Source organism: Abramis brama, assembly GCF_963993115.1.
Source record: "Abramis brama genome assembly, chromosome: 21".
Taxonomy (NCBI): Eukaryota; Metazoa; Chordata; class Actinopteri; order Cypriniformes; family Leuciscidae; genus Abramis; species Abramis brama.
The window spans coordinates 7,942,869-8,087,047 of NC_139983.1; the positions used below are offsets into that span (position 1 = coordinate 7,942,869).

The window sequence follows — 144,179 nt, forward strand, 5'->3', positions numbered from 1 at the left end:
TAATAACATTTTAAAGGTATGCCGTGCTCTTCAACCGACATGATTTTAATTAATCCGAAACCTGGTAATTTTGTCAGTATTAATGTACGTTCACTAGCTTCTACACATGCTTACATTCATGAATATACATTTTGTGTCTATTAATTTTTCAAAATTATTTATAGCCTACATATGTCACACACGTCTACCTGCCTTTTGATGTAAATAAAAGACGAGAGTGGTAAATGTTACGGACATATGGTCCGTACTGTACATATGGTACAGTTCAGCCTATTATTGCCTTATTTTTATTTCCACTTCCCTTTTACCCAAAGAAACGGAACTATTTGCACTGTATTTATCAATGGGAAATACATCATGCTAAAATAATCTGTCATATACTGCGGTTCACATTATCGGGTCGCTTGCAAGTCTCAGCAGCACTTTTATTTTATTAAAGTGCATTTGTCAGTACCGCACTCGTACCGACTCTTACTCTGCCTGACAGAAAGAAGAGCTCGTCGCTTACTGAAGGCGAAGCGTTTCGACCAATCAGATGAAAGGGGCGTTTCTGCGCCGCCCACGTGTGCAAATGAAATATCTAACCCATAAACCGATTGTAAACCACAAACGAAAAATGAAAAATCAAGCCAAAACCTCATTTTTCATTTTTTAAACTAAACTAAAAAACGAATAAACGAGCTGGTTTTCATTTCTCGTTATTCCATTCCAAACAGGAAATCAAATGATCAAAAAGTTTTTATTTTTATTTTTTATGTTTTATTGAACACCAAAAACGTAACAAAAACAGAATATACATCTATAATGGCATTGACAAATACAGATAAATGAGTAGGCACATGTCAGTCAAATAAATGGATAATGACAAAAGAACATTACATATATTTGAAAAAAAAAAAAAAAAAAGAACAAGAAGGGGTCTCTTCATTCCTCTTCTAAGAGATCAAGGTCTCTTATTATTCTAGCCAATTTCCGGGCCTTTTTACTTTTCATACATTGCAACGAAAGAAATTACAAATAAAGTCTCTTTTAAATACAGAAAAATAAGGTTTCGTCTTCATACATTTGCATTTATGAATAAAGAATTTGCCCAGAATCAACATTACATTAATAAAAAAATCTTTTTTTTTTCTCATCCAACAACATTCCAAACATAATATGCTTCCTAGCAAAAGTTGGCAGTGAATGAATCTTTGTCTCCAACCAGTAGCCTAAGACATATTTTCCCAAAAGGTATCTGAAAAAACACAAGAAAAAAAAGGTGATCGTTGTCTCTATGTCAACTTGACAAAAAGTACAGGCATTTTCTTCAAAATTAAACCGTTGTCTTAAAAATTCACTTGACCATTGAATATTTTAAAATGGGTTTCCTTAGCTGTAGGAGCCACTGGAAAGCTAATATACTGTGTTCGCAATTTTTTAACAAATGTCATAAGCTTGCAAAACACAGTTATTATACAGAAATGTCGGATATAATATAGAATTGAAACAAGAGCGAATAAGTTTTTGGCGAAGTTTGAAAGAAAACCGCCACCGGGTTTTTGACTCATATCACTCAATCACACATCCACACAATATTCAAATCATATGTTAAATCTTCTTATTCTGAATGACTTACCTCTTGAACTACGGCTGTCAATCAAATAATTCGTTAAATATTTGAGATTACTTGAAAAAATTACTTTTCGAACTCCTCATAGGCAGTTTGTCCGAATTGCTCAAAACTTGATATGCATCATCTAGAGACCCTCATGGCAAAAAGTTATCAAAAGATGTTGTGTGCACAAAGTAGAAACTCATCAAACCTGTGGAAATATGGAGAACATGTCATTTTGAAGAAACATGCTTAGTTGAATGAATTACTGATGCTCAGAGGGCGCACAGTAAATTCTAAACTACCAGCCATTTCAACTGAAAGATGAAGGCTGTAATACTACAGTTGTCCACTAGAGGGACCCGCAGGACAATACATCTTTTTAATCTTTCTATCAGTTTCCAGCACTGACTAATAAATACATGCTTAACATTTATTTATTTATTTTATTATGGGGCACTGGTAATATAGTTTTATATAATTAGTTTACAGAGGTATACTGCATGTGAAATTCTTATAGACCATAAAATACATTTTCACAACATATCCCAATAAAATTGAAAACATATTTGTCTTGTGTGTGTGTGTGTGTGTATTTGTGTGTAAGCATGCTTAATTGAGTTAACAATTACCTTGCTTTAGTGGAGATTACTGTTGGAAACAATCACTTTAGTTTACAAAGTAAGCCAATGGTGCCATCTGCTGGTTTGTTTTGCATTCATTTTTAGACTTTACAAAATCATTACACAATCACATTTTGTACTGAGCTCTCAGTTTGACAATTGTGCCACATTATGAGTAATGTGAAACGTGAAAATAGTGTCATACAGAGGAGACTTGCAGTAAAAATTTTGTTACCCATAATTTATTTCAAATATCTGTATCTACAACAAAATGAGTGTGTATGTGTAAGCATAAAGGTCTTAAAACGCTTGAACCTCAGTAATTGCTGCTCACATGCTCTTATTTATTTCACTGCATTCAATAACTAACTTATTCTCTCCGAATGAAAGCATTTAAACACAAGTTTGCTTTCTTTTATTTGATTGTGTACAAGCACTAATTTGCATGCTGTGCATAGAATTTCTAACATATAGAACAGTATGTTTTATTAACTACATTACAAATAAGCCTAATCTTCAATTGCAAGAAACAATCTTACTACAAACTAAAACTACAAACAAACTAAACAAACTGAGTATGTGCTCCGATTCATTGTACTGGAGGAAAGCAAGGCCTATAATGCCTATAAATGTTCTGAGATATACTGTCATTCATAATATTGCTAAAAATGCAACTTATCTAGCCAAATACAAAGGACTCTTTGGCCAGAAACATTTTCAGTAGATAAAATATGGACTACTCTCTGGCTGACAGAATATCTGTCTGATTGAAAATCAAGTGTAGAAATATGTTTAATAGATAAAATATGGACTACTCTCTGGCTGATCAAACATCTGTGTGTATGTTTAGTGTGGTAGAAATTCCCATACGCACTAGTGTGAGAATCAAATTAATCTGACATAATCTAATTTAAATTAAACTTCCGTATCTTCTAGACACCTAGTCGTCTCCCATGACGACACCTACGATATTGTCTGTGGATAATCCAAAATTATCCACAGACTCTGAGTCAGACGACGTCTCGCCCCCTATGATTTGGGAATAAAGGTCTCTAGTGTTTCACTAAACACCTATCACTTAGGAATGGAATGAAGATCTCTAGTGTTTAGCCTGCTGAGAAGTAGTAACCAGATAGACAGACAATGCCTTTGAATATATTTTAATCACGGCCGGGTGGATATCGGACCAATCCCAGAGAGAATCCCACTGGCAAAAAGATTACAGCAGTTTATATATGTTTATAAACCTTTGAGGAGGACTCATTGGGCCTCGCTAGCTAAAACATCAGGTGTAATATGTGATTATGTATAGTCATTTAAGTTTTAAGGACTCGTTGGCCAGAAGTATGTTCATGAGGTGAAAACTATTCTACTGTATGGCTGATCTATAACATCAACAATCATCTGTCAATATGTATTTGATGTTATGTTAATGTTAAAGGACTCTTTGTAAAGAAATATGTTCAATTTTTTAAATTGTCACGATCACCAGCTGGAGTGTCCTTGATAGCCACCAGAGGGCACTCCACCCCATATTATTGTCATTCCCTCACTAACTACATCTCCCAGAACTCAATGCCTGGTCTCATCATTCCTAATTGTATTCAGTTGGGTCTCATTATCAAATTGCCTCTCTTTATAAGCCTGGTTAACTCAGGCATTCATAACATAAATTATGGAATACTCTCCTATCGAACATCAGGGATAGTCTGAGTATTTGTTAGATTATTACTCTATTGTTCTGTGCCTCATCCAGTTTTACTTTCATACCCTAGCTTTTATAGCCTACATTGTCCAGCGGTGGTATAGCAACTATCCAATGAGAATATACATTACATCATATAGAATGCAAGACAAAAAAGTCCATTTGAGGAGAAATGTGTACGTGAGAGTATATATATGTTCTGGACAAATACAAATCTCCTATCTGGGCTGGTTTCCAAGAAACACAAATACATGGAAAGTACATTAAAACAGATCTGTGCTGGAACAAGAACAGCTTCTCCCTCTTGCAGCCTAGAGGGTCCAGAAAATTCCCAATACAATATCCCCCATTTGATCATATGATCAGGTGATCTCAGTGTGACTTTTCTTCAAAACACTTAAACGCTTTCCTTTACCTTCATAAACTATCAGCTTCATAAAGCATCTTCAACCTTCAATAGTGCTTAAGAATTCACAATAGACAACTATTTTGTAATCCTCCACAAAATCCTCTGTCAAAAGGCTATGGTACGTTTTTTGAGGTATTGGAATGAAACACGGTGGCGGCAGAGCTGATACGAGCGTTAAATTCACTAGCATGAAGTGGAGCGCAAACAGAGAAATGGTAGTGTTTCCGAAGATTATTACACGTCTAGAGGTGATAGAACCAGCACGATTGAAATTGTATGGGAGAATTTTCTGCCTTATCAGGTGTCAACATTATGTTGCGCTATGTTTCTTTTGTATAAAAAATATTCTTATTGTCTGATACACTAACATATGCTTATCTTTATTCTTATTACTATTAACTATAATTACCCAATAATATTGGAGATCATACAGTTTTTCCTTACAAATACATAGGCCTATTATACTCTGAGATTACAGAATATGACGGGTCAAATTCATAGCTACCGAAAATTGTGACCGCTCTTTATTTCTTCATAACTGACTGTAATGTTCAATAAAATGACTCATGTGATGTATGACCATCTCCCATTTCTATTTTATTAAGCATATAGATATTGATAAATGATCTATAGGTACAGTAAGGGTCACGGAATCTGATGGGTCAAATTCATAGAAGACTAGCCTTTTTTGGGTGAATGTGGAGCAGGTCGGGGGCTGGTGACATCATCATCTATAATTCAGTGTCTAATATTTTAAAAAACGAAGCAGCACAAACATTTTTTTTACCGGCACAAAACAGCACAAATGGCACAAACAATTTTGCGTGAATTTGGAGCATGTACGGGGCTGAGTGACCTCAGAATGACCAATAAATATTATTCTATTCTTACAGGAAACCCAGTCTTGCACGGAGGCGTTCCCCAAAGCGTCATCGATGCAGTGTGAGTTCCCTTTCGAAAGGGAACAGTTGACAACCAACGTCAAAGATTCTTTTTCTTTTTTTCTCTTTATGGTGTGCTCAACTTTCATTTAAATCAGTCACCCAATCTTGTTCTCATTTAACACAGTTCAGAAGTTATTTTAATTAGCATATACCAAAATCTTGAAATCTCTGCAATGGATCGGTTACATTTGTTATGGCATGTTGTTTTGCCATTACAATTTTTCTTTTTAAATTTCCTGTGGATATAAATAAATTCCCATTCAGGGAGGCTATAAAACATTGTTATAAAGTTGTATATCTCTCTTATGTTCCCAGGTAAAATAATTAAGTTTCACTTTCATCACACTTCCATCCTCTGCTGAAAATGAACAAATTCCTATGGTTATCATATAACATCTGCTACTTTATCTTGCACGGGCCAACAAAATCTTAAATCAATGCAACTTTTATCGGCTGGTTGCAAGTACTTCTCAGGGTCTATAATTAAATATATAAGACATTGCTTAAATCTCACTGTACTAATGCAATGTTTTTCCAAACATTTCTTCTTTCTCATGATTATTTTGTTTGGTTTCAAGGTTGCTCTGACAATATAAATGCAAAATACATGGGCCCTCTGGGATTACATTTTATGCATTTGGCAGACACTTTCATATTTTTTTGTTATCGCATGGCTAATGCCATGCTATACATGCTATAGGCTACAGGTGTGCTCTATGAGCTACAGGAATGCTTCTTCCTAATATTACTAAAATCGTTTGGCTGGTTGCTAGAGTACACTTGCTGTATGTTAGCCATGTTAAGATCTTCTGGTTGGTTACTGGGCATTCTAGGGTCTTCGAGCTAGAATTTTATGAAAAGATTTAGCAAGTTCCTAGGCCTTATCAATCTTATATATAGCTGGTTGCTAGGCATTTTAAGGGCTCTCTGACTGGTTACTAGGCATTTCTGCCTGATTGTTATTGGGTTTTATGGTTGGTTGCTTGATGTTTTTACATAGCACTGACATTTACATAGATTAATAATAAATATATATTTGTAAATAAAATTAAAAAAACATCTGTAAACGTGTGTTGTAAACACACTTTGATAGCCAATATAATGATCCACTTGATATGTACCAATAGCTGATTATAAAAAATAACATTTTGGTTACTGACATTTTAATGCATAGCTAATAACAACTATGAATTATGATCATCATCTTTGACATGAAAACAATCTCACATACAGTTTGTGCAATAAGCCTATATTTATAGTAATAATCTTGTAAATGATTACGGTGGAGAAAATAATTATTTGATCCCCTGATGATTTTGTAAGTTTGCCAACTTACAAAGAAATGAAGGGTCAATAATTTTTATGGTAGGTTTATTTTAACGGATAGACACAGAATATCAACCAAAACATCCAGACAAATATAAAGGTTATAAATTGATTTGCATTTCAGTGAGTGAAATAAGTATTTGCTCCCCAAGCAAAACATAATTTAGTACTTGGTGGAGAAACCCTTGTTGGCAAGCACAGAGGTAAGACGTTTCTTGTAGTTGGTCACCAGGTTTGCACACATCTCAGGAGGGATTTTGGTCCATTCCTCTTTACAGATCCTCTCTAAATCCTTAAGGTTTCTTGGCTGTCGCTTTGCAACTCGAAGTTTCAGCTCCCTCCAAAAATGTTCTATAGGATTAAGGTCTGGAGACTGGCTAGGCCACTCCAAGAACTTAATTTGCTTCTTCTTGAGCCACTCCTTTGTTGCCTTGGCGGTATGTTTTGGGTCATTGTCATGCTGGAAGAAATCCAGCCATCCACGACCCATCTTCAGTGTTCTGGCTGAGGGAAGGAGGTTCTTGTCCAAGATTTTACGGTCCATGGCCCTGTCCATCGACCCCTCAATACAGTGAAGTCGTCCTGTACCCTTAGCAGAGAAACAGCCCCAGAGCATAATGTGTCCACCTCTGTGCTTGACTGTAGGGATGGTGTTCTTGGGGTCATAGTCAGCATTTCTCTTCCTCCAAACACAACGAGTTGAGTTGATGCCAAAGAGCTCAATTTTGGTCTCACCTGACCACAGCACTTTCTCCCAAGCCTTCTCGGAATCATTAGATGTTCATTGGCAAACTTCAGACGGGCCTGTACATGTGCCTTCTTGAGCAGGGGGACCTTGCGGGTGCTGCAGGATTTCAATCCATTGTAGCATAGTGTTTTTCCAATGGTTTGGTTAGTGACTGTGGTCCCAACTGCCTTGAGATCATTAACAAGCTCCTCCTGTGTATCCTCTCCTCATGATCATCCTTACCCCATGAGGCGAGATCTTGCATGGAGCTCCAGACAGAGGGCGATTGATGGTTATTTTGTATTTCTTCCATTTCTAAATAATGGCACCAACAGTTGTCTCCTTCTAACCAAGCTTCTTACTGATGGTCTTGTAGCCTTGTGCAGGTCTACAATCTTGTCCCTGATGTCCTTTGACAGCTCTTTGGTCTTGCCCATGGTGGTGGAGAGGTTGTAATGGAAGATACAGATTCTGTGGACTGGTGTCTTTTATACACATAACAAGCTGAGTACTTTCTTAAAGTGACAGGACTAATCTGTGTTTCACATGGGCACATAACCAATCTGTGGAAGGCAGAATTATTGCTGGTTGGTAGGGGATCAAATACTTATTTCACTCGGTCAAATGCTTATCAATTTATAACCTTTATATGATATGTTTTTTTTCTTCTGGATTTGTTGGTTGATATTCTGTCTCTATCCGTTAAAATAAACCTACCATAAATATTATAGACCCTTCAAACTTACAAAATCATCAGGGGATCAAATAATTATTTTCCCCACTGTATATAATATAACAACTTTGTTACTCTATAAAGCAATACCAGTCTTTCCCAAAAAAATCTGGTCATAATCAAACAATAAATATTTTGACATTTGAGCCACATTTAATGCATGAATAACATTTCATTACACTTTTCAAAACAAACATTTCACAAAAGACATTTGTTAGGTTATAAATGATAAAACAATAGATAAACTAAACAAAATTTAGGAAGTATTTGGATACTTTAGTTGTCATACATTTACTAAAGGTATGTTTCACTAATGATACTAACTACACCTTAATGAATGTGACTTCACTTAGAATAAACCTAGAATGCATCTCACAGTATTCTCACAGTACTGCTAGAGCAATCAATTGTATTCGAGTCTTTCTTGTTTTCATTGCGTGAAGAGGCCAAACTTAAGTGGGTTGTGATTGAAAAAAGCCCTTCATGTTAAGTGATGGCTGACTGTAAAAATATAGTGAACCACTTTTACATACATAGTACATTGTAATGTACATCAGTTTTAGACTTAACACCTCAGAACCATATGTACTTTAAAACTAGGGATGCACCAATACCACTTTTTCCAGAACTGGGCCGATACCAATACTTACATTTTTGGTACTCGCCGATACCAAGACCTGTATTTTCATTTTTGTAATTTTGAAATATCTTAGGTAGAGAAACCAAAAGAATATGAATTATATTAATTGGTTTAATTTTGTTTAGCAAATATATATTTACTTGTTATTTTCATGCTTAATTATGCCTGTTAAAATGTATTGTACCAAGCTTCTGTTACTTTCACTGTTCATTCTATTCCTCTATCATATTTTACCTTTCATTTAATAGCACAGACAGAGTATATTTAGAGCTGCTTCAGCAGGGCTCAGTGCTAAGGATTTTTTTCTACTTGCCTGGTTGGGTCAGTGGTTCAAATGTTTAGATACCAGTGAAATAACAGGAAAAACTACGAGCCTAATTAATGTTAATTTAAAACATTATTAAAGTAAACCGTTAGTAATAAAATAAGAACAAATATAATTACAAATATAATAGAACAAGGACACAACTGAAATAAACAGTGATTTCAGGTGTTCAGGTAGGCCTAACAGTAATTTTCAGGTACAGAATTTGAATAAAGTAATCAAATGTAAAATAACACTGCACAGTCTTCACTGCATAAATTAAATATAGATTATTTTTTATTAAAGTTACAAAAGTCATTCAGTCAAGAGCAATTAGTGATTTATTTTTTGTCCTTTGTTTGATTAACATCAGTAGCAGGTTTATTAAGCTGTGCTGTCCCTTTAAGACCGAATGCATGGTTCAAATACTGTTACACAGTTTTATTTCTCAACTGTTTACGTTCAGTTAGGATATTACCAACTATGTTTACTAGAATACTCGCCAGTACGGGCAATTTTGGGTGAATTCAGTTCAAGTGCAAGAAGACTTCAAGAACTGAATTCAGTATTCAAGCACTGTCTAAATGCGGCTTACTAGGTGCGAGCTTCGGATGTTTGCACACAGTAATCTTCTTGTCCTGTAATCAGGGCCGTACCCACCATTGAGGTCCCGGAAGTGTGTAATTTTTCGAAGTGTACATAATAAAGGTTGTGAAATAATTGCCTAATATTTACTCTACTTTGGTGCTGCAATGATATTGTACATCGCCACGATAAACAACCTCATCTGAGGTGCTTCAGCAGACTAACAACACTGCTCGTTAATATCAAAATGTTTGAGATGACCAATCAAATCCAAAGTATGAGAAGAAGAGCAGGTATTGCATACTGTGCCCAGGATGAGATTTACATTATTACAATGTATTCCTATTTAACACAGATATATGTTCTTTGCTATTACAGTGGAAACTATAAGCTCAATTTAACAGCACAAGCACCTATTAAATATATTTCCATAATAGTATTATTGTTTAAATAAATATTTATATACCTCGAATGTGTTATATGTGAATGTGAATATTTCGCCAGTATCAGCACTGGGACTTTTCTTACCGTTTATATCACTCCGCTTGTCTGTGTTTGCACAATTTGCATCATTAAGCCAGTAAGGGGTGACAGGTGACTGTCTTTATGAGGGAGCAATTGAACCATTAATTGAACTGATTAGTCCAAAAACATTGATTCATTATTATGTTTAAATGTTAGCAAATGTTAAATATGTACCTTGTTTTACTTTATTTGCTATTGACATATCCAACCGAACTACAAACTTTCCAGCAATGTCTGGGAAAAGGGAAGCGCTCAATAAGCTTGCGGGTCTGTGCCGCTGAGCACTCAATCCACTCCGCGTTTCGCTTATCAGCTCATGCACACCAGTTATATAGGCGTAAATATTTTTTCCGTTTTTAAACATTTACTTCATAGACATCCTTCTCTGATATATCCATTCTGTTCTCTGTTTTCTCTGTTGTCTGTGTTTCTTTGTCACAAGTTGTATGGTATCGGAGCATTTTAATGAGTACGATAACACAAGCATAGTATCGGACCCGATACTGATACCGGTATTGTGCATCCCTGTTTAAAACCGTGTGTTGGCTGAGGAACACTGGACTGAAAAGTGAGGAATAATCTAAATATCCTTCTGTTGTTTTACATCTCACCACAATTGAACATTCTGCAGTTCCACGTCACCCAGAATCTCCAGCTGATCAATGGAGGTCAAGTCCTGCACTCTGTGCTTGTAATCCAGCAGGTGGGATCCGTTAACTGCTATCTTAAACTGATGAAGCTGACATAGGATGATCATCTGACAAGATGAAGCAAAAAAAAAAAAGAAGAAAAGTTTATTGATATACCATTTCACAAATACACAATTCTTGCTTCTGAAGACAAATAAAGTAACTCAAATGTCTGATTGAACATGCTAGAATCATGCTACATTAGAAACATGCTAGCAATGTGCTAAACCAGGGGTTCTCAACCTTTTGCAAGCTGGGCCCCCCCAAAGCTGGTTCATTGCAGTTGGGGGCCCCCCTCCTCCCCGGCGCCATCCCCACTACACCACGATAGATAGATAGATAGCCCTAGGCTAGGCTATTATTTTTAGGCCCACACTATTATTATTATTATTATTATCATCAGTAGCGGTAGCCTATTATCATTACTAGGCTATTGTTATAATTGGCAGTAGCACCAGACTTCTAATGTGAGCTTGGAGGCATTATTATTATTATTATTATTTTTTTTATTATTATAATTTTATTTATTATTATGAGTAGTAGTAGGCCTATTATCATTACTAGGCTATTGTTATATAATTATATGAGGTTACATGCTTTATTGATATTATTATTATTATTATCATCAGTAGGCCTATTATCATTATTACTAGGCTATTGCTATAATTGGGAATTGGCACCAGACCTCTGATATTAATTTATGCTTTATTATTGTTATTATTACTAGGCCTAATAGTAGGCATCATCTGCATTTTTTACAGAAGCTTGCAGGTAGGTGATGTTAATGTGAGACCTGAGCCTGCTTTTCCTTGCAAAGATCCTCAATTCTTGGCTCAATGTTTGATAAACATAGCCTCAAATCATTCTCGATTTGTGCACGATTGCGGTATTTCGTTTTGAGTGCAGTCATTTTTGAGAATCCTGCCTCACACAAATATGTCGACGCGAAAGGAAGGAGAATCTTCAAGGCAACGAAGTGGGGGAAAAGGTGGCGGTACTCTCTTTGCATGGGCAAATCTTGACATTTTTAAAGTGAAAAACAAAACTTGGAGACATTGCTGTTACAACAATTTATTGTTATCTATTTATTAACAACATAAATAAATAAATAAATGTATTTAAACATGTTTGTGTGTGCGTGGCTGCGTGCGCGTGAGCATTTCACAAAAACTAAAGGAAAGCTTTAACTGTAGCCTAAGTTATATTCTGACTAGTTTATTCGTTTATATATATATGTTGTTTATATATACATGTTATATATATATGTCGTTTTACCCCAGGGGGGCGTTTTCCCCCACTCTACCCATATATATATATATATATATATATATATATATATATATATGGGTAGAGTGGGGGAAAACGCCCCCCACCTGTTTTTCCCAAAATAACCACTAAAAGTAGTCAAGATACATTTTTACTGTTGCTATGAACTACGTTGATAACGGGGATATACAAATCTGTATGGAGAAGCTGACACCAGCGACATATTTGAAGAGAAGAGGATTACATGGTAAATGCTATAATTTTCAGATATTAGTAAACAAGTGTTTAAGAGAATATTGTTCTGCAGGATATCACAGTGATGTATGATAGATGAATAGTGAAGTCTGTAGTTTGAGATCATATGTTATTTATAAGGAATATAATTATATTTTAAAAATTAAACATTTTTTTAAAAAGTCATAGCTTGTGGGGTAAAACGCCCCCCTGGGGGCATAGTTTCTCTCTATCATAATTACTATAATAAAATATTTCTGTCTATCAAATCCTTTGTTTTACACTTAATGCAGTAACTTAATGCAGTATAACTAGGTGGTAAAATCTAAATATTTGAACAAAACATGAAAAAATTACCTCAAGTGAGCATTAACTAGCTAGCTTGCTAGCAAAGTTAGCTCACTGATGGAAGTAGTTAAATTTGGCTATTTTGGACATTGCAGAAACAAATATTAATATATATACATGTTGATACATTTACTTTTAGAGATTAAAAACTATTGTCTGTTAATTTTGCTGTTGATCTATGAAGCAAACTGGTTGGTAAGAAAGGGGGCATTTTACCCCACCGCTGGGGCAAAACGCCCCCTTTGTACAAAAATATTTTCTGTGAAAATACTAATTAATTATGAAGGCTGAGCAATTTTAATATTTGGTGAATAACTCCTGCCATAGTCACTCAAAACCGGGATGACAATTCTAGTCACATTTATGTTTTGTTTCACTGTAATATCACATTTTCCTTAAGGGGGGGCGTTTTCCCCCACTCTACCCATATACAGTGAGGAAAATAAGTATTTGAACACCCTGCTATTTTGCAAGTTCTCCCACTTAGAAATCATGGAGGGGTCTGAAATTGTCATCGTATGTGCATGTCCACTGTGAGAGACATAATCTAAAAAAAAAAATCCAGAAATCACAATGTAAATCCAGAAATCACAATCTCCAAACACGTTTAGTGGAATTATGACCAAAAATTTCTATTTTGGTCTCATCTGACCACATGACTTTCTACCATGACTCCTCTGGATCATCCAAATGGTCATTGGCAAACTTAAGACGGGCCTTGACATGTGCTGGTTTAAGCAGGGGAACCTTCCGTGCCATGCATGATTTCAAACCATGACGTCTTAGTGTATTACCAACAGTAACCTTGGAAACGGTGGTCCCAGCTCTTTTCAGGTCATTGACCAGCTCCTCCCGTGTAGTTCTGGGCTGATTTCTCACCTTTCTTAGGATCATTGAGACCCCACGAGGTGAGATCTTGCATGGAGCCCCAGTCCGAGGGAGATTGACAGTCATGTTTAGCTTCTTCCATTTTCTAATGATTGCTCCAACAGTGGACCTTTTTTCACCAAGCTGCTTGGCAATTTCCCCGTAGCCCTTTCCAACCTTGTGGAGGTGTACAATTTTGTCTCTAGTGTCTTTGGACAGCTCTTTGGTCTTGGCCATGTTAGTAGTTGGATTCTTACTGATTGTATGGGGTGGACAGGTGTCTTTATGCAGCTAACGACCTCAAACAGGTGCATCTAATTTAGGATAATAAATGGAGTGGAGGTGGACATTTTAAAGGCAGACTAACAGGTCTTTGAGGGTCAGAATTCTAGCTGATAGACAGGTGTTCAAATACTTATTTGCAGCTGTATCATACAAATAAATAGTTAAAAAATCATACATTGTGATTTCTGGATTTTTTTTTTAGATTATGTCTCTCACAGTGGACATGCACCTACGATGACAATTTCAGACCCCTAAATGATTTCCAAGTGGGAGAACTTGCAAAATAGCAGGGTGTTCAAATACTTATTTTCCTCACTGTATATATATATATATATATATATATATATATATATAAATACGACCTCACGTTTTATACGTTTGCAGCCTCTGAAACTTCCGTCCGTCATAAAAAGTAATTCGGATGGTTCGATTTTCTGCATTTTTCGCATCCGTAGCAAATATTTTGAGGGGTGTTTTTGACAATTGAGAGTCACCAAATGACGAATATGAAAAAAACGACTACGACAGTTTCGGACTCAGTCAGGGTGCAAGGACCTTAAAGGGATAGTTCACCCAAAAATGAAAATTCTGTCATCATTTACTCACCCTCATAGTAAAAATATCAGTGCTCGAATTGAGTCAAGTCTTATGGGGGGTCCCCAAGTTTTTTTGGGCGGGGGGTTAGTTTAGTCTCGCAATATACACTTTATACAAAATATACAATATATTTGATCATAATATGCATAAATATATACTATTTATTAAAAACGCTTGATAAAGAATTTTATATATATTCTTCTTTCAAATTACTTACTAAAGTAATACTGGATTTAGAGGGTGACAAAGCAGCAGACCCAAAAGGGCAACTATGGCAAATATACCAGGGCACTACATATAAGGCACTTGAAGACCCGTAAAAGCAAGTGACTTCAAAATACATTGAAATGTCTCAAAAACAGTAGAAAATAATCAGATGGCTTCCAGACTCACTGGATGGTATCACTGTCAGATTCACAGGAATAATTATTTCATAATGTCTCCGAAAGCAGTGATAAAAGAACAGCCAGTAACTTCAAAAGGATATTTATCTTCACAACTTTTATATTACTTAAACAGTAGCAAAAGAATGGAAAAATATTATCAGGCTGTAATGATGTAGATAGGTATGAACCCAGGTGTGGGAGCTTTACTCAAAGAGTGCAGGACAACTGGGCAAACAGTCTTTGGAATAGTTTATAAGTTTAAAGTAGGCATGTCCAGGAAATTCTTAAAAGTCAACTCAGCATTCATCCATAACAGACATCAAAGTAATTTCAGGAACCAGTGGGTGAAGACATAAACCAAAACTCAGGACAGGTAAGTAAGTATGAAATATACACTACCGTTCAGAAGTTGAGATCGATAAGATTTTTAAAATGTTTTTAAAAGAAGTCTCTTCTGCTCAAAGCTGCATTGATTTGATAAAAAAAAAGTAGTAATATTGTGAAATATTGTGACTGTTTTCTATGTGATTATATAGTAAAGTGTAATTTATTCCTGTGATCAAAGCTGAATTTTCAGCATCATTACTCCAGTCTTCAGTGTCACATGATCCTTCACAAATCACTCCAATATGGTGATTTGATGATCAACAAACATTTATGATCAATGTAAACAGTTCATATTTGTGTGGAAACCATCATACATTTTATTTTTCAGGATTTTTTGATGAATAGAAACAGCATTTATTTGAAACAGAATCTTTTGTTACATTATAAATGTCTTTACTGTCACTTTTGATCAATTTAATGCAACCGTACTGAATAAAAGTATTAATTTCTTTCCCAACATTTTTTTATTATAAATTCTTACTAACCGCAAGCTTTTGAATGGTATAATGCTACAAACGTTTCTATTTCATTTAAACTTTCTATTCATCAAAATAAATTATAAAAAATAAAAAACACTGTACACAACTGTTTTCAACATTGATATTAATCATAAATGTTTGTTGAGCATCAAATAATCATATTAGAATGATTTCTGAAGGATCATGTGATGAAGACTGGAGTAACAATGGTGAAAATTCAGCTTTGATCACAGAAATAAATTATATTTTATTGTATTATTTTAAATTGTAATAATATTTCATAATATTACTGTCTTTACTATATTTCGGATCAAATCAATGCAGGCTTGGTGAACCGAAGAGACTCTTGAACTTCTGAACAGTAGTGTACATCCACAGAATGATTCTAGCTTTAGATATTAAACATAAATTGTGACAAAACAGGCTGTCAGTCTGTGTGTTGGTGGGGATTTTTCAAAGATTTCATTACATACGATTTTTACATAGTTACATCCAGTAGGTGGCGGGCAGCAAAGGACAGTTATGAGTAAGTCAGTCAGTATACTATTCAACCATTTCAGTGAAAAAGGCTGCTTTATTCAGGAACAAACAATGCTATGGCAATCAATGTCAATCATTGCTATTTCAAGAGTGAATCCCGCATAAATGCGTATGTATAGGGCTTGGGCGTCGTGACGTCATACTTGGCGTGGCGGCCATGTTGATGGCCTCGCGAATGTAAACATACAGCAAGTCGAACGAGGAGAAGCAGAGTTGGGAGAAAGAAAAGAAAGAAAAAAGATGTTAAAATCCCGAAAAGGATGTGGAATTTACCGGGATACGTTAAATAGGGAAACCAGGGACCAGTATGTGGACAAATTTTCCTGTAAAATATCCCGTATTTTAATAACTTACTCTCATAACATTAATGTTAGCCCTTCCATCGGACCTGTCAGTCTCTGTACGGTTGTCCTGTTGCTACCCCCTTGCCCTTCCAGCGAAACAGATGTTTTCAAAGCATCGTTTTGCTTACTTGAAGGCAACCTTAGCGTGATATTGGCCTTTTTAAGATAACAGCGTGGTTGTTATGAAAGCACGATTTCACGCCAATCTGTAAACAAAGTCACGTTAGACCTAGCTTCACAACTCGCTTAGTTAATGCTGCAGTTTTGTAGTACAAATTTTTGCTGTCAGCAGAGGGATAGCAACAGAAAGATGAATGTTGAAATTTTCATTTTTCAGGATATTTTATAGGAAAATACTAAAACGGGAAGACAGCAGGAAAAGAGCTCAAATACGTGAGAAACCCGGAAAAAACGGGAGGGTTGACAGCTACTAACTACACTTTTTTGCCGATTTTGTCCACATAATGTTACTGGTCCCTGGCTTCCTTATTTAACATATCCCCGTAAATTCCACATCCTTTTCGGGACTTTAATATCTTTTTTCTTTCTCCCAACTCTGCTTCTCCTCGTTCGACTTGCTGTATGTTTACATTCGCGAGGCCATCAACATGGCCGCCACGCCAAGTACGACGTCACGACGCCCAAGCCCTATTCCCCAAAACTGCAGTGTTTACGTGGCCATTGGTCCTAGCAGCATGAAAAACAAGTTTTATACAAATTCTGAATGGATATTAGAAAGCATAGAAAGCGCACAACGAGCTCCCTTTATAATTACTAATAAGCTTTTATCCATCTTCATCGAGATTTCTAACACTCCTGTAGAACCAGGACTATTAATAATGAAAAAATTAGTAACTTAAGCCTAAATGTTTCCAATTTATGCAAGGAATACAAAAGCCCCGACATGGAGTGGATAGATATAAAGTAGAAAGATATATAGAAAGAGACAGTTACCCCTCAAAAAAGTAAGTAAGAAGCTTTCTCTTCCCGACTGCGAGTGGAGGTTTATTTTTCTCCATTTTTAAAAAGCTAAAATTAGCTTCACCGGAGCGGCGCCAATCAAACAGTCCTGTCAGTCAACGCACAGCGCTCTTTAGATGTGGGGCGGGGCGTTTACATTTTAAAGAGACATGGCAACTAGCCTATAAACAAACTTAAAATAAATGATTGTAAATAATCAATTCACGCAATTGACCATATCCATTGCATGCATTTAATCAGATTTGTCATTATTTTTTACTAAAATAAAAATATCTGAGGGACCCCCCTAATTCTATTTTTTTACTTCTTATGGGGGGTCCCTAATACCTTATGGGGGGTCCCGGATCCCCCCAGCCCCCCCTCAATTCGAGCACTGAAAAATATACTATGGCAGGGGCGTAGAATTTAGTAGGGACGCTAGGGACGTGTCCCTACCAATATCCAGTGACACTGATATATCCTTAGCAATAATTTTGATCAAAACTTAAAATATATTTATATTGATGTCCCCGTCCCCACCAATTTCAAAATCAAACCTACGCCACTGTACTATGGTAGTCATTAGTCAATGGGGACCGAGATCTGTTTGGTTACAAACATTCTTCCAAATATCTTCCTTTGTGTTCAGCAGAACAAAGAAACTCATACAGGTTTGGAACAACTTGAGGGTGAGTAAATGATGACAGAATTTTCATTTTTGGGTGAACTATCCCTTTAAACTTTTGAGGCTTGCGCAGCTTCTCGAGGAGAAATTAAACAAATGAGCGCCGTTTTCTAAAGTCTATGAGCGCAGCACACACAAATAAACTAAATTGACATAGGCTACTGCAGTTACATTTAAAAATGTGGTGTTTTTATATTTATAACATTTGAATACAGTTCAGCAACGACCTGACGACCAAGAGAGCTGACAATTGACCATCACTTAATTTACCATCACCTCACGATTGAAAATGTGACACTGATTTCATATGACAGTTCAACAAACAAGTTAATAATATTAAGTCACTTAGATTTTAGACGAAATAATGACTGTTTTGGTCTATTTTAGCAGCGGAAATAGATCCGATGAATCCAAACAAATATCACAGCATAGCGCATCTCACAGCAACACTCAATCGTGTTTTGAATGATTCAGTGTTTTGAACGAATCGGTTGAGTCAACGAATCAATGACCCATTCACAAACATCTGTCTCATTCTTGATGAATCGGCCGTTTGAACGAATCGTTTGATTGAACGACTCAATGACTCGCTTAATAAAACCGCTTATCACCTGCGCTCACTATCGACAAACCAATCAAATTTGTTCAAAACTTTTTTTTTAAATCAGTCCAAACACATTTTAACTTTTATTCAGGAGTTATGTATATACAAAACTATAACTTTTTATGACTAGTTTAGTGATATTTTTTTTGTGCAAAAATGCAAATTTTTTTTAGTTTTTTTTTTTCTCCCATCCTGTAGCCTACTCGCGCCCCCCCCCCCGGGAGAGTGTCCGCGCCCCCCCCGGGGTTGAGAACCACTGTGCTAAACCATTGCTGAAAAATCCAGTATAAACCAGCATATTGGTCCAGACAGGTTAATGCTGGTTCGAGCTGTTAAAGTGCTGAAGCTGGTCAAGCAAAACTGAGCTGATGCACCAGCACTTCCGCTTCCCATGCAGGGGACCAGCAACCAGCATCCCACGCAGGTCCCAACATGCAAAACATTCCTCATTCTGGTGACTAGCATTTCTAAAATGAATCTGGGGTAACACTTTATTTATAAGACAGGTACTGTTACATATCTTACATGTACTTACTATAGTAATAACAGCAAATTATGCATATTTACATGCAGCTAACCCTAAACCATTTTGTCTCGCGGTCTGGTTGAAACTAAGCTGGGGTCTGGTGTTGTGCCAAATGTCGAATCAATGTCAAATCATCTCCGTTTTTGTTTATTATCTCATTTGTCGTGCACTAACATACCTAACCCTAATTATATAGTAAGTACATGTTGTCAATTACTATTACATCCTGATTCTCTGAAGTTTTCCTTTTCTTGGTGTAGTAATCCCTCAACTAAAAATACAGCTCTTGAGTTATTTGTCCAAAATATATACTATACATAGCTGTTATTCCCTTTCCTGCCATTGTTGAAATACTATATACTTTCTCTGATTAAATTCTTTATCGTAAATGAACCATTATACCAGAGTATAATTTATTTCCCCAATTTGAACTGTTAAACAATAAAATGACATATTTACAAAACTGGGTCCAGCTTATTCCCCAGTTCCAGTGTTTGAACATGGATGTCTTCAGGGTTCGAAATGACTTAGGACTCTTGGGGGGTCCCCTAAAATTTAATTATTAAATTATTAAAAATTCTGAAGATTACCTTGCTACACTATATACTGTAGGCAAAATTATATGGACCAACATTGAAGGTGGGATAATGGTCTTGGGATGTTTTTCATGGTTTGAGCTAGGCCCAGACAGTATTGTAGTGGTGTCTGGAGAAGTGGCTATAATCTAACAGGTAAACCTCTAACTCTGGAGCAACAAAGTTACAAGTTCTTTTTCCTCTTTTTCTCTCCATGATGCAGGATTCTAAATTAAGAAAAATAATATTAGCTTCCTAGATAGCTTACCAAGCTCTCATGTATATACTCATTCATGCTCAAATCACATTCACTTTAATCAACTCACAGACTTGAATTAAGTCCTGGTTATCTTTCGTAATCACTGACTGGACAAGTAGGTTGTTAAGCTAGCTTTGAATAACTAGTCTAGCTGCTAGGTCTGCTATAGAAGCTTGTTTCCGCCACAGAATAAAACATTTTAAAAGATAATTGCGACTTTTTATCTCAGAATTGCGAGATATAAAGTCAGAATTGCGTGAAATAAAGTCGCAGTTGCGTGTTATAAAGTCAGAATTGCGTGAAATAGTCGCAATTGTGTCTTATAAAGTCAGAATTCTGACTTTTTTTCTTGCAATTGCGACTTTAGGCTATATCACGCAATTCTGACTTTATAACACATAATTGCGAGTTTATATCTCGCAATTCTGACATCTTTTCTCAGAATTGTGAGATATAAACTAACAATTGTGATATATAAAGTCCAATTCTAAGGAAAAAAAAGAAAAAATTAGCGTTGTCTAATTTTATACGCATACGAGCTTTCTGAACACGCTTTAGTATCAGTGCTCGTCTATTTTGTTTTGTTAATTACCTCGTTAGTAAACCAATACATAACTGCAGCACAGTTTGAATCTCCTCCATACTTATAAATGTGGCGCTCAAAACTGATTACTGTCTGTCGCAGACTGGGAGGAGCAGTTGCGCGCAGTTTACCTTCCCGGTACTTTAGACCGCGGTGTAAACGCAGAAAGCAACCGGTCTGGGGCAAAAAAAGTTCCTGGGAAAAAAGTTCCTGGGACAAATTGTTCCGGGTAATTTCGGTGGAAACGCGGCTTAACTAGAAGAGCACCAAACAAAGGAGAGGGCAGCTGTGCTGCTTTGGTAAAGCCATACATATTTTTTTCTTTTAGTTGGAATGACCATAGGGTTACATAAACCACTTCTCAGTGTCTCTCTTTATGTTATGGGTAAATATGTCATAATTGGACCCATACAATTTTGTTAGGTCTTTAGTAGAATTTTGCTTCCTAATTCAAGTCATTATTTCATTGGAGTTCCTTATTTGGTTTACAGTTAAACATAAGACGCCATTAAAAATAAACCATCCACTTGTTCCTGACGTGGGATCCTTCTGAAGTCTGTACAAAGATGCAAGCGAGCAGAGTAGAAAAACATAATTCAAAATGGCCCTGAGCACTTGTGGTGTGAACATCTCTGTTGTTATGACACGCTGCTTACTTTAAACGGCAGAAATGGTTGTCATTTTGTCTCGAGTTTCGGTTGAAACTAAGCTCGGGTCCAGTGTTCTGCCGAATGGTGACTCAATGTCAGACTCAGATCATCACCGTTTTTGTTTATTATCTCCTTTGTTGTGAACTGACTACAGCAGCCACAAAATGTGACATTTTGCAGTGCGTTTTCAGAGTTCCTTTGAAACTCAAAGCTAGATAAGTGAAAATCTTTTACTCCTTATCTTGGTGCATTCGTCAACTTTTAATTTATAAACTAGCAAATATACAGTTCTAAAACCAAGCGTCATGGTTTTTACTTGTCTTGCATTTGAGATAGGAGTGAATTATTAAGAATATACACTGCAGTGTTTACGTTATGTTAAATGGACTGCATTTATATAGCGCTTTCAACAGACCCATGGCCTCCAAATCACTTTACATATTGCCTCACATTCACCCATTCATTCACTCATTCATACACCGACGGCGGTGTCAGCCATGCAAGGCGCCATCTAGCTCGTCAGGAGCAGCTGGGGTTAGGTGTCTTGCTCACGGACACCTCGACAGGTGGAACCAGGGATTGAACCACCAACCTTACGGTTTGTAGACAGCCTACATGAACCACTGAGCCACCCAATATTATCATGTCTATATAGTAGCAGCAGCAAGCAGTTTATGTAGTCGATTTGAGAATAAAGCACCATATTCGCTCAAAATCTCCAACAACGCTTTCAATATTATTTAAGGGCTTTGTTTAATTTTTATTTCTAGTGCGTCTGATTTCAGATGCATGGTAATTCCAGAACCACGCTATGTAATTTTCTGGTCAGATCGCCTTTGTTTGTATGGTGTTTTGTACAATGAAATTGTAGCATTATGCATAATAATTCAGATTGAAATTTTAGTGATTAATACTAATGGCAGGAGCAAGCATTACAAATTCAGATGGCAAAGTTAGAGAATATTATAAACAGCAGCAGCATGCATAGCAAATTCAGATTGCCATGTTAATGAATATTAACAGCAGCAGCATGGATAATAAATTCAAATTATAATGTTCGCAAATAATATTAACAGGGGCAGCTGTATTTTAGTGGCAAAGCATGGCTGGTATATGAACTCGTTAAAATGAATTAAGGATTAAATTATGTTTTCACCTATTCAATGGAGAATAGCGCAATTCTAAGTATTTGTATTTGTATAGCAGCAGCAGTGTGCAATTATTATTAAATATGATTAAATAATATACTTATTAATATTATTAATAGCAGCAGTGGCAGAAGAGAGTAGTGAATGTGTGTGAGGGTATAGCGAAAAAGCATTATGGTAAGGATAAGTCATTTACGTCACACGCATGGTTTGAATTATGTGGGAGCCAGTGGGAGCTGAGCTCCCATAGAGAGAGGATGAGCTCCCATGAAAGCAGTAAAATCATACACCTGTGGGGGTCTCTAAAAATCATCAGCACCATTATTTTAAATTACAAATAAAGCACTTTTTCCTTCAGACTACTGTAGCATGACTTAAAAGATAGGACAAGATGCCAAACACATGGATCTCGCGGGATCTCGGATCGTCATCACACTACGGTACATCCTTATGCTTAAATCAAGTGATAAAAGTGCCGCTGTGATCATTGGCGCGGATACTGTGTTTGTTTGTGGCTCGCGCACAGTCTTCACTCGGGCGCGCTTCAATCCGTTGTGGAGACTCTCTATTCGTTCCAGTAAAATTACAAAACAAAATGCACACAAACGTGTCTCTGCCTGATATAGAACCACTTATAAACATAATCGGATTTGATGAAAAAAACCCAAAAAACTTATATGAGTGCGGATTCGAACCTAGAACCTTTGACGCGTTTGGCAAATGTTCTACCACTGGACCACTTAAGTACACGGTCGAATCTGTCGGATCTATCTATTTACTCACGTGAAAATTCTTACAACTAACAGCATATATTAGACCTCATTAAACGACAAATTAAACCAAATGTACTATTTAAATTGAATTGTGTTACCAACGCTTTTTTATTAAATTTGTATTATATTTACAAATTTTTATATTTTTATATTACATTATTAAGCTACCGCGCCTGCTCATAGGCTACTTTTTTTCTTCTTTTTTTAAAGAGACCCCCACAAAGATGAAATCATAATTCGAACCCTGGTCACACAGATAGTTGGTCTTGGGAGTCGGTAGTTTATCACTACAATGGCGCGATCAGATCATTTTAAGCTGCCAAACTCCGGGAAAGTTTTCAGTCCAATTACCCAGTAAGCGAATGCATTCAAACAATCAGTCCAAAACGGTGCTTATGTAAAGAAACCAGTCTTATTACATCAGAGATGATAGTGACTCGCGGCCGGTTTTCAGTTAATTATTCATTCTGGTGTACGTTTAGCTTTAAACATGAGCTCAGTCATGGCCAGATGATGTAAAAAACAATGTTTCTCGGCTGGATAAAGCAAACCAGCATTTCGCTAATAAAGTTTTGATGGATTCATTTTAGAATTAGTAACAGAGGCTTGGGCACAACTATCAAACTGTCAACTTGAGATTTGAATCCATGGCACAAGGAAGTAGTTCTGCACAAAAGAGGGTTTTTAAAGACACACTGTTGTTGTTTCTTATTTATTTACACACTTGTGCTGTCGAACTGTTGTACAGTATAAATGTAATATCACAATCATAGCCATGCGATACAGCCATATCATTGGTGGTGGTTGAGGAGATTCCCTCCTTCTATGTAAAGTGCTTTGAGTGCAGAGAAAATCACTATATAAATGTCATGAATTATTATTATTATATCGTATGGCTACTCGTGTGATATTGCTCATAATGTATATTATAAATGTATATATATATATATATATATATATATATGTATAGAGTCTACATAGGTGGCATAGGTCAAGTCACCTTCATTTATATAGCGCTTTTATCAATATAGATAGTTTCAAAGCAGCTTTACAGTGATAATAGGAAATTAAAAGTAACAGAGATTGTTGTGGCTTTACAGCAGCTCTAGAATAAAGTTGTTGTCCAGCTAAAGATAGTTTTTGATTTACTTTTTTGATTTTGATCATTAGTTATTAACTTAGGGGGCGCTTACACAACACCGTTTTAACTGAGAACAGAAAACTTTTAATGGGTTCTGGCAGTTCATTTGCACGACAACAGTGTTTGGTGGCTCGAGAACGCAAACCTTGAAACAGGTTCCAAGGCGTAAGTTTTGAAATTTTTTGAAAAATGTTATCATCTCCATGTAAACTTAAAAAACCTGAATCCTGTGAAAACGGCGACAGCGTGCACATGCATATCATGTGATTAGTCTATGTATGCACATTTGAATATATATGTGCGCAGGCACGTAGTCTTTCTTTACAAATTGACCTCGCCAAATTACTTGTCTGGCCTGCATAATACAGAATTTTAAGTCGTTTCCGCGGATCGATGTGAACTGGAATAATTTTTATAACGTTTTATCTGTACAGAAGTAAAGGGAAGGGAAGGAGGCATTCACAGGGGAGAGACTAGTTGACACTTCAGGACTGCGTTGTCGTCGTGTCCAGGCGCAAGTCCTTCATCAGATCTGGATACGGCCTGGATCCGGCGGACTACGGTAAACCTCGGGATAAACAAAGAGACTAATATTAGCGTAGACGCCATTCTTCTTATGATATAACGAGTACATCGGGTGTTATGGGAAGTGTTCCCGGTTCCGGCTGACCTAAGAGATGTGTTTTTAGTCTAGATTTAAACTGAGAGTGTCTGCTTCCTGGACAATGTTAGGAAGACTGTTCCAAAAATAGGAGAAGGATCTACCGCCAGCAGTCGATTTTGATATTCTAGGTATTATCAACTAGCCAGAATTTTGAGATCGCAATAGGACCTCGCGAAGGACTATAAGACTATAATAATTTTGTTCATTTTGCTGGTCATGTGTGTGATGCGTGTGAAGTACAACACAGAAGCGCTGACGTACAACACAGAAGCGTTACGCTGTTACACTACACAAACTAATTTAGAGGCCCACATAGAAGAAAATGAATAGTTGAATAAAGTTTTTTTTTTTTTTGCGAACAAAAAGTATTCTCGTCGCTTGATAAACTTAAGTTTGAGCCGCTGTAATCACTTGGACTATTTTAAACATTGTCTTTACTAACTTTTCTGGGCTGGCAAGTTTCAATAACATAGAAGCTCTCAGATTTAATCAAAAATATCTTAATTTGTGTTCCAAAGATGAACAAAAGTCTTACGGGGTTGGAACAACATGAGGGTGAGGGTGACAGAATTTTCATTTTTGGGTACACTAACCCTTTAAAGGGACACACAAAAACTGTTTTTGCTCACCCTCAAAAAGTGACAATTTTAACAAGCTATAAAAAATATCTGTGGGGTATTTTGAGCTAAACCTTTACATACATACTAGGGACATCAGAGACTTATTTTACATCTTGTGAAAAGGGCATTATAGATGCCTTTAAAAAATTAAAAAATGCTAGAAACGTGGCTTTCAAATGAAAGATTGGTATCAAAGAGCACACCAAGGTTCCTAACCGACGATGAAGACTTGACAGAACATCCATCAAGTATTAGACAGTATTCTAGGTTATTACGTGCGGAGGTTTTTGGTCCAATAATTAGAATCTCTGTTTTTTTTTCAGAATTAAGTAGTAGGAAATTACGAGTCATCCAGTTTTTTTATATCAGCTATGCATTCTGTTAATTTTGTAAATTGGTAGGTTTCGTCAGGGCGCGAAGAAATATACAGCTGAGTATCATTAGCATAACAGTGAAAACTAATGCCATGCTTCCAAGCAAAGGTCAGAGGTACCTCAAAGTAGTTTCCAGCTGAAAAGGGAAAGTATGGCAGTTCACGCTCCTCTGGCCCCCATGACTGGCTGAGAAGAGAGTTCCTGATAAGCATGCCAGATTTGATGTGTGAGTTAAGGTGCAGGGCGATGTTGTTTGATTGGCTGCACCTTAGGTTAACAGTGAAACTTGAGAAAAGACAAAACAAGATAATTAGATGTCAAAGGCAAAAACTGTACAAAATATAAGTTTAGTATCTACTACCTGTGAGGGAATAAGCTGATATGCCCTTTGATTGTTATATGCTGCCCTGGAATGACTCCTCTAAGTAAACTGCCCTTGTAGGGTATGCTCTGCAAAATCACAGTTCATGTTGTGAGTCATGTATTTTTCATGTTAATATGAAGTGCACTTTTTCATTAATAAGAAAAAAATGAATTATGCAAAATCAATTGTTGATGTCAGGTGCAGGGATGCTAAACTTACTTGGTCATCTGATTTTGAAAATATTGCCTGTGCAAAAACAGAAAATATGTCATTGCAAAGTTGAAATGCATATTATTTACCCTTTTCAACAACATCCTTTTCAGCTTTTATCCTTATGATTTGTATACAAATATAAATTGTGATATAAATTATGCCCAAATGATATTAATTATGCATACATGGAGCTGAACTAACTGTATAATACTGTTTAAAAACCTCAAAGTTGGCCAGTCTGTGCACTGTAATCTAAGCACAGGGTGGCTACTATGTTTTTAAAAAGATATATATTTTTGGTCACTATATCATTCCCATACTTGAGTGTTAACTATTATACTAACATTTGGAATGTAATAATGATAAAATGAATAATAAAGAATGAGTAGGTGTGTCCACATTTTTTGAATAGTAGTGTTTGTCACTTACTGAGTCAGGGATAAAGCCAATGGCATGCAGGTCTACTTTTCCAGAGACTGAAAACGTGTCGACCATCTCAAGAGGAATTCTGTGTTCATACTCCAAAATGTGTATGCCATTTACTGCTACCTACAAGTAAATGAGTTAAATTCCTGTCATTTAACAAATCTAAAATTTCTCTCTGGAAATATCTCTATTACAACAACTACTAAGAATAATAATTAATATCTGGGTTTAAATGCTTGAAACCAGATAGGCTGAAGACTGTTAACTAGCTAATATAATAAAAACCTGTTTCACACTCACTTTGAAAACATCACAAAGTACCAAGATAATGGTCTCAAAGGTAGCTCCTTGTTTAAAAGGCATGAGGTCCATATTTTCTTCTTTTCCCCAGTTTTCGTGTTGTAAAGTGTTGCACACGATCTGTGGAGAGCTGCTGAAGCGGGGATTGAAGTGAAAGGCAACATCCGCCCGTGGCTTTGTGCTGCAGCCACATGTCATATCAAACTGAAACCTATGGAAGCACATATTGTATTACACTGAAATATTTGTACCTCCCTTTTTAGTAGGCCTCATTTGTAGTAAGCCTACGTCAATGTGATCACTTGGAACCTACTAAGGCAACTGAAATGAGAAAATAACATTTAGGTGAAATATAGGGTTTTTAATTGAGTATACTGTATTCATATAAATTGAGTTATTGCTAAAATACCACCTGTAGTGAATCTCACCTGGCTGTACCACAACTTGTAAATGTGAAAATTTAGGTGAATTGTATAGTAAATTCTTATTTATAAATTATTTGTAATATAAATAATTTGTATAATAAAGGGAGTTTTTTTTGTGTGTGTGTGTGTGTGTGGGGGGGGGGGGGGGGGGGGATTCCACCCATAGCATATCATTGTGAGACAATTAACAGTGTATGTGAACATGCCATAATCCTAAATATATAAAACTTAATCACTTGAATGAATTAATTATTTGACATTGCTTATACGTTTGCATTGTAATTTGTGGGTGGAATATTCAGACGGTTCCATATGCAGCAGACGATAGTGTTCACTACAATAAACATTAAATTAAACTGGGACACAGCGGGCATAGAACCTTAATCATAAATAATTATAAATAAAATGAATGAAGAATATGGCATGCATGCTTTAAGATTATCATGTAATTTATCATTAGAATAAACCAACGGATGTATTGAGTTGACTTTACCTGTCAGCATCATGATGAACACATCCCTGTATAACAATCATCTCTCCTGGGTGAAGACCACCCGGTATAATCTCAGTGAAGGGGACAGTCTGGTGAAAATAAAAATAAAAACCACGTTCATAATGTTATAAACACAATCATTTTGCATTTTATTGCAGTCTAGGTTACTATTATGATGCTAGAAACAGAATGCTTAAAAAACAAACAAACAAACAACGCTTTAGAAAGGTTAATTTCGTAGGCTATAAACAGCAGGCTAAATACAGTATGTATTGTTGTCGTAGCCTTTGCTTAGCTGTAAGGGCGTCTCAAATAAATAAATCGATGACTTACCGGATTGAGAATCGTCTTTTTTGCATTTGCGACTGACATTAATATTCCTCTATTTAAGAATAATATACTTAAAGTTCTCAAAACAACGCGGCCTTGCTAAAATCCAGTTTTCTCCATTGACAACGGAGTGACAGGCTACATCTCTACGGAGCTGCCTGCTGAAACACCATGTTTGAGCATCATTTGTAGGAGGTTCCAGACTGTAAAAACGAACGCGAGAGAGATCAAATCTGCGCGAGAGGAATATGAAGTAGACAACGACTGAATTATAAATAAAATGAATGCAGACTACAGCATGCTTTAAGATGTATAGTCTACAGTAAAATGTCTAATAATGCCCCCCCCATATTATTGATTATATAGGCTACTGCAGATTGTTGCTGTTTTAGGCTATTTGATTTAATTTAATAAAAAAATAAAAAAATAAAAATAAAATCAAATTGTATGAATGTGATTTTCTTTATTTTTTAGGCATTAACTTAATGACACTCAAGTGCATGATTGTCAACATAAGACTCTACACGGAGGAAATTAGAAATTGGCTGATGATTCAAAAATATTGAATCACCAATAAATCCAAAATATCGAATCACCTAGGTATAACACGTTAATTCCGATGACCCGAAGCCCTAAAATTAACCTTTTTTTTTGTCCAGAAAACTTATTTAATTTCATTTTGATGATATTTTATCTATTTTCCTACCTTAAAATTACTAGATATTTATCAATAAATAATAAATAAATAATAATTTAAGCACATTCTTTCAATTTACATTCCAAAATAACCTTTTAATTGGGTGCTCACATTGGACGTCTCTGGTGTTTCCGTCGACCTCTTGTGGAAAGAAATAATATAACATGATGTTTCATGACTTTTGCACTAGATGGCCATATAGCTCTATGGAGAAAATTAACTGTTCCGCTGGGTCATAAAGACAATTATTCATCATTATGCATTCAGATATAGTTTTTTTTCCCGTATAAACTGAAGTGTCAGATATTGCAATAATTCAAGTAGTAAGAAAAAAGTAAAACCTTGAAGAATATTTATTTGAAAATGCTGATTTTAATTCAGAATAAATAAAAAAATGCTGTTACAGCTTCAAAAAAAACAAAACAAAAAAAGGGGGGGGGGGTGTTCTACATTGTAAATGTGTTTAAATCTATAACCACTTCATATCTGTGTGCAGTCTGCATTGTCTAATACCACTCTACAGATAAAGTGTTGTCGGGAAAATTCGGTTCGCGTATCTACCCCGAAGTGATAAAATTCTGTTAAAAAATGTTAAGGCCAGACAAGTAGTTTTTTAAGGCTTGGTTTGTAGGGAATTACAAACCTGAACTCGTAATACGCACGTGCACGCCATCAGCGTTCTCACAGGTTTCGCGTTTAAAGTCTGTGTAGAGTTTCCTGTTAAAACGGTGTCGTGTTAGCGGCCCCTAAGTTAATAACTAGCCTAATGATCGTTGCGACGGAAGTGAATCAATCAAATTAACTTTAGCTCTTCTTCTTCTTCTTCTTTTTGGGTTTTTAAGGCAGCTGGCATCCTTTGAGTTGCATTACTATTAACTTTAGCTGGAAAATAACTTTATTCAAGAACTGCTATAGCCTAAAGCAGTGGTTCCCAAACCTGTCCTGAAGGACCCCCAACACTGCACGTTTTCTTTGTCTCCCTAATCAAACACACCTGATTCAACTCATCAGCTCATTATCACATGGGTTAATGAGCTGATGAGTTGAATCAGGTGTGTTTGATTAGGGAGACAAAGAAAATGTGCAGTGTTGGGGGTCCTTCAGGACAGGTTTGGGAACCACTGGCCTAAAGCCAAAACAATCTCTGTTACTTTAAACTATCCTTGTATCTCTGTAAAGCCGCTTTGGAACAATCTACATTGTTAAAAGCGCTATATAAATGATGACTTATGACCCCCATTCATTTTAATGGGAGTTCCTATCCTAGATGTGCGTGTGCGTGTGTGTATGGATGTGGATGTTTTCAGCATTGGGGATGTTCTATAGTCTCATGCCTTCGTGTGTGTTTGTTCTGAATTGTGCCAGAATTTGTTATATTTTTTTGACAAATTAAAATCCTAACATTCCATGTATTCCTATGGAGGTCAAATTGACCAGTGAGGGAAAGATTTGTTACTTTCTTTTTTTTATTTCAACCACATAGACACATAAACCCAGTCAATTGTTTTTGTGTATTCCAAGGAACAAAATTCCTTAAGGTCTTTGACCACTCCAATGAACACCCGATTTTTTGTCAAAAATAAAATAAAAATAATAATTTCGGGTTCAAAATGACCCGTGGGAAGGATGAAGAAATAGACGCAGCCGGATCATTTCCATAATGACCAACACAATCTACCAGATTAGCATCTGGTTTAAGATGTGCTACCAGTAAATTGACTAGCGCAGACCTAAGTAAATCACCTTGCATGATTAATTTAAATACTCTCCTCCCATAAATTAAAATGCAATCACCTTACAAAGCAAAGATGTCTGGAATGTAGTTTTACAAGTTACACTGACCTAAACATTTGACTCACAAACCTCAAGATTGGTGACATCTTGTAGAATTTTTTTAAAAGGTGAGCTCTTAACATCACAACACAACAAATAACCAATAATAAAGATAAAACTGGTTTTAAATTTTTTTTTGGTCAGCAAACAGAAACAATAATTCTCTTACAAACCTCATAATTTATTCATGCTGCAATTCATGATGGGAAATCACAAACCCTTACATTTCATCAATATTGTTTAAAGTTCTTTGTTCAGACAAGTTGGGGGACAACATTTGGGTGAATTCTGTTGGTCTACCATGGTGTTTTATACAGTTTAAAGTAATTCACACTTTTTAGCACTACTTGAATCAAATGGTCTCATAAACCGTTGTTTTTTTTAACAATGTAACTAATTGGTTTAATTAATCCAACTTTTAAACATGTTTAACTATGAACTTGACACAAGGAGGAAAAGAAAATAGTTAGAGCCCCCAACAAGCAAGCCAAAAGCAACAATGGCAAAAACTCCACAAGAAAATAGTTTAAACATTAAAAACAAAAACAAAAAAACAACAAAAAAAAAAACAGTAGAGTAAACTTTAATCTTTGCGTATCAATAGTTCAATTCACTATCAGTCAGTTTGCAATATTGTGTCTAATATGCAAGTTACTAAATAACTTTTTTACTGAAATCTTTATAAAAGTAATATCAACACAAATAGTGTTGTTGGTCTGAATAGCATGAATGTGATTACCTGTGACATTGTGTCACAACTATTATTATAATTATATTTATATTCATTTTAAATATATTACATATTGTAGCATAATCCACAATGATTTAATATTTGGGAGAGGGAAAAGGTGGTGTTTATGTATTTATCATTTTATATTCTGATATGAGTCAGTGTCCAAAGATGTCCATCTAGCATGTTTAGAAAAACAATTACAAAGCAGCACAGTGGAAAAAAAACAAAAAACATTCTGTGTGAACAGGCTCTTAAATATGTTCTGTTGTAAAGTACAATGTAAATGAAAAATCTTCAACGCAAAAGAATTCTGTTATTCTGGAATTGCAATTCAAGAAGATACAAAGTAATTGTGGCTCTACATTTAGACACTCATTCTAACTCATGTAGAAATGTGGAACCTGGATATCAAAACAATTATACAAGAAGTGGTATAATTCTTTCTAATAATTAAAGAACAAGAATGTATAATGTGAAAGGTAAAAAAAAAACCAAAAAAAGTATTGTGAAGCATGAAGGAAATAATAAGTAATAAAATTAAGAGTATGTGGGCCTCTTACTAGTTCAAATGAGGTCCAAATCTGTGTATGAAATCCCTAAATCAATTTTACATTTTCCACAAAAAAAAAAACCCTAAAAGAATTCCCTGATACCCCAGTCATGACATTTGCACAGACAAACACAGTTTTCCATGTGAAGATGAAATGTGAATTGCAGAATTCATGTGGCTTTAAGTAGTCTTTTTAACCACATGGATGAAATAACAGGGCACTTCTCCTTGCCCTGGGGTGTATTGCTTGAAATCACCATATACATTGTGCTCGCATTTTCCAAAAAATGATGCTCTTAAAATCTCCTTAAAACTCTCCACACGATGGGGGTAGTATGACAGGCGGAATTTACTACAAGACACAAAGAAAAAACATATGAATAAAAACATAATGTATAACCAATTCCTGATACACACATACATTTTCAATGTATATAAAATATACACATTCAGAATTCACACATTTATAATTTCATATAAAATAGTAATAGATCAACAAAAACGACAAGTAATGAGGTATTGAAAGAACTGTTAAGCAAACTAGTGTTTGTGTCGAACCTCTAAAAAGTATCTAAACATATTCATTCCAATTCTACAAATAATTTTGGATTTATCTTAAATGCTAACTACAAATTATTTTACATATACTAGGGATGCATTGATTGTTTGGCTACCGGCTGGCATAAATCTGTTCATAAATTTAAGGCTGATCTTTTTTATAACTGCGAAATGCACAGATTTACGTATGAATAAACACTTGCTCAGCCCTTAAAGCATGACATCACTGGAGGCTGTATTATTGCATACTGTAAAGCATTTGCGATGTTATGGATTCAGACCTTGTTTATTTCAGATGATTATGGCTGATTGTTTTAAAAATATAAATAAGTATTAACTGTAAGGTCCCTGTTTTCAAGAATCGCTGAGGTAATTGTTCTGGCTCAGTAAACTTAGAGATAGAGGACAAATATCCTGCAAAAAATAATGTAAAAAATAGATATGGTGGAATGGACTGGAGCAACATGAGGGTGTGTAAATGATAACAAAATGTAAATTTTTGTATGACATCAAACTGAGGACAACTAAGGGTCTCATACGCAAGTATTACAAAAGTTTCAAACATTCAATGATGCTCCAGAAGGAAACACGATGCATTTAGAACCGGGGGTGTAAACATTTGAACAGGATGATATGTACATTTTTCTTATTTTGTTTAAATATCATATTTTTTCATATAGTACTGCCCTTCGGAAGCTACAAAAAATACTTACATGTCTCCCAGAAGACAAATTAAGTACAATTTACCTTGATCTTCAAATTCAAAAAGTTTACAACCCCTGGTTTTTAATGCATAGTGTTTCTTTCTGGAGCATCATTGAATGTTTGAAACTTTTGTAATACCTGCGTATGAGTCCCTCAATTGTCCTCAGTGTGAAAGGATGGATCTCAAAATCATAGTCACTGCTGTAAAGGATTCAAATATGCTGGAAAACCAAAGAATTTGCAGGGTGTAATGGTACACAGAAGTCACGGTTCGCTACTTAACTCGGTTTTGGGGTCACGGTTCGAAACAACTTCAGTTCAACAGGAAAAAGGGTCACACTTTAGTTTAGGGTCCAATCCTCACTATTAACTATGATTTTTGCCTTTTTTTAATTACTGCTTATTAGTTAGTAAGGTTTTTAAATTTAGGTATGGAACTTAAGGAATGGATTAAGAAATGTAAAATAAGGTCATGCAGAATAAGGCAATATAATATGTACTAAAAAACAGCCAAAATCCTAGTAATAAGCATGCTAATAATAAACAACTAGTTAATAGTGAGAATTGGACCCTAAAATAAAGTGTTACCGGAAAAGTGTTACCGGTTGGTACAGTACAGCCTCCTATAGTGTATTAAGCACTGATAATGCATCACAACCACCCAAAAACTGACCCCACCAGAAGGTCACAGTACCTCGTCTCAGGCGGAGTCTGAATGTCCTCTGGTTGAGGCAGTATTAGAGTGTAGTCCAGTGTGATCATGTGAGGCTTGTTATTAACCCACAGCACTGAGGTGGATATGTCCTGCCTCAGGTCACTCTGAAACATAAGTCCTTAAGTATATGAGCCTCACAGAATGCAACAGAGTATTTTTTTTTTTAAGTTTAAATTTAAATTGATAAAAATATGACTTGCTTAATGAGTCATTATAGTGTATATAATTTATTATATACTATGGTACTGTCAGGATTCCATCACCATCTCCTTCCACTCATTCCCTCACTCCGCCCACTCAGTCATTCACACGCTGATTGTCACCTGATTACTAATCACCGTCACCTGGACCTCATCATCAGTTCACCCATATATACCTGCTACAAACATTCAGTCATTGTCTGATCTCGTCTACACATGACACAGACTCTCTGCCATACTTACCTGTATACCTACCTTCGATCCTGATCTTCTCAGCCAGTCACCATTCCGTCTTCTAAGGAAAGAGACTTGGTTACACTTCAGTTAAGCTATCATCTGAAATTCAACTTACTGTTTACTCACCTGTTTCGCTGTACCGATCCATTCTGCAAATTAAAGCATTTAACTTACCATTCTGTCTGCTTCGTCTATGCCAAACCTGACAGAAGATCAGACCACCATGCAGAATCCTTCGGAATCCACAGCGAATTCACCTGTCAATCCGATCGCCATTCATCAACACACCTCTTCAGCTTCACTTCCTCAAGCACCCGTTGCTTCGTTCACTGCCTCAGCGTGTCCCATGGCCCGACCATTCTCCGGTGAGGCGGAGGACTGCAGTGGGTTTCTACTTCAGGTATCTTTGTATTTCTCCATGCAAGAACATCAATTCATCAACGATTCAGCTCGTGTTGCTTTCATTTCACTTCTGTCTGGGCAAGCACTTCAGTGGGCACAGTCTCTGTGGAATTCGGATTCGGAAGTCGTCAAATCCCTCTCCGGTTTCATACAACACTTCAAAGAAGTTTTCGGTCAAACAGCTGCCGATCTCTCAGTACATGATCAACTCTACAATCTTCGTCAAGGCCAATCTTCTGTGAGTACTTTCTCTTTACGATTCCGCACTTTAGCGGCATCCAGTGGTTGGAATGAGGCAGCATTGATCACAGCTTTTCGTCATGGTTTGAACCCTAACATTCGTCAGTTGATGGTGGTTTACGACGACAGTCTGGGAATTGAGAAATTAATTCAAAAATCCATTCGAGTTTCGCAAAGACTATCAGCCTGTGATTCTCCGACTCCCATTGTATGTCCTCCGCCCATGGTTCCATCAGTCACTCCTCCAGCACCAGAGCCTATGGATCTCAGCTCCGCCCATCTTCCAGCTTCAGAGCGTCAATGACGAATTCTTCATAAACTCTGTCTCTATTGTGCATCTGATAATCATCTTCTCAGCTCTTGCCCTGTTCGACCTCCATGCCCAGCGGTAAGCACAATTCAAGTCTCACCTAAAATTGAAGCTTTAAATCGCACCACTGTGCATGTATTAACTTCTCGTATTTGTGTCTCAGCGCAAGCCCTTATTGACTCTGGTTCGGCAGGGAATTTCATCTCCACACAGCTTCTCCAAAAATTTTACATCCGCAAACATCGCAATTCTCAAGACCTCCATGTACAAACCATCCAGGGAAAACCGCTGGGTCGAGGTCGAATTTGTCACTGTTCACCTACTCTGACGCTGCGTGTTGGTTGTCTTCATTCAGAGGAGATTTCTTTTATGGTGCTGGAGGAGTCCACCGCTGAGCTCATCCTGGGACGCCCCTGGTTAGTTCAACATCAGCCGACACTCCACTGGAAATCTGGTGAAGTATTACGTTGGGGTGAGTCCTGCCATTTGTCCTGTCTGTCATCCATCAAGAAAATCCCTTCTTCATCATCGACGCCTCAGAAGAGGTCCAAAGTTCCTGTTTGTTCCACCTCGGTTGAGAGCCCTGAAGTAGAGCATCAAGTAGAGATTCCAGTGGAGTACCAGGCGTACCAGGATGTGTTCAGCAAGAAACTGGCTACTAAACTACCACCTCATCGGCCATGGGACTGCGCAATCGACTTGCTACCTGGATCCACTCTACCTAAAGGTCGTATCTATCCACTGTCCATCCCGGAGCAGAAGGCCATGGAGGAGTATGTGGAGGAGGCTTTACAACAACAGTTCATCCATACATCGACCTCCCCTGCCGCTTCAAGTTTCTTCTTTGTGGGTAAGAAGGACGGAGGCTTGAGGCCCTGCATCGATTATCGTCATCTCAACTCGTCAAATACAGTTATCCCCTTCCTCTGGTCCCAGCTGCCTTGGAGCAGGTGCGTGGGGCTCGCATATTTTCGAAACTGGACCTTCGGAGTGCATACAACTTGATCCGTATACGGCATGGAGATGAGTGGAAGACAGCGTTCGTCACCCCATCTGGCCATTATGAATATCAGGTTATGCCCTTCGGGCTGTCCAACGCTCCAGCGGTCTTCCAAGGGTACATGAACGAAGTGTTCCATGAGTACCTCAACCGCTTTGTGATTGTCTACATTGACGATATCCTCATCTATTCATCTTCAATTGCTGAACACCATCGTCATGTCATTCAAGTACTAGAGAAACTGAGAGAACACAAGCTTTACCTGAAATTGGAGAAGTGTGAGTTCCATATCACCTCTGTTCAGTTCCTGGGTTACATCATAGATCAGCATGGTATCCAGATGGACCAGAGGAAGGTGGAAACAATCCAAGACTGGCCATTACCCACATCTGTCAAAGAACTTCAAAGATTCCTGGGTTTTGCAAACTTCTACAGAAGATTCATCAAGAACTACAGTCTCATCAGTGCTCCTCTCACATCTTCATTAAAGAATCGACCCAAGTCTCTGTCCTTGAATCCCACAGCTATCCAAGCCTTCCATCGCCTCAAAGAAGTCTTCACGACAGCACCAATCCTCATCCATTCCAATCCAGAACTTCCTTTCATCGTTGAGGTCAATGCATCTTCCACTGGGGTTGGAGCGGTGCTGTCACAGCGGCAGGGTGAGCCTCCCAGACTCCATCCATGTGCCTTTTCCAAAAAGCTGTCCCCGGCGGAGCAAAACTACGACATCGGCAACCGGGAACTGCTAGCCATAAAACTGGCTTTAGAAGAATGGAGACATTGGCTGGAGGGAGCAAATCACCAGTTAGAAGTAATTACAGATCATCGCAACTTGGAATATCTTCGTGAGGCAAGAAGATTGAATCCTCGCCAGGCCCACTGGGCACTCTTCTTCACTCGATTCAACTTCGTTGTTACTTACCGTCCAGGAAGTAAGAATTGCAAGGCAGACGCTCTTTCCAGACTCCATCATTCATCTTCAGAGGACCTCAGAAACCATCCTCCCTCCAGCCTTAATCCTCAGTCCCATTCTCTGGGACATTGACCAGCAAATCTCTCAGGAAAATTCTCGCCATCCTGCTCCGCCGGGAGGTCCAGAAGGGCGTACTTTCGTACCTCAACATCTTCGTACTCCCCTTCTGGACTCTGCTCACACAGTTCCGGGCTCTGGACATCCAGGTAGCAAGCGTACCCTCTCGCTCCTCAGTCAGCGGTACTGGTGGCCGTCCATCTCCGAAGATGTCTCCAGGTTCATCCATGGCTGCTCAGTCTGCAACATCACCAACACTCCCAGGAAACTACCTGAGGGTAAACTTGTGCCACTACCTATACCCAGACGCCCTTGGTCACACATCGGAGTGGACTTCATGACTGACCTTCCTAGATCCGGTGGATTTACCTGTGTGCTCGTCGTTGTGGATAGATTTTCCAAAGGCTGCAAGCTGATACCTTTACCTGGTTTACCCACGGCTTTAGAAACAGCTGAAGCATTGTTTCATCATGTATTCAGAAATTTCGGCATTCCAGAAGACATCGTTTCGGACAGGGGACCCCAATTCATCTCTCGGGTGTGGCACGCCTTCAAGCTCCTCGGGGTCACTGTCAGCCTCTCTTCAGGATATCATCCGCAGACCAACGGCCAGACTGAGCGGAAGATTCAGGAGATAGGACGTTATCTGCGAACTTATTGCCACCAGTACCAAGACAGCTGGAACCGATACCTCCCCTGGGCGGAATACGCTCAGAATTCCCTCACTCAGCATACCACTGGGCTCACCCCCTTTCAGTGCTTCCTCGGATATCAGCCACCTCTCTTCCCTTGGTCGGGTGAGCCCTCGGAGGTTCCAGCTGTCGACTTTTGGTTCCATCAGAGTGAGGGGGTATGGGACTCAGCTCATGTGCATCTACAACAGGCAGTGCGGAGGCACAAGGATCAAGCGGATCGTCTACGAGCCGATACACCCCAATACCAACCTGGTCAGAAGGTGTGGTTATCGACGAGGGACATTCGCCTCCGCCTGCCTTGCCGTAAGCTGAGTCCTCGATTCATTGGACCTTTCACCATCCAGAGGCAGTTGAACGAAGTAACCTACAGACTCAACCTTCCACCTCAGTACAAGATCTCTCCTTCCTTCCATGTCTCTCTCCTCAAACCCTTCACTGACCCAGTCTCTTCTGTTCCCTCAGATTCCACCTCGGATGACGTGCCTCCTCCTCCCGTTCCTGTGGAAGAAGAGGCCATCTACAGAGTTCGATCCATCATGGACTCCTGGCGGCGAGGTCCCCGTCTGGAGTATCTGGTGGACTGGGAGGACTACGGTCCAGAGGAGCATTCCTGGGTGCTCCGTGATGATATCCTAGATCCAGCCTTACTCTCCCAGTTCCATTCTGACCATCCTGACCGCCCAGCTCCCAGGGGTCGTGGTCGACCTTGCCGCCGGCAACATCTCTCTTCTTCCCAGCCGTCAAGAGCCGCCTCGGGAGGGGGGGGGTACTGTCAGGATTCCATCACCATCTCCTTCCACTCATTTCCTCACTCCGCCCACTCAGTCATTCACACGCTCATTGTCACCTGATTACTAATCACCGTCACCTGGACCTCATCATCAGTTCACCCATATATACCTGCTACAAACATTCAGTCATTGTCTGATCTCGTCTACACATGACACAGACTCTCTGCCATACTTACCTGTATACCTACCTTCGATCCCGATCTTCTCAGCCAGTCACCATTCCGTCTTCTAAGGAACTCCTTCATCATCATCTGCAAGATGAAGAGAGAGACTTGGTTACACTTCAGTTAAGCTATCATCTGAAATTCAACTTACTGTTTACTCACCTGTTTCGCTGTACCGATCCATTCTGCAAATTAAAGCATTTAACTTACCATTCTGTCTGCTTCGTCTATGCCAAACCTGACAGGTATAGCTTCTCCAGATTTAAGCATAATTTTATAGAATGATTCACCAACTACAGATCCTGTCAAACTGTATGTTTTTTTTAAATTCCTTCTTATATGCCTACAGTGTTGTCTTCTAATCCATGATTTGGCTCAGTTACATTCATGTTTAGGCAGGTAAGGCTGACAAAATAGTTACCTGAAGGCTTACATGGAATATGACTATATTTTTTCAATTTTTTTTGCAGCTAACAAACAATCAAGTGAATTCATAACTTTAGTTAAAAGCCAAGCACCATAGTCTATATATGCTATTCTTAAAACACAATGAAGAGAACTGTGATGTGGTTACATGTATACAACTGGGTTCCCTTTCAGTCAGTCATGTTCAACGTTACTTTCTCAGGTGAGATCCCAATTCGTCAGTCATTCTGATGTAACTTCTCCGTTCCCTCCTTCAGGGAATGAGGGTTACATAAGTAACCGAGACGTTTTACCTTATAGTAAATATTCTTTCCTTGTGGCGCTTGACCAGTCTCGAGGATGTAATCATAGTTACGGTGGTCAATAATTAGGATCCCTCCAGGTTTCACCATGCTGGCTATGTTTTGCAAGGCAAGCTTCTGATCACTCTGGTCCCCTGTGAAATATGATAAAGAAGTTATTTATATAAATCTGTCAAAATCTGAAACCTATTTTGCTTTGGTATTCTTACCTTTGAAGTCTGGTAAATGAGCGAATGAGTTCCCTAGACAGATTACTGCATCAAAACCATCTCCAGGTTTCTTCACATCTTCGTGTAATGTTAGCCAGTTGGCCTCTTCAATTACTAAAAAGACCATGGAGAAACCTTTAAAACATTTTTTTAATTTTTTTTATTCTCACTCAAAACAGAGATCTTCATTACCCCAGTTATCGAAGGCTGGCTCTTTTCTCCTCTCCCATCTCTCTTTAAGAGCATATTTGAGCATTTTGTCACTGGCATCCACACTAACCACCTTGAATCCCTCCTCTACCAACATGATGGAATCCACCCTTAAAAAAAGGTAAAAATGTGCAAACATAAAACCATGTGCAAATACATGTCAACACCATTGCTGAGTATTTTCTCCTTAAAACTGCAGTGAACTAAAGAATGTCTCAAAAACGCGGTTTGGAATCGCCGGTGTTTCTGACGTCATAAACTAACCAATCACGTCAACATGCTGGTGGGCTTTAGCATATCGTTTGCTATGCTGCAAAGCAGGCGAGTCTCAAGAGAAGCCAGGCTATCCTGGTATATTTTTCTGATGATATGAAAAATCATGTACATTTAGCAATATAGCAGGTGAATTTTGTATATGATGTATATTATGATGTTATAATGAACTATATACCTTTCTCCACTGACATTCTGAGTTGTTCAAAGCATTTCTAAGGATACTGATTTTTAGAAGGCAGCCGTGAGACTCTGAGATGGTGAACGGGAACATGGTTTTTGTAACATTAGCAACACATTATTAGCTGTTTGATAAAGTAGTCAAGCAAAAGGCTAATCATATCAATTACCATTATGTGTCTGAAGCTGTAAAGAGCGATACATAAAATACATCATCATTCTGATACATCGACTTGTAGAAGACCCTGTATAATTCACTCTTCCACTTCTTCTGAATCAGTTTCTGGTTCAAAAATATATGGCTGAATTAAACCAGTACTTCCACTTGCTATTATGCAGCGTTTACTATGGTAAAGTTGACCGAGTGGATCTCTCAGCTGGTGTAAGTGATTGGAGGCGGGTCTAATTTGTATATTAATGTAACCGCGTATACCAGGGATGGGGAACGTCGGTCCTGGAGGTCTGCTGTCCTGCAGAGTTTAGTTCCAACCCTAAACAAACACACCTGAACAAGCTAATTAATGTCTTCAGGATCACTAAGGCTACAGGCAGGTTTTGTTTAAATTTAGTTTTTAAAAGTTTTTATCAGGGTTGGAGCTAAACTCTGTAGGACAGTGGCCCTCCAGGACCGACGTTCCCCATCCCTGGCCTATACTAAATGAAGCAAGGGTGTAGAGTTACATTCAAGCTATTTTAAGGCATGAAGAATTTTTTTTTCACAGAATTTTTATTTATTTAAATATGTAATTTTGGTGATCAAAGATGAGTTTATACAATTATTGACTACAGGGGGACTAGTCCCAGACTAAAATGCATGTTTGAGCTGTTTTAACTGAAACCAACTTGCACTGATATATCCAAAAATATGTCAGTGCCATTGTTTTGGCTCAAGATGCACACCAGTAATGTTTGTTTCTAAGGCATGTTTATAAAAGCTACTTAATTGTCCTAATTAAACTAAGGCCTAATCCTGGCTTAATCTAAGCCCTGTCTTTGAAACCAGGCCATAGATTATTAGTATAGGCTTCTGCTGACTTAATTTTTGTACATACAGGTGCTGTATTAAGCAGCACATAAGGTACTGAATGAAAAGTGTTTCTGTTGCTACATGAAAACGTCTGAAACGTCTGTGTATTTGCTAATCCAATCTGTGAAAAATTGCGCAAACGTCTCTACAGGATGCAGAAACTTTGTGGAGTTTCAGGAACAAGACAAGAATGGTACATTGTAAACATATACAGCGAAACTAGAGAGCCATTTTATTTCAAATTTGAAGTACTTCATAAAGCTCAGTGCAAGTAGACCATTAGTGAACAAAAACCCCTGGGAAATGTAATGCATTTGTAATCCAATAGAAAAACAGAACAACATGTTTGGGCTGGAGTTCAAAGGTACGTCTAAACAGAAAACAGGTTTTGTAGGTCATGCTGAGTTGACAATTGTCCATTAAGACTCCACAAAATACAGACTATCATCAATGTGTCAATTGGCAGGGAGCAGAAGTTCCAGTGGATCATATATATATATTTTCACCCCGATTTTCACTTACTTTCATCTCTTTATGCTGTACCTACAAAATATATTTCAATAAACATATAATGTATTACTTTGTTGGTGTCATACAGATTTTTTTTTGCAGTCAAATTCAAATGCCACTTTTTATTTTTATTTTATCATTGACACTTTACAATAACTACTGCTACTTTAGTTAACATGAACTAAGAATGAACAATACCTCTATAGAATTTATTTAATCTTAGTAACTAAGATGAACAAACAATGACTGTATTTTTTTAACTAACATTAACAAAGATTAATAAATACTGTAACATATGTATTGCTCATTCATTTGTTAGTTCATGTTAGTTAATACATTAACGGAGTTAAAAGCTTATTGTATTATTGTAAGCATTACAATTTTCTTGTAAGTGTTACAGTCTACTTTTGAAAGATGATTCTATTACACAAAAAGATAAAACATTTTTTTTTCAAAATATAACACACAACGGCTCTGATATAACATCACTTAAAATACAGCTATACAGCTGCCAGTGGCAAAAAAAAAGCACAAGTACTCTTTCATCGTTGGACTGGCTGCAAAACTGACTTTGTGTAATTTAGCCAAATGGCATTCCACTTATCAAAAAGCTTCAAGGCCAACCCACATGACCCAGATTAGTAGCTAAGAGGTGGAGTTGAGTAAACCAAGACAGTAACCAATCTATCAGTGGACTAAATGTCCATAAGGCTAAATGCTTTGTTATTAAATCTGAAATGACCCCCACTCCTATCAATCGGACAGATAAGCAGAGTAAATAAATAAAGTACTACAGACAATCGCCCTGGCCTTGCCCATCAGATATCATGTGAGGGAGAGTTTTATTCGTTTTATTCATTTCTTAATTTGATAAGTTTTATTAGTTCATACCCTGTACCGCAGGCTACATCCAGCACCCTCTCAACCCCATGTTTTCTGAGCAGGGAAAACACCCAGCTCTTGTACTCCTCTGTCCGGCTCCGAGTGTCTCCGATGTACAGCTGCCACACTTTCGCTGCTTTACCGTCGGCATACTGATCAGGAAGACCAACTGCACCTATACCGAGAGAGCGTGTGCGGTAAACACTGTCCACCATACTGAATTATCACACCACGTGAACTGTTCGTCTTCCGGATCTGAAATAAACCTCCTGCCTGTTTTCTGTCCTCGGTTGTTTGCGTCTCTTTTTCATGCTTACATGTCTGTTGACATTTATATTGCGTCTGTGTTGAAACGGAAACTTTTGACCAATCGGACGCCAGTATACACTTACGCCTACATTGCAATTGGCCGAGACGTGTGATGACGTGCCAGGCTGCTGACACACCCGATCTGTATTTCATCATATTTTTAAAAGGTTAAAATTAGATGTCAGGAAGAGAGTGATTGATATGATAATGTTGGCAAAATGTCGAAATGTGGGTCTTAGGAACTAAAAGATAATTTACGTCTGTAGTTGTAGGCTACTTATCAAAAAAAAAACAAAAACAAAAAAAAAAACACTGCCTCTTAGAGTTTTTAAAATGGATATTTATGGAAAGAAAAAAGTCTCATAGCTGTTTTCTATGTCCATTGTTTTCATTCGTGAGTTTGTCTTATTTAAGATAATACACTGAAAAGTAACATGTTATGTGTAACTTGACATTTTGATGTAGGCTAATAGTCCAATTACAGTCATGATAAAGCTATGAAAATGTATAATTTACTGTCTGTAAATTAGTTTTCTTCAGTTGCAGCAGACAAAGTCTGGACTCAGCACTATTTTTTGCACTTGCATTCTTGAACAGATAATCTCTTTCCACCCCCTCACCTCTCTTGTACTCAGTGACACCAGTGTGACTGATTGAGAAGGAAATAGTAAATTAGCTGGCTACATAGTGTAGTATCCATTCAAGCACAATAGCACTGGATGAAAGATAACAGTTACAAAAACAGTCTGATTCATGTTGACTGTTCATGGAATCAGTCAATTCAAATTAAGTAAATATGTAAGCGAATAGAGTGTTATGTCAATTGGCATTAAATCAGAGGCAATTTACATCAATTAGACAAAGCAAAACATAGCCTACATATAACAAATGTCCAAGTGCTATGCTTAACTATTGCTTAACGCTTAACCCCCAAATTGTATTTTTGAAGTTACTTGAATCAAATATTTGATCAAATTCTTCCCTTAATTGAGTGGCCCTGTAAAGTATTAATTTACAATGTGAAACATGTTGTTTTTTCTAACAAATAAACCATTAAAAAAGCTGTATGATACAAGACTTTATGATATGATATATAGGATGTTCGGTATGCCCAAACAAACAGAACAATTTTTTATTTTTTTTCCAAAAGAATCAACCTAGAAATGACATCCTTATAGTGATGGGATGAGATAAATGTTTTAACACCAAAATTGCACACTTTATCTGTGAGATCTGTGAGGAAGAAATAAATAAAAAATGTACAAATGAAAATGCTACATTGTTATCCAAACTGCTTTTAAATAGACCAGGTGTCTTTTTTTCATACACATTTGAGATGTATGCTAAAGAAGAAAAGAGAAAGAGAAACAATTTAGAAGACATTTGACAATGTAACAAGGAAATTCAGTCTACGTTTTCTCTTTCCTTAAGAGTGGGACATTCATACATTCATAATGGACAAGACATTGGTTTTGTGTAATTAAATTATTAACTTAGGCATGGACAAACAGTATAAACATCATTTCAACCTTTGACCTTCTGCACTAAAAGAATGAGGTTAAAGAGCAGCTGAAATGAAATATTTGTGTTGATCAAGTGATGATTGATGAATGTTATCTCAATACAAATGCACTACATGTATCAACAGAAAAATAATATATTCACATTTATTTGAGACAGATAATCTTTGCAACAGCCACAAGGTAAAGGCCTCAGTCTCAAAACTGCACTAAATTTGTTGTTGTATTCAGCCATATGTCTTAAAATTTAAACACTGATTTTCAAAGCTTATAGTTGCAATAATAAGTTTGTGAACCCTTTTATTATCCAAATGTCTGCATTAATAACTCATAAAATGTGGTATGATCTTAATTTACTAACAATTATAGACAAAAGCAATCTAACATAACTAACACACAAATAATTGTACTTTTTTGTTGTTGAATACATCAAGTAATTATTCACAGTGCAAGGTGATGTAACAAGTAAACCACTCAACCACCAGTATTTATGCCATGCTATGTGTTTCCATGTCTGGTTTGGACTTTTGTCTTATTTCCTGTTTCTGTGCCATGTTTGTAGTCCTTTGTAGTTTTTCATGTTGATTTGTTCCTGATTGTTCCCAGGTGTGTTGTTAGATACTAATAATCATATCATGTAGTAAAATATCATTTATTGTTACTACTGTAAATCTATATTAAATTATTATGGGATCTCCTTCAATGCTTTCAGAATCTGTATATTGTATACTTAATATTTTTATAATAACATATTTTAATGACAGTATTGAATGATATGAAAAAAGAATTCTTTTATTTATCAAAATAAACAGAAAATACAAACTTTGCTAGTGATTGTTTTAAGCAAGTATTAATGTAGACATTATTAAAAACATATTATTTTAGCTTAGGTATTTGTATCAATAATAAAGTAATAAGTAATCAGTAATAAATGCATATTTTAACTGGAAAGCTAAAATGATACTAACTTGCTATCCTCGTCCATCAGAGATACCTACATGAATGAACTGAAATGCTCTGGGGCAGAAACAATTTACTCAAGGAGATCAGTGTGATCCTTGCAGACCATCAGTTATGAAGGACACACAGATAAACAACATATGTCAATTTCAGATATTGCAGTAGAACACATTAAATAAGCTGCTATAAATTTTGAATGTTGGTTTGTCAGCTTAGACCGTTATTATTTATTTGAGGTAACCTTGTACAATGCCAATGTTAAAATACATTTTAAGCATAGTTACTTCAGATCACCAGTAGAGGTCCTCATCGCCTTACCAATTGCCTAGGAAATCATCATCTTCGCCTGCGCATTCAAGTCTGAGTTTATTCGTGCTGAGTGTAAATCATCATTATGTAATTCACTAAAACAAATGTTTTGGCTCCTGTTCACAGTCAAGTAGGCTATCAAATATGTATGTTGTTATAAATTAAATTGTTATAAATGTAGGGGGAGACCGGGTGGTTGTATAATTACAGATAAAAGAGTAATAAGAAGTATAAATAAATATCTGTGTAAAGAATTACAAATGTTGTTGTTTGGGAGAAACACTTTGAGCACTTGATCTTCGCAGCTGCAAAGTGTGTTACTCAATGCATTGATACGTCATAACACAACTGAGCGCAAATAGACCATCTTCACAAATGAAAGACAAAGCAGGCCTACATACCCACAGTTGTATTGGGAAATTATAATATAGGCTATAACATTTAAAACATTACATATGGACTATAAATTATGCAAACTAGAATAAATAACTTACAATAAGCCCCAATAAAGTGACATTACATTTGGTCACATTCATCAAACAAATCTTACAGTCTTCCTGCTCTTTCGATTTTCTTGCTACTTTTTTTTAAAGACTTTTATATTCAACATTTTTATTATTTTGCTATTTTGATTATAAAATTGGTGAAAGTGTTGTTGAAACTATATTTATATTAATTCATCAGTATATAACAAAATATATCTAATTTCTTAAATTAGATGGATGTTTTATGTGGGATTAGAAGTTTAGTGGAGTCTGGAATAACCCAGGATCTCTAAAAAAATATCTGAGAAATTAAAATAGTTAAGGCCCGTTTGCACAGAGGACGATAACTATAACAGATATAGTTCTAAAAATAGTTCTAAATATAAAAAGAATAGCAGAGTCCTCACCACAACAATAAAATGGAATCACTTTCAGAATGATTTTTTTTTTTCAGCTGATGAACGACAAAAAAAACCATTGACAGCCAATCAGAATCCATCATTTACTTATACTGTTACATTTTCTTCCAGGTATACTTTTTATCATTCCATGTGAAGTAACCTTTTTTATCACCCTGTTTGTGAACCTTTATGACTTCTGAGGAGTGTCTTTATGAAGCAAGACTGTTTTGCAATTCAGTAGAAACTTTTTATGGCAGCATGGTTAGTAGCAAACTTTACTCTTTTCTTCCATTCTGCTAAACATGTTTCTGATGGATACAATGTGTGATACAATGCAAAACTTTCAGAGTTACAATTTGTGTTAGGCCTAGTTACCAAAATGAATAACTCTCAGTTTTAAAGTGAGAAAATATAGTAGGTTTGAAATGGTAGATTGAAGAGGGTGGAGTCTTACACTGGAGTATTTTAAGCAACACTGGCCTCTGTGCTCACAGAGGTGTATTAATATTGTGGTCAAAATGGGTTCATGTTAATGAGTTGGCCAAATTTGAATAAAGCACTCAGATAGCCCAGTTGCCTCACACTGTATTGCTGGTATGCTGGCTCTAATCTGAGTCTTTTCAGCATTTGATGAATGCAATAAATATTCAGGAGACTGTCGCTCCAGCACTTTTCCTGTATTGAAATATAGTGACTAAATCCCCAGATGTTGTATCACACAAACAAACGTGATGGGTTCCCATTGTCACATCCCTTCCTCATGACCATTAAGTTTAAATAAGTGGCCTTTGTGTTTTAGAAATAGAATTCACACAGAAAACAATTGCGAGAATGTAATGACGTGGAAAAGACAAAGGTTGATAACTTTACAAGGCCATAAAATAGAAGAGACTAGGGCTCATCTTGCAAGATGGACATGTTTTAGCACCATTAATGCTTTTAAATTTGACCTTAAATGGGACTTTAAGTTCAGTTTTACACATTACAGTGGATATAAAAAGTCTACACACCCCTGTTAAAACAGCTGGTTTTGAATTGTAAAAAATAAAACAAAGATAAATCATATCAGAACTTTTGCACCTTTAAAGTAAAAATTACAACCAGAACTACGAATTACGACACAGAAAAAGGATAAAAATAAAACCTTAACCCAAAAACTAAAATAAAAATAACCTAACTGCATTAGTGCACACTTATATAATGAATATGGCTGTGTTCAGAATTAGCAAATCACCAAGCTCATGTGAAGTACTACATACCTGTCTTCACCTGAACTATTCTTGTGAGATTTTTACTTGTAAGACATCTTTTTTTTTTGTGATCAACTTTTTATTGTCTTTAGATATAACAAAATAACATCCATTCAAGCTAACAAACAGGGAAAAGGGGGAGCAACAGACATATTATGAATAATTTAACAATCTGAAAGAAAAGGGGAAGGACAAAAAAGGTTTATATTGTCATTCCTTTATATAATCTTATATGTTGAAAGAAAAACATTGCCATGCAACTTGGTTTAGTCTTGTTAATTTGTGCTGTTGATCTCCTCAAAGTAACCTTGAGGGGGGAAAGCAACAGCATAGAAAAAAGAAAATTGAGCTGAGGTAACAAATTCATTTTGACTGTTGAGATTCAAGTCACTATTTCAAGGAGGCTATGAATCCAAAATGTTTTTGTACACGTGCGGAGTAAATCAGTTCTGTATTATTGTTTTCTTTGCAGCTGTTAAACCGGCAAACATCATTCTCTTTTGTAATGAACTTATAGTCAGAATCATCATTGAGAAGACATAAACCTGAATTAGACATGGTATCAATTTGTAGTAAGGAGGACAAAACAAAATTTACACGTGTCCATTGACAACAATTGGACACTCCCAAAACATGTGAAGAAAAGTACCTGATGATACAGTGTTACAGATATGGCAGTTATAGATCAATTGCAGTTTCATTTTGAACCTCTTGTTATGTTATGCTCTATCTATGGATGACTTTGAAATGGATAAGACGATGAGCCAAGTTTTTAGAAGTTAAAATGAGATTAGACCAGTCGACAGATCAGTTCAAATCGGATAATTCACGATTCCAGATAGATTTAATAGAAAGAGGCTTTGCAATGTGATCATTAAGTTTACTATATACAATTAATATAAAGAGACATATGGCCGACCAGAGGATAGTGCGATCCAATCCCACATAGGATGAGAGGAAATGGAGGATGCCCAGGGAACTCCATATGCCTTGAGAGCAGAGTAACTTAAAAAAGACAAAATGCTGGTAAACAAAACTCAGTAGAGTCCCTGGTTATCATATAAGTCATCGCATGTGTATATGCCCATGTGAAGACCAAGAGGGCTGGACAAATGGCCGATTTCCACATAAAAAATTTAAGTTGTGCCATAAGGGTGTGTTGTTACGAAATTTGAAAGGTCCTCCCATCAGACGTTCAACTCTTTTCCAGATCCTAATAGAATTGGCCACAACCAGGCTGAATTTATATTTAGCATTTTTATTTCCTGTTCCAGCAAATAGAATTTCTTGGAGCCTATGTGGTTTAACTTTGTCCGCTTCAACTACTCTCCATGAAACTTTAGATTGAGGATCAACCCAAGTATGAAGAGCCTTAAGTTGGAACGACCAATAATATAATTCCAAATCTGGCACAGCCAATCCTCCTGAAAGTAAAGAATGCTGCAATGTGGCAAGTTTAATTCTGCATCGTTTACCATTCCAGACAAACTGAGAAAGAATGGAAATGATCTCCTTATAACCTGGAGGGGGGAAAGCGACAGCATAGGAAAAAGAAAATTGAGCCGAGGAAACAAATTCATTTTGACTGTGGAGATTCTGCCTTGAAGAGAGACTGTAAGATTAGGCCTATATTCCATCTTTGAGTATCACTCTTGATCTTGACTAGAATGTTATTAAAATTGTCTCTGGCAATCTTATTTATGGTAATATCCAAATAGATTAAATAATCTTTAATAGGCACAAATGAAGGGATACCAGAGTTAACCTTAACATTGTTAATTGGCATATTGGCATGGTAAAATTACTGATTTTGATATTCTAGGTATTATCAACTGGCCAGAATTTTGAGACCAAGGGTACAAACTCTAGCTGCTCCTTTTTGGGCCAGCTGGAGTTTATTTATTAAGCCTGCAGGGCAACCATCCAGTAAAGCATCACAATAATCTAGCCTTGATGTCATGAACGCATTAAGTGACTTTTCTGCATAAAAATATCCAAAAAATGAGCTACACGCATCAAAAGAATGAGAAGAAATAAGGGCGATGATGTCATTAAAAAAATGACAAGTTATAGTGCTGCAGAGATATCAACCTGAATTAGCATTAGCATTACTATAGCCACGGCCCGACAGGTGTCGTAATACCAGTTTCGACCGTGGGAGGCGGTATGCGGGCAACATAACCACCAGCCAAACATGCAATACACGAATAACTCGCACGGCTTGTGGGCGTACTTGAACCTGATGTCAATCGTGTGGAAAGTACAGCCCACTACTACATTCAAATAAAATCAGATAAAAAAAGGAACAGAACCAGACAACTAATGGACATGAAAGAAATGAGGTTCGACTCCGAACTTGCAACATTTCTTTTGGATTGCTAAGTAAGATGCTGTTAGTATTTCGTTAGAAGTTTGTTTTATATGTTTGTGTAGTTTTTTCGGGAAGTTATAACATAGAAATGTATCGAAGGCTGTTCGATAAACGTATATATAACGTACATAAATATAGTATTGTAATATAGTACACATATATAGCACAATCTCTATAGCTCTTTTTTTCTTGCCAACTACGTGACCTATTATGTTTATTAAATGGCTTTCCTGAGGTAAATCTGACATAATTGTTCTCCAGCTATGTTATTGACCTCTTCACGCTGATAAAAAACACTGATTGGTCGATATTATGTATGAGGAATACATTTTGGTAAGTCGTAGCCTAGCCTACTGTATCTTTCAACAGTGTTCGTGTTTTTTTACTATTAGTAGAGATGATCGGTTCACGTGCGCTAGGGATCTGTCGTGTAACATTTACAAGCGCCAAAACGTAATAAAATTGACAGAATCTGAGAGCTGAGATTTTTTTATATCATAACTAACCTGCTCTGTCTAGTCTGTCGGTCTCCGTGTCCTCTTTGCTTCGCGATTTTTCTGTGCGTGAGAAAATTGATGTGTGGCGTGAGAGCGTGTGAAAAGTGTCAATTGCGTGTGTCTCACGGTGAATGCGTGAGAGTTGGCAGCTCTGGTTATGTTGGCGCTAGCTTGGTCAACATCAGCGAATGCTGTCTGTCAAATTAATGTAATTCAAACTAACAATAAAAATGTAATATGAACAAAACGAATATGAACATATTCACTGGTAAAGGTGAAGGGGAGTAGCTTGAAGATGTCATATTTTACCTTTTATAGCCTACTACAGTTGAATCAGATTGAATGCATTAATATTATGAACAACAGCTACGCTAATTATTTCCCATCTGCTTTTCTGTTGTTATCTCGGGACGCTAGTCCCAAGGTAAATACAGATCGTCAGCTCCAGTTTGTATCCAGCCTCCCATTGAAACTACAGATGCCCCAACACCCGTGCAGAGACGATTCGAAGCCTGTGAAGAGACGACTCAACGCTGGCGATATGTTTATGCCCTAAATTAATACATGATTAACTAACTGTATTTTTCTATGTACATTTCTGAAATGCACTTTCTGTAAAACTGCTTTGAAACAATATGTATTGTGAAAAGCGCTATACAAATAAATTTGAATTGCATTGAATTGAATATTTCAAAATCACTTTGAAGGTAGGGGCGGAGCATAGAGACTATGCCGTTTCTCGGTTGTTACTCTAGAGTAGACCAACTCACTTTCTGGAGGTATACTGCCCCCATCTGGTATGGAATGTGGAGTATGAATAGATTTTTTGGCGGACATTACACAAGGCACCTTTAAGTGCATATGTCATAATTTAAAGATATTTTTAGGATGGAAAATGCAGTTCTACAAATGCGAAATGTGACTTTCAAAAGAAAGCTTGTTATCAAAAAGCACATCCAGGTTCCTAACTGTCACAGTTGTGTTCAGTTTGAGTTTGTTACTATGGTTACTGATTTGATTCGTCATTCTGTTCAGCTGTGTATTATTAATTAACTTCTGTCTTTTGTATTCAGGTTCCTGTTCCTAGTTGTCCGGTCTGGTTATTGTTTAACAGTTGTTGCTTTGCCTTCCTTCATCTTTCTCTATGTGGATTATTAATTAAAGACTTATGTCCGGGATCATTGCTGCAGCTCCGTTGCAGCCTCTGAAGCCTTCGGAGTCGCCCGATTCCATCGGCTCTCTGTCTGCGCCTGTCAGTCAGAGCACAGTTTGGTGCTTGTAGCATTAAAGCTCTAGGTGTAGCAGTCAAAAACATAGTCTTAGGAGAAGAGGGAATACAATTAATCATTTTAAATAGTAGCCTATAATAATAATAATATGTTGACTTCTTGAACAAACATAACTCTTAATTCGCTCCGTCCATGGGGGTACACTAAATAATTATTTATATCTTGAGTTTACCTCGCAATTCTGACTTTTTTTTCCTTAGAATTGTGAGATATAAAGTCACAATTTAGAGTTAAAGTCAATCTTTTTTCCTCAATTTGACTTTATAATTCGCAAGTTTGAGTTTATATCACGCAATTCTGGGATAAAAAAAAAGAAATTTAGAGAGAAAAAGTCGCAATTACCTTTTTTATTTTGTGGCGGAAATTAGCTTTCATAGTTTTAACAGGGATGTGTAGATGTTTTATATCCACTGAACATAAATGTCAGCAAAACAAACAAATGTATTTTTCAATTTAGGCTGGCGTATAATTCATGAAAATACACACAAAAAATTATGCGTTTTTCCACATTTCCTTTCAAAGAAATTTAGCTTCAAATAAGTCCAAGTGTCTTCCTAAAACCACTACTCAAAGATGAGAGAGGGAAAAAGAACAAGGCAGAAATCTATTTATTTATTTCAAATGAAAAATTCTCATTCAGTCCAACATTCAAATCCATACAGAGATAATCTGTAAATAGTAAAGTAGCACCGCCAGGGAAAAATTAAAGTATGGAAATATAGCATTACAAAGTACAGGCAATTCAAAACCTAACATAAAAAAAATAAAAATAAATTCAAAAGCACTTCAACCTTTACATCACTTGGAGCGTAGAATGTTTGTACCTTTTCTGTGAAAGAATGGGGCGAACATTTGCATGAACAAAAAACAATATCATGACTTGACAGGTTAACCTAAGGTTAGTTAACCTTGGCCAGTGATGTAAATTCTGGTTGTCTATTTATGCCATTTAGCTCATAGCAATATTAAACCGAGACTACAGGAGACCAACAGTGATGGTTACTGACAGACCATTTTCCAATGTTTACATAGCAAACACACTGTTCTCTCAAATGAGAGATTGCACATTGAGAATGAAAGAGATCTCTGGTTAAAGTGTAGCTGGGAAAACAGGGGTGGGCCTTTAACAAAAGTTTGATAGTAACACCATAAAAGACAACATTAAAGGGCCTCATTAGAAGAAATGCAAATTGGTGCAAGATGTACTTGCATGACATACACAGCACTGAATATTAGAAGACATACATTAGAATGCACATTTCAATGCATACGGGACATAAAAAAAGGAGATTAAGAGAGATCGCTCCTATAACACACTTAAAATACAAACACCAATTCCATCTACAAACAGGAAACGGACTCAGGATGCAGCTCGACACACCAGGGGCACTCAGTAGCATGACGCAAGAGGACAGTGTGAGAACACACACATGGCTAGAGCTCAGCAGAGGGAACCACAACCAGGATCTATCTATCTTTCTTGCTTTCTTGCTTTCTTGCTTAGTGTATTGTAATGGTTATTTTGTCAGTATGCTGGTTTTATATCAACACAGAACTAGCATGTCAATAAATAAGACACCAAAACGGTGGTTATGTCAGTAAAACTAAAACTGTAATAACAATTGGTTTCTCATTTCTAATGTTGACTGATTCAACTATCATCTACTTGACAGTGACCCATTGAGGGAGGCCGATAGGGTATTTTAGTGCGGATCATCTCATTGTATTGACAGTATTAACAGTTCAGAACACCATAAATATTGAGATTATCTTTGGATAGGAGTTAACACATTTGAGGAACATTAAAGCAATGTCTGCATAATCAAAAGACTTGGAATAAAATCACAATGTTAAAATTTTTTACATTTATGACATACCATTTTAAATAAATCCCAAGTTAAAACAACAGGCCAATATGGTTACCCAAAAACAATATTTCAGACTAAAATGGAAGACAATAAAAGATTCGGTTTAACATCCAATAAGGATTAAGCTTTTTTTTTTCTTTCCATCTTAAAAATAAAAATCACCAATATGGTGAAAATCATATGATGAAAGATTCACAATGAATCTGAGACCCCTGCAGTTCAGACAATTTAGGTAGAAACAAATGGTCTAATTTTATGTATTTGCTATACAACCTAATCAAGTCTAGAGCCAATGCAAAAAGTCAGCTATTGATATACATCTCTATATGTCTCTATATATTTATATAATTGGTTTTTAATTTTAATGTTGTTCCACTTGCAAAACCCTTAAAAAAACAACAGAAATTATAATTGGTAAAATCACATTAAGCTTGTATAAGTCTGCTCACATTGGAAGACAGATGAAAATGGGTTGTGAGACATAACTTCCATTTTCATAGTTTACACCAATTCAAGTTCATGAAAAAAACAAAAAAAAAACCCCCACCTACTAAGGTTTAAGACAGAAGACCAAATCATATTATGAGACAGTATCAAACGTCAGTATTGTCCTCTTTGGAATACTCTTCCACTAGCTGCTCATAGGAGTGATCATGGTCCGACCCATCTGTGGTGAATACAGAGGTCTCAGATTCTGAGCCCTGTTCCTCTCTGCAATCTGTCTCATCTGAAGCTGAGAATTTAGGCATAAAGTCATTATCATCATCCTCCAGGTTGTTGTTTAGCAAATTCTCCTCATCAATGAAGGTGATGTTAGCACTGGGAAACATGAGGATCTGGTTAACTTTGGAGTCCCACGTGATCCGGCCATTACTGCAGCCTGCAGGTTCAAGACCTTCTTGGTTCTCTCCTGCCTCCTTGTCCAATTGATTCTCATACATTCTCATACAGACTAGGTCAGTGTCTATCCCTCCTCCCCCATGCATTTCATTCATGAGAAGACATTCCTCTTTGTTAAGAAGGTAACCCTTGGATTTTGAGAGGGCTACAGCAACTCTGTCACTGAAGCTATAGCGGCGCTTCTGTCGAGGGGAGCGGTCTAGACTGAGGATGGAATTTCCTTTTACTGAAAGAGAATCACTGCAGCTCTTTGAGCGGTTTGGTGCTTTATTTTTGCTACCAGTGATGAAGCTGACACGTTGATCTTCTCCCTTCTCGACACCTATCTGCTTGATTGAGTCATTGTAATCATCTTTTTTCTTGGACAGGAAGCTGAAGATGTTGACTTCATTAGGGGTTGGTGGCAGGTGTAGGGTCTTGTGACTTTTTTTGATGCACTGTAACTCATCCAGAGAAAGTTTGCGCCTTTTACGACGCTTCTTTAGAGCTTTGTGTGCCTCCACAACCATGCGCACCTTCCAGTTGAAGAAAAGGGAGAGCCATGCCAGACCAAGATATATCCACACCTCCACAAAGTAGCGATAGAGAGTAGGGTAGTCAGCATTGGGATCAACACCTAAAAATACAGATAAAGAGAAAAAAGTTTGCAAAATGATATCACAAATCACAAGTGATTTCCTCAATGTTGGAATTTTGATACGTGACCCATGCTGGCAAAACGAAACGGAATGCGCACGGGCAAATTACGAGCTACAGGACCAATTTTGGTAGATGGTTTTCACAAAAATTTGTTCATTAAGCCGTCCTCTAGCGATCCCAATGCTCTAAAAAGCTATTAAACATCTTAAAGTATCTTTTTTGTACGTTTTCTGAGAGGAATACCTTTCCTTTGTCCATGAAAAATTCTGTTTATCTCTGCTCGCTTATTGACGACTGGCACTCTCAGCACAAGTTTGGCATCGTTTTAAAGCGCAGCATGCCAACTTTGTGAATATTCATAACAAATTCTCAATAGCATGAGTCTGAACCAATGAAATGTGATTTTCAAACTCATGCTGATGTAAACAAAGCGATCTTACTTGCATGCTGACTGACACATTAGTAGTGCGCGCACACAGGGATACTCGGACAGCACACGATCCTGATATACACGTATACACAGAATTACAGTTTTTCAAAATATCTGCCTTGGCGAGTATTCACGCAAACTATATCTTATGTCTTAAGTGAAAGTTTGGTTAACTGTTGGGGAAAAACAACATGTGTATCATGTGATTTTAAGGTATGATTGCTATGTGATTTTGTTTTGGAACCTTCAGTAAACTTTAACTCGATTTTTCTCAAAACTTTTCTCAAGACTTTGCTGACTCTATCGACTTCAAACAGGTGTAACTCAGTCATTTTTATGATCCCAACAAATCATACATCATTTTGAAGGTTTTTTAAATGAATACAACCATACATACAATCATACATACAACCAACCAACCATACAACCAACCAACCATACAACCAACCAACCAACCATACAACCAACCAACCAACCATACAACCAACCAACCAACCATACAACCAACCAACCAACCATACAACCAACCAACCAACCATACAACCAACCAACCAACCATACAACCAACCAACCAACCATACAACCAACCAACCAACCATACAACCAACCAACCAACCAACCAACCAACCAACCAACCATACAACCAACCAACCATACAACCAACCAACCAACCAACCAACCAACCAACCAACCAACCAACCATACAACCAACCAACCATACAACCAACCAACCATACAACCAACCAACCAACCAACCATACAACCAACCAACCATACAACCAACCAACCATACAACCAACCAACCATACAACCAACCATACAACCAACCAACCATACAACCAACCATACAACCAACCAACCATACAACCAACCAAACAACCAACCATACAACCAACCAACCAACCAACCAACCAACCATACAACCAACCAACCATACAACCAACCAACCATACAACCAACCAACCATACAACCAACCAACCATACAACCAACCAACCAACCATACAACCAACCAACCATACAACCAACCAACCATACAACCAACCAACCATACAACCAACCAACCATACAACCAACCAACCATACAACCAACCAACCAACCATACAACCAACCAACCATACAACCAACCAACCATACAACCAACCAACCATACAACCAACCAACCATACAACCAACCAACCAACCATACAACCAACCAACCATACAACCAACCATACAACCAAACAACCATACAACCAACCAACCATACATACATACATACAACCAACCAACCATACAACCAACCATACAACCAACCAACCAACCATACAACCAACCAACCATACAACCAACCAACCATACAACCAACCAACCATACAACCAACCAACCATACAACCAACCAACCAACCAACCAACCAACCAACCAACCATACAACCAACCAACCATACAACCAACCATACAACCAACCAACCATACAACCAACCATACAACCAACCATACAACCAACCAACCATACAACCAACCATACAACCAACCATACAACCAACCAACCAACCAACCATACAACCAACCAACCATACAACCAACCAACCATACAACCAACCATACAACCAACCAACCATACAACCAACCAACCATACAACCAACCAACCATACAACCAACCAACCAACCATACAACCAACCATACAACCAACCAACCAACCATACAACCAACCAACCAACCATACAACCAACCATACAACCAACCAACCAACCATACAACCAACCAACCAACCATACAACCAACCAACCATACAACCAACCAACCAACCATACAACCAACCATACAACCAACCATCCATACAACCAACCAACCATACAACCAACCAACCATACAACCAACCATACAACCAATAGGGCTGGGTATTGACACAGATTTCACAATTCGATTCGATTTCGATTCACAAGCTTGCGATTCGATTCGATTCGATTTCGATTACGATTCGATTCGATTCAATATCGATTATTTTGGATATCAGGTACAATACATTGTAAATTTTCTCAAGGAAAACTGGAAAATAAAAGGGAAAAAAATTATTGTAAACTATGGGAGTCAGTTGTAGCCTATAGGCTTCATTAGCCTACTATAATATTGAAGGTAAAAATTAACTGATTTGTATACAAACACTTAAAATACACTTTTATTTATTTTTATAATAATAAAGTTATATGGAAATATAAAAATTTAAATGGTGGCTGTCAAAAACTTTCCAGATTTATTCAAACATGCATTAAATATTGAAGAACAATAAAAATTATAATGATTATGTAATATGGTACATATATTTAGCAAAATGCTCCTCTCTAGAGTTAATTTTTCTAGCTGACTAACGAGTTTATGGTCACTGGATATGGTTTTTCTGAGGTAAATGTGACGTTACATGACATTGTTTACTTACGTCTTTCCACGGTTGAAACACTGAATGAGCGATTCCATGTGACATGATACGGACTTCGATAAGTTGTACTCTATCTTTTAACACACTTTCAGATGCTCATTCGTGTTTATTTCGCGCAGTAATTGGTGTTATTAATGCGGAAGAGAAGATCATGTGCGCTCCGCGTTGCTGCTTCTCTTGAGCTGAGCCAGAGCGATCTCACGCCACAGCGCCAAAACGGTAATTATGTTTTTGAATTTCGTAAGAAAATGGACGTAATTTGAAATCTGAGACTTTGTTTCATATCAATAATAACAAAGCACAAAGATTATTGCGATTTATTGGATGGGATGCGCGCATCAATGTTCCATTAATTCATCAACTGAAAACAGGATGACTAATCGATTCTTGGGATTTAAGAATCGATATCGTTTCGTAAAAATGAGAATCGATTAAAATCGAGAAATCGATATTTTTTACCCAGCCCTAACAACCAACCAACCATACAACCAACCAACCATACAACCAACCAACCATACAACCAACCAACCAACCATACAACCAACCATACAACCAACCATACAACCAACCAACCATACAACCAACCAACCAACCAACCATACAACCAACCAACCAACCATACAACCAACCAACCAACCAACCAACCATACATACATTTTTTTTTTTTGTGTGTGAAAATGTGCTCATTCCAACTCATTTTGCCAACAGGGGTCATATTTTTTTACCAATTCCAAACCACACCAATCTTAATAACTACTACTCATTTAGTATTTAACCATTTATAAGTGCCAAATAATTGTAAAGGAAGGCTAGAAGTGAAAAATGCCTTATATTCAGGTGTACATAATCAAGCAGGTTTTCTTTTACAGGTAAAATGGGCCAAAAAAAGAAGTAAACAATTATTAAATGTTCATGAGAAGGATGCAATACCAAAAATTGCAAAATGAAGGCGTGACCAATGGACATACATACATACATACATACATACAGTACGTATGTACGTATGTACACATACACATACACGTATACATATACACATATACATATATATACATATATACACATACATAGTACATTTTTTTTCTAACATTTCTAATTTATGTTGAAACTTGATTGAAGATACTGGACTCTTCTGCGCAGGCACATCATCTGAATCGTAACGTCAGCTGTTACTGTACGCTGAGGTAAACATTTTTTTATTTTATTTGATTACTTAATTATATCTTTAAATTGTCATTTTTACACATTTAATGTAAAATGTCATTTTAGAGTTGAAACGTTTTATATTTTAAAGCATTTAATAATTTTCTGATTCATAAGTTTGTAACATTGTCATCTTTGCGCACCACTCCATGACGCAGCAGGTAAACGATGAGCAGTTATACATGCCTTTCTCATATGCTCTTGCTCACGTGCAAGGCTGTGAGATTGCTTAATTATTTGCTTATATGCAATGTTATTATTGAGATCTTCTTTTTAGATTTAGGGAGGAACTCCTCAACAGAGACACATCACTGAATGGTAGGGGATTTTCCTGTATGTAACAGTGATTCAAGTTTTCTAACTTTGTATCTAACCAGATGGGGTTTGTAAATACATGGATGTTTTAGGTTTTCCATCATAAATATTTTATGAATTACATGTAAAATCAAAACATGACAAAGCCATTGGACTTCTTACAAAATGCCATGATAAGTCAAAAAATTGTGTGCCAATATTATGCCACAAATGTGGATTGAGCTTAACTTTAATTGAACCTGGAATGACACTGTTATACCAGATGTGATACTTTGAAATGGGTCCGACTGTTATTGAACTGTACTATTTTTATTGCAGGTTTTCTGGAAGCCCCAGCTGAAGGCATCAAGAACAGCTGTTGGCCTAAATGTGTCAGCCTGGACAGACGTCTATTCCAGTCCTACAACACACCAACCTCTCTGCTTTTGCTGACTACTACCATGTTCTTTTAAGGTATTACTGGAACAAAACAACTGAGCACCTGAGACAGTGGAAATGTGTGGTTGTAGAGAATACCACATGCATCAAGTGGAATTTGTGGTTGTAGAGAATACCACATGTATTAGTAGATTTGAAGTCACAGAGAATTTTTTTAGGAGCTGCAAAGATACGCAAACATAGTATCTTTCTCTCTCCCACAAATACAACACAACAGTTACTCTAATTAAATTCTTAATTGCAGACGCAAAAATTCAATTTTATGAATCACAAATTATGAAACCCATAGACTTTTTTTTTTGCTACAGTTGCTGCAGTGAATATGGTGCAAAACATTCACACATCCGTTTCAAAAATGTTTCAAAATGTTAAGTAATGGAAAAATTTTGCGCATCCCCAAATCAGTATGTAACTTTATGCAATGAAAGTTGTGCACATCAACTCAACTCAGCTCAAATTTTATTTATAAAACACTTTCAAAACTATAAGACTGGACCAAACTAAGTGATGTACATTAATTGCATAGAACTCTAAAATGATTACAAACATAAAATATAGCTGCGAGCAGCGATTGCGAGCCCAAGCCCATTTAGTTACACTAAAGCCACCGGGGTGGCGGTGTCACCGGCTTGGGCCCTCCATCGCTGCTCGCAGCTAATATATATACACACACACACGTAACAAAAAATAAATAAATAAAAATATAGATATACTGTATATAGATACAATAGGACAACCTGACTTTGAACACAAGAGGGCAGTATAGCACTATGAATGACAATTTATTTATTTTTTGGACTAAAAAAACATTCTGGATGTTTTTAAACTTTAACAATTATTAAATTGAAAAAATAAAAAATAAATAAAATGGGTTTAGTTCTGATATTTGTATAATTTTATATAGAAATAAATGGTGTATAATTACATTTTTAGAAGATAGGAGGTTTTTAGTGTTTCCTTTTTTGACATTACTTTAAACCCTCACCATAGCAAAACCGTTTGAGATATTTATTATCTGTTTAAAATTTAGCATCTTTAATGTATTTTCATCATGTTGAAAAAGTTTGGTGGGAATAAAATAAACCACTTAAGAGGAGTGGGTAAAAATTCAGAGGCTGATTTTGCAAAGAAATCCACATTCAAACCAAAATATCTGACTTCCTGTTGCTCGGAGCTAATTACTGAAAATTAGAAAATTGTCCGGCTTGATGAGACCAATATGTGTACTGATATTTGTGACTGTACATAAAATTAACCCCCTCACTTTTGTCAAAAGCATTTTGAAAGTGACACTTCCTGCTGCCAGTTGGTGGCGCTATAACTTTGACTCACAATAGTTACATCCATCTGATCGGCCTCTTACCACGAACACACTGCTGAAGTTTCATCAAGATAAGTTAATGTGTGCAGAAGTTATACCACTTTGTGTTTCTCTTTTCTCGCCATAAATTTGTTTCCTCGCCACGACCAAACCGCTCGAGATATCAAAAATCAGTCCGCAATTTAGCATCCTCAATGTCTTGAATTCATGCGGACCGAGTTTGGAGGCGATTGGATGAATTCTCTAGGAAGAGGACATCAAATTCCACAGCATGCGTTTTTCAAACAACCCATAATAGCCGACTTCCTGTTGGGCTGGCGTAAAACTTGACCAGGGAAAGTTGTTCGGCCCGATGAGATCTATATGTGTACCGAGTTTCATATTAATTCATGCAAGCGTGTTTGATATATGGACCAAGTTTTCAGACCCTGTTCAAGGGGGCGCTGTTGAGCCCCCCTGCCACGCCCATTTCTGAAACTTTGCACATGTCTACTGGATAATAAATGTTGTGTCTGTCGAGTTTCATGCATTTTCAAGCATGTGAAGAGTCTCAAAAGCATCCGAAAAGAATATTAAAGTTTGATGCGTTGCCACGGCAACAGTATCTAAGATATCAATAATCCTTTCACAGGTCTACATCTGCCTACCTACATTATACACAAAGTTTTAAGCAAATCGGGTAAAAATAAGAGGGTGATTTCAAAGCATTTTGAAAGTGACACTTCCTGTTGCCAGTTGGTGGCGCTATAACTTTGACTTACAAATGTCACATCCATGTGATCGGCCTCTTACAACGAACACACTGCTGAAGTTTCAGCAAGATCAGATAATGTAAGCAGAAGTTATAACACACTTCCCGTGTCCCATTATTCGCCATAAATTCGTTTCCTCGCCACGGCCAAACCGTTCGAGATATCAAAAATCTGTTCGCAAGAATTCATCCTCAATGTCTTGACTTCATTCACACCGAGTTTGGTGGCGATCGGATGAATTCCCTAGGAGGAGTATTTCACATTCCATTGTATGGGTTTTCCAAACAAAGTATAATAACCGACTTCCTGTTGGGCTTTTGTAAAACTTAGAGCACGAAAGTCGTTCGGCCCGATGAGATCTATATGTGTACTGAGTTTCATATTATTACATGCAAGCCAAGCATGTTTGATATATGGACCAAGATTTCGGACCCTATTCCAGGGGGCGCTGTCGAGCCCCCCTGCCACGCCCGGGTACCAGCTTCAGTCCGGCCCTGATGGCCGCAGGTTCTGACGTGTGTGCAAAGTTTCAAGAGTTTATGAGCATGTTAAGGGCCCCAAAAGTGGCAAAAAGTAAAAAAAAAAAGAAGAAAAATAATGAAAAAAAAAAAAAAAAAGAAAAGAAAAAAAATAATCCTTACGAAACCAATAGGGCCTTCGCCCTTTCAGGGCTTGGGCCCTAAATAACAATAAATCACAATCAAGTCATCCATCATACAGCAAATCACTCACATTTATCAGACCTAATCAAGCACCAAAAGCACGCGAAATAAGTCAGTCAATTAGATCACTTTTGAAAGTGTCCATACTTGAGGATTTTATAGAGAAGGGCAGTTCATTCTGCAACAGTAAAGGTGTGATCTCCTCTATGCCTCAAATGCGATCATGGGACAGTTAAACATATACACTCAGAGGAACGGAAGAGTCTGCTCAGCTCAAATTTTATTTATAAAACACTTTCAAAACTATATATCTTTTATAGACTTTGGAGCCTGATCATGCAGTGCTTTGTAAACAAACATTAACACCTTGTATTGCATTTTGTATTATACAGGTAACCAATGAGTCAACAGGCGTTATATGATCCCTTTTCCTGGTATTAGTTAAAAGTCTTGTTGCAGCATTTTGGACATACTGAAGATGTGCCACCAAGGCTTCACTTATGCCCAAGTATAAAGCATTACAATAATCCAGCCATGTGGAAATGAAAGCATGCACAACAAGTGTCTCCAAATCCTTGGTTGAAAGAATAGGTTTCAGTAGACAATTTTCACAACTGAAGAAAAGATGCTTTCACGACTGTTTAAATGACAATTAAAAGGGAGATCGGAATAGAAAATTACTCCCAAGTCCTTTACATAACACTGCATTTTACTAGACAGTAGTCCATAACTTTCAGTCAGTCCTTTCTCAGGCTGTTTGTTCCCAAACATAATAAACTCAGTCTTATCCTCATTTAGTTGTAGGATGTAATCACTTGCAAACCACCCCTTCACCCCAGTCAAACACTTATGAAAATTAACAAAGGATATACAGTCATCAAACTCTAAAAGGAAAGTACAATTGCGTATAAATAATTTTATATTTTCTAAAAATTGACCCCCAGGGGCAGCATATATAAAGAGAACAGTTGGGAGCCCCCGAGAGATAGTTACTGATGCAGAAACATCGTTTCCAATCTTAACTGAGCATGTCCTGTCCTGCAGATAAGAGGAGAACCATTTAAGCACCACACCCTTGATACCTACATAATCTCTAAGGCTTTCTATTAAAAAAAATTATCTATGGAATCACAGGCTGCGTTCAAATCTAACAACATTAAAGCAACACCTTTCCCGGAGTCAATAAAAAAATATCATTAGCAACCTTCAATAAAGCTGACTCTGTGGTGTTTAGTCCTTAATTCAGACTGAAAAATATCCATAGCATTATTTCCAGTAAAAAAAAAAAAAAAAAAACGAACGTTGTTTATGAACGTTTTAAAGATTTTATTCATAAAAGGAAGTTTTGAAATAGGCCTGAAGTTTTTAAAATCCTGTGGATCCAGGATCGTCTTCTGTAAACTGGTTCAACAATGGCATGCTTCCCATATGATGGCACAGTGCCATAAAATAAAAGGCTATTAATAATCAATAAAATACTAGGACTAATAATGTCAACAACCCCCTTAAGTAGTCACGAAGAAAGAACTTCATAGAGTGAGGTAGTCGGCTTTAAAAGCAATATATCTTTCAACTGAGCTAAGGAAATGAATTCAGATTTACTCAAGCAATGTGAAGGATTCATTGCTTCAACTACAACGTTCCCTACTGGCGAAATATTCAACCTTATAAGATCAACTGTGTTAATTATGGAGCTTAAAATATGACAATATGATTTGAATTTGAATTGTGTAAATTTGAATTATTTACAAGTGAAATCTAACAAAATTGAATTTTAGGTGGTAGTTTAAATAGTTCTGAATTTGTTTTTTTTTAAACGAATATTGAACATTTGAAATTTAACAAATTGAAATGTTTTTATGGCTGAATTTTATAGCCATGTATTTTCAAACAGCTAGTTTTTTTGTTCTGAATTCATATACTGCAAATATTCAGTTTAAAAAAATACAGATTCAAGTTTTCAAGATGAAGAAATTCGGAACTTCAAATTCAGTTTTCTAAAATTCAATCTCAAAAATTCAAGTTCAAAAATTCAGATCTTACAGAAAGTAGGTCACAGGTCATCCACAGGGAAGAGTAAAGGATCTCAGATAAGTCAAACAGAGCATTTTGGCTGCACTGCAGTAGTTTTCTGCCGCAAACGCGGTGGTGGTTCACGAGAATACGTGTATCTTTCGTTCAGTCGTTTTTTTTTATTTAATATTAAGAGTAGAAAAATGAGAAAACAGCTTGAGTATTAGATTTCTAATATTCTAGTAATAATAGTCCGCTGCTGCAGTTGCACGGAGCTTACAAAACGCGTGTATTGCAACTATAGGCTACATTTAATTTTCTCATCAAACATCTAGACTAACGAATGGCTCGGTACAACAGAAGAGCCTAGAAAGGGCTTTTTCTCTGTGTAGACCAGCAGTTGGTCTGAATTTGCTATAACCTATAGCCTATTTTCTGGACTGTATAGGCCAAGTCACGTTTTATCATGAAACACGCTGTGATTTATTCCAAAGTGACTCAGGCATACATAATGCATTTAACGTTAAATAATCTAAATGTTGACTTTCAAAAGTAGGCGCGCCAAGAAGGCTATTCTCTGTAATTTGGTTCATTTTTTGGTGTGCGCCAGAAAGATCTAAAGAGACCGAGACGCGCTAAAGCAGCAATGACATGATATTTTGTAGTCATTTTGAATATACACAAATAAAAATATACATTTTACTGTTTCGGATGATGTCGTCATATCTGTATGACTATAAATAACAGAGTATTAAGTTATTTCCCAGCAGTGGAACAAATCCACTGATGGCGCTCGCGCATCGCTATGGAGCTTAAAATATGACAATATGATTTGAATTGTGTAAATTTGAATTATTTACAAGTGAAATCTAACAAAATTGAATTTTAGGTGGTAGTTTAAATAGTTCTGAATTTGATTTTTTTTTAACGAATATTGAACATTTGAAATTTAACAAATTGAAATGTTTTTATGGCTGAATTTTATAGACATGTATTTTCAAACAGCTAGTTTTTTTGTTCTGAATTCGTATACTGCAAATATTCAGTTTAAAAAAATACAGATTCAAGTTTTCAAGATGAAGAAATTCGGAACTTCAAATTCAGTTTTCTAAAATTCAAGTTCAAAAATTCAGATCTTACAGAAAGTAGGTCACAGGTCATCCACAGGGAAGAGTAAAGGATCTCAGATAAGTCGAACAGAGCATTTTGGCTGCACTGCAGTAGTTTTCTGCCGCAAACGCGGTGGTGGTTCAAGAGAATCCGTGTATCTTTCGTTCAGTCGTTTTTTTATTTAATATTAAGAGTAGAAAAATGAGAAAACAGCTTGAGTATTAGATTTCTAATATTCTAGTAATAATAGTCCGCTGCTGCAGTTGCACGGAGCTTACAAAACGCGTGTATTGCAACTATAGGCTACATTTAATTTTCTCATCAAACAACTAGACTAACGAATGGCTCGGTACAACAGAAGAGCCTAGAAAGGGCTTTTTCTCTGTGTAGACCAGCAGTTGGTCTGAATTTGCTATAACCTATAGCCTATTTTCTGGACTGTATAGGCTAAGTCACGTTTTATCATGAAACACGCTGTGATTTATTCCAAAGTGACTCAGGCATATATAATGCATTTAACGTTAAATAATCTAAATGTTGACTTTCAAAAGTAGGCGCGCCAAGAAGGCTATTCTCTGTATTTTGGTTCATTTTTGGTGTGCGCCAGAAAGATCTAAAGAGACCGAGACGCGCTAAAGCAGCAATGACATGATATTTTGTAGTCATTTTGAATATACACAAATAAAAATATACATTTTACTGTTTCGGATGATGTCGTCATATCTGTATGACTATAAATAACAGAGTATTAAGTTATTTCCCAGCAGTGGAACAAATCCAAGTGATGGCGCTCGCGCATCGCGCTCTCACACAACATAGTAGGCTATCAGTTCTGGCGTTGATCCCAAAATACACGTATAGGCTATAGGCTAAATCAGCGTCTTCATAGCAAGGGAAATGTTTGGAATAACAAGTAGGACTGTGTGCGGCACAGCTTGCCCTTTATATTGTACAGCAGACCAATTAAATTAGGCAGAATAACTTTTTATATGTTTGGTTGAGTGCGTTTCATTTTGATAATGAACAGTCTGCGATATGAAGCAACGCCAGAACTGATAGCCTACTATGTTGTGTGAGAGCGCGATGCGCAAGCGTCATCACTTGGATTTGTTCCACTGCTGGGAAATAACTTAATACTCTTATTTATAGTCATACAGATAATATGACATCATTTGAAACAGTAAAATGTATATTTTTATTTGTGTACATTCAAAATGACTACAAAATATCATGTCATTGAAAAATAAATAAAACAACATGATGCGCTGCTTTAGCGCGTCTCGGTCTCTTTAGATCTTTCTGGCGCACACCAAAAATGAACCAAAATACAGAGAATAGCCTTCTTGGCGCGCCTACTTTTGAAAGTCAACATTTAGATTATTTAATGTTAAATGCATTATGTATGCCTGAGTCACTTTGGAATAAATCACAGCGTGTTTCATGATAAAACGTGACTTAGCCTATACAGTCCAGAAAATAGGCTATAGGTTATAGCAAATTCAGACCAACTGCTGGTCTGCACAGAGAAAAAGCCCTTTCTAGGCTCTTCTGTTGTACCGAGCCATTCGTTAGTCTAGTTGTTTGATGAGAAAATTAAATGTAGCCTATAGTTGCAATACACGCGTTTTGTAAGCTCCGTGCAACACGGATTCTCTTGAACCACCACCGCGTTTGCGGCAGAAAACTACTGCCAAAATGCTCTGTTCAACTTATCTGAGATCCTTTACTCTTCCCTGTGGATGACCTGTGACCTACTTTCTGTAAGATCTGAATTTTTGAACTTGAATTTTAGAAAACTGAATTTGAAGTTCCGAATTTCTTCATCTTGAAAACTTGAATCTGTATTTTTTTTAAACTGAATATTTGCAGTATACGAATTCAGAACAAAAAAACTAGCTGTTTGAAAATACATGTCTATAAAATTCAGCCATAAAAACATTTCAATTTGTTAAATTTCAAATGTTCAATATTCGTTTAAAAAAAAATCAAATTCAGAACTATTTAAACTACCACCTAAAATTCAATTTTGTTCAAATCATATTGTCATATTTTAAGCTCCATAGTTAATGAAAAACTTTTAAAAACTCACAATGTTACTACTGTGGATGGACTAAGTACCTTATATGGTTGCAATTTGCAAACAATGCCTTTGGGTTATTTACATTTTGTGGTATAATTTGCAAAAAAATATGAAAATCTAGCAGCTTTAACATCATTTTACAAATTTTGAATTCATACGATTTGTCTAAACCCTAGTGATGGGTAAGTTTAGGGGCGGGGTCAGGGGTAGGTCATTTGTGCAGATTCATACGAATTGGGCAACTTGTAAAATATGTACGATTTAGCACAAATCATACGAATTCGTACGAGTAAGGTCGTATGAATTCGTACAAATTAGCCACCACGTAAAATACGTACGAATTGCCATGAGATCGGGTTGGTAATACATTTCTTAAGTCAAATTGAACCTAATAAACATATGGTCCAATAGTGGTTTCGTATTGGACCATATGTTTTCAATCTTTATTCCCAAAGAAAACACAAAATCAAGCATATGACCATGATCATGTGTTGGTCCAAAGACATTCATTGGGTCATAGGTTTAGAAGGACAATAAACATGGATATTAAAATCACCCAGAATCAAAATCCTATCTGCAGATGGAACAAACACAGATAACTCCTAAAATTCATCAAGAAAATTTGTGTTGTATCTGGGAGGCCTAGGGCAGGTCAATCTTCATTAATTAAACTTCAAAACTTTTGAAACTTTCAACACGCAACAACTTGCACTTAATCATATTAAAAATTGCAGCCAGACCTCCACCTCGACGAGTAGTCGTCAAGGTACTTAAAACATTACACCTAGGGGGTAAGAGTTCAGCAAGAGAGCTCATATCAGCACAGAGTCTCAGTAGTAAAAAGAAAAGTCCAATCCATGCGTTACATAAAAGCCATTTAAAATAAATGTTTTGTTAACAACTGAACGTGCATTTAATCAAGGCCATATGCACTGTAGTCGACTCAAGCTGATTAGAAGGTAAGACACTTAGCTCTATTGACCCAATTCGTCTCAAAGAACAGAGATTTGAGTGAACCACTCCATGTTTGGTCCCTCTCAACATTGTCCGAGACAATGGTGACAGGGAAAATGGGTATCGGATAGGAAAGCCATGACTCTGTCGCTGATCTTACTCCATTGGACAGGTTCCTCAATTTCTTAAGTTTCACCCAGCACATCTGCCTCGTCTCCTATGTTGTCTTCTCTTCCAGCACACGCAGCCAGATATACGTGACAAACTTTCATCAGCGCATGAAACATGCACGTCTTTTCCGCAAACAACTTCATATTCAAATTGCGGCTCCATATGTCCATTGCTGGGGGTCGAATACTAACTACAAGAAAATTTTCTGTTACACTTCATATTTACTGATACACGTGTGGCTGTTCTCTACAACTACAAATTGACCGGTCACAGGTGCTCAGTTGTTTTGCTCCAATAACACCTTAATATTTTGCATATCCGAATTGGATGTGTGCAAATATAACAAAGGGACATAACTGAATATTGCAAGAGCAAAGATCTTTACTTCATAAAGAAAAGCTATTTATCTGCTATATTTCTCTGTCCTTTATGTTAAAAGGTAAGATTTCTTTATAAAGTGTCTACTGTGTGAGGTATAGTTAAAAAACACACTTCTCTTTTGTTGTTCAATCTCAATCATCAATTTGTTTAATATAAAAAGATGCAATGATAGTTAATGGTGACCAAAACTATCAGTCTCTTAATGTTCTACCGTGCATTTCCTTTTGTGTCCCACTGAAAATAAAGTCATATTTTTTTGGTACAAAATATCAGTGTGTATACTTGAGTTTTATTCTTGAGTCAACTATTTCTTTTAATTTGTAACTTAGAGACTAGTTATATTAGCCTTTAAATTATTTACAGAATGCATGAATGTGAATGCCTTAATATTTAGCCATTCAATCTTAAGATTTATATAAAGATTTATTATATAAGATGACCAATTTTTTTTAGATGTATTTTCCAACAAAAAAAACATTGTCTTATATTCAGAACAATATGGTAATTTATCTTAACACTGTTCTTTGTCATTCTAAATTCAAAATAACCTATTCATTTCTTAATATCAATTTCTGATAATCTCAGGTTGCCATGGTCACAGGTTGACACAGGAGGCCATGACTTCACATCGCATGGCCACGACATAAGGATGTCGTTACCACAACAAAATCATCTTGTGGCCATGACTTAACACGTTCTCAAGAGTTACTACTGTATGTCGTGGCCACGACAAATCTAGGTGAACCGAACATGTCCCTTCCTGGTCACCGTATTCATTTTTTACCTCTGTGAGGGCAAAAGACAACTACCTTGTATCTGTGTTGTTTTTGTCAAATATTTAATCAATTAATCCAATCAATCAGAATACTATAGTCTTTTACCTATTCAATTTTGATCAACATCAACAATGTATGCATGTTGTATGCATGTTGTATGTTGTATGTTGTATGCATGCATGTATATACACACACGTGTGTACATACATACATACATAACAACTGGATCTCACTACAGCAAGGGGTTCTTAACCCTTGCTAGCATGTTTCTAGATAGATAGATAAATAGATAGATCAAGCCAACTTAAGTGACTATTAATTTTCTCAAGTGATTATGATAACAAGCAGTTTTAACAACAAAGACACCCACCTGCTACAAGATCACCGAAACCAATAGTTGTCAAAGTGACAAAAGAAAAATACAAGCCCTCGATATAGGTCCAGCCTTCTTGAGACATGAATACAAATGGAGGAATCAGCAAATGGACCAGCACACCCCATAACAGAAAGACAGCTGTGCAGGTGAACTGCGTTTTCCGCTTTGAGAAGCCAAAAAACAACAACAAAAAAACAAAAAACACAAAAATAGATTTTCAAAATGCAGTTAGAAGTTCTCATAGCTATTTTTGTTATAGTTTATATTTATTATAGTGATAATCATTTTTACAATACAATGCCTGTGTGTGTTTGCTCCTTACCAATGTTACTCCTTTCTTAGTAAGATATTGCCCAAGGTGTTTAGCTCTTCCACCAAAAAACTTTCCAAGTTCACTGATCCAGGTGAAACACAGCGGCACTCCAAAAAGACCATAAAATATACAGAAAACCCTCCCTGTAGGCGTTTTTGGCGCAATATTTCCATAACCTGCAGAAATAAAAAAATGTTTTGGTGAAAATGGATAGCAGTTTATAGTAAATGCCATTCATCTCATTTTTTGATGTTCAATTTACACGGTCTGAAAACATTTTATTTTTGAGTATTAAGCAAAAACAACTTATTATTATAAATTATTTTTGTGTGTTAATGACGGTAGCATAAATGAATTCACCCGCATTTCTTTTATTATTTTTTTTGTCTAAAAATAAAAATAAATGTTTCCTTTATTTATCCAAGATGTGAAGTGAGTGAAGTGAAGTACTTTATTGTCATTGTATAAAACAATGAAATTACATTTGCGACATCCCCACAATGCAATTGATAAATAAATGCATGATAAAATAGAATAGTTTATAAATATATTAGTAAGCTTAACAATAATAAATACAATATAAAAGCTAAGAAACTGTCTCATAATAAACATTTCAAATGTATTCATGATATTTGTTAATTGGCATGTCCATAATAAATACAATGGTACTAATACTAATATTATTGCATACCTATATAGCAGCAAGAATTGTTATTGCACTCAGAAATGTCATATTATCAACAGTTGCTAAATATTGTCCAACATGGAAGTATCACAGTTCAGCAATATTACTGTTTTTTAATCTGTTTGTACGGAGGCGGGTTGACCGAAAACGCCTGCCCGATGGAAGAAGCTGGAACAGGCTATGACAAGGGTGTGTGATGTCCTTAATAATGGTGTTAGCCCTTCTCAAACAGCGAGTGTTGTGAAGGTGATCCAGTGATGGCAGATCAATGCCTACAATCTTCTGTGCTGTTTTAACAACCTGCTGCAGGTTTTTTTTGTCAGCTTTAGTACAGCTGCTATACCAGGCTGTCATACAATTTGTTAGTATGCTCTCTATAGTACATCTATAGAAATTGACCAACAGCTTCTGCGGAAGGTTAGCTCTCCTTAGCCTCCTCAGAAAAAAGAGGCGTTGTTGGGCTTTCCTTGTTATGCCTGCAGTGTTCTGCTTAAATGGTCCAAATCCTTACCTATAGTTGTGATAACTGTAGCTGCAAAGATGACGGCATTGGGCCAGTTCCAGTTGTTGAAGGCTTTGTCCCCTGTGATGGTGACGCCTTGTCCTGCAGCATTAGACACCACCTATTTAGAAATGAAACAAACTGATGAAAACAGCCACACATTCAATTTGAACACAGTATGACATCAAGAGAGGTTATTTTCTAGAGAAGCATGTGGATATGTTGTGTCTGAGACCAGAGCTTACATCCTCTCATGCAAATGATATTATCAGCAGCCCCCTGAGAATGCTGATGGGCCTGCCATCTCTAGGACATGAGTGGGCCATACCTCAAATATATGTTTCTTGACGATGGATCTGAGCTCAGATCAGGCAAAGAAATCAAAGAGGTATAGTGAACAAGGCTTAATACATCCCTTAATCACAGATAAAATAATCTGTTGAGTGCAATTATTATACAGAAAAATGCTCACTTAAACAAGAGTTCTCTCTCTCTCCTCTGAGACCTCATGTACAAATAGAGAATAAACATTTATACAGCTTTGATCTGACAACTTAGTAGGTTTGCTCGTTGCATGTCCTTGTTTGTTCTTAGCAATAACAAGACATGATTCTGCTGCCACACAGATAGATAAGATCCTCTAAAGCAATGCGTCAGAAAAATTCTTATTCACAATATTTCGAACAAGCCTGCTGCGTTTTTAAATGTGGGCGACATTTCTGGCAGTACCTCAGTTCTCATTTGGATATCTCTGTAGAATGTGCTACATCTTACACCGGATGTAAGTGGTGCGACATGATGCATCAAAAGCCAATAGAGCCCATTATAACTAGCGATTTTGTCTACACTGGATGAACTGTAGACAATAAACTGATGCCCCGTTTGCTACTGAACAAATGCTTTTTTAAAAGTTAGCTTTTTTTCCAATGCAGACAGCCTCAAGCTGCCATGCTCGAAGCTTTTAAATATATAAAAACTGTATGCAGTCAAGGGGGGCACATTAACTTGATTCCCAAATGTGTCTAGAAAAGCATTAATCTCTTCCAACATTTACAGTGAGGGATCATTTTGTGAGAGCTCTTGAGTTCATAATATCAACACTAGACAGATAATCTCCCTGTGAACACAAATCAATGTCATGTAGAGATGCGGTCTCATCTGACAATGCTACATCCATGCCACTCTTTTCATTACATAATTTGTTGCAGATCAACTCCAACTGCTCCTTTTCCACCACACCCTTTCCACTAAAACCACCAGGTGGATTACCACTACCAATTTTCAACATCCAGTGTTTCATCAATAACTCAATATTCCTAAAGCCAGAAACTGTCATTGTTGTTTTCCCCTCATTATCTAATTGAATATTCACAGATGCAAATACAGACTTCTGACATTTTTACCTCAGGAGTAGGCACAAGTTTAGATGTAGTGCCAATCTCTAATCCTAAAAGCAATGCCTTCAACTCACTCATTATGCAGGCAAGCGTGCAATTTATGACCAACATCAATGCATTCAAAACACTTCAAGCTACCTGTTGTTGTGTAGATCATGTTTCATGTATGTTTTTAGGTCACCCAAGAGGCCACATTCAATCAACTAATTGAAAAATGCTGCGCTTTCAAAAAGACCACAACAGTGTGAGAGGCAGATCAAATATTTTCATGGCCTATCACCTCACCTGTCAAACAAGCACATTCTCCATTGTTATCAGCAGGTACACAGCTAAAGCCACTGCGCAAGGACAATGTCTCTGCCTCCACACCCAACTCGCCTCACCAGCCAACAGAAACCAAAAATCAACACTTAAATCATGCAGGGTAAAGATGAATTGAAAAACAAAAGTATACTTTGTTTCTACTGAAAAATATCATTGAGCTTTTCAGTTGAAAAAGTATTTTATTAATCAAGTCGCAGGCCAGCGCTGACAAGTTCCTGTTCACAATAATGTTTCTGTGTATGTGTCTGTGCTGTATTTGTGCGCATTTGTGTGGGAGAGTGGGAGAAAGAGAGTGTGCACTGCATTCAATAGAATTATAAAAGGTAATATAGTTGGAAAAACTTAGAATTAGTTTTCCAAATGATCTCCTTTTTTAATGTTTATTATTTGCCTGGTCAGTGTCCTTTTGGGTTTAGGTTCTTTTCCTGTCGTAGGCTGTAAGGACCTTTGAAATAAGGCCAAATTCACACAGAAACAGAATACAGTCCTGCATCAAAGTCCTTTACACGCATTACATAGTTCTAGCATGAAACTCTGAATGATGCAGGCTGATAGGTCTTTAACTTATCGGCCTGCATCATTCAACAGACATTGCTGTAACATACATGAACCATGTGTATATACATGAATTAACCTCATAGCAGATCTATACAGGTGGAGCTGGGGAAGGTGGAGGGTATCTGAAAGCATAGTAATACTGTAGTCAGACTGCAAACAATGCCAAGTATTTGAATGCTTGAGCAGCAAACTCATTGGCAGCTGATGCAACATCAACCAATCAGCTGTGCTATGTTGATGATAACACGATTGGTTGATGTTGCATCAGCTGCCAATGAGTTTGCTGCTCAAGCATTCAAATACTTGGCATTGTTTGCAGTCTGACTACAGTATTACTATGCTTTCAGATACCCTCCACCTTCCCCAGCTCCACCTGTATAGATCTGCTATGAGGTTAATTCATGTATATACACATGGTTCATGTATGTTACAGCAATGTCTGTAAAGATATTCGCAGTAGCAAGTCTCGGTACTTACTCTGCTGCAGCAGCAGCAGCGTAGCAGATCTATTCCGCCAAGATCAAATACATTAACATTGCCATATCCATTACCATGCCAATCTCTAGTACCATACCAATCTCCCGAGAGTTGTCATGACAGAAATACTGTTATTTACGTGACAGTGACAACAACATTGTATAACCAAACTCATACCCGTAAATTTTCAGGACCCACAACCGCGTTCTTGGAAAAAAAAAAACCCAAAAAAAACGCGCTGTGTGAACAGAACCGACTGGACTACAGTTGTTTGTCACATCATACAGTGCGAGAGAGCCACTCTGCGCTACACAATTGCGTTTCTACCGTGTGTTCTGGGTTTTTCCATGTGTGGTTTCGGTAACTTACAGCGATGGAGATATGAGCTGTGTGTCATCTGAAGGTTTTAGATCTAGTCACTGTTCTCCACGGGGGCTGTTCCTGTCAGTTTTAATTATGCGTGCGACTCAGATGCTCCACCCAGATATAAAAGCTGCTGTTGGTTAATAAAAATTTGACGGATTAACTCCTTTAGACTCTTGTCATGCCAAAAGTGATAGGACAGTTTTCTGTAAGACTGTAAGTTGCTGTTTGAATGCCCTTGTATTTAGCCCTATTCAGACGGGAATATTTTTCTAAACAATATTTGACAAAATATTCTGACAATTTTTACTCTGTGATTTCATTTACTGATTAAGAGGGAACTAACATCTCCTTGTTTATTACAGAGGTGGGAATGTTTTCGGTAGCTCAGGTTTGTCACAGACATACCTTGTCACAGATTCAGACAGGATTAAAATCACAACGTACTCCTGTGTAACCCAAATTTCACTAACGTTCTCCAGGAAAAATAGTCCTGTCTCAAATAGGGCTTTTGAGAAAAAAAAAGTTTTCTCAACTTTAATTTATGTAAATGTAGTCTAGCAGACCCCAAAAGTAAAATAGTGAACTTGTACATGAGCACCTTAAAGTTTAAAGCCAACATTTGTTGGCACCACAGCAAAAAATGCTTTGCAGCTGGTTGCCATTTTTTAAGTTACCTCAACTTTTTAATTTTTACAGTGTGAAAGTGTGAATGACTTGAAATGTATTTATAAAAATCTGTTACAATGCACTGTACAACATTATATGATCAATAAGTTATGACAACATATGTTTTTTACATTGCTTTAACTTATCAGAATAAGTTAAACAACTTAAAACTTTTTTTATAAGTTATAAAAGATTAATTCAGTTTAATGTAATTTTTTTTTTTTTTTTTTTTTTTTTACAGTGGTGAATAAAATATGTCTGTTGGACAGTCCTCCTTAGCCATTACCTACCTGAGCTACCTGAAAACATTCCCACCTCTGTAATAAACATGGAGATGTTAGTCCCCTCTTAATCGGTAAATGAAATCACAGTATTATTATTATTTTTTTTTACTCAAATATTGTTTAGAAAAATATACCCTTCTGAATTGGGCTAAATACTGTACAATGCTACAACACCTTTTATAAATTGAAGGAGTTGGATCTGCAGTTAAAGAAACAGGATTATGACACGCAGCATCTTCATTATCAGACTTTGGAGTCAGAAGCTGATAAATTTAAATTACGCAGTTTGGAATTGCAAGCCATACTGTCGCCTAAAGTGCCTGTGCCTATGCTCAGATCTAGACCTCCATCTCCTCGTTCACCACTGAATGTACTAGTTTCATCAGCACAGAATCAAAGTCCGCCACCCACTACTTCCTCCTGTGTTGGTGCGTCTGTGACTAGCTTTGATGCGAGTAAATGTGTTACCCTTGTTCCTCCTTTCAGAGTAACGGAGGCAGACTCTTATTTTGTCACTTTCGAGTGCATAGCAGCTACATTATGTTGACCAAAAGAGTTGTGGTCATTGTTTTGCAATGTAAATTAGTGGGTAAGGCTCAGGAAGTGTGTTTCGATCAAAGTTTTAACTATGAGACGGTTAAAGCTGCTGTTTTGAGAGCGTACAAATAAGTACCTGGGGCTTATCACCAGAAATTCAGGAACCATCAAAAAATTACCAGTCAAACATTTGGTGGGTTTGCTCGTGAAAAACTGTGTTGTTTGACAAATGGTGTGCAGCAAGCAGAGTTACAACGTTTGAGCAATTACATGAAGCCTTGTTGTTAGAGAATTCAAGTCCTTCAGGCTTACTTGAAAACTACAGGTGAATGTGTTGAAGCAGGGTTGGAACTAAACTCTGCAGGGCCGTGGCCCTCCAGGAACTGAGTTTGACACCCCTGCCATAGGAGTAGGTCTGATTACAGGCAATGATATTGCTGGTGGTAAAGTCTTCCCTCAGCCCATTGTTGTGGACAAGCCAGATGTGTCTGGGTTTTGTGAACAGGTTGACGTGGGCCAACAGTTTCCTTCTGTCTTTTCTGCCTGGTAACCTGTGCTCAGACTAAAGTTTGATGATGTTTTAGACGTGTCTGAAACATTTACGACTGATAACGTTGACAAAGGAATGTGTGCAGGATATTTCTCCTAATGTGTGTGTTTTTTACTAGGATTTTGCCATGCTTGAAACTGGGAAGAAACAGCTGGCGGCTATGCAGAAAGCTGATCCGTCTCTAGTCAAGTGTCTCGCTGTGGCAGTACAAAAAGATGAAGTAGCCGATAAGGATGTGGCTTAGGTTTGGGAGGACGGAGTGCTCATCAGAAAAGGATCTGAGCTAGAAGTGTTTCAGGTAGTGGTCCCTAGATCCCTAGATTTTGTGCTTAGCTCATGATCACTCTGGCCACCTGGGAGTAAACAAGACTTTCAGTCGCATTCGCTATTTATACTGGCCTAGTTTGAAATCAGCGGTTTCAGAGTACTGTTGTTTGTATACTGCTTTGAAACAGGGAAAGATTGGGATGAAGACAGCACCACAAACTAGCGTACTTAAGTATGTGAATTCGTTCCGAGACCGCCTACACAGAGCTTGTGAAGTGGCACTTTCGGAGTTAGTCCTCACTCCGACTAAAATGAAGACTCAAAAAAAGAAGAAAAAAAAAAGTGTTTATCAAAGTTTTCAGGAAGGTGATTTGGTGCTTTTTTTTCTTCTACACTATCAAAGCAAAAATTAAGTGACACAGATTGCGTCATTAAAGTGCTCCGATTATGCTATTTCAGAGTTTCCTAATGTTGTTTTGGAGTCTTCTACAACAGGTTTACATGCATCAAAAGGTAAAAAAAAAAAAAAAAGGGTTTAATTTTCTCATAATATACATTTGCACATCACCACATTTTCAATGATTCTCAAACGACTCATCTGATGAATCAATCTCTCTAAATCCCTCCTTTCCGCAAGCCAGTATGCTCTGTTTGGCCAGACAGCTCAGTCTGTTGTGATTGGTTTACCGCATACAGCGTGTGTCAAAAACAAAAACGCCCATTGCCATAACAACGTCAGCTCTGCTTGTCCTGAGGCTTCCTACACCGTAAACTAAACACAGTAACGAACAATGACGTCGATTTTACCACATCAATGCGAGCGCGAGTCCAATGATGAAACATAGGAAGAACTAGTCATTCAACCCGAACCTCCATCACGAGGACAACTCGAGCAGGACGTTTCTAAGTGATACACTACTCAGTTTGAGGTACATTATGAGATGTTGCAACTAATTCCTCACCATCAGCATTAACAAGTGCATGTCCATCAACAAACCGATTATTTTACTTGTGCTTATTTATTTACTGAGTATTTTTCTAATTTATTGTGGTGAACATGTGGAAACTATCAATAACAGTGCATACATTAGCCGAGCTCTAGTGTGTGACTGACTGATGTAACAAACATTGGTAAAACAAATCTTGCTCCATGCTTAATCTTTCCTCAAAGTAGTGAGAACAACAGACAATCTGCATTAATAGACACAGATTTAGGTAATAGTGGCCCACAACTGATTAGCAGAAGAATTTCATTAAGCAAGTAATAATGTGAGTTAACCAGTTAGCAGGAGACCTACACAATATAAAACTCAAAAGTAAGTATTTTGAACACCATATTTCAAGAGCAAGCGGTTTGCAAATCCTGCATTGAATTCCATAAAGGGAACACAGCAAAAGTTTAGGAATATACTGCTGTGGTATCGTGGTAAAGATGAATTTTAACCACTGATTCTTCATATGCTCGTCCTTGGGCAGTGGGAAAAAAACTGGCTTTACCTTCACATTGTAGAGCACAGCATCTTCTCGACATGATGCTATCCAGTATCCACAGGAATCAGCTGCAGTGTTCGAGGGGTTTCAAGTTTTTTTCCCCACGTGCAGTAAGTGGGTGGGCAATATGCTAATGTTTCGTCTTGACATCACAACGAAACGGCTTATGACTCATTTGAAAAACGATTAATTTCACTGACTCAGAGTCGATTCTTACTTTTGAAAGACAAATTTATATACAGAGCACTTTCAGATTTAAAACTTTGCAGGATGTTTTCATTCACTTACAGAGTATGTCAAACACCACTTGAATCTTACCAAGTGTGAGTTCGGTAAAGCTGTCGTGACATATCTTGGGAAATGTGTGGGTCAAGGACAAGTGCGCCCTGTCGATGCAAAAAATTGATATTAGGATAGACAGGATATTACAGTGTTTTTTGCAAGAACTTTGCTGAAGTTGAGTCCCCACTCACAAACTTGAGTCAATCTAAAGTTTTTGAATGGACTTCAGAGTGTCAGTCAGCTTTTGATGCTGTTAAAACATTGCTGTGTAGTGCCTCAGTTCTTTCAGCTCCAAATTTTACATGAACATTTAAATTAGAAGTGGATGAAAGTGAGGTGGGAGCCGTCTCCTTTTTCCCCTTTAGGATTAGTCCTGAACATAATGCGTTGCTGTTGGTGGTTGGACCAGAGAAGAGAGGGAGCTCTCTGCCTCTTTGATTGCTCTTGACTGACAGTTGTGCTGTGTGTTAGATGGTGATTTCGGTGATCTCTGGAAGCCCCTTTTGATACAGTTTGCTCTGTGAAAACAGAGTCCCGTTGATCCTATCTGTATACATTCTTAATTATTTGAGAAGCCGCAGGGAGTGAGTGCCTTTTTTTGTAGGCCAAAAGGCCATCACTTTTTCTCCTGTTTATTGGTTAGATAAGGAGATAGGGTATGTCATTGACTACATTTACAAGCTGTTAAAATTTGGGTTATGGTCGGGTTAAGGTCACTATTTGGGTTTCTGAAACATTCGGAATAACCCGTTTACATGCATGAGCAGAGAGAGTTACTCCTGTATACATGGAATTTGTAATCAATTGGCAATATCCCGATGTAAACGGTGACGCACGGTTAGCGTCTGGACGTACGGACAACCTTAAGACGCAATATGCGTCATTTCCGATTCTTCTTCCTGTATCCAAAGACAACAACAACAACAGCAGCAGCACGCGGATAATGAATAGTTCGGGGCAGATAGCGATCGCCTTTGTTTTTGCGCTTTCCTCCTCACTCCAAAAGTGTGGTGCTGTGCTGCGTCTCGCCATGTTTACCTCTACTTCTTGTTTACTTCCGGTATATTGCACGCGGGGTTTTGTATGCGCCATCTCTCCTCAAAAGACCAAGATTCCTTGCGAATAGAACATGCGCAGAACACAAATCAATGTTCCTTTTGATGGGGATATGCCGATACGCGTTTACATGACCAAATATTCGGGTTAGAAAAGGGGTACCCCAGGTATAATATCTGGGTTTTTAAAAACCGGGATATGAGCATATCCGGGTTTTTGCCGGTGTTTACATGGCCGTGCGCGACCGGGTTATTGCTAATATTCCGGTTTTGAACGGGTTATTGGCTGCATGTAAACGTAGTCATTGACTACGTTTACAAGCTGTTAAAATTCGGGTTAAGGTCACTATTTGGGTTTCTGAAACATTCGGAATAACCCGTTTACATGCGTGAGCAGAGAGAGTTACTCCTGTATACATGGAATTTGTAATCAATTGGCAATATCCCGATGTAAACAGCTACGCACGGTTAGCGTCTGGACGTACAGACAACCTTAAGACGCAATATGCGTCATTTCCGATTCTTCTTCCTGTATCCAAAGACAACAACAACAGCAGCAGCACGCGGATAGTGAATAGTTCGGGGCAGATAGCGATCGCCTTTGTTTGCGCTTTCCTCCTCGCTCCAAAAGTGTGGTGCTGTGCTGCGTCTCGCCATGTTTACCTCTACTTCTTGTTTACTTCCGGTATACTGCACGCGGGTTTTTGTATGCGCCGTCTCTCCTCAAAAGACCAAGATTCCTTGCGAATAGAACATGCGCAGAACACAAATCAATGTTCCTTTTGATGGGGATATGCCGATACGCGTTTACATGACCAAATATTCGGGTTAGAAAAGGGGTACCCCAGGGATCATATCCGGGTTTTTAAAAACCGGGATATGAGCATATCCGGGTTTTTGCCGGTGTTTACATGGCCGTGCGCGACCGGGTTATTGCTAATATTCCGGTTTTGAACGGGTTATTGGCTGCATGTAAACGTAGTCATTGTATGTTGTTTCTTTTATTTGATTTGTTGGGAAGTAATTTTTTTGTGGGAAAGTCAGTTTGTGTTTGTTTATCATTTTGGCATTAGCTCACCCTTAAGATTTTGCTTCCAAACTTTTTCTGTTGCTTTCTTTCTTTTTCTTCTTTTTTTTTTTTTGCAAGAAATTGTTTTGTTAAAATCAAAAGAATATCACAATGAAAACTATTTTTTTGTAATTATTGTTTTGTCATTTATGTTACACCCTGACCTAAACCAGGGACCATAACAGTTTTCAAAGGTGAAGCATGCTCAGTGACACTGTAAAACCCATGGCCAGAATTTTGTGTTCATGTGGAACATTAGAGAATCGCTAACTGGTCCGGAAAATGTCACTTTGTAAATAAATCATGCAATCAGTAGGCCTACACTGAATTCAAGCCTACAGAATTCCACAGAAAGCACAGCAGAATTTCCGACCTTCATTCACAAAGTTGTACCCGTTGCATATATTTCATTCAATTCAGCAGATTTTCTTCCAAAACCAGCACAAAACAATTCATAGATTCCATGTGGGCCTATCACAGTTGTGCTGTCCTTCATTTTGAACAGATGACTTAAGATGTTACGAGCTAGCCTGAGTATAAAGCATGAAAGCATTCTTATGTGCTGAACAATTTATTTAAATTAGGAAGGGAGTTCACACAAGCCCCTAGCTAAACATTCAGGTCATTTGAAAGTAAACGATAATCCTTGGTTAAATCTGCATTAAATAACATGAAGGTAAATAATATTTGGATCTTTGCCTTTTACATCATGCAAGGTGTTAAAAGTATTAACGCTCTAACGCAGTAGTTCCCAAACTTTTTTCCAGGAGATCCCCATTTTCACATTCAAAATCCTTAACGACCCCCAAAGACACAAAAATCTGTTAAGTTTTTATTAAAAATTCAACAACAGCAGAAACACTAAAATAATATCATTAACAACTACGGCTGGATTTGACTTACAACAATGTTATCTACAAACATGCATTACATGTTCAAATAAAATATTGACCAGAATGTTTTATAAAATGATAAACCTAATATTCCAGCCTGTTTTTTTAACAGAAAAGCAAGCACTGTATGCATAATTTAGTATGGCAGCTAATTTGAATGACAAAAGTTTTATTCAAATTCTGAATGGATTATACACTATTATAATGGATTATACTATACACCCCAAGTATTGGGACACCCATTGAATTCAGGTGTTCCAATCACTTCCATGGCCACAGTTGTATAAAATCAAGCACCTAGGCATGCAGACTGCTTCTACAAACATTTGTGAAAGAATGGGTCACTCTTGGGAGCTCAGTGAATTCAAGCGTGGTACCGTGATATTGCAAGTCCATTCGTGAAATTTACTCACTACTAAATATTCCACGGTCAACTGTTAGTGGTATAATAACAAAGTGGAAGCAATTGGGAACAACAGCAACTTAACCACGAAGTGGTAGGCCACGTAAAACCACAGAGCAGGGTCAATGCATGCTGAGGCGCAAGTCGCCAACTTTCTGCAGAGTCAATAGCTACAGACCTCCAAACTTTGTGTGGCCTTCAGATTAGCTCAAGAACAGTGTGTAGAAAGCTTCATGGAACGAGTTTCCATGGCCAAGCAGCTGCATCCAAGCCTTAAATCACCAAGTGCAATGCAAAGCGTGGGATGCAGTGGTGTAAAGGTGGTTTTTAGTGGACTCTAGAGCAGTGGAGACGAGTTCTCTGGAGTGACGAATCACGCTTCTCTGTCTGACAATCTGATGGACAAGTCTGGGTTTGGCGGTTGCCAGGAGAACGGCACTTGCCTGATTGCATTGTGCCAAGTGTAAAGTTTGGTGGAGGGGGCATTATGGTGTGGGGTTGTTTTTCAGGGGTTGGGCTTGGCCCCTTAGTTCCAGTGAAAGGAACTCTTAATGCTTCAGCATACCAAGACATTTTGGACAATTTCATGCTCCCAACTTTGTGGGAACAGTTTGGGGATGGCCCCTTCCTGTTCCAACATGACTGCGCACCAGTGCACAAAGCAAGGTCCATAAAGACATGGATGTTTGGTGAGGAAGAACTTGACTGGCCTGCACAGAGTCCCTGACCTCAACCCGATAGAACACCTTTGGGATGAATTCGAGCGGACACTGCAAGCCAGGCCTTCTCGTCCAACATCAGTGCCTGACCTCACAAATGTGCTTCTGGTCAAAAATTCCCATAAACGCACTCCTAAACCTTGTGGAAAGCCTTCCCAGAAGAGTTAAAGCTGTTATAGCTGCAAAGGATGGGCCAACTCCATATTAAACCCTACAGATTAAGAATGGGATGTCATTAAAGTTCATGTGCATGTAAAAGATGTCCCAAAACTTTTTGCAATATAGTACATATCACAAAGCACAAAGACCGCTTGCTTTATAATCACTAAAAAGCTGTCACCTCAATTCATCGCAATCTCATAATGTTCCGCTATAATCGATGAAGCTGACTGCACAATTAATCTTACATAGTACATACCCTACATCATTTCTACACTTTGTTTGTTATAAGTTAACATAAGAGGACAAAAACCCTGGCATTCTGAGCTGTGAGTGGATTCTAATTTAAACACGTCTTATTGGCCATTGCGTTCAAGAAATCAACTGATATTTTTGTGATGTTTAATGTGTATTATATGGTTCCAAGTTGTTGGATTGTGGAAGATATTCCAATTTCTAATTTCCTTTGTCTCTTGAAGGTGACATAAAACATGCTATGTAAAAAATATTGCCTTGACTCTTAACCCATGTATTGTTCATTTCCTCTTAAGTGACCTCAACGTCCGGGTTAGCAGTAGCATGAGCAATTAGGCAAGTGTTATTTAAATAAACTCCTGATGTACTTACAAACTTTCCAATGCCTCGTTTTATGTGTACAGAACCTATTTGTACTACTGTAGTAGTTTGGTACCATTCTGGGCATTATTAGTGGGGTAAATTACGAGATAGATCCTTGGATCCATTAGTGCCTGCACTAAGCCATTCGGCTGATATCTTGAAATAAGCTCTAGTTTTAATAATGTTCGACCAAGGGAAAAAAGGCTTCTGGGGGGTGTTTGGCTCGGGGTCATGGTGCAAAGGACCCTAGGTTGATTTTACTCCGAACCATCCCTTTAATGTTTTGAATGTGAAAAGATTCTTGTGGGGAAAAGGAGGGCAACCTCTTATTTTTGATTATTGTTTCAGATATAAGCATCAAGATGTTTGTCTAAAATGTGTAACCTCCTGGAGAAAGACGATCTGGTCGTTTGAAGGACGAGAAGGAAGTAGAACCAGTGGAGCCAGGGGATTTTCTCAAGAAAAAGAACAGAATACAGAGATTTCCAGACCTGCAAGATCCAGAACTCCAGGCCTAAAAGACCTAGGAACCCTGAGACCCACCATGGGATGGATGGAACTTATGAAGAGGCACAGACTCGAACAACACCAGTGACTGCTTCTTCTAGAAGGACTTATGGTCCAAGTGGAAAAGAATGGACAATGAGAAGAGAAACAAGAGGAGATTTCAGAAACCATTTCAGAGGCTATGGACAGCAGTCTTTCCACATAGAGGGAAAACAAGTGGATAAAGGATGTCCACATGACAAAATGAAAAACCACACACACACACACGCACATTATATTGTCTATTGATTGTTGATTGTTTGAGTTATCAAAACCAAACAATATGCTAACATCACTGATACACATTTTGAGAGCCCAACAAGGCCTTGAAGAAAGACAAGATTTTTGCAAAACAAATTCGTGATGGAGACTTAGATATGGCCTGTTCTTGTTTAATTTGGAATGTAACCTTTAAAACAGCTGTATGTGTATGTATCTTTCTTATTATTTACCAATGCATTATGTTATGTGTTCTGTTTAAATGTCGAATTGCAGATAACTTAAGGATCGCTTTAGGACACTCCTACTGGCTGTGATGGTTCTTGAATGTCTTCTCACCCACACCCAAGAAAATGTTTGTATATTATATTATATTGCAAAATTTTAGAAGAGTCTCTTTGATAATTCTGCCCAATTGGATGGAGCTGTAACCAGTGTGCATGAGGTGTCGACCCAAAGACGGGTAAAATTCTCCGGTGGCCAGAGGGGACAACATAAGCCAGGGCTGCACCACCACTGGGCACCTGCCCGATAGAGAAGGGAGGTGTAATCTGTGAGAAGGGAGTGGATGTGATGCTTCTTTTGGGTCAAGAGCATCAGAGAGGGGGCTGTAAGAAATTGTAGTCTGCCTCAACCCAGATTCCACGCCAAAATATATTTTAGAATGAGCTCATCCCCAAAATGGCTTAATTATCATAGGGATGAAAGAAAGTCAAGTTATATTGTTTCTTCACCATTTGGGTTGATCACATCCTAAACAAATGGAAGTCAATTGTAGAATGGGACTGGGTGTGGGACACAGAGAACCTTCTCAGACAATGGGGTGTCACAACTTCATTAACATACCACAGCTGTTGCAACAAGAGCAACTTCATTTACATTAAGAACAGGATAAAAGGTTTAAGATTTGACACCGGTGAACCCAAGTTGCTTTGTGTACCTTGCCACTGCTATGCTGTAATAAACTTAATTTTTGAGATCTTCGACATCCACATAATTTTTTCTTACACCTCCAACAATTTAACAGGTCATGAACTTGCCAAAGTGGCACTGCGATGCCTCGTGCTACAATGGATGCTTCAATACCATAAAGCATCATCATGAATTATAAACAATATGGATGTACTGACTACTTATAAAACCTAAGCATTTTTACGTATTTACAGCTATAGAACAAAAATATTTTCGAATCCTTTATATTGGTAGTTCCCAGCACATTTAGGGAGGCATCAGATTTTGCAAGGGGTGGGAACTTGTATGTTTTGTTCTTAAAAATGGATGCAAAAAAAACCCCCTTTACATTAAAAGTTTCTAATGCTCCAAACGATCGATCAGAGGTATAATAAATATTAAAAGCTCAGCTCAGTGGTTGCGGCAGTATCTCAGTCTCAAAAGGGAAGAGTAAAATAATTACAGTGCATCTAATTCAAACTACTATATTAAAATTCTGAGTCCGACCAATTGGCACTAACAGTAGCTGCTGATGATTCAGCAGACATGTACTGCTCTCTTTCCACTCTCTGCATTCCTTACTCACACGAAAACATGTACTTCTCACTATTTTCCTTGGAACAAATAAATTATTTATACAAACTTATAGCTGTTGGTGAGAAATAATAATCATTTTACTTATAATTGTTATGCTTAAATGAAAATATTCTGACAGTGAGACTTGTTAACCACAGGCTACTCACTCACAAAGTATAAAAAAATGCCTAAACAAGTTAAAAACTATACGCACCTTTACAAAGAAACTGACATAATTTCATAACAAGCATTAATTATAGATTCCTCTACCCACCTAATAAAACTAATGCAATATAAATCACTATATTTACTATTATACTATATAATATTATAGTATATATATATTTACTATATTTATTTATTACTACATAGTATTCAATATAAATATTGCACATTTCTGCCCAACCATGGTAAATTACTACAGTAAATTCATGGTAAATGTTTGTAAGGGTGATTAGGGGATTTAAAGTCTTCTAATTTTGTTCATGCCACAATGTTTCTCCTGCTTTCCTCATCAGTCTTGTTGGGAATGTTGAGGCTGTTTCATCCGATTTAATACTAATTAAATCATCGAGTGATTTGTGGTTTGTAACAGAGAGGTTTCTGTCGAACTGAAACGCTTCCCACTGGTTGTCACAACGCTGTTTAATATAGTGTCCGGGACCGGGAGTAAACGCAACTCCGTGTTGGGCCGTGTTGAAACAACTAGTGAAACAACTGAAAACAGCGCTATTTGTTGTTATACTGTACTGAACGAGAAACCGCTTCAGATGATTCAGTGACGGAGCGGTCCAAATGAATCCGAATAGTTTTAGACCGTTATGCAAGCGCGTTTAGAATCGAACCAAAAGAATGATTCATTCACGAATGATTGGTATCGCTGGTTCAGTTGACATAAATTCGGGACACATATAATAACTGCTGAAATAGTTGCACGTAAAACGTTTCTCAGGTCAATCGGAGCGAGTATCAAACCGAATTAGCCGCAACGCCAGGAAAAGAGGAGGAGGGAGGTTGGTGCCGTCGGGCCGCATGGAGATGATTGGCGGGCCGCATTTGGCCCGCGGGCCGCCAATTTAATAGCCCTGATTTAGACCATTAAGTCTAGTATGCGCTGTTGGGGGTCATTTGAGACCCCAAATGACATTTGCTGAAATAAAAAATAAATAAATTGGAATGATGACATACTGTAGCAGAAAAAGTGAAGCAGATGTGCTGAATGAAAATGCACTTTCACTCTCTGACAGCAGAAATGCAGCCGTTACCCTGGTGACCCCATAAACAAAACAGCTGTGCTACTTTCTGTTTCTGCACAGTATTAAATGTTTTAAACAGTTATTCATATTTTTGTATTCACATTGGTGTTCATCACAGCACTAAACTCTTAAATACTTACTAGGTAGACTTACTAGGTAGACTGGGTAAACCCAGCTCGATCTGCCGATCTATCTCGATTTGATTTCGCCCTGCAGCTCAGGCTGGAAACCTGTACATTCTTCTATCCTGCTTCCGTTACAAATTTGCTGGGACCAATCACAAACTGGCTTATCCACCTGGCGTGCTATTGGCGGGTTTAATCCAATCCAATTCCTTTTAACCTCTCGACGATGCTCAATGGCTTCTTTAGTTTAGCAAACAAATCGCTCCAGTGGGTGTAAATACCACTCACTTTCATGTTTTTTTTGCACAACCTGCAAAAATTGCTTGATGCCATTGCTGCTTCTGCAAACCGCTGATCAATGCTACAAACCAACACATTTGTTGACACGTTTCCTGCCTGGAGTTTTCGCTGCAAAGTATGTCACCTGGATTGTTGGTCTGATTGGTTGAAGGACTATCCAATTGCGTACAAGTCATTTGATCTATACAGAGCATAGAGACAGGGGGCATTTAGGCCACGCCCACACCGGGGGGGAAAACAATCCAACCGTGTCCATTGACTTTACATTGCGAGAGGCTGCCTCCTTGTCATTTCTTGCTTCTAACAAAAGACAGAAAAATGCCTAAAAGCTGCTGTGTGACAAGGTGTACAGCAAACAAGCTAAAAAACCCAGAAATAAGTTTTTATTAGCTCTCGACCCCAAAAAACGAGTGTTTAGGACATAAAAGTGGATACAGGCAGTTGAGACAGAGCGTCACGTGTCTCATTACTCTGAGAACTAACGTAAGTTATGCCCGCAGGAGGAGACAGTAATCGGCAACACAGGATAGTTTATCTTACAGAAATATAATATATAAAACTGACATTTGGATATTTGACTCACCAGTGACCAAATGTTTAACTTACTGCACACGTAGTGTATTTTTAGTGCATACTGAGTGTCAGGATCCCACAATTTACCCATTCATTCCAGCCTGTATCCACTTTTATGTCCTCAAACACTCGTTTTTTGGGGTCGACAGCTTATGAAAACTAATTTATGGGTTTCTTAGCTTGTTTGCTGTACACCTTGTCACATAGCAGCTTTAAGGCATTATTCTGTCTTTTGTTAGAAGCAAGAAATGACAAGGAGGCAGCCTCTCGTAATGCAAAGTCAATGGAGACGGTTGGATTGTTTTCCCCCCCGGTGTGGGCGTGGCCTAAATGCCCCCTGTCTCTATGCTCTGTATAGATCAAATGACTTGTACGCAATTGGATAGTCCTTCAACCAATCAGACCAACAATCCAGGTGACATACTTTGCAGCGAAAACTCCAGGCAGGAAACGTGTCAACGTGTTTTCCCCCTTGGTGGGCGTGGTCTTCAGATTATGACGCGTTGCGCTCTGTCTCTATAGACCCTTTAACAGTTGGTAAACATGGTGACGTATTTGTGTGGGCGGGGCTTAGCTGGAGGCAGAAAGATCCCTCTGGCCGCTTTACTAACGTTAGTTTGCCAGTTTGTTAGCTTGTTTTTTTTAACAATGACTGGAGAAAATCCAATTTTATCTTAATGTGCAAGGTCACTCACTGTCCAGGACCGCGATTGTTATTTGCAAAAGTTAATTTTAACGGACGGAACCAGATTGGCTGACCCGTACACACTCACTCAATGGATGGACGATCTGACAGGATTAACGTTAACGTTAACGCTACCTCCGGTTGAGTGGCCTGACTTCTACACCTAACGTTACCCGATAGAGAAACTGAGGGTAAAGAGAAACTGAGGACATATAAATCTTTAGATGCCTATAACTATGTGCTGAATGGTCATGTAAAGACTTGTGTGGTACGATCCGCAGTTCTGCCTAGCCAGCACCAATACGACGACAATGTAAAGAGTGACACTACAGTGCAATTTTAAAGATGTGGATATTTTCTAGAAATAAAAATTCCAGATACAGCATACTCATTTTTCATCGATTCTTGCACCCAACAACACAACAAGATGACATTTAATAATAAAAATAATAATTTAAGCTCCTTATTATGTAGCCAAATCTGTGCTGGTTTGTATTGGCCACATCCAGTTTTCTATGGCAAGCCATTTTAACATTTAAAAGCTAGACTGGATATGTGTTGCAGATATCTGTAATTCAGTTTTGCCTAGTCAAAAAGAACATTTCAGATATCCACAACTACATTCTTCCTAGTACAAATGACGTCACTTTTGCCATTCATTTGTATGGGGTTTATCATTACAGATATCTACAATTCAGTTGCAGATATCCACTATGTGAATTACGGATATCTGCAACTGAATTGTAGATATCTGTAATTCTAGTTTGAGATATCTTCAATTTGATTCTGACTAGTCATAACTCGAGTTCAAGATATCTTTAATTCACCTCAATTCAAGATATCTACATGTTCCTTTTCAGATATCTTAAATTAAGTTTTGACTAGGTGAAATGACGTTGTAGATATCTGTAACTGGAGTTATGACTAGTCAAAATGACGTTGTAGATATCTTAAACTGGAGTTAGGGATAGTCATAATTTAATTGTAGATATCTATTATCAAGTTATAGATATCTTGAAATTAATTTTGATTAGAGATATCTGAAATTTGAGATATCTGTAACTTTCATTCTGCCTAGTCAAAATGTAATTACAGATATCTTGAATTAGAGTTTTGACTAGGCCAAATGATGTTGCAGATATCTGTATGCATCACACTTTAGGCGGGAGCAGAGCGTGTTGTTCAAATCATCAAATCACATAGCACCTGTTGCCTGTTAACTTTAATTAGCACCATGTCGGAGCAACCAGAGTTTTTAATCGTCTTTTTAATGCTGTTAGATACTGTTTCAAACTGAAAAAAAAAAGAAAAAAAAAAAAAGAACTAATCTGAACTAAGAACTTTTTTTCTCATCTAAGGAAGTTAATGTTATTGTACTTCCATGGCAAGAATAGCATGCATGTCAGCATCTTTATTAAAGTGAATTAGTGTGAATCTCTTTCACGCATAAATCTTACGGCAACAATAACCTTTTAAGCATGATCATAAACATAGTATTGCAACTTTTTATTTTTTTTTTTGTATATAAAAATCATTTTCAAATCTGCTTTCTTCTTCCATTCATAGAAATAAGGAAATTAACCCACTTCTTTGAATATGGCGGGGAGGGGAAATGGATATCTAAAATAGAGCAACGTCATGCACAATAATTTGCACTAGTCATAATGACGTTTGAGATATCTTTAACTTTCATTCTGCCTAGTCAAAACTGAATTACAGATATCTGCAATTGTCATTTAAGATGTGTGACGAGTTGAATGTCATTTTCAATGACGTCATTGCAGATATCTGTAATTCAGTTTTGCCTAGTTAAAACTGAATTACAGATATCTCTATCTGTCGATTCGACTAGTCACAATTACGTTACAGATATCTTGAATGACAATTCCAACTATCCAAAATGTAATTACGACTAGTCAGAAAGACATTGTTGATATCTACAATGTTAATTCCGGATAATCAAAATGAGCTTTTAAATGTTAAAATGGCTTGCCATAGTTTTCCCTTTGTTTTGCCTCCAGCTAGCACCGTGACGTAACTGTGACGTCGGTGGAAAAGGGGTCTATTATTGCAACATGAAATTTGATACCATCACATGTCTATCTACAGCCATCTAGTGGCTGAAGTTAAAATGTCATGTTATTTTAATTTTAAAATTGTTTTCCAGTAGATGGCAGCAATTTTCCACTAAACCATGGCATATTGTCCATGTTTTCTCCACAAATGAAAGTTAGAAATGTGGATCTTTTGTGAAGTGAATTAAGTGAAGTTGTTTTATAAAAACCTATTAAAAAATATTTTTAGTTTATTTATATAATTTCAAAAATATATATAATAAATCCCCGCAAAAACTGCACAAACGTAGAGTAAAAACATTAATAAAGTGTTTACATTTACAAGTGTTTACATTATTACATTTGTTTAAAACTTTTTTTTTTTACTGGCACCAGAAGTCATACGGAACAGAATGATGTTATCAAATAAACTAAATAACCCAACTGCTTAAAATAAATGTAAATGAAAACAACCTCATTGATCATAAATATAGAAGAATCAATCAATTAATTTGACGTATTAAATATTCATAGCTTAACTAAGAATTTGTAAACATTTTGTATATTGGTGAAGTTGTATGTAATAGATTTATGTTTTAAATGCTGTCAATACATTTGAGTGCTTATAGAAACTTAAGTAAATATATGTGGGATTGAACCACATAATAAGCAAAGTACATACTCAAAGTACATATAAGTACGTACATACTTACTCATGTAATCACAACACAGCCCTCTTCAATTACTAACTAAATTACTATTACTAACTAAAAAGAGTAGCACAGACTCCAACACTCAGTTAAACTACTGCTTGTTTACAGATTGTTCTGTAGCGTTTATTTTCAAAATAAATTCCACACCATCAATTTAAAAACTTAATTCTGCTTTGGAAAATTGTTTTTGTGTGTCAGGAAATGATAACGAAAACAATAAATAGTTTTTGCTTACTCATCAGCTTGTGAAAGCACTTATCAGCTCATGCTGTAAATGATACACTCCTAGTCATATAGAGCTTCGGTTAAATGGTCTAATACAGAACACTCAAGCATGCAAGATTAATAAACGACTTTAAGACAAGATCAATTCCCCCTCTTGAATTTTTACTTAAGCAAATTAGCAAAAGCAGCACAGTTATGTTGCTCTAAATATCCTTAAACAGGTTATCAAGCTAATCTTTAACCAATTACTTTATTTTCTTTCCAATTAAATGTCTATGAAAAATTTAAGACAACAGGCTGATTCATACCTACACAGCAATGTGAATTACATCTACAAAATGAATATACATGTATTCATCATGCCAACCTCTATCAACCTGAACATCCTGTGATGATTGAGAAGGGAATGTTCACAGCTTCAAAAGGATGGATCTTTTCGCATATATGAACAGGCTTTTCCAGGGTTGATCTTAATCAAATGTAACATTCCCACTTCTGCAACGCTGCATTTTCATTGCACACTTGGCTTACAGATTCATAAAAGGATGACAGTACAGTCAAGAATGCTGTTAACCCCGAGGGCAGATGAAACATAATTATTTAGCAAACAGGTATTTTACAGATGGACAATTTCAGTGTTATGAATTATTACACAGTTCTAAGGTAATGGCTGAGACTATACACTTTATAGAAAATGTGAATTTAAAAGCACAACTCATTAACAACAAAACACAGTTCTAAGGTAATGGCTGAGACTATACACTTTATAGAAAATGTGAATTTAAAAGCACAACTCATTAACAACAAAACCTATAAAGAATAAAAATATAACAAGAAAAGAAAAGAAAAGCCAAAACCTGACCTTTTTCTGTGGTAAGTTTGACATTTGCATGGGATTGCCAAGATTTCATATTAATGCCAATTTGAACTCCCTCATTTTCTTCCCTGGATTTATTTGGACTTTGATCTTCATTTAACAAATCATAAAATCAGAGAAAGTTTCCATCATGGTTCTTTGTTATGTTAAAAAATGTCAAATGCTTTAAACCAGTGCGACTCAGCATACACCACAAATTATACTCATCCTTCTCAAATGCAGCAATATGTCCCCCAATTGTCTACTTCTTTCAATAAATGGTTCAAACATGAGGCTTGTTGCTTCTAAAATTATAAAACCACAAACAACTACTATGAAAACCGAAATATAAAACAGGCTAATGTAGGAATCCAGTAAGCCTATAATCATGTCTGGTACTTCGTAAAAACTATGCGGTTTATTTAATATTCATTGTTGTGAGTTATACATTTAGAATGTGCTGCTGCTGCAGTGAATGCTCCTCTCACTGAAAGTCTTTCACCCTACTCTGTTCCTTATGCTTTGAAAGAAAAGAGGACAAAGAGAACTGAAAGTGAATGTGACCACAGTTTGGAGAGGGTCATTCCCACTGGGGGCAACATATACCCAATCCACTCAAATGTCAGTTCCTTTGGGGGATGGGGCAGGAAAACATACAACTTGTTTCTACATGTTTTTTTTTAATTTTTTTTAAGCAAATTAATGACCCGAGAGACTCCTTATCTCCTGTAAATTTTGTCCAGTCCTAAAATATCTTAATTCAGGTTGACATTTAAAATCAATTCTTATTGCCACTAGTCAAATGATTTTATTACCATAATCATCAAACATTAACATCACAAAAATGGTAAGGATGGCTCTGTTCTCTAAACAGTAGCCTATGCACATACATTGATGTTTCTCAAAAGCCCACAAGAGCTTCCTCAGTTATATTAAATGCAAAATATTTTGTTTTCACATTACTATAAGGTAAGTGGATAAAATATTTGTGGAAGACACATTTTTTTTGATAGATTGTATAAATCTAATTGGTTAAAAGAGCAGGTGCAATAAACAGTTGAGCATAGAAATACCCAATGCACACTACCCATATGTGTACACTTTACTCATAAATTTCTTCCTCCACTATACCTCATGCTTTACAGATTTCTCACAGAAGGCTACAACCAGAGTTAAATGTATTAATACAATTGGAATGCATTTAGCGTTCTGTTTCCTACGTTCCAACGTGACGAGTTACAACAAGTAATTTTGCACATTTGTTAGAATTAACGTAACTCAAACTGGTACACCTACCTCTAGAATGTAGTCCAGGTTAGCCTTTGTCAGACATGGGAACTGTTTCAATAATTTCTCCTTTTCGGCGTTATACTCTTTCACTGCAATCTCCCAGTTCGGTTCTTCGATGACTTGGAATATTGCTGCCCCAATGGACAAATAGAAAATGATAGCTGAAGTCAAAAGGGGACCCTTATCCACCATAATGAATGAACTCAAGTTAGGTGGAGTGACTTTAAAAAAAATTACATAAACAGCGCCCACATTCTTCAAATTAATTAATTTAGTGCGAGCTCAAACTCGTCCTTGCAGATTACTTAATGAAGAGAAAAGGTGCGTTTCGGAGTGAAGTCGCCGAGTTTGCGGTCCACGTGCGCCGCTCGCACAGCTAATGTAGTAGAGCTCTGATGAACTCTTAGTTCAACACACCATGACAAAAGGAAGTTGGCCAAGATCCACCCACTATACGCTGGTCCTCCCTCTCTTTCATCACATTTACAACATTTAACTTTGTTGCAATTTCACATTTTCTTATTAATGTATTATACATTTCTAGAATACAATTAGAATTCTATCATATGTAAATAATAAATGAATGGTAAATTAATTAATTATTTAATTGGTGGTAAATCTTAAGGATTTAAAGGTATTGTAGGTAGGATTTTTATAAAAAACTTCTTTTCCAAATTTGTTTAAACTTTATTTATATATCAAAACATAATTAAAATGTAAGTACTCTGAAAAAGAAAGTATAAAAATCGAGTGTCTGTAGACCTCTCACGACTGTTTTAAAGACAGCTCATTATTTCCATTCACTCCACCCCCTCCCTTCTGGGCTCCTTCCAAAGCCACGCCCCCAAAACACATGAACGCTTGACGCCGACCGCTGAGCTGAAGAAGACGCATTATTTACCTGAGACAAGCAGAGAGGAAGGAGCGCAGTGCATGTAGTGACATCATGTCAGAATCACATGTAATAAAAAAAATCTAACTTTATCATTATGAAGATAAACAAATAAGATGTATTTTAGTACTCACTATCAAGCTAGCATATTGATATTGGTAAAGTATAAAATATATATTTTTTGATTCGCTAATGAGCTAGTTATCTATAAGGCAAAGCTAAAAACAGGTTGCATGATACACGTTTTTCCATTACCATCATTTACACTGTGATGAAGATGAATTTCGTGTAAGATTCATAACATTTATGGTGTTCTGCATGTAAGAGTTTCCATGATGAAAGCATTGTTGACTCTGATGAGGACTACACTCCAGAGACAAGTACCGCATCGTCAGTTCGAGGACAGGTCCGGGGTCGAGGGCGAAGCAGAGGAGGTCGTGCAAGAGGCCGTGCAACTAGGGTCCGAGGATATTGACACGCGTTTTATTCAAAGACTTTTTGTTCATTACCTTTTCTAGTACTGTCTTCCTTTTTTGCCTTGTTTGCCTTCGCTAACTGCATATGCCGGTAATGTGAATTTTTGATTGCTCTTTCTCTGCCATTGTTTTGCTATTCCTAGGTTCCGTGCCTCTTGAATTCCTCAAATCAAACGGGTGCGCGCGCATATGGGCAGATCCTGTGTGGCAAAAGGGTGGTTGCCATGGCTGCGAGAGAGTGACAGTCGCCTAAGCCAATCCTTTGTTTCGTCCCGAATGGAAATAATGAGCTGTGTTTAATACAGATTAAACGGTCTAGAGTCACTCGATTTGTATACTCTTTTTATCAGAGTACTTACATTTTAATTATGCATTGATATATATAAAAAGTTTAAACAAATTTTGAAAAAAGTTTTTTATAACAATCCTACCTACACTACCTTTAATAAAAATGAATGAATGACTCTATACTTTTATTAAACAAACAAGTATGTAAATGAAGATACATATTTATGAAGATGGTAATACATTAAACTTACCGTAATTTGCACCTTGATAGCACGCAAATATTTCTGCGCGTTATCACTCGTGTCAGCCTCTGATTTTCTGCTATACAGAAAGTTTGCGCGCTGTTACTTTCAGCTAATAAAAGAAAAGAATACTGCAATTTACTGTTGTTTCCTGAGAAGAAAACATTTGTATTTAGTTGTTTTGTTTATAAAGAGGTTTGCACATTGTTTTTCACTTTTCCATGCATGCCATTTTGACATCCTGCATGTTTTTAAGAGTCTCATGTATGCTGACAGTGATTAGCCTATTGCATTTCCTTCCAAAATGATTTTGATACCTTTAAGGGCTGACATTTTAAAACTGGTTCTGTGGCCACTAAAATGTTTGGATATTGGGAGTTTCATGGTTAGTATTATCTATGAATTACACGTTCTTTTAAAAAGCATACGTCATACATGGGTTTCATAATTATTGTATAATTTCTTAGGCTACTCTAAGTATTTTCTTTAGTGTTTTGTTTTAAGGAAATTAAAACAAAGATTGAAATTTAATCTTCTGTCTTAAATGTAGGTCCAATGTGCCACAGAAAAGATAGCAGATATTTGTTATATATGAAATGCACCTATTTGTGTTATACAGTAGCTGATCTCTTGAAGTATGAAGTTAATATGATGCCATAAAGATTCACATGTGCAGGGTTAGATTTGTGAAAGTGTACATAAGATTGCAAGCATAAATAAAATTTCAGTGTGCAAGAGAAGATTTGTAAAGGTGTAAATCGCCTTTCAAGTGTAAGAAAAAAAATATTTTCTGCATTTTACTGTTATTCGTAGGTGTAAAGCATGTATTGTGAAACTGCAGCTTCATGCTTACGCAAAATAAATAGGATCTGCATTCTTCTGACTTCCATTTTTCTGTGCTTACACTTTTAGCACGTTTTTCTCCGCACAAATACGGCCAAAAGCACTGCAAGCCTGTGAACAGCAATTTGCAACCGAAAACAACAGTCAGGAACTGCTAAACAAATTGATTGTTGTGTAAAAAAATAAACTGTTGCAAATGTCTAAATGACTTGTGTACACCTTTACAAATCTTCTCTTGCGCACGCAAATTTTGTTTACGCTTGCAATCTTATGTACACTTTCACAAATCTTACCCTGTGCATGCAATTCTTTATGGCATCATATTACCTTCGTACGTTAGGCTTATAGTCATGCACATACAAGTTATGTTGTTTCTTTTTTCAAAATTCAACAAAACCTGTTTCAGATTATGTTTACAAAAGGTGTGTGGGCGAGTCATTGTTCTTAAAAAAATACTTATTCTTGTACATGCATGGAGTCAGACAGATTTCTCAAGAACCAGTTGACTAGAGCCCTATGCAAACAGGACTAGTTGTCTAAACGATGTTTGAGTTGCATTTCTTTTCACCTCAATGTGATACCAATTCAGAGTGCATCATGTATAATATATATGTTTTTTAGTGAATTACTTATTGATAGAACTTTAATTTCTTATTAAAACCCTATGTAAATAAACTTTAAATGAGTTTATAGAAGTGTCTGTTTATAATAAACTCACATAAGTGAGCAGAGACATTTAGACATGTATCTTACCTGACACTTATTAAAATGGACAGTCTGCAGTTTTTTTTTTTTTTTTTTTTTGAAAGCATGTGAAAGATTGGTGTGCAAACCGTAGCTCAGGTCAAAAAACACATGAGGAAAACTGTTAGTATAATACAGGATGGGCAATCACAGACATTTATATTCGGATGGGATTAGATTTCTCAGATGACTGTTTAGTTTGCTGAAAAACAGTATAATTTGCCCTGAAATTTTTTATGAGGTTGTGTGAGAAAAGCACAGACATGGCAGATTCAGATTTCAGATTAAAATCACAAAGTACGCCTGCGAAACAAATTTCTTTAATATCCTAAAACTAGGCCCATCCAAATAGGATTTAGGTATTTTTTTCAAGTCTGAAGAAACCGTAACACTTTTCAGAGGGTCATCCATAATATTGTAGACAGACATAATTTTACATTAAAAAATATATATATTAAAAATGTGCCATTTCACAAAAAGTATATACTGAGATAATGATCAATTTGAATCATAATGACATGTTCGTTTGTTGTCTAGAGAACTGCCCCACGACTGAGCCTGGTTTCTCTCAAGGTTTTTTTCTTTATTCTTTCTTTCTCATTTTCCTGTTATTACTGTACAGCTGCTTTGAAACAATCTGCATTGTATAAAGTGCTACATAACGGTGACTTGACTTGACAGTACTTTTACCCATTTATTACAAGGCTACTAACAAAATATATAAATAAATGGACATGAAATGTTGATTTTAGGTTAACAGTAATACTGACTTAAAAGTCAAAATTTCCATCTCAGGCTGACTCTAACCCCGGATTTCCACCAGCTGTGGAATGGCTGCGGATCGGCTCCGCTGCGTGTCAGCTCCGTGCTCCGTCGTCCTTCAATACCCACCAGGTCCGGATTTGTTGCGGAATGGCTGCAGCCACGACTGACAGCTGAAGTTACAAGGACCCACGTGACTTCACGTATGATCGCGTGATATAAGTGCTGAATTGCTGCGGAGCTCTCTGGCATCCGGCAAAAATAGAAGCTCTGCGTATCTGCTCCGGAGGGCTGCGGATCACCGGAGTCAGAATGCAGCCGTTCTGCAGTCAGTGAAAATACACACATTGACTTTAATGGAAACCTATTGACTCCACCGCTGTTCCGGAGCGGATCCGCAGCCGTTCCGCAGTTGGTGGAAATCCGGGGTAATGGTTCAAAATGAGGATCCGTTAAAGCCTCCAACACCACGGATAGATCCAATGAAGGAACACACACAGGGTGGAAAGGTTTCACTGTCTCACCTCACGCATAAAATGAGAGATCAGAGAATGTCTTCCCAATGATAATATATTAATCTCCATTTCCATTTCATTTCCGATTGTAACAGAGCCCAGTAGCAATTGCACACATCTCTAAGTGTGTGGTGAGGACTACAAGAGGGACAAACTCGAATTCTCAATTGGGAAAGGAATGGAACATAAATAACGCATTTTACGGAGCCCCTAAAGGGACAAGGTTAGGCTTGCTGCTGTAGCCGGTTACATTACAGTACATCAGATTTCACTTATCACATTTCACGAGTTCACATTCACAAATAAGTCAGATAGAGTAAATAGTATGAGTATTTAGCATGCTGTCCGAGGAAAGGGCTTCGAGCTCAGTATTTGGCCCAAACCCACAGTACTCCCCCCGTATTCCTGGCTGTAGTAGGAGCAAGCCAAGAGTGAGGAGTGGTGGTGGTGGAGGGATGCTGAAAACTGTCGAGGAATGTAGGTGAGTCAGTTGTGTAAATATATAGGCATCCTCTCATGTTGATAGGTGCAGATGTGACAATTGCTGATGACGAGTTGATTGGATAGATCATTTGAACGTGCTCATTCCAAACTTTCTTAATGAAACATAATTTCATGAGTTCACAGTTACAAATAAGTCGGATAGAAGAAATGGTATGCGTATTTGGCGTGCTGTCCGAGAAGAAGGCTCCGAGCTTGGTATTTGGCCTGAACCCAGAGTACTCCCCCCAAAAATTTGAAAACTAATGAGGGACAGCAGCCAGAAAATGTTGATAACCCCCCAAAAACTTGCAGAGCACGAAGCTGAAGATGTGCTTCTTGCGTCCTCGGATGAGAGTTTGATGATCATGGCATCAGAAAGGTGATCCTCGCTGGTAGTCCGCTGTGGAAGGTCGCACATAGGTGAAGTCGGGTTATACAGAGAAACGGAGCTCTTGCGGAAGTGGAAGAGATAACACTGCTGTGGCAGTAGAGCAAGTTTGGATGGAGTGAAGGAGCTCCTGCGGGAGCAGAGTAAATGACACTGCTGCGACAGTGGAGACATTTTTTCAGAGAAACTGAGCTCCTGCGGGAACAGAGGGGACATCACTGCTGCGATAGTGGATAATTTTTTTTCAGAGAAACTGAGCTCCTGCGTTAGCATGAGGGAACATCTCTGCTGCGGCAGTGGATAACATTTTCCCAAAGAAACTGAGCTCTTGAGTTCTTGATGCTGTTGAGATGAGATATGAATGAGGTGATGGTGAGCACAGAAAAATCATGAAAAGCATGTTGTATGTGGAGTGGAAAGTCTTAAAACACATCTATGCAGTTAGGTAAGATTGGAGTGTTCCAGGAGAAACGGCTTGAAGAATGGAACTGAGAGAGGCGTCGAGGAAGGGTTTTAGTGGGTGATTTATGGGAAGATCAGCTCTGAATATTGAGGAGCTGGGGTTGGGGTTGGGACCGCCTTTCGAGCCAGTAGCCTGAATTTCTTAGAAAATCTGTGCTTTGATTTTTATTTTTTTTATTTTTTATTATATTTATTGTAGCATTTTCAGATTTTCAAACAAATAGACAATACAATCACAGGACAGAAAAAAAAAAAAAACCCTCCTTCAGTTAGATTCAAGTTTGCAGATAACCACATCACCAAGCACAGGCAAGGAAGGTCAGAACAGATTTTTGCCTAGTGTGACATTATAGACCAGGTGAGATTGTACAACTGGACCACATGAGATATACATAGGTATCTTTACATTGAAGACAGAGGTCAACGGAAATGACAATAAAATCCTAATAAAAAAATAAATGAATAGAAATACATTTTAAATAGCCTCGTCATTATTGATTTTTAACAAGTGATTGAAAAGAGAGAGAGAGAATAGAGGGCACCTTTCGTCAAAAAACTGACAGGTTTATTGCTTTATGGCCCTCAAAGCCACGCCCCCTTTTGAGCATGGGAATTTCCCACGCTAGCTCCTCCCACTTATGGGCTGTACGTACACCGTGGGAAAATCGGACTTATGTCACACCTCCTTATGAACATCTAAAGCGTGGGAAAATTTCCCAACGCATACAAGTTCTAAACGATATAAACTTTTTTAAAGAAATGTACAATAAAGACATAGTCAGAGTGTGAGATCAGTGTTTTTTATTTATTAAAGAAGACAGATGTACATTGATCACTTTTAAAACATCAATGAAATAAGTTTAAATTGCATTTTTCTCTAAAAGAGTTATTTAAAGGTTCCCTAGAATGGATTATTTTATTATTTTATTATTTTATAATGTTTCCTGGGGTGCCCTTATAATGTTAGTATGTTTTTTAGATCAAAATTTGTTATAATTTAGAAATAAAAGGCATATTTCCTAGCCTGATTTCATCCTTTGATCTGAACACTCTGTTTGAAGGGGCGTATCTGCTGTAAGACTGCAGTGTTGTTGCCCACTGCTGTGATTGGCTGACATGCTTGCATATGAAATATCTGGCATTACATGTAGAGCTATCTGGAAAACTTTTACTATTACAGCTTTTATACGCAGTTTCTGCGAGAAACGACGTGAAGTTGAGCGTTTAGTCACTGGCTTGATTTACTGATGCATAAACAGTATTGAACGACTTTGAGAGAAAGATTATCTGTCTGAACTTGAACAATTACACATCAGAAATTCACATAACTCATGGTTCTCCAGAGGCTCGGATGAAGGAACTAAAAAAATACTTTTGTGTTCATTTGTACATCCAAACACTGAGCAACTGCCATGCTTCGTTCGCTTGTTTGCAAGCCATGATGTCTCTCGAGGAAAAAACAATATCGCGCTGGATCTAGATAACACAGTGTAAATTATCGTTAATAAAATCACTACTTACCGCTTGCGGGAATATAACGTTAGTTTAATTAGTTTAGTTTAGTTTATTTCCACAATTGCACACATTGCATTTGTTGCTACATCAGAAACAGTTGTTGTCCTAAAAACAATTGTGTTCTATTGTGAAAAAATGAACTCCCAAAAAGCAATAGCTTATAAATAGGGGTCCATCCCACCACCAATATCACCCCACCCACCTGGCAAAGATTAAGTGACTGGTCCAACTTTAGATGCCAGGACAACCATTCTTTAAATTATGGGTATTTAGAATACAGTTACCTTAAGCAAAAGCAAAAAATATACATATACATACACATACACATACACATACATATACATATATATATATACATACATATACACATATACACATACACACACATATATATATATATATATATATATATATATATATATACATATATATATATATATATATACACATATATACACACACATATATATATATATATATATATATATATATATATATATATATATATATACACATATATATACATACATATACATAAAAATAAAAATGACAGTCACTGTACCTTTGTACCTCAATTTGAATTGATCCCTGTACCAAGAGAAAGGGGTTTAGCTCTCAGTCGTAAATCCCTCGGGTTAATATCTCTCCAGTAGTTGTTGCTTTAGTTTCTTTTTAAATATAAATAATGAAACAGATTGTTTTAAATTAGTATCCAGGTCATTCCATAATTGTGGACCACTGTAACATAAACTAAACCTAGCACTTGTTCGGTTCCTACATTTACCTTTTAAGAGCAGTTTTTGTCTAGTGTGGTATGTGTGAGAAGGTGTGTATAGTGGAATGAGCTCACACAATCTAATGTTTAACCTGTTGACAACATTGTACATTGTACATGCATTATGATAAAAGTTACTTTCAGGAAGCTTTAGTAGGCTATGTCTATGGAAGAGAGCATTTGTGTGAGAGTTACGTGTGGACCATGTAATAGCTCTTATAGCTTTCTTTTGTAATATCAGAAGTTTCTCAGTATAAGTAGGGTAAGTATTATTCCAAATAATATTACAATAAGTCAAATGAGGCTCAAACAGAGTCCTGTACAGAGACAAGAGCACGTCTAATGGGAGCACGTGTCTCACTTTAAAGAACAAGCCCACAATTTTAGATAGTTTTTTAACTAGCTCATTAATATGTTCCTTAAAGTTTATAAACTGATCTATATGTATTCCAAGAAATTTTATTGCATCCACTCTTTGAATAGCTCTACCATCTATATTTAAATTAATATCACAATCACTGTACTTATGACTACTTGGTCGAAAAACAATATAAAAAGTTTTACTAATGTTTAGCGATAGTTTGTTACATTTAAACCAAGTGTCTATTTCTGCTAATCTGTCATTTAAGAGTTTTTCAAGATGATACAAGTATTTATGGGATACAAACAGATTTGTGTCATCAGCGAAGAGTATTTTATGAACATCACTGGAACAATGTACAAAATCGTTAATGTAAACAATGAACAAGAGAGGCCCCAAAATAGATCCCTGGGGAACCCCAGATACTATATTTTGAAATCCAGATTCAATACCATTTAAGTTTACATATTGCTGTCTTCCATAAACATAGTCCCTGAACCACTGGAGAGCCACACCCCTGACCCCGTAGTGCGACAGTTTTCCAATTAGAATTTTAAAATCAATCGTGTCGAAAGCTTTTGAAAGGTCGAGAAAGATCCCAATACCGGCCTCTTTCCTTTCAAAAGCATCATTTATTTTTTCTACAAGATCTAAAATGGCCATACTTGTGCTGCTATTCTTCCTAAAGCCATATTGTGAAGATTCTAGTATGTTATGTTTATTTAAGTAATCTACAAGTCGTGAATAAACCACCCTTTCTAATACTTTAGACAACGTTGGCAGGATTGATATGGGTCTATAGTTTTGAAAATCACATTTGTCCCCAGATTTGTATATTGGTATTATCTTTGCCACCTTAGTTTGTTTAGGAACTATGCCATGTTGTAATGATAAATTAATTATATAGGCGAGTGGCTCAGCTATTTCATTCACTATGGCTTTGAGGATCATGCTAGAGATTCCATCGGCACCAGCTGTGTGAGAGCATTTAAGTTTATTAATAATGTTAGTAACTTCCAGTTTACAGCTAGGTCTAAAATAGCAAGAGCTGGGATAATTATTCCTCAAGAATGTTTTATAATTGGCACCCCCAGGTGGACCAAATTGTTGAGACAAATTCTTTCCAACAGAGGCAAAATATCTATTAAACAAGTCTGGTAATGAATCTTGTATTGTATAATTATTAGATTGGGTTGGCACAACGGTGTCAGGGATGACTGTGGATTTATTACTGCGGCCAAGTATCTCATTCAACACCTTCCAAGATTTCTTCTGATCCCCCGAGGCAGTTTTGAGACAATCAGTGAAGTAACTCGCTTTGCTGTCTCGTATTAAGCTAGTTAATTTATTTTTATACCGTGTATATAAGATTTTGTTATTACTATTCGGATTCTTCCTATATTGTTTATAAAGTTTATCCTTCTTTTGGATAGACTTTAGGATTCCTTTGGTGATCCATGGATGAGTTTCCTTTTTATGTTTGATTATCTTTTCAGGAATAGTCACATTAATAGCATCGATTATTCCATCAATTAAGAAATTATAAGCAAAATTGGGGTCTATGGCATTGTATATTTCATCCCAGCTTTTACTTTGGAGGTGTTGAATTAGATTTGCAAGTGTTTTGTTATTAAGAACTTTTGCCTTCCTATTAGTACATGGATCGGATACTCTTTTTATCCAGTTAGTAAAAAACACAACAGGGTAATGATCAGAGATGTCAGAAAATATTACACCCGATTTACAACCAGTATTTTGTAAATTTGTTATAATATTATCAATTGCAGACATACTTCTCTCTGTAACACGTGTATGTTTATCAATAGTAGGATAGAATGATGAGGAGTGAAGGGTATTTAAAAAATCAGTTCCCTTGATATCTTCTTTAGAAATGTCAATATTAAAGTCACCCATAATAATACTTTTTTTGTTCATCTGATTTATACTGAGAAGGAGATTATCAAAGTGGTTATCAAACAAAAAAACATAAGGATAAACAAAACAGTAAAAAGAAAAAAAAAAAAAAAGAAAAAAGTTGGACATCCAAACATTCACAATGTCCAGTTACCAACTCTCCATTTAAGATGTAACATATTGTATATCACCCACTGTACCCCATTCAGGCATAATTGTCCGTAATGAACTTAGATGGGGCAATAGAGCACTCATAGTCACGTTAATAAGATAGAGGCTACTTTACCAGTCAAGTGAGGGTTGAAAGAAAAGCTTCGGCCTTGTTTGGGTCCTTGAATGTCTTCTGCGCTTCATTTGCCTTGAAAAACAGGGTAGCTGGATAAGCCATCCTAAAGCGTATGTTCCTTCTAATAAGTTCGGCGCATACCGTGTTGAACGCACGTCTTGAAGCCCGAACGTCTGGAGGTACATCTGGCACAATACGCAGTGGCCGACCCTCATACTGGAGATTTCCAAGGCGTTTCACTGCTGCCGTTATCTTCAAGACGTCTCTGGAGTGTTGGAGTTTAATGACCACAGCACGTGGGCGATCCTCTTTAGGTACTCCAAAGCCCCGATGGGCACGGTCAATAGATATATTCTGGACAGGTAACTGCAGGAGTTTGGGAATAAACGCCTCGAAAAACGCGAGTGGGTCACTCCCTTCAGTAGACTCCTTCAGATTTAACAGCTTGATGTTCTTTCGTCTATGCCGACATTCCAGTTCAGATACTTTGTCTTTCAGCTCCTTGTTCGCTTTCTCCAATGCTTCCAGTCGATCTTTTATCGGAGCGATGTCATCCTCCAGCTGGGAGATGCGCGTTTCAGCCTCGGTTTGGTATGCAACAAGTGCCGCTGTCGTAGCCGCAACATCATCAATGCGCTTCATCATGTTATCCACTTTGATCTCAAGTTTCCCAAGCGACTCGTTTACAGACCGTAAGATATGCTGTCCCTCCTCTGCAACCGCCGCAGAAATACTCTTTAGCAGAACCTCAGACATCAAGAGAGGATGGTTTTGATGGTTTGGGCATTTTTGCAAAATACCTTTATTCAATTCCCAATTTGGGTTAGAGTGCGATCAGTAGGTAAATAAAGTTAAGTGAGTGACGTTTTGAGTGGAGAGAGGTATCTGCCGTCTTACTCACGCCGCCATCTTGAATCGATAGTTGAAATTGCCCCCTTCGTCAGTATGAGACGCTGAGAGAAGCCTGGCTGCTTGATATTGTTCCAGGTTAGAAAAACAGTCCGTGGTGAAATGGGCAGAGCAACTAACAACTTTGAATTAAACTGTAGCGGTATCCGATTATAGATAGATAGATAGATTATAGATAGATCTGCCATTTTCCCTATAATCCTCCTCCTGCTTGTTTTTTCTTCACCTGCAGAACTTCCGATGATTCTTTCGTCTATGCCGACATTCCAGTTCAGATACTTTGTCTTTCAGCTCCTTGTTCGCTTTCTCCAACGCTTCCAGTCGATCTTTTATCGGAGCGATGTCATCCTCCAGCTGGGAGATGCGCGTTTCAGCCTCGGTTTGGTATGCAACAAGTGCCGCTGTCGTAGCCGCAACATCATCAATGCGCTTCATCATGTTATCCACTTTGATCTCAAGTTTCCCAAGCGACTCGTTTACAGACCGTAAGATACGCTGTCCCTCCTCTGCAACCGCCGCAGAAATACTCTTTAGCAGAACCTCAGACATCAAGAGAGGATGGTTTTGATGGTTTGGGCATTTTTGCAAAATACCTTTATTCAATTCCCAATTTGGGTTAGAGTGCGATCAGTAGGTAAATAAAGTTAAGTGAGTGACGTTTTGAGTGGAGAGAGGTATCTGCCGTCTTACTCACGCCGCCATCTTGAATCGATAGTTGAAATTGCCCCCTTCGTCAGTATGAGACGCTGAGAGAAGCCTGGCTGCCTGATATTGTTCCAGGTTAGAAAAACAGTCCGTGGTGAAATGGGCAGAGCAACTAACAACTTTGAATTAAACTGTAGCGGTATCCGATTATAGATAGATAGATAGATTATAGATAGATCTGCCATTTTCCCTATAATCCTCCTCCTGCTTGTTTTTTCTTCACCTGCAGAACTTCCGATGATTCGGCTGCGCAGTTCCGCCTGGCATTGAGCATGGGCTGGCATATGCAAATTTTTGGAGGCGTACATATTAATGATCCCGACTGTTGCGTCACAGTCGGTGTTATGTGGAGATTCGCCTGTTTTTCAGGGGTGTTTTTCAAAAATGAGATTTAAATAAGAAAGAGAAAACTATGGTGTTTGAGACTCACTGTATGTCATGTCCATGTACTAAACTCTTGTTATTTAACTATGCCAAGATAAATTCAATTTCACATTCTAGGGCACCTTTAAAAAATGAGTTAGTGTTATTTTAAGATGTTAAAACATTAAAACAAGTTTTTTCATTTACAAAAAGATCATTTTTTAAAATGTTGATTTGTAAGCATTTAACTTTCACACAGTATTTTGTAAAACTTTTACATAAAACACAAACATTGTTAAAAAAGCCTTGCGTTTTTACATACCCAATTGTTAAAGGACTCAGAGTTTAAAGATACATAAGTGTTTCCTTGTGCTGGAGTGTAAAAGAACGTCCACACAGTCTGGAGGTCTGAGAGGAATGAAGCTCTGTGAGGCCTACAGAGAGACACCCGCAAGCTCCACCCCTAGCCCCGCCCACAACAGATGTCACCGTGGGAAATTCCCACACCCCCTTCAAGCTCCCAAATAGAAAAAGCGACCGGTCACTTCGTTGTCCGAACTTAAATGACCATAGAAAACCGGTGCAACGGCTTGAAGAGACCACACCCCCTAACACACCCCTCTCAAAGCTGAGAGGTCAATTTCGATTTAAGTGCGTCCCTAAAATGACATCACACTTGGGGGAATCCCCTCCCTCCCTTTGTCCCTCCCACAGTGATAGCTAGTGTTTAAAAAGGAGCGCAAACTTGAAGTGAAATACTACTTGTGGTTTTATTCAAGTAGAACACTATGGCTACGTCAGACCCCAAAACACCTGAAAGAAACATTGATGAAGCTATGGAGGATTTGACCTTAGTGCCGCGGAATAAACATGGACCCTGTTTAACTCGATTTCTCCATGAGCCGGCGGAGCGCAAGTGAAATACTTTTCACTTGTCTGGAGGACGTGCGTGCAAAGTCAGATTGGTTAATGGATAACGACGAGCGATTCACAACGAATACAACAGAGGATCCCAATTTGTTTTTTTACGGAAAGGGATTGGATTTTATTTTATACAGGAGTATGGAGAGATTTGAAAGATGATGGAAGTGAACCGGTTTTCATAGCAGAGTGGGCTGGATTAACCACGGTTGCAAGATACCGACTTCTCGCGGATTATATATATAAAAAAAAACACCCAGAGGATTACGTTTACATACTTTTTTGGAATGGATGTACCCGAATGTTCGTAGCCTATTTCTGAGGATGAGCGTTTAAAATAGCCTACTACGATTTAAAATTCATGTTTCAATGGAAGGTTTACCTGTGTTGGAACAGATTTTTTCTAAAATCACGTAGCTTTTTTTAAATGGAGCGACGCATTTGGATCTGTTGATGGATATACGCACCAATAGGATTACCGGCTGCAACGAATGGATACCCACAGAAAAGCATCGATTGGCTGAATAAATTTTGTGATTATTTAATCCTTTCTATGCAAAGTACTTTGAATTGCCAGTGTATAAAATGTGCTATATTAATAAACTTGCTATGCCTTGCTTCGCCTATGTCACAGGAGAAATTATATTTAGTTTACAACTCTATGCTCTCATACAGGCTAGAACTGGCTCACACTCACACAAACACCCCACCCCACTTTTGGACTGAGCTCTCCAACGTGGGAAAATTCCCACGGTCCACATTTAAAGTTGTACTTTTCACAATCACATACAAAAAAGACATTAAAACAATGTTTATCACTAAAATACAAAGGGTGGTAAACACACATTTGCAAAATGTTAAAAAAGTTTGAATTGCAAACATGTTCTAGAATTAAAACATCTAAAACAAATGTATTAAAATTATATCAAGCAAATATTTCTATTTTCTAACATACATTTGAAGAAAAGTTGTACTTTCACAATTACATAGTGTTTAAAGTCATTAAAACGTTGTATAAATTTAAAATACACGTATTTAGCGTTCATACATTTGTAAAATGTTAAAACGTTAAAAACAACTGCTTTAAACTTTTAAAAAAGTGAAGCAATATAGGCCTATAGGGTAACAGATCAGCGAGTTGTTTTTAATTAAAGAAAAGTTTTGTTTTCCATATATATTTAAAACTTTTTAAAAACACTGTATAAAGTTAAAATGCAATGGTTTAGTATTCGTACATTTTACAACGTTATCTGAAAAAAGTTAGAATGTGGTCCTTCACATACAGATTTAAAAAACCGTTCAAAACAACATCAACTAAAATACAATATGCTACTAAAGTTTAGTTTTAAGTTCTACTCATCGACGGTAGAAACATGAATGAGTATAGATCATGTGTGAAGCCGAGTCTCCGCCCACCTAACACTAGGTTTATTATAATTGCACTAAATAACATTTATAAAAAAAATAGTTGTTTAAAAAAAATAAAAACTCATGTTTTAGTTAATTTTGGACTTTTAGTGAAGTTAACAAATATTCACTAACTTACTGATTTATTCACTCTTCGATAGGATAATCCACATCTCCCAATGGAGAAATCTGATCATTGTTTGAGAATGCGTTTTGGAGTAAAAATTAATGAATCTGTTCAAAACTATGTGCTTTAAACTTTAAAACCGTGAAACGTAAGCGATAGGCAAACAGTTTTTTTCACAGACATGTAACACTTTCACATACAACTTTTTAAAATGCTACAAACCTTTAAAATACAAAGGTGTAGGCTAGTATTTAAAACGTTAGGCCTATCAGAAAAAAATGTAAAACAAGTTAGAATGGTTTCCTTCACATAGCCTACAGATTTAAAAAAACGCTCAAAACAACATCAACTAAAATACAATATGCTACTAAAGTTTAGTTTTAAGTTTTTTAGTTTTAAGAAGCCGAGTCTCCGCCCACCTAACACTAGATTTATTTATAATTACTAAATAACATTTATAAAAATAACAGTTGTTTAAAAAAAAAAAAACTCATGTTTTAGTTAATTTTGGACTTTTAGTGAAGTTAACAAATATTCACTAAGTAGGCTAGTGCTTTCTGTCCCTTTCTGCTATTATAGTTTTTCAAGATGGCGGAACGACATAGAAGCCTCCATGGACTTACCCGCCATGTAAATAAAGATAAGAAATGTTTTGCTTACGAGGATAGGTCAGATTATTGGCAGAGGTCATTTTACACCAGTGAGGACATATTTTATGAATACAGGCAAATTTCAGATGTTTAATTTCAGATGTTTAAATGACAAAATACCATTTTTTCAACCGAGCGAATCTGCACATGAGAGGCCTTCAGAAGTCATAACTTCAGTGGTCAACGGTTTAGGCCAGTTGGCGAATGTGTAAAAATCAAATACTGTATTACACTTTTTCAAAGGATAATCTAGCTTTAAAGTTAGAATAAAAAGTAAAAAACCAAACATATCTTCATACCTGTTGTGTTCTGACACAAGGCCATTAACTTGTTCTTTTTGTTTTATAAATGTATTTTGCTTATTTCTACAAATATCAACCTGATACATATATGGACTGAATACACGATTAAACAAGATAATCATGCTACCAAATACGTTTTTAAGAAAAACAGTGTTTTAAAATACAACTAAACCATGATAACAGATGACAGTCGTACATAAATGCATGTTGATGACTAAGTTTCAGGCAACCACGCAATGTTCGAGAAATCTAATATTGGTGTAATCTTTGCGAGGTCTCACTCACAACGCACAACGTTGTGTTGGGTGATCCAGGCATACCTTTACTAAAATAAAATATTATGGAAGTAATTTTTAAACTGTAATTATACCATATTTTATATATTAATATTATGGCTTCATGATGATTTAAAGTTTTTTGTCTGTTTGTTATTAACTAATACCTTTATCTTTTAACCAACACTTCAACATCCAGCACAAAATTAAAGAGATGTATGAGCTAAGGATGTTCTCTGACCACAAATAAACAGATCTACAATATACAGTTAGATATTCTCCTACTTAGTATGTGTGTAAATAGTTGTGCTTAATCCTTTGGGTGTATTTTTACACACCCTATGGACTAGCTTTAAAACATAATCTTTATACAGGAATCACACATGTCCTTACAATCCATGTAAGATTCAAAAGACCAAATCACTAAGAAAAGAGCCATTTATAATAAATACACAAAAGTTTCCACATGATGGTTTTATTACTCCGCTAGATTTAGTCATCTTGTTCAGATAGCACAACGCTGTTTCACATGTTGTATGTTGGACTGTATGTGTTTTTGGTGAAGACGTTTCTTTGAGAGCTGTCTATAGAAATAAATGACAATTAAGAATTTAAGTGATAGTCTTTCTGTCTGACTAAATTGATACTTCATTTAGTGCAACTTTCCCTCTGTCTACGAATTACACAAAGTGCATGCTGTTTTACACTTAAACTATTACAACAGAATCACATCTGACTATTGCACTGAGAGAGGCATATTCATCCAAGCTCGAGGCTGTTAAACAAAGTTCGACACTTTGGTAAAACCTAAATTCTAGAGGTCAACTTAAAAGTTAAAAGTAAATGCATCATCATGAGCCATTTAAAACAAATACAGAAAAGCCACTATAGTGATCAGTTTTAGCGTTTGAATTGACATTTTACATATTACGCTGTTTACATCTTGTTTTTGTACAGTTTTTGCAAAAAGTATATAGTCACAGAGCGTGGTCAAACATGTTCATATAGGAATGTATGAAAAACATGAACAAATATTGCATAAAGAGAATTAAATGACGGTCCTTCTAGTATGAGAGTGTTTAAGACTAAACAAATCATATTTATTTTAGAACATCTTTCTGCTATGTCTACGAAGCATTGACGTGAAAGATGAGTATTACACTTCAAACTCGTCTAACTATTACACTTATTTTGTTATTATTACACAGTTATTTTGTGTGTGTCACTAAACAACATGGTTAAGCTAATGAATTACAGTTGTGGTATTTTTACGTAAAAGGAGGGAAAGGAATATTTAACATATAAAAATAAAAATATTTTAACCTATTGTCAATTTCAATTGTTAGATAAATCATCTAACAATCAACAGTTATATGTGAAACAATTAGAGTTGGTGTAAATTTGCACATCCAAAAACTGTTGTTACTTGGATGATAAATATCTTCACTTTATGATAGGAAAGTACGGACAGCGCCTTTGACCAATCCTCTACATACGGGGCACTTGCGCAGAGAAGACGCACATTCTTTGCACACAACTAGGTGACCACAGGGGATGAAGACAATGTTCACTTCCTTATCCATGCAAACTTTGCATGTGCGCTCCTCTTGAAGTCTTCTTAACTGTTCCTCCATAGGCAAGATCTTGACTCGGTGATGCAGCTTCATTTGTCTGGGCCATCAGTTTTCTTAGCAGGTAGACATCATTCTTCTTGATCCAGTTGCGGAAGACCTCTGCTGCTGCATTTCCTTTCGACAGGACTAACTCAATGAGCTGCCCTGTCTGCTGCTTGACTGTAGTGCAGTTACGAATAATGTCATACTCTTTCTGTGAGATGATGTTCTCCTCTAGAAGATGGTCCATTAAGCTCTGCACACTTTTTAGGTGCTGTGATATGACAAGATGATGTTTCTTAAGAAAAATAAAACCATCTGATGCCATTTCCTCAGCAAGAAGCTTTCGCTCCTCCTCTCTCTTCTCATCTTCTGCACTTAGTAAATCAGACACCAACTCTTGAACGGTTTTGTAATTTTCTCCACTTGCGAGAATTTTGCTTTGAACAGTTTGCTTCATCAGGCCACGCTCAAATCCCATCTCTAAAGCAGACTTCACCACAGGATTGTTCATCATCACTGCATCTTCTGAACGGTGGACTCCAGGACCCAGGTGTACAACAGGTGGATCAACAAATTCTCTTGAGTTGCTGTCTCCATTAGTCAATAGCTGTTCAAATAGTCTTGGAAATCTTGCTTGAATCTGATGAACAAACTCTTGGCCCTTTTCTTGCAACAGGTATTCACATCTTGGAAACCACTTGGCATGTTCTACCCATGGATCATCACCAGATTCCCAACATCTGAGTCCACCATCACAACAAAAGCACTTCACGTCATCATTACGACCAACATAGTAAAAACCAGCCTTAGCCAATTGGTCTGGTCGAACAGTTATTCTTGAGGGCCAGTTGACAAATGTGAGCAACCTTTCTTCACACTGTTGCATTGCCGAGTTAGATCTATTGGAAAGCCCGCCACCAGATAAAGGTACATTATCTGCACGGTCACCTCGAACGAAGCGGCAGTTGGGGTAATGCCTCTGGTGCTCTGATACTGCCCGATCTCCTGGTTCCCAGTTGCTAAGCTGGCCTCCACAACTGAAGCAAGCCACTCTGTCGCCCTGGCCAAGGTAGTAGAAAGCACTTTTGGCAAGCTTGGCTGGAGTTACTGTAGCAAGAGGCCAATTCTGAAAGGTGTCAAGGCGTTCCTGTTCCCGACGCATGTCAGGATTGTGACAAGCCGGAGGTCGCTGGCGAGACATATCCTGGTGAGACATATCCAGGTTTAAGTAACCCACCTGCTCCTCCATTTGGCCTGAAACGGATGCCGTGGTGGTCGATGTTACGGGTGTCGCAGGGGCGGAAAGCTGTAGGATGGCTACGTTGCGAAGCGGGGAAAAGGCAGAGTGAGAGGACGACAGGAGGTTTGCGGTGGGGGGCAAACTCTGGATGAAGATAAAAATGTGACCACAGGGCGTGTCCACTCAAGCCCTTCTCTCTGCTGGACATCCCATGACTAGTGTCTAGTCATCCATGACAGAACACATAATCTTATTAAATTTTTTTAATGAACTCCTGAACAGATAGAAGTAGGGGGTATGTGCTTCCTACCTCTATGATGCAGGAACCGATGCTAAGAACAAAATCGAATTTTGTTCAACACTACAAAATGTCCTTTCTTCTGTTCTGTTCTGTACACAGCAGGCAAATTAGTTGTATCATTTGAAAAATCACCACACATTTTTCAGAGACGCGATGTGCCTCTGTGGTCCGTGGCACAGCGCATCCAGGCATGGTATGGAAATGGTTGCCACCTCGGGAATACAGTAATTAAAATGCAGAAAAAAATGTAAAATCCTTTACAAGGATCTCTGAAATATTTTAAGGCAATATGATATATCTTTTAAATCATGTAGTATTTTTAATTATTCTAAATATTATTATTATGTATACTATTATAATACTATTTTTATGAGCTCAGACATTAACACAACAGAAATGTTTGTAATTTTTTATTTATTTATTTATTTTTATTTCAACATTATACTTTCGAGTATACATTGAAGTAGTGAAGAAAATGATAGACTGCCAAACCGGGGTTGTGTGCGAAGTCCTGAAATATTTATCAGGACAACAGCTCACCCCGCCCCGCTGGAGGGGTTGTCATCATGACGCCGTAAACTGCTGTATAGGATTACATATAATGCCACATTGAATCAGAAGTAGCGTCATGGAGAAGTTATGCATATGCCACCGGAGAGATGTCTATAATTACCCCAAAATATTTATATATATAAATATACATATATTTTTAAACATATTGTGACTAGCGTCCCGTCCGATCATCAGCGTCGCCCTGGAAACAAACGAGCCACAGCTGCACGTCCTCATCACGCCCCGATCGGCCTCAGCTGCGGCTCATCAACTGGCGTGCTTATAAGCACACATGGCACAAGAGTTGGGGGGAGAACCTCTGACTGAGAAAGTGGAACTAATGCTTCTCTCTATTCTCTCACAGACAGCAGCTGAAGCCGATCTCTCCCCACGAGCACTCAGACACGGACTTCACTGGCACAAGGATAAGAAGCACACCACTCACCGGCGCACCTACCCGTACTGTCTGCTTTCACCATTCACTCTGTTCAATAAACCCACCCTCCGGGGCTTTAATTTGAGCTCTCCTTGTTGTGTGACTCTTCACCCCGTGACAGTCTGGTGGAGAATGCGGGCAGAAGAGTGATTAAAAAAAAAAAAAAAAAAAAAAACTCATCGGTTTTTTCTTTGTGTTCTGGTTATGGCAGACGAGCGCTCCTCCCCCGAGATGGACCAACTTCTCCAACGGATCACCGAGGTCAGCATCCGCCAGCAGCAGATTGTTGAGCACCTCGCCACCCGGCAGGGCGAAACCGAACAGGAAGTCGTGGCCCTTCGTGCCGCCGCCGTCCAACACGCTCCGCCGCCGGACCCTCGCGTGCAAGCCGCCAGGTTATTACCTAAATTAACCCCTCACAATGATGTAGAGGCTGTAACGAATACGACTCTGGGTAAATATGAATTAGCTCAAGAATATGGGGAATCTTGGGAATATTAATATTTATGACTCATGGTCATAATTCATAAGTCGCATGTACATTTATTTTATCAATTATCGAGAATACCTTGTCCTGTAACTGGTTTGACCAACCTTTAACTCGGCCAGCGAGTAGATGTAAGGTCAGTACAGTTAAGAAGGGGTATTCACAAACTCCACTAAAGTTTAGGTTCTGGCCACGAACATTAAACTTTATTGAGTTTATTAATTAAAACTACTGAATGTAGTCTAATATCGAGCTTGTAGCTTAAGATCTTTTGTTTCATTGACTTTAGAATGGTGGGCTTTCAAATACAGAGACAGTGAAAAGTATTTATGAATTTTAATAAATGCAAAACTAGAGATTATATGAGTTACGAATATGAACGTACGTAAAAATACAAAACAATAAAACAAACACACATTTAACCAAACAAGAAAATACGTGATCAGGATAACATGAAATGAAAGAAAGAAATAAAAGAGAATAAAGAGAAGAGAAAAGTTAGTAATTATTACATACAGAAACCTAAGTTCGCGAGACAACCTGGAAAGCAGTTTTATCAACTCAATATACTTGCGATTTTGTCTTTTGTTCGGGTGATGCTGAAACTGGCAGGACAGCGCGGATGGTGTCCTGTTTCTGTTGCGTCTTCAGGTGCCGCGAAGTTTAAAGGCTCACTGGATGTAACTTTACCGAGAAAGTTCGTCTTCCGTGCGGAAGAGGCCAGAAATCTTGGTTTCTAAGGCAGCAGGCTTTTACATGGCACGGGGGTTTGTGTCCCAGAGGCCACGGCGAGGCCTGTTCAGCTGGTTGCCATGGAGCTGCGCTACACGTGGATGAGGTCCGGGATGAGGGCGACCGGAGAAGAGAGGAAGTGGAATCAGCGGGGTCGAAGAAGGAAGAGCAGGAATCAGAGAAGAGCGAAGGGAAGCATGATATTTTGAAGGGGCCAAAACTCACGCCCTCTCATGGACGTGGGCCAACCGTCTTTTACAACGGATCGGGCACACCTCCTGACGTTTCGAGATCTATACCCCCCTTCCTCTTAGAAATTGGAACGATAGATTCGTTCGTAACATTAATATCACTGGTATTAATAAAACAATGCATCCTCTGATATGTTGCGTTAAACATTCGAGACCGTTGGGATCTCTGGAACAAGACGATACCATGAATGGCACTGCTATGACATAATGACACACAGATACACGATTATAGTCACATCACATTGATTACAAACCAATAAAGTTATATAGGCATAATGTTTGGGACAAGGGATCATGCACCCATCAAGAAAATACATTTTAAACATTGTACCAAATGATTTTGATCACACGTGGTAGGATCCATGTGTGTTTCTGTGTGTGTGTGTGTGTGTGTGTGTGTGTGTGACCAGGACTGAGAGTTCACGCTGCCGCTGAACTTTTGCTCTCTTGCCTATGTGTGTGTGTGTGTTTGGTTTGATGAGATCATTAGCCAGCGCATCTGGCCAGACAAAGTCTTGTTGTTTTCTGACGTATAAATCAGTGTTTAAGTGTAAATCAGTGTCTAAGAATATCCCTAGGGGATCTGCGTAATCTCAGACATTGTGGCGCCTTGCGCTCGTGGCTTCCCGTGTAAACTCATAAAAGAGGTGTCTATAGACAGCCATCAATGAGTTACTTGAGCTGATAGATGCCATCTGTTGTTTGTAGACAGTTCAAGAAGGACAGAGTTCGTTTGTTGGTAATTTCAGTAATTTAAATATATATAGAGAGAGAGCTGGTAATCTGGCCATCTTCTTTGCGTTACAAGGCATTCTTGCGAATGTTTGAAACAACAGCGACAACAGAGGAATGGCCACCCGCCGACTGGGCGCGGGCGCTGGCCCCACTCCTCACTGGGGCTTTTCTCTTCCAGCCGCTGTCGCCGACCGATATCCGGATGTCAAGAGAGAAATCCTCAGCCGTTTAGGGCTGTCGCCAGTCTGCGCGGCCCAATATTTCTTCGACTGGATTTACAAGTCCCGCCTGCCCGCCCGCGCCCAGGTTGCCGAGCTCTCACGGCTGGCACAACACTGGCTCTTGGAGGGAGACCCCACGCCGGAACAAGTGGCGGAACGTGTCGTCATCGACCGGCTACTTCGTGCCCTGCCCCGCTCCCATCAACAGGCCGTCGCCATGAGGAGTCCAAATACCACCCTGGAACTCGTCGAGGCCATCGAGCTGGCGGATGCGGCCCAACATCGGGATGCCGGGGAGAGAGCGCCACTGTTTCCCCGGAGGGTGGTCCAGGAGCGACGCGCGCCAGAGGGCACGTTACGACCAAACAGCAGGCCCGCGGCTCCCTCTATCCGTGATGAGCCTATGCCCACGGAGGACCCCACACCACCCACTAAAAACTGGCTGGCGGGCTGCAGCGTCCACAGCGACCCACCGCCAGGGGCCCCCGAGGTCGACGTGAAAATAAATGGGAAGCCTTTCCGCACCCTCTTGGACTCCGGCAGCGCGGTCAGCCTGATCCAGTCTCGTCTGCTGTTCCCCCGCACAGACTCCAAAGCTCGTCTTCCCATCACCTGTGTCCACGGGGAGACCCGAGAAGTACCGACCCGGAGAGTGATGATCTCAGCCCCCTCAGGTTCCTGGCCGGTCGAAGTAGGACTGGTAAAGGATCTTCCAGTGCCGGTCCTGCTGGGAAGAGACTGGCCCGGGTTTGACCGCCTCCTTGCCACTGCCACCCAGCCCGTCAGCCCGAGAGGGAGCCTCCGGAGACGGAGACCAGCCCGTGGACCACGTCAGCGCCCCGCCCTCCTGGCCTCTGACAGCGGGAGAGATGGTGAGTCCCCTTCCCAATGCCCTAATCTCTTCTTTGATGTTTTTCAGCAGGTCACGGAAGGGGGCTCATTCGCAAGGGAACAGCGCGAGGACGACAGGCTGAAACACTGTTGGGAACGGGTCCGTATCATAGACGGGAAAGAAGTTCAGCCTGGTCCCCATCCTCTCCCGCACTTTGTGGTCCAAAATGGCCTGCTGTATTGTGTCGTGCAGCGAAGGGGGGAGGAAAGAACGTTGCTGGTGCCCCGGTCGAAGACAGAGACGGTGCTGGAGCTCGCTCACACACACCCCATGGCGGGGCACCTCGGGGCTGACAACACTACACAGAGAATCCGGGACCGTTTCCACTGGCCGGGGATCGACGCCGAGGTAAAACGCTTCTGTCAGGCCTGCTCGACCTGCCAACGTACCTCTCCCAGGAAGCCTCCCCCAGCCCCATGATTTCGCTGCCCATCATCGACGTGCCCTTCGAGCGCATCGGGATGGATCTGGTAGGGCCGCTGCCGAAGTCAGCCCGGGGACACGAACACATCCTGGTGATTGTCTTCATGCTGTTCAGCCGAGTCGGCATCCCAGCGGAGATAATGACCGACCAAGGTACCCCCTTTATGTCCCGGCTAATGGCTGATCTCTGCAGGCTGCTGAGGGTGAAGCAGTTGAGGACTACAGTCTACCACCCGCAAACCGACGGCCTCGTGGAGAGGTTTAACCAAACCCTCAAACAAATGCTCCGCAGAGTGACCGCAGAAGACCGGCGCGATTGGGACCTGATGTTGCCGTATGTCCTCTTCGGCATCCGCGAGGTTCCCCAGGCCTCAACTGGCTTCACCCCCTTTGAGCTCCTGTTCGGACGACAACCTCGTGGCCTCCTGGACGTAGCAAGGGAGGCCTGGGAGCAGCAGCCTGCAGCCCATCGCTCCGTCGTGGAACACGTAAGACAGATGAGGAACAAGATCGACCGGGTCATGCCGTTAGTCCGGGAACACCTGGTGAAGGCGCAGCAGTCCCAACAACGGCACTACAACCGAGCAGCCCAGCCACGGGAATTCCAACCCGGAGACCGTGTTATGGTCCTAGTCCCCAACGCCGCCTGTAAGTTCCTCGCCACCTGGCAGGGCCCGTACACCGTCCTGGAGAAAATTGGCCCCGTCACCTATCGCCTACGCCAGCCAGGAAGGCGCCGTCCAAATCAGTTGTACCACATCAACCTCCTCAAGAAGTGGGTGGGGACTAGAGACCAACTTACAGCTCTAGCCGTCTCCGAACCCGTGGTTGTGGACTTCAACCCTCAGCTCTCGGCTGCTCAGAAGGCGGACCTGCAGCACCTGGTCGGTCAGTTTTCGGATGTGTTCTCTCCACTCCCCGGGCGGACCAACGTACTACATCACGACATCCCCACACCACCTGGAGTCGTCGTCCGGCAGCGCCCCTACCCTAAAGATGTCCCTGAGGCTCGTCGGCAGGCTATCGAGGAAGAGGTACAACAAATGTTGAAGTTAGGGGTGATAGAACCATCGCGCAGCCCGTGGTCCAGCCCAATTGTGATGGTCCCAAAACCGGACGGCACCCTCCGCTTCTGTAACGACTTTCGGCGCCTCAACGAAGTCTCAGAGTTTGACGGGTACCCCATGCCTCGAGTGGATGAATTACTGGACCGCCTGGGGAGGGCCCGGTTTATCTCCACCTTGGACCTTACAAAAGAATATTGGCAGGTACCGCTTTCTCCCTCTGCAAAGCCCAAAACAGCGTTCTCTACCCCCAGTGGGCACTGGCAATACCGGACCCTTCCCTTCGGCCTTCATGGAGCGCCCGCTACCTTTCAAAGACTGATGGATATCGTCCTGCGGCCCCATCAGGCCTACGCCGCCGCCTATATCGACGATGTCGTCATCCACTCAGAGGCGTGGGAGGACCACCTGGACCGTCTACGGAGGGTGCTGTCCGATCTCCGGAGGGCTTGACTCACCGCCAACCCTCGGAAATGTCATTTAGCGCTGTACGAGGCAAAGTACCTAGGTTTCCAAGTGGGACGAGGGATGATCCGTCCCCAGGAAAAGAAGGTAGAGGCCGTCAGGACAGCCCCACAGCCAAGGACCAAAACCCAGGTACGAGCGTTCTTAGGGTTGGCGGGGTACTATCGCTGCTTCATCCCTGACTTCTCCTCTTTAGCCGCCCCCCTGACAGATCTGACCAGGAAGGGACAGCCGGAGAAAGTACAGTGGACCCCGGCAGCAGAAGACGCTTTCAAGAAGGTTAAATCCGCCCTCACCTCGGAGCCAGTCCTGCGAGCTCCCGACATCACCTGTCCCTTCCTGCTGCAGACGGATACCTCAGACACAGGTTTGGGAGCCGTCCTCTCCCAAATCCAAGAGGGAGAAGAGCATCCGGTCCTGTACATCAGCAGGAAGCTGTCCCCAGCCGAGAGAAACTATGCCACCGTGGAGAAGGAGGCTCTGGCCATCAAGTGGGCAGTCCTGGAGCTGCGATACTACCTCCTTGGCCGGAGGTTCACCCTGGTCACCGACCATGCCCCTCTCCAGTGGATGGCACGAGCCAAGAATACCAACGCCAGGGTGACCCGATGGTTCCTCGCGCTCCAGGACTTCCACTTTGAGGTACAACATCGGGCCGGAGCCATGAACTCACTCCCCACCCACCCCCTCTCTCTCCCCTGCTGTCTCATATCCTCAACAGGACCAGGACGACGCTTGGGGGGGGGAGTGTGACGAGCGTCCCGGCTGATCATCAGCGTCGCCCTGGAAACAAACGAGCCACAGCTGCACGTCCTTATCACGCCCCGCTCATCAACTGGCGTGCTTATAAGCACACATGGCACAAGAGTTGGGGGGAGAACCTCTGACTGAGAAAGTGGAACTAATGCTTCTCTCTATTCTCTCAAAGACAGCAGCTGAAGCCGATCTCTCCCCACGAGCACTCAGACACGGACTTCACTGGCACAAGGATAAGAAGCACACCACTCACCGGCGCACCTACCCATACTGTCTGCTTTCACCATTCACTCTGTTCAATAAACCCACCCTCCGGGGCTTTAATTTGAGCTCTCCTTGTTGTGTGATTCTTCACCCCGTGACAATATGCATGGGTGAATTGTACGCCATAAGTTCTGTAAGCATGTAGAACGTAGTTAGGATGTATTTCATTTTGCCTATAGGCTTTAAGTTCATTTTACCAACTATTAAGATGTTAAAGTTCATAGACCTTTAACGCATTCAAATGTATTGAGTTCAAATTAAAACGTGATATCAATATCGCATTACCGAATTCAGGGGTGTTTAATAGCTTCAATAGTTATCAAGCACCTGCTGATTTTAAGTTTTTCTTCAAACAAAAGTAATTTTCTGATAAATTATTGTACACATACATGTGTTTTGTTGTATGCACAGATTTTGAGGGTCGCTTATAGAAAGATGCATCCTTGTCTTTGTTTCGCGGTATTTTTAAAAACATAGCTAGATCTACATAGATGTTTTACACGATAAGATATGTCAGAGAACCTTGTGCGGCATTCTATATCCGCATAAAGGGTTAAAATATAAAATATACATTTTAGCGCTATTTAAAAACTAGGACGGTATAATAATATAATGTAAATGTCTCACGTGAAGATGATGGTTTAAACCATAATTTTATCAAATCAAGTCAATTCATGTGAATACTGTCGTATATGAACAAAAAGAAGACCTAGAGTTCACTAACATTACAGCTTGTTTCAGAGTCGGTATGCTCCGGTGAAAACTGTGTTAACTTTGATGAGGCCGACAACAATAGCGCTGTTAAACATGCGGTAGCCTACAATAACAATGTTCAATATAAACAAGAATCCTGCTCTAATGCGACTAATTTACACCAACTCTAATTGTTTCACATATAACTGTTGATTGTTTGATGATTTATCTAACAATTGAAATTGACGATAGGTTAAAATATTTTTATTTATATGTTAAATATTCCTTTCCCTCCTTTTACGTAAAAATACCACATATCAACTGTAATTCATTAGCTTAACCATGTTGTTTAGTGACACACACAAAATAACTGTGTAATAATAACAAAATAAGTGTAATAGTTAGACGAGTTTGAAGTGTAATACTCATCTTTCACGTCAATGTTTCGTAGACATAGCAGAAAGATGTTCTAAAATAAATATGATTTGTTTAGTCTTAAACACTCTCATACTAGAAGGACCGTCATTTAATTCTCTTTATGCAATATTTGTTCATGTTTTTCATACATTCCTATATGAACATGTTTGACCACGCTCTGTGACTATATACTTTTTGCAAAAACTGTACAAAAACATGATGTAAACAGCGTAATATGTAAAATGTCAATTCAAACGCTAAAACTGATCACTATAGTGGCTTTTCTGTATTTGTTTTAAATGGCTCATGATGATGCATTTACTTTTAACTTTTAAGTTGACCTCTAGAATTTAGGTTTTACCAAAGTGTGGAACTTTGTTTAACAGCCTCGAGCTTGGATGAATATGCCTCTCTCAGTGCAATAGTCAGATGTGATTCTGTTGTAATAGTTTAAGTGTAAAACAGCATGCACTTTGTGTAATTCGTAGATATAGGGAAAGTTGCACTAAATGAAGTATCAATTTAGTCAGACAGAAAGACTATCACTTAAATTCTTAATTGTCATTTATTTCTATAGACAGCTCTCAAAGAAACGTCTTCACCTAAAACACAAACAGTCCAACATACAACATGTGAAACAGCGTTGTTGTCATGACGCACTGGAAAAAGGAAGCAAATGCAGGCGATCTCAAGAATGTATGTTTATTAAACACTTAAACACAGAAGTTCAGACTCAGGCAGATGGTGAGGGTCAGACGGCTGAAGCAGGGTGGCGCAGGGACTAGATGGTCGCGATGAATCCGGCGGTGAAACGGCGTGAAGGTGAAGACAGGATCCAGACACGAAGAACACACAGCACAGGACTCCAGGAAGAAACCAACTCACGGGAAACAGGAAACACAGCACAAACATCGACCAACGATCTGACAATGAGAGAAGAATTCAGTGAGTCTTTAAAGGAACTGGAGATGAGTGGCAGCTGGTGCCGAGCTGATTACAGATGAGATGATTTGACTGATAATTGATCCCGTGACACCCACACGCACATGGCACACAGACAACAATAACAAATGCACGAGACAAGCAGGAAGCAGCGCACTCATGAACCGTGACAGTACCCCCCCTCCTAGGGACGCCTCCTGGCGTCCCCAGACTCCCTTACCTGTCGATGGAATTCATCAATAAGGGAGTGATCTAGTATGTCTCTCGCAGGAACCCAACTTCTCGCCTCCGGACCGTAACCTTCCCAGTCCACCAAATACTGGAATCCTCGTCCCCTCCGCCTGGTGTCCAGAATACGGTTAACCGAATACGTTGGTTCCCCATCTACAAGACGCGGCGGTGGGGGAACCGGTACAGGCGGGTTAATTGCTGATCGAAACACAGGCTTAATTTTGGAGACATGGAACACGGGGTGTATCCTCCTGTACGCTGGAGGAAGGTTGAGGCGGACTGCCACCGGACTAATAATCTTGGTGACAGTGAACGGGCCAATGAATTTGGGTGCTAACTTATTCGAGACGGAACGGAGAGGAATGTTCTTAGTAGAAAGCCACACTTTTTGACCGACGACGTAAACGGGAGGCTTAGACCGGTGGCGATCGGCGTTAGCCTTAGTGCGCGCCCCCACCTGGAGTAGAGTCTCACGGGCTCTAGTCCAGGTGCGGTGGCACCTCTGGACAAAAGCGTGTGCGGAGGGAACCGCGACTTCGGATTCCAGACTGGGAAAAACAGGTGGCTGGTATCCTACACTACCTTCAAACGGAGAAAGGCCCGTGGATGACACTGGTAACGTATTGTGGGCGTACTCCACCATAGACAGTTGTTGACACCAGGAAGTCGGATTCTTGGAAACCAAACACCGTAACATTCTCTCTAAATCCTGGTTGGCTCTCTCGGTCTGGCCATTGCTCTGAGGGTGAAACCCAGAGGACAGGCTAACAGTCGCGCCCAGTAATTTACAGAACTCTTGCCAGAATTTGGACACAAACTGGGGACCCCTGTCAGAGACCACGTCAATCGGAAGGCCATGTAAACGAAAGACGTGGTCTATGACGGCAACCGCTGTCTCCTTGGCTGACGGCAATTTGGGCAAGGGAATGAAATGAGCCGCCTTCGAGAACCGGTCCACCACGGTCAAAACAACCGTGTTGCCCTGGGAGGGCGGGAGGGCGGTAATAAAATCTAGAGCGATGTGGGACCAGGGTCTCGAAGGGACTGGCAGCGGTTGGAGTAACCCATCTGGCGCGCGATTGGAAGTCTTACCAGTGGCACATACCGAGCAAGCCAATACAAAATCGTGAATGTCGCGGGCCATCCGTGGCCACCAGAATCGCTGCTTAACCAAAAACCTCGTGCGATTGATTCCTGGGTGACAGGCTATGTTGGAACAATGACCCCACTGAATAACCTCAGACCGTAGTTCCTCCGGCACGAATAAACGGTTCGGTGGGCACCCGACCGGGGGCGTTACCCCTTCTAAGGTCTTCTTGACCTTCGATTCGACCTCCCATACGAGTGTGGAGACAAATAGACTCTCCGGTAAAATGCACTCGGGAGTAACCAGGCGTTCGGAACGATCAAAAAGACGCGATAAAGAATCGGGTTTAATATTCTTGGAACCCGGGCGGTACGAGAGAGTAAAATCAAAACGACCGAAAAAAAGTGCCCACCGAGCCTGCCTGGAGTTTAACCTTTTAGCAGTACGAATGTATTCCAGATTCTTATGATTGGTCCAGACAATAAAAGGTACCCCCGACCCTTCCAACCAGTGGCGCCACTCCTCCAATGCTAGTTTGACGGCCAACAACTCTCTGTTACCAATGTCATAATTACGTTCGGCAGGAGACAGACGGTGTGAAAAATACGCGCAAGGATGCATCCTCTCGTCCGTGGGGGAACGCTGGGACAACACTGCTCCTACCCCCACCTCTGACGCGTCGACCTCCACCACGAACTGACGTGAGGAATCAGGGGCAATGAGAATTGGGGCCGAAACAAAGCAGTCCTTGAGTTTGGCAAACGCGGAGCCAGCCGCGTCTGTCCACCTGAACGTAGTTCGGGAGGAGGTCAAGGCGGTCAGAGGTGCGGCTAGTTGGCTGAAATTACGGATGAAACGTCTGTAGAAGTTGGCGAATCCCAGAAACCTCTGCAGGGCCTTGCGGGAATCTGGAATTGGCCACTCTATCACAGCCTTAACCTTGTCAGGGTCCATGCGAATCCCCTCGGACGAGATAACGTACCCCAAAAATTGAACCGACTGTGCGTGGAATTCGCATTTCTCCGCCTTGACAAAAAGCCCATTCTCTAGCAACCGCTGAAGCACTCGTCGGACGTGCTGCACGTGTTCCTGGAGAGATGAAGAAAAAATCAATATGTCATCCAGGTAAACATATATGAACTGATCTACCATATCTCGCAGCACGTCGTTGACGAGTGCCTGGAAGACCGCTGGACTGTTGGAAAGCCCGAAGGGCATAACCAAATATTCAAAGTGTCCCCGGGGGGTATTAAAGGCGGTCTTCCATTCATCACCCTCCCTGATGCGGACCAAATGATAAGCATTGCGTAAATCCAGTTTCGTGAAGAGAGTCGCTCCCTGCAACCTCTCGAAGGCTGAAGACATCAACGGCAAAGGATAAGTATTCTTTACCGTGATGTTGTTCAGTCCCCGGTAATCAATGCAAGGTCGCAGGGATCCGTCCTTCTTCCCCACGAAAAAGAACCCCGCCCCTGCAGGAGAAGAGGAAGGGCGAATGAACTTGGTTGCCAGAGAATCAGAAATATATTTCTCCATGGCCTCCCTTTCTGGAGCAGAAAGTGAATACAACTTGCCCTTAGGCGGAGATTTACCTGGCAGTAGATCTATAGCACAGTCGTAGGGACGATGAGGAGGAAGAGAAGCAGCTCGAGACTTACTAAACACCTCCTTCAGGTCGTGGTACTCCTCGGGCACGGTTGACAAGTCCGCTGCTTTCTCCTGTAAGACAGACACGGAAACAGACAGACAAAAGACAAGACTTATGACATTCAGTGCTCCACTCATTGATAGTTCTGTGTTGCCAGTCTATTTTGGGATTGTGTTGAGTGAGCCAGGGGTGTCCAAGTACTATGGGGGCCAGGGGGGAGTCCATGATGTAGAAGGTGATGGTTTCAGTGTGGTTTCCGGAGGTGGTGAGTGTGAGGGGAGCAGTGGACAGGGTGATAACGGGGAGGTCTTGGCCGTTGAGTGCGTGGACAGAGATGCGTTGGGTGAGTGGTTGTAGAGGAATGTGGTGTTTGATGGCGAAGTGATGATCCAGAAAATTACCCTCGGCCCCTGAGTCCAAGAGTGCATGACAGTGGTGTTGGTGATGCGACCATCTAAGTCTAACCGGGAGGAGAGTAGATGTCGCTGATGGTGTTCCTGAGGTCTTAGCAGCGGAGATCCCACCCGACAGTAGCCTCATAGTTACTGCCGGGCTGGGCCTTTTAACGGATACGTGTTCAGAAAATGTCCAGATCCTCCACAGTACAAACAAAGGCCCAGGGATCTCCGCCTCTCCTTCTCCTCCCGGGAAAGCCGAGCTCTTCCCACCTGCATGGGTTCGGTGTCGTGGATGGGGCTGACCGCGTCGGTGCCGCTGGACCTCGGGAAGTCGAGGAAGTGGACTGGACGTTCGGTTTGCGCGCGTCGACTCATCCGGCCAAGCCTGGAGTCCACCCGCAAAGCCAGCTCTATCAGACCATGGAGGGTCGTCGGGAGGTCCAGGGCGTAGATCTCCTGATGTACGCGGTCAGCCAGCCCATGCAGGAACATGTCCCACTGCGCCGTGTCGTTCCATTGGCACTCGGCGGCCAGGGTGCGGAACTCAATGGCGTAGTCCGATACAGAGCGATTACCCTGTCTGAGTTCCGCCAGCCTCCTAGCAGCCTCCTTCCCGGCCGCCGCGCGGTCGAAGACTCTCTTCATGGCTTCCGCGAGTGCCTGGAACGACGTGCAGCAAGGGTCTCTATTCGCCCACACCGCCGTGCCCCAAAGGGCCGCCCTCCCAGTCAGGAGAGTGAGGACAAATGCCACCTTAGAAGTTTCCGTGGCAAACGTGCGTGGCTGTAGGGCGAAATGCATCTCACAACGGGTAATGAAAGCACGACAATAATCAGGTTCTCCAGCATACCTCTCAGGAACTGGCATACGAGGCTCGGACTGGGAGGGCGGATCAGCAGGAACGGGGGGCACGAACGGCGTGGGTGGCGCAGTGGGCATGCGCAGATGTTGAATTTGCTGGGTTAGCTCGGACACCTGCGCCACCAGTGCCTGTATGGCACGTCTGTTGTTGTTAAGCCCCTCCTCTTGAGCGTCCATTCGTTGAATGCTCGTGCCGATGAAAGCTTCCATCGATATCTGGGTCTCGCCTGCTGCTTCCATCGATTGGTCAGATCGTTCTGTCATGACGCACTGGAAAAAGGAAGCAAATGCAGGCGATCTCAAGAATGTATGTTTATTAAACACTTAAACACAGAAGTTCAGACTCAGGCAGATGGTGAGGGTCAGACGGCTGAAGCAGGGTGGCGCAGGGACTAGATGGTCGCGATGAATCCGGCGGTGAAACGGCGTGAAGGTGAAGACAGGATCCAGACACGAAGAACGCACAGCACAGGACTCCAGGAAGAAACCAACTCACGGGAAACAGGAAACACAGCACAAACATCGACCAACGATCTGACAATGAGAAAAGAATTCAGTGAGTCTTTAAAGGAACTGGAGATGAGTGGCAGCTGGCGCCGAGCTGATTACAGATGAGATGATTTGACTGATAATTGATCCCGTGACACCCACACACACACGCACATGGCACACAGACAACAATAACAAATGCACGAGACAAGCAGGAAGCAGCGCACTCATGAACCGTGACAGTTGTGCTATCTGAACAAGATGACTAAATCTAGCGGAGTAATAAAACCATCATGTGGAAATTTTTGTGTATTTATTATATATGGCTCTTTTCTTAGTGATTTGGTCTTTTGAATCTTACATGGATTGTAAGGACATGTGTGATTCCTGTATAAAGATTATGTTTTAAAGCTAGTCCATAGGGTGTGTAAAAATACACCCAAATAATTAAGCACAACTATTTACACACATACATCCTTAGCTCATACATCTCTTTAATTTTGTGCTGGATGTTGAAGTGTTGGTTAAAAGATAAAGGTATTAGTTAATAACTAACAGACAAAAAACTTTAAATCATCATGAAGCCATAATATTAATATATAAAATATGGTATAATTACAGTTTAAAAATGACTTCCATTATATTTTATTTTAGTAAAGGTATGCCTGGATCACCCAACACAACGTTGTGCGTTGTGAGTGAGACCTCGCAAAGATTACACCGATATTAGATTTTTCGAACATTGCGTGGTTTCCTGAAACTTAATCATCAACATGCATTTATGTACGACTGTCATCTGTTATCATGGTTTAGTTGTATTTTAAAACACTGTTTTTCTTAAAAACGTATTTGGTAGCATGATTATCTTGTTTAATCGTGTATTCAGTCCATATATTTATCAGGTTGATATTTGTAGAAATAAGCAAAATACATTTATAAAACAAAAAGAACAAGTTAATGGCCTTGTGTCAGAACACAACAGGTATGAAGATATGTTTGGTTTTTTACTTTTTATTCTAACTTTAAAGCTAGATTATCCTTTGAAAAAGTGTAATACAGTATTTGATTTTTACACATTCGCCAAATGGCCTAAACCGTTGACCACTGAAGTTATGACTTCTGAAGGCCTCTCATGTGCAGATTCGCTTGGTTGAAAAAATGGTATTTTGTCATTTAAACATCTGAAATTAAACATCTGAAATTTGCCTGTATTCATAAAATATGTCCTCACTGGTGTAAAATGACCTCTGCCAATAATCTGACTTATTCTCGTAAGCAAAACATTTCTTATCTTTATTTACATGGCGGGTAAGTCCATGGAGGCTTCTATGTCATTCCGCCATCTTGAAAAACTATAATAGCAGAAAGGGACAGAAAGCACTAGCCTACTTAGTGAATATTTGTTAACTTCACTAAAAGTCCAAAATTAACTAAAACATTAGTTTTTTTTTTTTTAAACAACTGTTATTTTTATAAATGTTATTTAGTAATTATAAATAAATCTAGTGTTAGGTGGGCGGAGACTCGGCTTCACACATACGGAACTTAAAACTAAACTTTAGTAGCATATCGTATTTTAGTTGATGTTGTTTTGAGCGATTTTTTAAATCTGTAGGCTATGTGAAGGAAACCATTCTAACTTGTTTTACATTTTTTTCTGATAGGCCTAACGTTTTAAATACTAGCCTACACCTTTGTATTTTAAAGGTTTGTAGCATTTTAAAAAGTTGTATGTGAAAGTGTTACATGTCTGTGAAAAAAACTGTTTGCCTATCGCTTACGTTTCACGGTTTTAAAGTTTAAAGCACATAGTTTTGAACAGATTCATTATTTTTTACTCCAAAACGCATTCTCAAACAATGATCAGATTTCTCCATAGGGAGATGTGGATTATCCTATCGAAGAGTGAATAAATCAGTAAGTTAGTGAATATTTGTTAACTTCACTAAAAGTCCAAAATTAACTAAAACATGAGTTTTTATTTTTTTTAAACAACTATTTTTTTTTATAAATGTTATTTAGTGTAATTATAAATAAACCTAGTGTTAGGTGGGCGGAGACTCGGCTTCACACATGATCTATACTCATTCATGTTTCTACCGTCGATGAGTGATGTATCATACGGAACTTAAAACTAAACTTTAGTAGCATATTGTATTTTAGTTGATGTTGTTTTGAACGGTTTTTTAAATCTGTATGTGAAGGACCACATTCTAACTTTTTTCAGATAACGTTGTAAAATGTACGAATACTAAACCATTGCATTTTAACTTTATACAGTGTTTTTAAAAAGTTTTAAATATATATGGAAAACAAAACTTTTCTTTAATTAAAAACAACTCGGTGATCTGTTACCCTATAGGCCTACATTGCTTCACTTTTTTAAAAGTTTAAAGCAGTTGTTTTTAACGTTTTAACATTTTACAAATGTATGAACGCTAAATACGTGTATTTTAAATGTATACAACGTTTTAATGACTTTAAACACTATGTAATTGTGAAAGTACAACTTTTCTTCAAATGTATGTTAGAAAATAGAAATATTTGCTTGATATAATTTTAATACATTTGTTTTAGATGTTTTAATTCTAGAACATGTTTGCAATTCAAACTTTTTTAACATTTTGCAAATGTGTGTTTACCACCCTTTGTATTTTAGTGATAAACATTGTTTTAATGTCTTTTTTGTATGTGATTGTGAAAAGTACAACTTTAAATGTGGACCGTGGGAATTTTCCCACGTTGGAGGGCTCAGTCCAAAAGTGGGGTGGGGTGTTTGTGTGAGTGTGAGCCAGTTCTAGCCTGTATGAGAGCATAGAGTTGTAAACTAAATATAATTTCTCCTGTGACATAGGCGAAGCAAGGCATAGCAAGTTTATTAATATAGCACATTTTATACACTGGCAATTCAAAGTACTTTGCATAGAAAGGATTAAATAATCACAAAATTTATTCAGCCAATCGATGCTTTTCTGTGGGTATCCATTCGTTGCAGCCGGTAATCCTATTGGTGCGTATATCCATCAACAGATCCAAATGCGTCGCTCCATTTAAAAAAAGCTACGTGATTTTAGAAAAAATCTGTTCCAACACAGGTAAACCTTCCATTGAAACATGAATTTTAAATCGTAGTAGGCTATTTTAAACGCTCATCCTCAGAAATAGGCTACGAACATTCGGGTACATCCATTCCAAAAAAGTATGTAAACGTAATCCTCTGGGTGTTTTTTTTTAATATAATCCGCGAGAAGTCGGTATCTTGCAACCGTGGTTAATCCAGCCCACTCTGCTATGAAAACCGGTTCACTTCCATCATCTTTCAAATCTCTCCATACTCCTGTATAAAATAAAATCCAATCCCTTTCCGTAAAAAAACAAATTGGGATCCTCTGTTGTATTCGTTGTGAATCGCTCGTCGTTATCCATTAACCAATCTGACTTTGCACACACGTCCTCCAGACAAGTGAAAAGTATTTCACTTGCGCTCCGCCGGCTCATGGAGAAATCGAGTTAAACAGGGTCCATGTTTATTCTGCGGCACTAAGGTCAAATCCTCCATAGCTTCATCAATGTTTCTTTCAGGTGTTTTGGGGTCTGACGTAGCCATAGTGTTCTACTTGAATAAAACCACAAGTAGTATTTCACTTCAAGTTTGCGCTCCTTTTTAAACACTAGCTGTCACTGTGGGAGGAGAAGGGAGGGAGGGGATTCCCCCGAGTGATGTCATTTTAGGGACGCCCTTAAATCGAAATTGACCTCTCAGCTTTGAGAGGGGTGTGTTAGGGGGTGTGGTCTCTTCGAGCCGTTGCACCGGTTTTCTATGGTCATTTAAGTTCGGACAATGAAGTGACCGGTCGCTTTTTCTATTTGGGAGCTTGAAGGGGGTGTGGGAATTTCCCACAGTGACATCTGTTGTGGGCGGGGCTAGGGGTGGAGCTTGCGTGTGTCTCTCTGTAGGCTTCACAGAGCTTCATTCCTCTCAGACCTCCGGACTGTGTGGACGTTCTTTTACACTCCAGCACAAGGAAACACTTATGTATCTTTAAACTCTGAGTCCTTTAACAATTGGGTATGTAAAAACGCAAGGCTTTTTTAACAATGTTTGTGTTTTATGTAAAAGTTTTACAAAATACTGTGTGAAAGTTTAATGCTTACAAATCAACATTTTAAAAAATGATCTTTTTGTAAATGAAAAAACTTGTTTTAATGTTTTAACATCTTAAAATAACACTAACTCATTTTTTAAATAACTCTTTTAGAGAAAAATGTAATTTAAACTTATTTCATTGATGTTTTAAAAGTGATCAATGTACATCTGTCTTCTTTAATAAATAAAAAACACTGATCTCACACTCTGACTATGTCTTTATTGTACATTTCTTTAAAAAAGTTTATATCGTTTAGATCTTGTATGCGTTGGGAAATTTTCCCACGCTTTAGATGTTCATAAGGAGGCGTGACACAAGTCCGATTTTCCCACGGTGTACGTACAGCCCATAAGTGGGAGGAGCTAGCGTGGGAAATTCCCACGCTCAAAAGGGTGCGTGGCTTTGAGGGCCATAAAGCAATAAACCTGTCAGTTTTTTGACGAAAGGTGCCCTCTATTCTCTCTCTAAAGAGGCCTCCAAGAGGCTTCAAATTTATCTAAATTTCCAGAAATACTATATCTAAGTCTATCCACATGCAGAGTGGAGGAAAGTTCTAACAACCAAATCTTGAATAGTGGCTTCGAATTTTTCTTCCACATGCAGAGTATAGATTTTTTGGCAATCATCAAACCATACTGTATAGGCAATCGGGTGGCATTATTAAGGCGCCGCAAGGAGGCCGACCAGCCAAGAACGGCAGTCGCAGGATCTAAGGGAAGCTCACAGGTATAAGTTTCAGAAAGAAACTGAAAAACTTCTGACCAGAATTCACCCAGTTTTGGGCATGCCCAGAAAAGATGACCAAGAGAGCCCTCCGCAGATTCACACTTGTTGCAGAGAGGGGAGATAGTAGGATAGAAAGAATTAAGTTTAACCCTTGAGTAATGTAATCTGTGTAACACCTTATACTGAATAAGTTGGTGCCTGGCATTAATAGAACAGGGGCCTCATGTACAAAGACTTGCGTTGAATTCATACTAAAACATTGCGTACGGACAAAGCTGTAAATGTGCGTACGCACAAAAAAAAACAGATGTATGAATCTCTGCGTACGAAGGATCCCACGCATATTCTCTTTGTACATCCCAGTTAACGTAAAATTGAGCGCACATGCACGAGCACAACGCCCCACCCAGTCTCCTCCCTTAATTAAATTAATTTAAATATGGTAATGAGTCCACTTTGGCAAAAGAAAGCAGTAAGAAAATGGCGGCAAGAAACGAAACTTTACAGAAAGTGAACTGGAGGTGCTACTATCGGAGGTAGAAACGAAAAAAAACAAAACATTTATTTGGAACTTTGTCCTCCGGAATTAATAACAAAAGGAAAAAATATGAGTGGGAGAGTTTGGCTGATGCTGTCAATGCGGTGGGATCTGAAAGTCGCACTGTAGAGTAGACTGAGTACAGTTGAGATTTGATTTTTCACACAAAAATAGACACTGAAAAGAAGTGAATTTCCACATGACACACCACATGACATTTCATTAGCTTGTAGACTAAGATATTATCAATCAATAATACCCTAGTTTATATTTTCCACAATTGGCTCATAAAAATAAGGTGCTTTTTGTCTCAACTTTGTCTCAACTGTACCAATATGTGGTACAGTTGAGACAGTGCATGGTACAGTTGAGACACCCATTTCTAATGATGTGAAGGTAACTAACCATTCATTGTAAATATAAAAAATAAAGACAAATAAAGAAAATAACAATTGCAGCATTTTTGTTTATTCATCCATTTATATTCATTCATTTTATTTAAATTAGCTCTGGTTAAAATGTATAAAGCAGGAACAAGATATGTAACAATATTTATTAATAATACACAGTTTAAATATCACAAATATCAAATTTTATTTTCATTTGCGTCCTATGCTGGCTTATTACGACGTTTAACCTGTTATCATAACGCCGAACAACTAAACAGTGTGTTTCCTAATAGAACTCTATCGGGGGTACAGTATGTGTCTCAACTATCCCCTGCTGGCCACCTCGCACATTTCTCTAGATTTTGCAATTACCTTGCATGACACAATACCATGAAATATGCCAGTTTTTAGGGCACAGAATAACGTTTGTGGTGATACCAGTTAAGTTTAACAGTCACATAAGGATAATAAGCTATTCATTGTGGAGAGTGCATGGTGAAGTGAACGTCATATCTTAGAAAAAAAAACCTTTTTCCGATTTCTTCGGATCGGAGATTCGTCCGTTGTTCAAATTTCCCACGATCAAAGAGGACACTAATACGCACGTGCACAGCAAAAATCACAACTTGTGCTTGCTGCGAACGCAAGTTATTTAAGGTGTCTCAACTGTACACATCTCAACTGTACACAGTCTACCCTAAATGACCTTAAAAAGAAATGGTCTGATATAAAGGTGGACATTAAACCAAAGCTGTCATTGCCATAGACTAAGGGTTGTATTTCAATTTGCATATGCTTTTATATGTTCTTACTTAATTGCATAATTGATAGAATATTTCCATAAGGCTCGTGTGACAATATATGTCATTTATTTTATAAATTGCAAATTAATAGCAATGCTTCCCACAGGTGGTGGTGCGATAGACTTGTAGAACCATTCGTTGTGTAATGTTTGCAACTTCACTTCATTGCCTGTAAGAATCGCCAATGGACAAAAACAATGAGAAATGTACGTACGGCAGACATAAAATTGGTGGAGGAACGCACATTCTCGCGTTAATTTCACTGTTAGTACATACGACCGTGAGCGTGAAAGCTGGCGTACGCAAAGTTTTTGAGCGTACGCAAGATTGATACATGAGGCCCCAGGTGTATATATTTTTAAGACATTTTTCCCAGTCCTCCTCAGAGAGCTGAACATCTAGTTCCTATTCCCAAACATTTTTCAGATGAATAGTGGAAAAATCTAACTGACTTGTGAAGAAGTCAACAAATTTTGTAACTAACTTTGGAGTGTTGGGAACGCAAGTAAGCAATTTATGTAATTCATTATCGGCTGATAATATTTCAAAATTTGGCACAGTGGAACGAACGTTATTTCTAATTTGTAGGTATCTAAAGAAGTGTGAAGCAGGAAGGTCATATTTCTCTGTTATTTGAGTGAATGTGGCAAAATTATTGTCAATATATAAATCTCTCAAGGTAAGGATTCCTTTTCTGGCCCAACCTGTGAACACTGGGTCTAATAGTGAAGGTTTAAAGGCATGGTTACGACAGACAGAAGCAAGAAAAGAGGTATTTGGCAATTTAAATGCTTTACCAATCTGAAGCCATATCCTAAGAGAGTTATTAATCATAAAATGGGATCCTACTGCAGCTTTAAAAGTCGCTGGGTTAGCAAAAAGTAATGAGGAGAGTGACGAATTTGAGGCACCTTGCTCAATCATAAGCCATGAAGGGATGTCAGTTGAGGGACTGTCGGGGCGCGGGTCCTGCCAATAAGTTAAGGCTCTACAATTGGCAGCCCAGTAGTAATGTTGAAAATTTGGCAAACCCAACCCCCCCAGCGACCTAGGCTTAAACACGTGTAATTTAGATATTCTATGTGCTTTGAAGCCCCAGACAAAAGGCAACACAATAGAATCTAAGGTTTTGAAGAACTTTTGGGGTAAATAAATCGGCAAATTCTGGAAAAGATACAAGACTCTGGGTAACGTCACCATCTTAATAGCATTCACACACCCCATCATTGATAGTGGTAAGGTCCTCCAGCATTTTATATTGTCCTTTAGGTTTTCAAGCATTGTTAAATAATTAAGCTTATATATATATCCTTAGGGTTTCTAGGTATATTAACTCCGAGATATTTCAAACTGTTTATGGCTATTTTAAAAGGTAGACTACGCATAAAAATTGGATCGATGTTGTTAGTCACAGCCAAGAATTCACTTTTTTGCCAATTCACTGAGTAACCGGAGAGTTTACCAAATGTTTCCAACAGATTTAATAAGGGTGGAATAGACTGTTCAGGATTGCTTAGATACAGAATAATGTCATCTGCGTAAAGGGAAATATGATGGTTAATTTGGGCTAAATTCAAGGGCAAAATTAAAGGGTTATTTTTAATTGCAAGGGCGAGAGGTTCGATTGCAATTGCAAAAAGCAAAGGCGAGAGAGGGCAGCCCTGTCGAGTGCCTCTGTGTAATTGGAATTGTGATGACTTGTTAAAATTGGTGAGAACTGAAGCTGAAGGATGGAGGTATAACAACTTCACCCAAGAGGCAAAAGCATCACCCATATCAAATTCTCTGCAGCTAAAATATAATCCCACTCAATTTGGTCAAACGCCTTTTCTGCATCTAAGGCAAGAATTGCAACGCTAGCTTTAGATTCAAATCTAGTGTATAAGATATTCATTAAACACCTGACATTAAAAAAAGAAAAACGGCCAGGAATAAAACCAGATTGGTCAGGGTGGATAATTTTCCCAATGCAGTTATTTAATCTATTAGCCAGAATTTTAGTAAAAAATTTAAGTTCAGAGTTCAAAAGAGACATGGTTCGATAAGATTATGGGTCAGTTTCTTCTTTATTTTTTTTAAGAATCAGCGAAATATTTGCGTCAAGGAGATGACCCTTCAGGCGGCCAGGGCGGAGACAACCCTTCTGGGGGCCATGGCTGAAGAGGCGACCATGACGGCGCGGCCTCCATGGTCCAGTCGCGGGACCTACTGGGCTAGAAGGGACCAGCGGCGAAGGCGGCTCTGGGCTGGACAGGACCAGCGGCGAAGAAGGATTTGAGCTGGGCAGGACCAGCGGCGAAGAGGGCTTTGAGCTGGGCAGGACCAGCACAGACTCTGGCTCGGCGGCGGCCATCTTGTCCAGAGACACTGGCTCGGCGGCGGCCATCTTGTCCGGAGACATTGTTTTCACCCTTTTATGTGAGTTTGGCATCTGCTGAGCCTGAGCTGCTCCACGTCCACTGATTCCTTCGCCGCTGGTTCCGTCCAGTCCAGAACTTCCTTCGCCGCTGGTCTCATCCAGTCCAGAGCTTCCTTCGCCGCTGGTCCAACGTGAACAGTCTCTGGATCAGCAGAAGCGACGTGAACAGTCTCTGGATCGGCAGAAGCGATGTGAACAGTCTCTGGATTGGCAGAAGCGACGTGAACAGTCTCTGGATCGGCAGAAGCAACGTGAACAGTCTCTGGATCTGCAGATGTGACGTGAACAGTCTCTGGATCGGCAGACGTGATGGGAACAGTCTCTGGCTCGGCAGGACCGACGTGAAGCTCTGGCTCGGCAGGACCGACGTGGAGAAGCTCAAGCTCGGCAGGGCCGACGTGGAGCAGCTCAGGCTCGGCAGATGCCAAACTCACATAAAAGGGTGAAAACAGTTGCAGGGCCAAGACAATATACTGTTTCAGAGTCCAGCTAGGGTCATGCAATGGCATAAGGTTATTAAGCGGTTCAGATAGTCCTCCCCGAAAAAATATCATCAAGCATAACTCTTCCATGCAAGTCTGGTGAGCAAGCTCCAAAAAGTCAACCACGTACTTCTCTATGGTTCGATCTCCTTGACGGAGAAGCATAATTTGTCCTGCTGGATTCATCTTTGGTGGGTTCTTCTGTTACGATGAGGTAGAATCAAAGGAGGAAGCAGGATCCACATCCACATCCACATCCACATCCACATCCACATCCACATCCACATCCACATCCACATCCACATCCACCACTTTATTAAATAAACCCAGAACTTCACAGATGCAGACAAACTCAAGATCAAGACTCAGTAACAAAACAACATTCAACATCAAGAACTCACAAACACTGACACAAGACACAGGGTTTAAATACAGAGGCAAACAAGCTAAACAAGATAACAAGGGGGTGTGGCTAATCAGAAACACCTGGGGAAACTAATCAACATAACAGGGAACTGCTAACCATGGGACAAGACAGGGGAACACAGACATGAATCATAACATTATTAACTTGGTTCGAAAGAATTGAATTATATTCCAATTTAAGTGCTGTAATTTCGTTAAGCACTTCTGAGTCTGTTGAATCTCTGTAAGTGTCCTCCAGCCGAGTAAGATGGTTATCAATTTCTGAAAGGCGTTTTACCCTTTTTCTTTTTTAGACTGGACTCGTATGAAATAATATGTCCTCTCAGGACAGCCTTTAGGCTTTCCCATAGAGTCGAGTCAGAAACCTCGCCTGTGTCATTAAATTTGAGAAACTCCGCTAGCAACTCTTTTGTTAACAAAATTTGACATCCGAGAGCAGAGTAGGATTAAAACGCCAGTTATAGGTGGGCTTAATTTCTACGAGATCTGGAGAGATTGTCACTGCTGAATGGTCAGAGATGATTCTATTGTGATGCTTCATTGATTTTACACGAGGAATAATTTTAGAATCAACTAAAAAGAAATCTATCCTAGAGTATGATTTATGAACTTGCGAAAAAAAAGTATACTGCATGTCCGTTGGGTGTTTTAGTCTCCAGATATCAACGAGGTCAAAAGAGGTAATCAGATCGTTAAGAACAGAGGTAGAGTTGGCTAAGGGTATTCCAGAGCGAGAAGGAAATCTATCTACAGTGGGATCCAACACCAAGTTAAAATCACCACCTATTATCAGGTGCGTGTTCAGAGTGCTTGGTAAAAGATTAAAGACTCGAAAAAAAAGCAGGGTCATCAAAATTAGGTCCGTACACATTAAGCAGAGTGATATGAATTGAGGAAAGTAGGCCAGTTACAATTAAATAGCGGCCGTTAGGATCGCTGATAGTGGATAAGTGCTTAAAAGGAGCTGACTTACGAAACAGAATAGCTACTCCTCTGGCCCTGGATGAGAAGGTAGATTGAAATACCTGGGAGATCCAACTGCATCTCAGTCGCCTTTGTTCAGAATTCCTAATATGTGTCTCTTGTAAAAATATTATGTCAGCAGGGATGGACTTCAAATAAGAAAAAACTTTAGCTCTCTTAACCTGGTTATTTAATCCCCGGACATTCCAACTGGCGAGAGTGACATTGCCACCTTTAAGTGAAGACCCCCTACTGCACATCATGTAGTATAATATCTATTGTAGTGGCAGCTGCAAAATGAATTCGAAGGGGTATTAACCACTGAAATAACCATTGAAGGAGATGTACAAACACTAAATTCGAGACAACAACCAAAAAACCCCCAAAAAGACAAGACCAACCGCCCTCCCCCTTTCATCAGCTTCTGCAAATGAAGCCGGGAAAAAACCCTCATATGAACAGTGGAGCTGCAGGGCAGCATAAGGATTAAGAGGAAAACCTGCCTACTAAAATAACCTCTAAAAGAGAAACCAGGGGACTCCCACGCAGCCTCCATGTAACTAAGTTATTAACAAAAGAATTGCTCTATAAAGCTGAACTATTGTGTGTTACCCTTGTAACACAGAAATATATATATATTTTTTATAAACAAATATATAAATATATATTATATAAATTATGTAACAGATAGTATGAACATGTGCGTGCAGATAAGACGTAACGTGTATAATCTGACCAAATAACATGATCGTAAGCAGTCTGTACAATGTGTCTCTTTTTTTTTTTTTTTTGCTTGAAAATACTCACAACCTCGTACTAAAGGCCGCCGGTAAACAGCAGGAACGATGATTTAAGTCATTCAGCCATGGAAACGGCATTGAAAAACAATCCTACGCGCAGCAGATCAAGAAGGGTCTTGAACAGTGATGGTGTTAACGAACGATTCAGCACCCGAAACCGAACCAAAGATTTTCTTGGTAGTGCCCTGGGTGACACGAAGACGTGCGGGGAACAGCATTCTGAATCGAATACCAGCCTCCTTCAATTTCCTTTTCACTCCGTCAAACGCTCTTCGCTGTGAGAGTACCTCAGCCGTGAAATCTGGGAAGAAGGAGATGTGAACTCCGTCATATTTTAAAGGCGAGTGTTGCCGCGCAAGCCGCAGGATCATCTCCTTGACCGGGTAATGATGTATCCTCGCGATCATAATTCGGGGACGTCCTCCTTTCGGGGGTAAAGACCCGGTGCGATGTGCACGGTCAACTTTGATTCCTGCAGGAAAGTTCTCGGCTCCCAGGAGGTTCGGGATTAGTTTTTCCACAAACTCAGTGGGGCGACCAGACTCCACGTTCTCGGGTAGGCCGACAATCTTAATATTCTGTCGTCGGGAACGGCCCTCGAGATCATCCAGTTTTGCACGTAGGGCCTTATTAGCTGATAGTATTCCCTGACAGGAGGCCTCCAGGTCAGAAATGCAGCTTTCGTGCTCAGCTTTAACGCTCTCAAGGTCCGCGATACGCGAGGTGGTTTCAGCGCTGTTTGCAGCTGAGATAGAGTAGCTTCCAGCGAGTTAAATCTGTCGTTCATACCGTTATTCATAGTTTGAATGGCTGACAGGATAGCAGTTGAGTCCGTGGCCATGCCGCGATCGGTCTCGTGCTCAATAGACAACGGATTCTCGACCAGATGTTCAACTGCGCTGGTTGGTGAATCACCTTTCTTGGGCTTAGTCTTCTTCATCTCACTGTTAGATATTGTTGAGCAAACTTTCGCGATCAAAATAGTCAAATAGTACTAGTTTTGGAGGCTTGTTGAGGGAGCTCCCTAAATTTACGTCCGCTCCATGTGGTGCTCTCTAGCGCCCCTAAAATCTGTGCTTTGATGTTGCCGGGGACAGGAGGCAGCTCCAACAAAGCAATCACATTCAGTGGTATGAGCATCCGTGTTGCAGAGAAGAGGGAAAATTACGATCTAGCCTGGGGAAGAGAGTTAGGAGGGGAAGGCTCCGGGGCCAAAGTGTTTGCGGATGCAGCTTCATGCTTGCGTCTGACCTTGGGACTTGGGTTGTAACATGGAAGGTAAAGGAAGAGGAAAGCTGGGGTGGAAAATAGGCCATCCTAGGCTCACCCTAGGGTCCGCGTTTGGAGCTGTAGGCCAAGGACAAAAATAAATAAAAATTGAGACTGATGACTGGGTCTGCACCGCTAGTGGAAGCATCCTTATGCTAGAGTCTGCTGAAGGAGCTGTAGGCCACTGGTAAGGGAAAAGGTTAGAGGCAGCATTATTGTATGGGGTGTGACGCCGGGAAAAGTGGAGGTGAGAGATTTTAAACGTTTTTTGTAAATATTCTTATTTTCTCTGGTTTGGTTTTCTAAAAGTGATAACATAAGCTTGTATGATAAGAAGCCTAAAACGCATTATAACCTGTGTACATTCACCACTGAAACTTCAGTATAATATTGTAATCATTGTTTGATGTTAAGTGATCATCAAACAGCAAAGTACAGTCTGATTTCAATTATTGTTTGTTCCTTTATCTGTTGCTGGTTTGAGTGGAATACGTGCATTCATTTAGCTTGCATAATAAAAATGTGTGCCTTGTATGAATTTGTCCTACTAGTCTGTGCAGTAGCGTCTCTTTACCAATAGTGAAGCTCTGGGTTTAAATTAGTTCAAAACAGAAATATATACGCTATTTAACTTTCAGTTTCTAATCGATTTTGTTGATAAATTGCAGGACAGCATTGACAATAAGTTCTTAATGATTCTCTGTGCAACTGAGAGTGCGATCTGACTGCACTTAAGGTGTGAGATGCTGTTTGTATGGGTGTGTTTAAGCTACAAGGAAGCAGTGCATTACTTAAGAATGGCAAATCATTTGTACAGAAACAGTTTAAAACGTGTATTCCCCTGATCGAAATTGAGTATCCAGATAGCATAAACTGTGCTCGTGATTTAGCGACTGAAAGCAATGCGGTTGTCAGGGTTCTGTCACTTCTGTCTAATTTATTTCTTGGTTTAGTGACAGAGCCCTGACACTCCTGTATAGTCATGTCTGTAATAAGGTTCGTAATGATGTAGATGTAGGAAGGAAGAAGACAGGGGTCGGCTGACTGGGACGCTCACTTTATTAATTCTTTTCAAACAAACAAAAAGATGCGCACAAAGCGCCTTCACCGTGTCACAGCACAGCTTTCAGACAAAACAATATTCTCAGCACAATTCTCTTTCCACTCTCCAGCAGCGTCCTTGTGAGGTCCCAGTCCAAACTCTCTCTCGCTCTCTCTCGCTCTCCTCGGTTATATGCGGTCTCTCCACGCCAATTACTGCAATCAGACACAGGTGTTCATCATCTGCACTTGACCTACTTACTCACCGCTCGGCCCCCACCTTTCTCTCCCGCTCCAGACTTCGCGAAACCACGCCCCCCTCGCCACATACCCCCACCGCCCGACTCAGGCCGGGGAGCCATCCGGCCTGCAGCCTCCCCCCCCCTCCTCCTGGAGAGGAAGTCAGCCACAGTCATCTGTGCACCCGGCCTGTGGATCACCTGGAACTTAAACGGCTGTAAAGCTAGATACCAACGGGTGATCCGCGCGTTGGTATCCTTCATGCGGTGGAGCCACTGCAGGGGAGCGTGGTCCGAACAGAGGGTGAACTCCCGTCCCAAGAGGTAGTAGCGGAGGGTGAGAACGGCCCACCTGATGGCTAGGCACTCTTTTTCGATGGTGCTGTACATCGTCTCTCTCTTCGAGAGCTTCCG

At 38.8% G+C, this 144,179-nt stretch overlaps 3 protein-coding genes and 1 pseudogene across 6 annotated transcripts; all 4 read right to left on the minus strand.

Moving 5' to 3' along the window:
* Positions 1–668: 668 nt before the first annotated feature.
* Positions 669–28,834, minus strand: lgals8b (galectin 8b). 3 transcript variants are annotated; one of them, XR_014603963.1, is made up of 10 exons: positions 28,654–28,834; positions 28,321–28,409; positions 27,403–27,613; positions 27,106–27,225; positions 26,683–26,709; positions 26,461–26,549; positions 26,219–26,384; positions 10,727–10,872; positions 1,619–1,805; positions 669–1,237 (listed from the first exon to the last, which is right to left on the minus strand). XR_014603963.1 is itself a non-coding variant. In XM_084096708.1 (9 exons), coding segments are annotated over exons 1-9 (888 nt in total). In that variant the 5' UTR covers positions 28,693–28,834; the 3' UTR covers positions 669–1,236. The 3 variants fall into 3 exon arrangements, 2 of the variants coding, with proteins under 2 accessions (XP_083952834.1, XP_083952833.1); XM_084096708.1 differs by lacking the exon at positions 1,619–1,805; XM_084096707.1 differs by having other exon boundaries at positions 669–1,805.
* A 2,506-nt stretch (positions 28,835–31,340) lies between these two features.
* On the minus strand, positions 31,341–43,886 carry gnmt (glycine N-methyltransferase). Its single transcript, XM_084096966.1, has 6 exons — positions 43,542–43,886; positions 40,643–40,770; positions 40,451–40,564; positions 40,233–40,375; positions 34,421–34,545; positions 31,341–32,815 (listed from the first exon to the last, which is right to left on the minus strand). The coding sequence occupies exons 1-6, from the start codon at positions 43,745–43,747 to the stop codon at positions 32,644–32,646; spliced, it is 888 nt and encodes a 295-aa protein (XP_083953092.1). The 5' UTR covers positions 43,748–43,886; the 3' UTR covers positions 31,341–32,643.
* Positions 43,887–53,513: 9,627 nt separating this feature from the next.
* Positions 53,514–96,129, minus strand: kcnk5a (potassium channel, subfamily K, member 5a). The gene is made up of 5 exons (XM_084096925.1): positions 95,723–96,129; positions 73,242–73,353; positions 72,055–72,221; positions 71,727–71,895; positions 53,514–56,307 (listed from the first exon to the last, which is right to left on the minus strand). Exons 1-5 carry the CDS (start codon positions 95,906–95,908, stop codon positions 55,385–55,387), a joined length of 1,557 nt encoding a protein of 518 aa, XP_083953051.1. The 5' UTR covers positions 95,909–96,129; the 3' UTR covers positions 53,514–55,384.
* Positions 96,130–113,769: 17,640 nt separating this feature from the next.
* On the minus strand, positions 113,770–115,336 carry LOC311071749 (putative inhibitor of apoptosis; annotated as a pseudogene). Its single transcript has one exon. The product of its transcript is annotated as a putative inhibitor of apoptosis (transcript).
* Positions 115,337–144,179: the final 28,843 nt, after the last annotated feature.

Excerpts from the sequence above, each read along its gene's own strand:
- gnmt (XM_084096966.1), bottom strand. The coding sequence starts at position 43,747 with ATGGTGGACAGTGTTTACCGCACACGCTCTCTCGGTATAGGTGCAGTT. Across the intron at positions 40,771-43,541 it reads GATGTAGCCTGCGGTACAGG|GGTGGATTCCATCATGTTGG; the intron begins GTATGAACTAAT and ends CCTTTTTTTAAG. Across the intron at positions 40,565-40,642 it reads GCCAGCCTTCGATAACTGGG|TAATTGAAGAGGCCAACTGG; the intron begins GTAATGAAGATC and ends TGGTCTTTTTAG.
- kcnk5a (XM_084096925.1), bottom strand. The coding sequence starts at position 95,908 with ATGGTGGATAAGGGTCCCCTTTTGACTTCAGCTATCATTTTCTATTTG. Across the intron at positions 73,354-95,722 it reads ACCTGGACTACATTCTAGAG|GTGGTGTCTAATGCTGCAGG; the intron begins GTAGGTGTACCA and ends ATTTCTAAATAG. Across the intron at positions 56,308-71,726 it reads TTTCGGTGATCTTGTAGCAG|GTGTTGATCCCAATGCTGAC; the intron begins GTGGGTGTCTTT and ends CTGTATTTTTAG.
- lgals8b (XM_084096707.1), bottom strand. The coding sequence starts at position 28,692 with ATGTCAGTCGCAAATGCAAAAAAGACGATTCTCAATCCG. Across the intron at positions 26,385-26,460 it reads ATCAGCTTATTCCCTCACAG|TTTCACTGTTAACCTAAGGT; the intron begins GTAGTAGATACT and ends TCTTTTCTCAAG. Across the intron at positions 1,806-10,726 it reads CTGCAGAATGTTCAATTGTG|GTTTGATGAGTTTCTACTTT; the intron begins GTGAGATGTAAA and ends ATATTTCCACAG.